The sequence below is a fragment of the Platichthys flesus genome, chromosome 20 (genome assembly GCF_949316205.1).
Source record: "Platichthys flesus chromosome 20, fPlaFle2.1, whole genome shotgun sequence".
Lineage (NCBI taxonomy): Eukaryota > Metazoa > Chordata > Actinopteri > Pleuronectiformes > Pleuronectidae > Platichthys > Platichthys flesus.
Genome location: NC_084964.1, coordinates 12,382,611 through 12,484,075, shown reverse-complemented (window position 1 = coordinate 12,484,075; position 101,465 = coordinate 12,382,611). Strand labels below are relative to the sequence as shown.

Sequence of the window (101,465 nt, the reverse complement as noted above, 5' to 3'; positions counted from 1 at the left end):
AAACGCCATAAGTCTCTGCAGAGTTGCTGTTTGCCGGATGAAAGATCACTGAGACTGCAGAGCTGTGTCCTCAGGTGTGCGCAGCTACAAGGACCTGCTCTTTCAACAAACACCTCCCCTGTCTCGTTATCGTGTTCTCTCGCCGTCTCTCTCCCTCACTTTTACTTTTTGTCTTCTGCTGAACAGTCTGTACCCAGCAACAGACCGAGTCCTGGGGCCACCTGCCCTTGACCACAGCTGGTTAGTGCAGAGATAAAGACCCGGCCCTGATCTATCCGTAGAGAGGGCCCGCTCCTGATGTAAATATAAAGTATTTAAATATAAAGGAACCCAGTAAAGAAAAGAACAATTCATACAATTTAGATGTAACACACTAGTGAAAACATCACTAGGATTATCATATATAAGATTTCTGCCAATAGATCCTTGTCACCTAAATCTTACAAACTGAACCTTTAACTCACGATTGGTTGAATTTATTTAAATATGCATAGCATGTGGGAAATTTAGGTAAACAGGAAATGGTGACCTGTTGTTGTGGCTGGAAAAAGTCTGGAAAAGTCAGAGCATAACCAAAGGAACAGGTTCACCATATCAAATTTCAAAGCTCTCCATGGAAACATAATTCACCGAGGGGTGAAAGTGAAGAAATGGTTGAAGGTGAGTGCACGTACACCGCAGCAGACATTTGTATCGTATACAGGCCGATCATTGTACTGATGGCTGTGGTTCATGAAAGTCTTATAAATGCACAATAACAGGTCGCTGGACCACTATCTGCTGTAAAAGTGTTCTATCACCTTTATAAGTTGGTGCATTTAGCAGAGTAACACACAAACACAGACACACACACAGATGTCATGGATCCTCCCCTGTCCTTCATCTCCTCTCCTTCAAGAGCCTGCATTTGTCTCTTACTTTCTGATTTACTTACTCTCTCATGTGTGGGAGCTGTGGGAGAGTTTGTGTGTGTGTGTGTATATATGTGTGTGTATGTGTGTGTTTGTCTGAATGTGTGTCTGCTGAAACATGACTGCCTGTGTGTGAGTGTGTAGGGGGGGGGGGGTCATGTCAGGAGCTCAAGGCTGCGTTTGTCCTGCTTTGGAATAAATCACACAGAGCCTCCACATGAAGTTCCCACTGCATAACACACACAGACACACACACACACACCTTTTTTATTAGCACAAGAGACAGCAATGTGTGAAGAGCAGGAGATGAAGAAATGTAAAGATAAAAATGTAACAAAGAAAGATTAGTAAGAAGATTGCTTTTCACTTAGGTTTGTGTGTGTGTGTGTCTGTGTGTGTGTGTGTGTGTGTGTGTGTGTGTATGTGTGTGTGTTTGTGTGAGTGAGTGCGTGCGTGTGTGAGTGACTGATAAGTGTCCTTGGTAGCTGGCTCTCTGCTGGGGTGTGGGGAGTGGAATAGAAATACTAATATTTTGTCCGTCACTATAAAGCTCGGCTCATCTATCAACACAGACATGTGACCTGAAAAGTTTTATGTATCAATCATTTCTAACTTAATCTAAACACGATTGAATTTATATATATATTATTATATTATAACTTTAAAACTTTCTAGGGCTCCAACCAGCTCTTTGTTTTTGGTCTTTACATCCAAATGTCTTTTTTAAATGTAGTTACTAAATGATTCGGTGTGAAATCCCACAGTAAATTTGATGTAAAAATAAATATTTTATATTTAATACTTAAGTAGGGCGGCTGTGGCTGAGGGGTAGAGTGGTCGTCCTCCAACCTGAAGGTCGGCAGTTCGATCCCCAGTCTGACCCATCTGCATGCCGAAGTGTCCTTGGGCAAGATGCTGAACCCTGAATGGCCCCCCATAGAATAACAAAGTGCTGCGAATAGATGCACTGAATGAATGTGTGTGTGGATGGGTGAATGTAAAACTGTACTGTAAAGCGCTTTGAGTGGTCATCAAGACTAGAAAAGCTCAATTTAAATACAAAACCATTTAACTATTTACCATTTACTTTATAATGTAAAAAAACATATTGAATGATGATCTTTGAATGTAGAATTAAACTAGTTTCCTGCATTTTGTGTTGTAATGCTCTGCTTCTATTTACAGTTGTACAACAGGTCGGGTTGTTGCTGCCGCCCTCGCTCCTCTGGTCTCTCATCCGCGAGCGCAATGCATGATGGTATATATTGCTTGGTTAGTGACCATCAGTTGTGCACTACTTTTCCCGATGCATTGTGGGAAACTCACTATGGCGAACTCACTATACATTGGACTATATGGTGATTAGTGAGGGATTTCGCGCCACAAAAAGTTCCGCCATTGCTGGAACTTCTTCCTCTTGTCTATTGTCTCGCTTGAACTATTGGCTACACTGCCCCTCCATGAATTCCAGTGGTACTGCTCCTTTCGTCTGCTTTGTCCAAATCCGTTAGCTTTTAGGAAACAAAGTATAGAAAGAAGGCTCCGTCAATTGCCATACTTGTGTCTATGAGCCTTTAACCATTGAAGGTGTACTACTGTTCAACTGTAGCCTCATAACAAAAGCCTTACTGTCATTTTCTGATCAACATTGAATCTAACTTTCCTCATAATGTTGAACTCAATAAGCTAAAACAAAAAAAACAACCTCCAAGCAGCATTAGCCATCTCTCTTGGTTTTCAACAACTAAACACAGTCAAATAACACAAAGTCAGTCTCCACGAAGCAAAGTGGACATCTGTATGTGTTTGACTTCACGTTTTCTTTATTCAGGGACTAAGAGTGTTTTTGCCATCATGATTTCATTCAAAATGAGAGACATAATAAGTGAAAACAGATTTTTGGACAGACTAGAGCGTGTCATTGGTAATATCCGAAACACACACACACACACACACACACACACACACACACACAGCGAGAGAGAGCCCAGCAGAGACCTCCTACATCCTCATACACACAAAAAGCTTTTCACACGCCCCCATCATTCACCACTGCATGGGAGAAAGCACCTCACACTACTTCTCTCGTCGACCTGACAGTGAACCCGCGGTGGACAGACGGACGAACGCTCGGATCACGTGTGGAGTGTGGGCTTTGATGGAAGGCCTGCATGCCTGTCAACACCGGGTGGGAATAGAGAACTGAGAATAAAACAAAGCGAGGAGGAAAAAAAAGATAACCTTAGATACAACTAACCGGACTGGAAAGATAATGATGATGATGATGGTGATGGTGATGAGGAGCGTGACAGTGTGGATGATGATTGTGGTGAACCACAGGTCAGCAGCTGAAACCAGCTTGACCATACGTACCGTGCGCGACTGCGAGCGCCTGGGACTCGGGGTCACGGAGCTTCCCTCCAACATCTCCGGAAACACCCGATGCCTGTGAGTACACGCGAGCGGATGCACTCGCCCTTTCCGGAGTCAAATGTAAAAATCAAGTTTTGGTTGAGATAAGTTATTGATTCCTTCCTCCTGTTTGGCCTCTGTACTAAAAAAAGGACCACAAGAGCTTTTATGGAGCGGTTGGTGCTATTCTTCCAGAGAACAACACCACATTCTTCGATCCTACTCTCTTTTCCCACGTCTATTATTCCCTTGTCTAATTGGCTAAGTTGGCCTGAAACATGCCGGGAATGTGATGGCAGCTGTCCCTGTGTCTCTGTTTCTCTTATTGCTTTTCATGAACAGAAACAATAACATCAACGCACATATTTGTGGCTTTTTCCCCTCTTATTGATTGATTGTTGCATTTTTTTTATGTCAGGGGAATTTCAGGCCACTGCAGCAATTATGTAGCGTTCTTCCACAAAGTTATGTGACGATTGAAGAACGGCTGAAAGTGAAGCAACGGAGGTCTTTAGTTGCCTGTTTGAGCTTATGTATAAAAAACAGTGGGTGCTATGGATCCTACATTTCCCACAATGCAACATAATGACACCTTTGGTTAAAATCCATCTTTGTGACGATGCAAAGTCATTTGGACTCTCCTCTCTAATCCTTGTGTCTGTCACCTTTTCGAACCGAACCTGCCAATACGGATTTAAGAAACATTTATTTATTCGGGCATGTCTGCAAAGCGTATAGGCACCACTGCGATGAATTCAAAAACAAAAAAAAGTATTCTGTAGCTTGAAGCATTCTTCTCTGTGAGCTCGTTCCTACTTTGTGTGTGACTGCTTCCAACTGTTGATCACCAGAATATCGCAGAAATGACACCCGGGCTGTCTTTTCAAAACATTGCTCCGCAGCGCTCCTAGAGGTCAAGAGAGTAACAAAGAACAAATCCTGCTACTCCAATGAAGTCTGCCCCACCGTCCATAAGCAGCAATAATGACATAAATGCAAAAAGTTATAACAAGGAGGGTCTCTGTGTTTGTTTGATTATTAGTTAGCAGGATAAAACAAAAACTACGTGAAGGATTTCTACGAAACTTGGAAGAAAGGACCTATTGAATTTAGTTGTGTATCTGGATCAGTGCTAGCGAGATAATCTTTCAACCGTTTTGTTGATTTCTCAGATTCCTGGCTCTTGACATGTTTGGTGGACTGTTGTCTATGACTGTGTGCAATTCAGTGCAGATCCAAATATTCATCCAGTTTTAGCAAATAATATAAATGTGATTTGGGCCTCTGCGGTGGTGTGTGCTCTCTTGAGGACCCTTAAGGATACAAGAGTGATGCGACTGGTGTCTGTATGAGAAACATGAAGCCACCACCAGCCTCTAGCTAACTTATTCCCACGGGGTGACAGCTGCACCTTGGCTCTGAATTTTCTCATATGTTGAGCCTTTCAGAGGAATAGAGTTTAATCTTTAAAGATTTTGACCTGAGGTGGTGCAAGTGATTCAGGGTGTGCGTGACACGGTGACACAGAGACACCGAGCCAATGTGAAACAAGCGAGGGTGACCGCCACTCTGCGTAAACATGGCTCTGTTGTTTTGGCCGTTGAAACATTTCGAAGGAATCTCACGGCCGGGATGGGGGGGGGGGGGGGGGGGGGGGCGAGACAGCTTCTGCACAAACACGCACCTACAGACAAGAACAGAGTGCAGATAAACATGATCACAAGCATTCAAACAAACGCACACACCCACACAAAGAGGAGGACGCACTCTGTGGCGAAGAGTAGCCAGGATTCCCAGAGGACGTGCTGTGAACCTTCAGGAGGCGACGTGTGTGTTCCCATCTGTTCTGTTCCGCTCCAAGGTCAAGGCTCAGGAACAGAGGGGATATTTGCAAGTACACAGCAATGACTTGTTGTTTTAGATCCGACCTACAGCAACCGGTCGCTAAAGAAGCTTTGGAGTTTACGCAGAGATTGTCTGTTCATGCTTCTCACGTGAAAAGAAAGTCACGGCCCTCTTGACCCTCTCCATAAATCAATGAAAACACTGGTTAGAGAATGTGAAAACGATCTGATTCTCTCACCAACACTGGCCTCTGTAATAACGTTGTGACTTTTCACTGAGGATTTCTTTGCAGTGCTTGTGTCGGTGCTGATGTGAGCGTCTGTTTCGGCTTCAACAGGGAAGTTAAGCAGACGCAGATCAGAGTGTTTCCCCGCGGCGCCGTCACCAGCCTGCAGCTCCTCAAGAAACTGTAAGAGTGTGTGTGTGTGTGTGTGTGTGTGTGTGTGTGTGTGTGTGTGTGTGTGTGTGTGTCGTTCATGTTTATATTTTGATGTGGAACATAATGAACTGAGGAGGTCAAAACAACTGAGATACGGATCGTCCAAACATGGGAAACATAAAAAGGTTGGGCTGGGACTATGATAAGGTCTCACCAGCAAATCTCTCTATGAATATTTGATTTTATAAATTTAACAGAATTTTAAAAAGAAACTGAAAAGAGGTTTATGTAATTGAATTATAAATGATGATTTATCTACAAAAGTAAATGCAGTATATGCATTAAAAAATGTTTTATTCAAAATTGGCACATGGGATGCCACTTTTAGTCGCTTTTCTAGTTATCTGAGTTTTCTAAATATTTCTGTAATGATTTCACCAAACTTTTAGTGATAATCTTGTTTGTGTTGAGCTGCCATTCATTTGAATCTTGGGAGCTGCAATGTTTTATTTCCCATATGCACTTGCATTTTGTTTTAACACTTTGAATAATACCTCTTGCCTGACGACTAAATGCTTTATTTATTTTTTAAAACTTGCATTGAGTCAAGTCTGCAGAGCCATCCTGTCTCCATATGTAGAGATTTTTGCACTTCAGCTTTGTGTTGTAGGGACAATGAGATGACACATATCTCCCTGTGTTTGGGATCAAAGCTTAAATTAAATTGAGGAACTCTCTCTGTAGCATAGTTTATGTCATTATCTTTTCTTTTCCCCTTCTCTCCACCTCAGCACCATATTGGAGAACGAAAGGCTGGAGAGCATTGCCGAGTTTGCTTTCGCCAACCTCCCTCGACTCTCTGATATGTGAGCACACAGTTTTTTTTGGAAGTGACGTTTTTTATCCAACAGGCTCGTGTGTTTAGTCTCGGCTGTGGAACAAGACGAGCTGTGAGCTGTGAGAGCGCTGATCACCCAAACAGTGGAGGAGTGTGGGCTGGTCAGGGCGGTGCAGACAGATATTGTTAGATATATCAGTCATACTGTTGTCTTTCCCTGCAGCATCATCTCTGAAAACATTGCTCTGGAGAGTATTGGAGCTTATGCTTTTTTCAACCTCCCCGAACTCAGTGAGATGTAAGTCCACCACCCCCCCCCCCCCCCCCCCCTTGTCTGTAAGTCCTGTCATTTTTTGATATCACTGATGAGCACACGTGTCTGTTTTCTTTCAGAACCATAACAAAGTCCAAACACCTGACGTCCATCCACCCAGACGCATTCAGGGACATCGTGAAACTACAGTATCTGTGAGGACTCACCCGGAACGTGCATTTCACCAACTGATCATGAGACCAAAATGGGTCGAGGGTGACAGGTCTAATTCTGACCAGCTGGTTTTTTTTAATAAGCTGGTTCCTTTGGAAGAAACCCCAGGGATAGTTATGAGTCAAACCATTTACAAAGATTTTTATGCATTTATTTCCTAGATAAATTATGTTGATGTGTTTATATCTGTTATGTCAAAGCAGCTGTTTATGAGGGACTTATCATGAACAAAGGTCAACTCTCTCAGTGACATGAGCACAGCTATTACTTTGTTGTTTGTCCTGATTTGTAAGAACTGGGCCACATAAATGCAGTGAAGTGAAAAAATTGATTTCTTAAATGACCTCCTTACAGAAGCACAGTATTTTTATTTACTTCTAAAATGTTCATGTGGCAAAATCTTCAAATAACTTTATTTGAACCTGGTTTTTGAACATGTGCTCAGAAACGTTGAAAGTGAATCCATCATCGAAAATGACACAGAAAAAATAGCATGGTTTTCTCATATATCTGAATGTATAATGATGAACCAACCAAATTGCACAAATATCAGATTCCTGATTCCACTTGAACTTCTCTCTGGAATCATCCAGGAAACTGTTTCACGAGTTGAATTTTGTTATTATCACGAGTTGAGTTATTACAATGAATGCTACATCCTGTGGTTTTGTCGCAGTCGTTGTGTTGTTCTGAGGTCACGATGAGAATGTAGTAACATTTTAATCTGCACTTCACAGGACCATCTCCAACACCGGGCTCCTCTTTTTTCCAGACTTCACCAAGATCCACTCGGCCGCCCCCGACTTTCTGTTGTAAGTCTCAACGCAATTTAGAAATTAAGTAAAAGATGCACGCATACTCAGACACACCAACACAAAAAACACCCACAAACACACCATGGGTCCCACGTACACCTGACAGTAGAGGCTATTGTTTGCACACAGAAGGAAACATGTAGTCAAAACCTGTCTACACACTTAATATCAGCCCAGACAGCATACAGATGAGGATTACTTCACCTGCACCTCCAGCCTTCTTGTGGCCTGCACAAAATGAAAGTGGCCCTCTTGTAAAATAGCAAATGTGGCCCAAATATCCCAAAACAAATGTGGGCGCTTTAAGGAGAACATACGATGCTCTAAGGTTGGATGTAAACCAAAATGGTGAATGGCGATTATGGCCCAAATAGCACGTAACTAATCCGGGCCACCTTTGGCACCTTTGGTTTTGGCTCACTTGTGGCTCAGATCAAGCAAACAGGAGCAGACTGCCCATGTGCCATAATTTCCCAGGGAACGTGGGCCAGATGACAGTGCAGACCAAATATGGGCCAAAACAATTTGCTACATGGGAGAGATTTAAACAGCCTGTTCCTTCTCCCTCCTATTAGAAAAATCCATCTTCCAACTCTCTCCCACGTGACATTTACCAGCTTCAAATAGGAGGTGGTTATGAGGGAGAGTGCCGCAAGTGTTCCTGTGACTTTGCACCTGTATATCTGTATAGTACACTGTATATCTGCTGTTTTGCTCTTTATCGTGTGTTTTTTATGTCTTTGCTGCTCAAGTGACCTGCAGGAGAACAACAACATAGCCAGAGTCCCCTCCAATGCCTTCAGAGGCCTCTGCACCCAAACCATCATGGAGATGTGAGGCATTCTTCTTTACTTCTTTTCCCTTTTAGAGTCGCACCGCCCTCACAGAGCTCCGAGGCGGCATCACGGTGATGAATGTCGCCTCAAAGGCTCTGTGCCCTCTTTACTGCGCTCTGTCTTCGCCACTTCTACCACTGCAGAGATCAACTCTTTATTTCTAACATCCTCTATTTCAAGCTGCTGAAAAATCCCAAACGCCTATTGATCCAGGCTCAGTAAATCAACCATCTATATTCTAATCCTGCCCTGTTTTCTTTGATTGATTTTCTATTGTAAAAAATACAAAGGCGAGAGAAATATTCGTGAATAAAAAAAACCCTAAGGCTGCTGACTCTGCACCAAGGCTGCATTCGGAGAGTCCAAATTATCTCCTCTCCTAACCACTGTTCCTTGACCCAGATGGAATACGTCACAGGGTCAAGGAAAGATGTGAAGGAGAAGCCGTAAGGAGTTAGGAAAAGAGGAGAGTTTGCACAAGGACAGCTTTACTTGAGTATTAGCGTTCTGGCTCTTTTCTTACTCTACTACATTCTAAATGGAAATATTCCACTTTTTACTCCACGAAATTTTTCTGACAGCTATAGTTTCCGGTTATTATAATTAATATGTTCTCTATTTAAATTCGATTTTTGCAATATAATAACTTGTTAAACATTATTCATTTTTGGACATTAAACTATACCAAGCAGAATATGAGTCAGTTCAAATTTGCAGTTGCAACATTAAAATGCAGGTTAACGTAAATTCCATCAATCAAAAGTATTTGTATTATTTATTACGTATGCCACTATTTTGTTGATGTAGCATGTTGTTGTCACAACCTTTACTAGTTTCAGTGCATTTGACTGTTTATGTGATTTAATTTTCATGTTGCTGGCACCAGAAACCTCCTGTAACCTTCCAATGTGATGATAGATTTATTTCCTGCAGACACATTCAAACCCGTCTTTGTTTTAAAAGCTTCGGATCTAACTCTCCGCCCAAAAGCAAATAAGCGACACTTTGGATCCAGTACTTTAACTTGTAATGGAACACTACAGGAAAGGGAGTGACACCAGGGAAAAGAAATCTTGCATAACCAGTTTCCAACAGCTTTAGTGACAGTGGACAAAAGAAGCACCCACACTAAAATTAGCTTTCCTAGTTCACTTTAACAGTTGGAAATGTTCTGTGTTGGAGCCACATGACTGTAATTTGGCTTCTCTCTCTGATGACAGACGGCTCACCAGAAATGGCATCAAGGAGGTGGCAAGTGACGCCTTCAACGGCACAAAGATGCACGGATTGTGAGTCACAGGCAGAGACACAATTACAAATAGAGGATTTATAGAGAAGAAAAAATTGACAAATAGTCATCGCATTTGTTTAATTTCTCTCGATCTTCGCGTCTCAGGTCCCTGAGAGGCAACCAGCAGCTTACTCACATCAATCCCAACGCCTTTGTGGGTTCCAGTGAGTTGGTGGTACTGTAAGCATGACATCTAACAGTAACTAATGCCTGCATGATTCACCCTACTTATCATCAACTGGTTAACGTCAGGAAGAGGAACAAGAAGCAAAGTGGAGTGTGTGGGTTAGAAACATGCCCGGTTTAAATCAAAAATAAACTCGGAGCAGCTTCATTTTAATTCCAGAGAGAGACCTGTTTATCCTCCAAACAAAATGACACCTTTTTTTTGGTCATTGAAGTGTGTTAAAAAAAAAAAAAAATCCTATTTCCTATTTACTGTCAGTGCTGGGATGTGTTTTTTTCACACCCTCATCCCAGCAATCACTTGGCAATCAAACCGTCGCTCTCTCTGTGACTTTTAAGATCGGCATATTTGAGTTTTGTGGTTTTATTCTTAGCAAAACTGGATTTTTGCCGGCATAAATATTCATGCACCACGTCTTAATGCCTCTGGAGTCTGTGTATTCTTCAGTTGATACATGTTTTATTTGCAGTAACACAACTTTATTTAGACATCACGTAGAGACAGGCTGAGAAACCCAAACAAATGTGTTGTTGTGGTAAACATGATTATATCTATAACTATTTTTATTTTTATAATCCAAAACATTGATCAGCATTCTTGTCAGCTTTAAACTGAAGGAGGTGAAAAACGGTAACATAACAACACACATTTCAAATATGTGAAATAATTGTTTATGTATCTAAGTGATATACAATGCACAAACTCAGTATACATCCTCGTCAAGTATCTTGTGCCACTGCATTTTACTCAAGTGTATCTTATCTTATCTTGTCTTATCTAATAAACACTCATATTCAGTTTGTTCTTTCAGGGACATCTGTCACACTAACCTCAGCTCCCTGCCAGACTCCATCCTCGGAGGACTCCGGACGCTCATCGCAGAGTCCACCGAACAACTGAAGGAACTTCCTTCTCTGCATCTTTTCACCAAGCTGCACCAGGCCAGACTGACGTACCCCTCACACTGCTGCGCTTTCCAGAACATACACAGGAACAGGTGCACAAACACAAACCACAACACGTGTCCACTGGTTTCTGAAACTTTTAGGAAACATATGAGGCCGCTTCTCTCTCAGCGGGGAGACAGTGGTTGAGCCTAAAGACTGGAAACAATGGGAAATAGCCCTGCTTGATCCAAAGGAAATTCTGCCTTTATTTCAAAGAAAAAACAAAATATTAACCTCTCCATTCAGGTTTGTTTGCATCAAAAGAATAAGATTAAAATAAAATGGCTAACATAAATAGATTTTATTTTCAATTTGTAGGTAATGTTTTCATTACTGTTTTGTACTTTGTTTGTTCAAATTCAAGGTCTGTTTGCAGGATTATGCAAAACTACCAAACTGACTTGTTGTTGTTGTGGTTGTGCGATAGATCGAGGTGGAACCCACTGTGCTCACAGCCCAAGGCTCAGGACAACTTTAATTTCTTCAGAGACCACTGCTCGAACTCCACATCCATCACCTGCAGCCCGATGCCCGATGAGTTCAACCCCTGTGAGGACATCATGTCCTACGTCCCTCTGCGGGTCCTCATCTGGATCATTTCTGTCCTGGCACTGCTGGGGAACGGAGTCGTCCTCCTTGTGCTTTTAGGTGTTTAACGATGAAAATGATTTGTAATGCAGAATCTATGATATAACAACAAGAATTATATTTTAGACGGTTGAGATGTTATGTCTTCGTCTGCCTACTCATGTCAGGTGCTTAGGTACTACTTCCAGAGGTGTAAAGTACAAATACATTTCAAATTGAAGGTAGTCATATTGCCTTTATTTCCTCTTTGTATCTTAATAATCTGTTTAATACCTTGTTACTTAATTAAGCCATTTTTCTCACCTTTCTGTTTCCATCTCTGTGTTTTCAGGCAGCATCTCCAAACTGACAGTTCCTCGTTTCCTAATGTGCCACTTGGCCTTCGCCGACCTCTGCATGGGCGTCTACCTGGCTGTCATAGCGACCGTGGACATGCTCACACGTGGCGAGTATTACAATCACGCCATAGACTGGCAGATGGGCCTGGGCTGCAGGGCCGCAGGTTTCATCACGGTGAGTAAACTCGCCTGGAGTCCTCTGCGTCTTCAACCCTCATCAATGTACAGGGTTGAATATAAGAACAGGTCATGTGTGCTCCGCAGGTGTTCGCCAGTGAGTTGTCAGTGTTCACGTTAACAGCCATCACCCTGGAGCGCTGGCACACCATCACAAACGCTCTGCGGCTGGACCGCAAAATCCGCCTGCGACACGCATGCACCGTCATGACAGCAGGTTGGATCTTCTCCTCTCTGGCCGCCTTGCTGCCCACAGTCAGGGTCAGCAGCTACAGCAAGGTTGGTGTACAGGCCTCACATTCTCCATTCAATTATTGGTTAAATGCCTTAGCAATAACTCTTTTCACAAATGATCAATTAAATGTTGCCCAACGTGAACTTTGTTAAATGTCTTATTGTTTCCGACCGACAGCTTGAAACCAAATAATAATCAAAAGAAAGATAAGGAAAAGCAATAGATTCTCACTTATGATAAAAATCAATTCAGAAATCTAATTGAGGTTAATTATATTACTCTTTTATAGCCCAATTACATATTGACCTATTGCTTTTAGCACAATTGCACATAGTATGTTGTCTGATGCGTCTAATACTACATGCCAGTATCCTTTTATATTTTAAGTTTTTTGCACATAGGTCTGTATGAATCACTGTGTGTGTGTGTGAATAGGTGAATGACACAACTGCAATGTAAAGCCCCAGACTAGATTAGAAATGCACCAAATGACCACAAATGATCCACCATCATACTACATTCATTCATTCAGCGGATGTCTTATAGTTTATTACTGCACCTGAATATAAACCCGTACACACACGTCTTATAACCCTCAGTGAGGCTTTTCCCTGAACACTGTATGTGTCTCTGGTGCAGGTGAGTATCTGCCTGCCCATGGACGTGGAGTCCCCAGAGGCTCAGGTCTACGTCGTGTCCCTCCTCCTCCTCAACATCCTGGCCTTCCTTTGCGTGTGTGCCTGTTACATGAGCATTTACCTGACCGTCCGCAACCCCTCGTCCATGCCGGCCCACGCCGACACCCGCGTGGCCAAACGCATGGCCGTGCTCATCTTCACTGACTTCCTCTGCATGGCCCCCATCTCCTTTTTCGCCATTTCAGCCGCGCTGAAGCGCCCGCTTATCACGGTCTCCGAGTCCAAGCTCCTGCTGGTCCTCTTCTACCCGATCAACTGCTGCTCCAACCCCTTCCTGTACGCCTTCTTCAACCGCACCTTCAGGCGGGATTTCTTTCTCCTGGCGGCTCACTTCGGCCTGTTTAAGACCCGGGCGCAGATTTACCGGACAGAGAGTTCGTCTCGTCAGTAACTGCCGCGAACTTCTCCAGATGTCTCTCCGTGGCCAATGCTGGATGCTGACTGTCTTTCAAAAAGCTGATGCTTTTTAGCTATGATAGAAATACAGATTATAATTCATGAACATCTCGTAGTTTAAAAAGGTCCTCTTGTTCTTTCTGTACAATCACATCTGCTAAATCCTGAAAATGAAACCTCAACTCATCTTTCGTATTATTTGGTGGACATCATGTTATGGTTGTTTAGTCTTTATGTATCCAAAGTATGTTGCTAATATCTTTGGCCAGATAATCGGTCTTGACTCCTTGGACATCTGAACCACCACCATCAATGTGTTCAATGGGTATGGGGCCAGTATTGTAGCAATACACACAGAAGCACAGCGGTGCAGTACTTAACACTGTTGTCTTACAGCAAGAATGTTATAGGCTTGAATATCGTGGTTGGGTTGGGGTCTTTCAGGGTGGAGTATGCATGTTCTCCTCGTGTTGATGTGGGTTTTCCCCGGGTAGTCCATCTTCCTCCCACAGTCCAAAGATGTTCAGAGTCTCTAAATTGACTGTAGATGTGAAAATGAATAGTTGTTATGTCTGTATATGTTGGTGATATATGTTGGCCCTGTGATACACTGGCAACAAGTGTAAAAACTGTAAATGTGTATTGCTGTTTGTATATATGTATAGACAAAACTGTAAATGCCTGCAGATCTGTGTGTAGAACTTTGTCTGTGTCCACTCGCATTTGCAGATCTTCCACGGCTGAAATGTAAAATCACGTTTAAAATGACAGCCAATTGCAAGCTTGAGTTATAACTTACAGCTAGTCTGTATTTCCAGCTCTTGGGGCCAATCCCATTTTTGTCCATTAATATCTAGAAACGCATTTATGGATTTGTCTACACGTACAATTCTCAATACGCTTGTAAGTCTCATTACACATTAACAGATTCCTGTATGCACTCACAAATCTCAGCACACATTTGCAGAGGGTTCACAAAGCTGATTATGGACACACACAGTTACACAACTCCCACACACAGACATAATATTGGCTCCATCGGTGCGTAACCTCTTCTCTGAGGACAATGGCAAACCGAGAACAGACTAAAACAACGGAATACTTTGACCAAAATCTAGGTCAAGTTACTGTCCTAGATAATTCCTTGTCTTTGTTTTAGCTTCGCTCGCGTGCCAGACGGGTGGAGTCTGTTGCATCAGAATAACTTAGACCACAGGTAAAAAGGAGAAAGACATAATCTGACTTTGCTCTCGGGGAGGGTCTTATGTAACCAACGCCGTCCATCTGGTGTCCTGAGATAATGAAACAAGCGAGAGCACTTAACAAAGGTGTTGACTCTCGGGACGTCAGTGTAGGCTCATCAAGAAATGGACGTTCATTTAACATCAGGCATTATAATTGATTGATATTCATTATGAGGCGCTCCGCAGGGGCCTGTGCTGATTAATAATCTCCTCATACATTCCATCTCCTGCAGCCCACACACTTCCCCTTCAACGGTTCACTTTCTCTATACGTTTAAGACAGAGACGTGTCATTGTTGTGATGTCATTTTGTTCATTGTTTGCAAATGACCTCGCCTTTTTATATATGTATATGTGTTTTTTGCACATCAATTTTATAAAGTTTTCTATTGCTCATTCTCTGCATGAGTCGCTTTTGTGCGGTGTCGGTGCATGAAGAGCAGTAGCTCAAATAAAACGTAAACACACACACACTCACACGAACACACTGAATTGAGCCTTCTTTATCTGAATTCTGTCCTTCGGAGCATCCAAAGCTTTCAAGGACAAAGTGACCCTACCAACCTCTACTCTGTGTGCCAGGGTGGGTGGGTGGTTGTGGGAGGGGAGACTACGCAGCTGCTCGTTCTGCTTATTACATGAGCAGAGATATGGCAGCTCGATAACACACACACACGGACACACACACGGACACACACACACACAAGTGAGGGTTTCAAGGCTACAGCTGCAAGAAGGAGTCAATCTCATTGATATGGATACGCTGCTTCCTACATGCCAACACAGAATGTGTGAGTGCATTTGTGGTCTTTAACCACCAGGTGATGCTGGTGCAGGGTGCACTGGGATCTCTGCTCTGTCCACTGTGGGTAACAAAACATATGAATATAAGTCAACGTTACAAGCACCGCACACTTACCATCAAATAACTGATATTAGCCGCAGCACAAATGCAAAAGCACAACATCACTGTGGAGTTTTAACAGAGCGATGACAATAACATGTGCTATTCTCTGTCATCACAGCTGGTGGTGCTCTGTCCTTGCAAGTCTTTATAAAAGATGGTTTTGTCACCAAAACGTTCAATCAAAACGAAAACTATTATGTAAACAAAACTGATTGAACACAGACAATGGTTGCCCACAAGGTTACATCAGTGTGTGCAAAAGGGAACCATGGTTTTCTGAGAAAGAAGGAAAAAACACCCCGAATATAACACAAACAGCTTTGACTATTGTATAATTCTCCATGACTGCTGTTAATAATGAATATAGGTCCCGCAGAAAGAGCCATAATGTACATATTTCACAATAGTCGCTACCTCTCAGTAAATATTTATCCAGGTCCTACTTTCACTTATACCTTAAAGGATTTCCTGTTGACCTTCTTCTTGCTCTGTTCCCACCATGTTTCCTGCCTACATGAAAACTATCACATGTTAAAGACTCAAAATCTATATAAAGGTAATAATATCCAAACAGAATAAATATTTCATGGCATTTGGGAAGAATTCAGAATTAGGATGATTGCCATAGCAATTTATTTCCTGCATTCACTGAATTTGTTTTAACGTAGACCCAAAAAAACAACATTCTAACAAGCATTAATAATGATTCATGCCATTACTCTGTACTGTAATGATTCTAAAATGAATGACAAAATGAAGGACGGGTTGTTTCTTTTTATGAATGTCAGAAGGTTTGGAAAGATGCTGCTCGCAGGTCAGACAGAACACAGAGAACAGAGTCTGATATCCTGTGTGTCCGCCTCTGCTGCGTCCTCAAGCGCTATGAGATCCTGGTCTTATCGTTTGATTTTTTTTTTTGCAGCTAAACAATGCCCTCTAGTGATTAAAATCGTACTAATTGACCAAATGGAATTCTACACAAATTCAAATTTTTCGAGACTTACACCCTCTCATGGACATATCCTGTGGGTTTAAAAGCATGGAAAAAATTATTGGGATTTGAATTTCAGCTTGAATTTATGTTTGGACGCAAATATGAAATGAGTGTAACACTGGAATAAATGAAGGTCTTTTTAATTTGACATCAATCAATGAACTCATGCATCATGCAGATATGATTTGATTAATTTCACTTGGTTATGTTAAATGGTAAATGGTCTGTATTTATTTTGTACTTTACAGAACAGTTATACATTTGCATTTATCAAATTTCTGGTTAAGTTTGGACTAGAAATTCATAATTGACTCTTCAAATGGAATTGCATAATTAAATTAAATAGACTTTTAAAAAAAATTGTAATTCCATTTAGTAATGTGTATGACTATCATATGCCTAATTCTTGCTCTGTTTCTAAAAAATAAAAATCATTAATTAGTTAAAAGAAGATAAACAATGTGGGTTAAGCCACTTAAATTGAAAAAGTTAATAACTCTATTTCCTTATGAGTTTAAGCGCTCACTCGTAAATTGATTTTTTTCAAATTGCACAATTGTCTTTCAAATGCAGATAAATTTCAGTCTTTGTTCTCCTATTTAATGATGAGTGTGTATAGAAAATCTATATTAAAGTGTTAGTTAGATCATCCATAAAAAAAAGTATATTTCTCCACTCCTCTAATATTTTCATAAAATGTTGGAGAATAGTAAATATTGATCCTTTATTAGCATGGGTGGATTACTGAATTGGCCAAACCAGCAAAGAATGGAATCACTTTTCATATTTGTGGTTAGAAAGTCAAAGAGCACAGTTACAGTTTCCAGCACATTCAGAACAACCACAAAGAAACAATGAGACACAAACTGACCACAAGGAAACATAAATGACCACAACAAGACATAAAATGAATGCGCAGAAATGCAAAAGGACTACAAATAGACACAAGATTATGGCTAGGAAACACAGAATGACTACAGAGTGATGCAAAAGGTCTACAAAATACATAAGATGACTTTACAGAAATACAAAAGGACTACCAGGACACATAAGATGACTGTAACGAGATGCAAAATGTGGACATAGAATCCCCAAAAGACTACATATAGACGCAAGATGACTACAAAGATACACAGAATATCAACACAAATAAACCAAACAAAAATGAGATACACACACAACTACAAACTACTTATTTAGTCCCTTATTCATTAAAGGGATAGTTCACAGAAAAATGAATATTCACTTATTATCGTTAACGTTAAATAAAACTGAACAGAAAATGCCTCCACGGGAAATAATTAAACAAATGCAGAGTAGTTTGCTCCTTGTCAATAATCTGGAAATAATGAACTTTAACCTTTTATGTGAAAGAGTGATCCTGGTCACAAATGACACTAACAGGAAGTAGCCTACGCAGTGTTTGGGCTCCATGAACACAGCTGACATCCTGGTGTGAGTTCACTTTATTATCATCATCGGTTCATCGATGAGTCTCATCGTTGATCAAATCGCCGCTTGACCGATTCCGAACCTCAACAGAAGGGTTTGTCAATTCCTCATGAGACGAGCCTCCTGGTTGGCTGTTCCAGGAGGAGCTCATCAACCCCCGTACGTGATTGGCCAAGCTCGCACTCTGGCTCTGTTTTTTCTCGCGATTCTTTCCCGTGTGGGTTAATGGCTCCTCCTGCTACAGACTGAGACGGAGCTGGCACCGAGCGGCGATACGGGGGGAGCTGCTGCACCACGGAGGAAAAAACAGGCGATTACACCCCAAATACCAGCGGGTTTTCGGTCGCAGTCGTTCTGGTGCGTCTGGGATAAGGGCCGTCCGGGTGGTAGACCGGGCCGAGTGCGACATTCAGCAGCGGGCGGGTCGAGGAAAGCTGTCCCATTTTTCAACAACCAACTCCCCAGATGAACTCCGTCAGAGCCACCAACAGGAGACCCAGGCGAGTGTCGAGGCCGCGCCCGGTGCAGCCCGAGCGGAACAACGGGGATAGAGGTAAGCTAGGCCGTGGGGAGCTTCGAGACGAAGCGGTGTCAGGGGGGTGGCGGTCCTGCGTGTTACCCCACGTCTGTACTGAACAGGCCGCGTTCGCCGCTCTACTGCGGCGGCAGCTGCAGCAGGAAAACCCGAGGCTTCTCGCTCTGTGGCTTAGGCCAGGCCGCGCTTTGTTTGGCTTGAGTGATTGGGGCTAGCGAACACCGCTAGCTTAGCTTCGCTTAGGTGGAGGTTGGGGGTTGTCTTCGCCCTCACGTAATGCGTATGCAGGCGCACGGATAACATTCATGGCTCATATTCAGGCATCTTCAGCTGGAGGCGAAGGGGTTGACTCCACAGCTTTAAACCGCAGCCTCCCGTGTGCGCTCGGCCATTGCATTCCCAGCTGTCACTAATGATTCCGAGGGTGTAAATCTGCGGCTTCTTGTGGACTGCCATTTTTGGGGTGTAACGTTAACAAAAACATTAGCAGGCGACCGGGGGGGGGGGCAATGCTAGCTAGCTGTCCCGGCTACAACAGGCTACAGCAGATCAGCTGTGATAGATGATACGGTGGAGGGGGGGTTTGGGACGATTTGGCTGTGTCCATTTTGTGTGCTTTTGGCGAGAAGCTAGCGCAACCCGCGGATTTGAACCCACATCCCCTTCCTTGTTCTCGGTGCCTGCTAGCCGGAGCTCGATTTGTTTACACCGCGGATTTGTCAGCTACGCAGTTGAGTTTGTAGCCCTTTAGCCGCACGTCCAATCGACTTCTTCTGCGGCCTTTAATTTTGACAGCACCCCCCTTTTTTAAAGACGAGCCTGGTTCTGCTCCTGTGAGAGTCACACGGCAAATGCACACTGGCCGATTTCAGCTGGGCATGACCGCATATAAGGGCCTTATGTGGCTGCAGGGGGTGCATCTGCCATTATCAATCATTAACCTTTGTCTGCCATACCAACTACTACTCTGCCTGTTAGCCTGCGCAGTATGCACACAGCATGTGAGTTGAATGCACACCATTGTTTAGTAATGCTCAGGACAATAAGAGTATCAATAGTAACAGTAGATGTTACCTGCAGTTAAAGGAAGACGTTTTAGGTGTTTGATTTAGTAAATGAAGTGAACTGTCTCCATGAAGAAATACAACAGATTTATTTTTTAATTACATGTCGTGCAGCTTTGTGCATTTCTAAAGTGCCACTTGACAAAGTGGTTGATGCATAGAACAATTGTGTTTTGCCTTTTGTGTCTAGATGAGGAGGCTCCTGCAGCTGCTGCAGCAGAAATGGCCATTGAGGAATCTGGTCAAGGAGCTCAGAACAGTCCCTACCAACTTCGACGCAAGACCCTGCTCCCCAAGAGAACCGCCGCTGCCTCTGCCACCGCCTCCGCCTGCCCCAGCAAGAGCCCGATGGACGTAAGACTGAAACATTTGACTGTGCATGTCTCCAGGCTTGTGTGTGAAAGAAACTGACCTGCTGATTGAGTGCGTCCTTCTCTGGGGGAACAATGATTTTGTGACACAGCAGTACATTTCCCAGTTTATTATTAAGTTCTTGAGTCCTGGCGTGAAGTTAATATCTCTTTGCCCTCTTTTACAGGGAGCGTCTACTTCATCGACAGAGGCCTTTGGCCATCGAGCCAAGCGGGCACGAGTGTCCGGTAAGAGCCACGACCTGCCAGGTGTGTTAAATCTCTGCAGCTGGGCAAGGATAGAGTTAGCTTCCTTTGTATTGATTCCCCCCTCCCTCCCTTTGTGTTCTGGTAAATCTTGTTATTTTGCAATCCATTAAATTACCTGACTCCATAGTGTAATGTGCATGGAATGAAACATTTTTCCGAAAGCTCATGTTGGGAGTGTGTGCCTTTGTTTGTGTGTTTATAGCAGCCCCAGCAGAGCAATATCTGCAGCAGAAGCTTCCAGATGAGGTCGTTTTGAAGATCTTCTCCTACTTACTGGAACAAGATCTCTGTCAGGCGGCTTGTGTCTGCAAGAGGTTCAGCCAGCTAGCCAATGACCCAATCCTATGGTCAGTGGAAACAATCCTGTTCCTGTTGTTGATGTCCATCGTGAAAAGAGAGAAGGCAACTGAAGTTCTGTGTATGTGGTTTTAATCTGGCAGGAAGCGTCTGTATATGGAGGTGTTTGAGTACACACGTCCAATGATGCACCCTGAACCGGGCAGATTCTACCAGGTCAGCCCTGAGGAGCATGAACACCCAAACCCATGGAAGGAAAGCTTCCAACAGCTGGTGAGTTTGTCCTTAAAGTGTTTTTGATGCGTCGTCTTTTCATGAAGAAAGTGCTCTCTGAGGAGCTTCCAACTCCTTGCATAGTCCTGGTTTTCTTTATTCCCTCCTTATGTTATCTCTCTCTATACTAAAAATATACAGGGTGGAGTTCAGCAAAGTAATTTTTGGCTTTGCAATAAAATCCATGCCGCACGCCAGACGGATAATGTTTGAACAGGGGGAAATGACTCTGTTAAGTTAAAATGTTTGATTTAATCTTTAAGAGCTTTTACTGTCATGCTCATGTCCAATAACTTGTAACACTTGCACACCATTATATCCTAATATCTCAAAAGCATTTCCTTAGCAAAGTTCTGAGGGAAATTCTTGCTTCTACTACTATTTTTTTAATACATGTATAGTATTCACTAGAAGTCAGTGTATTATTTCCATTCATCCTCAAACAGATACGTGTAATAGATGTTGATGTGCTCACTTTGTCCTTATGAGGTTATATAAAAAAATAGTGTTAAGTTCATCTGATCATCTTATAGTGTCCATCCACATCTTTTAAGCTCCTCAGGCTGATATGAGATAAACATGTATTATAACTATTTGGAAAATTGAAAATATTGGCTATCACAGAAATTGTGGTGTTTCATTGTCACTCAAATCCTAAGATGTTACTCTTGTCTTGTGTGGTTATTGCTGCAGTGTATTGTTGTCTCGTCTGCTTTGGTTGGTTTTCGGGTTGCATATATTTACAGCTGCACCCACCCGACTTTTTCTTGTAAACTATTCGGTTAATACCTTTTCCAGTCTGATAAAATACAATACAGGAAACCCACGCTGATTAAATCCTTTATTAGACTTTCTTGGGTAAGAAGATCTCTTCATTTTTTGTTTTCAATTTAAATAAAACAAAACTTTAGCACCAGAAGAAATTACACTTTTTAATTAAGCCTATACTAGCCATTGTAAAGGGATAATCTAATTATCAGGTTCTGTGAGACCCATGCTAGTGTTTGCAGTGATCAGCAGCTCTTCATATGGACCTTGGTGTTTTCTGTGTTGCAGTACAAAGGTGCCCATGTAAAACCAGGCTTTGCCGAGCATTTCTACAGTAACCCTGGCAGATACAAAGGCAGAGAGAACATGCTGGTAAGTTAAAACCTCAGAGTTGAAGAGAAAATCTTTACCACAGCTAATGTATACACTTGGTTGCTTTTCCAGGCTGCCCTCTGATAAATGATGTGATATTCTGCCTGAAAGACATTGTGCCTTTCACCCGCAGTACTATGACACCATTGAGGATGCACTGGGTGGGGTCCAAGAGGCCCACTTTGATGGCCTAATCTTTGTTCACTCTGGCATCTACACAGACGAGTGGATTTACATAGAGTCTCCCATCACCATGATCGGTGCAGGTGAGCATTTTGCCTTTAGTGAAAACTACACAAGGCACAAACCTAGATGCTTGTCCCTTCTGCAATCAATATCTCTCACATTCAGTGGTGTTTGTGTCCAAATGTTTGAGTGTTGAGAGGTTTTTCTGCTTTCTTCTCAGCTCCTGGTAAAGTAGCTGACAAGGTGGTGATAGAAAATACGCGAGACTCGACGTTTGTCTTCATGGAGGGTTCGGAGGACGCCTATGTTGGATACATGACCATAAAGGTAAACAACCTGTTTACAATCAACTTGAATACTTCGAGTGTTTATTTATTTATTTATTTATATACACATACATACATACACTGTTACACTGGAGAAAGTTCACCATGTGAATGTAATGAGACTAGATTAGATAGAGTTGAACTCAATGTTGTATGACACCAGTAATGCATTCAAAGATAAATATTTTTGACTGATGTTTGTAGAGCTGCATAGAAAAACACACTCTGTGAATCGTATTATTTTCTGTCTGCTGCTGTGAGATATTTTCTGACTCTCTTCTGTAATCGACTTCAATTATCTGTCGAACTGATGCCTCCAGTAGGCAAAGTCCAGTGTGGATGTGGTGGGTGGACAGAAGCTTGACGTGTTGTGGGTAAACTCAGCCTCTGTCTGACCTCTGCTGCTTTCCTCTCCGCAGTTTAATCCCGATGATAAGTCGGCGCAGCACCACAACGCCCACCACTGTCTGGAGATCACAGTCAACTGCAGCCCGAACATCGACCACTGCATCATCCGTTCCACCTGCACAGGTAACACACATGCAGTGATCACATTTACATAACACTTGTACAGCCTCAACAAAATAATGGTAGAGATGATTTGGCACCCTGTATGCTGATGCAACTTTAGCTTATACCTTTTACCAGATATCTTCTTCTGGCCATATGGTAACAATACATTTTATGTCTTGCAAGTGATTTGAGTTTTGCTCGTTGTTGCTTTATTTATTTGTGGGTTCCAAAAAATGTTTTGAACATGTCTGACATGATTAGATTTACCATTCTTTTTATAAATTTCACAAAATTTGAATTGTCGATATGAGAGATGTCCTGGTGAGGACACGTTTTCATTGCCACTTCCGATTAATCAAGACACTTCACCAAAACAGGCTTTTGCTGCAGGCAGCATCACCTTGGATTTACATGTGATGATTAGCTCCAGATGCAGTCACCTTCAGGTTACCTTTTGGCATTCGGGTTATATTTGAACTTTTGCCAAATAGGCGCTCCTGCCTGTACCACCATCACTTTTAAACCAAAACCTCTGCTTTGTTGTTTAACTTTCTTATGCGATAAGACTTTGGTACTCTGATTTGACTCTGCTATGGAGCTGCATTGCGCAGACACTTAAAGTTAACAATTGTAGCTTCTGCTGCAGGATGGTAGACTATTTTAAAAATTAGCATTTCATTAGATGATTGTGATCGCTTTGGCAGATGCATGTGACAAATCGTGTTTCATATATAAAATACTGGAATGGACAGGATGGGAGACAATCACAGCAGCATTAGTTGTGTAACATTGTAACATTTTTTATTGATAATCAACGGACCGATCATTTGAAAGTGAAAGTGATCATGATTTTTGGTCTACTTTTTTGTGACCCTGTGTTTTCCCCTGTGTATAGTGGGTTCAGCTGTATGTGTGAGTGGCCAGGGGGCATGTCCGACCATCAAACACTGCAACATCAGCGACTGTGAGAACGTAGGCCTATACATCACAGACCATGCACAGGTAATGAGAACTTGTTCTCTTCCCCCCCCCCCCATAGCACACATAATTCAAAATGAATGCTCTCACACATACAAGCTTTGATTCTCACTTGAAGATTTGTTTTTTCTCACAGGGGATTTATGAAGACAATGAGATCAGCAACAATGCGCTAGCAGGAATTTGGGTGAAAAACCACGGTAATCCCATCATTAGACGTAACCACATCCACCATGGACGAGATGTCGGAGTGTTCACCTTCGACCACGGCATGGTAAATACTCAATAGCCATGTCACGTCATACAATTAACTTGAAGGACCACCTAACCTTTTATTATATATGCCTTCTTTTCCATGTTTCAGGGTTACTTTGAGAACTGTAACATCCATAGGAACCGTATAGCAGGCTTTGAGGTGAAGGCCTACGCTAACCCCACAGTGGTGCGCTGTGAGATCCATCATGGCCAAACAGGAGGCATCTATGTCCACGAGAAGGGGCGGGGACAGTTTATAGAGAACAAAATCTATGCTAATAACTTTGCCGGTGTGTGGATCACGTCCAACAGTGACCCGACGATACGGTGAGAACACGCACTTCACACAGGAACAGCAACTTGATTAAACCTGGACAGGTACTTGCTATCTAGGTATTGGTTTGGTGCAAGATTAAACTTGCAAAGTATGATATTGATGTAAATGTAGAACAACAAATATTGCACCTTGTTTGCATCTTTTCATTTTGTATTCTTATGCATATCCTCTCCATGTTTGTGACTGTTTATTTCCTGTATATTCAGGGGAAATGCTATATTCAACGGTAACCAAGGAGGGGTGTACATATTTGGCGATGGACGGGGCTTGATAGAGAGCAACGATATCTATGGTAATGCCTTGGCGGGAATCCAGATTCGAACCAACAGTTGCCCCATTGTAAGGCACAACAAGATCCACGATGGACAGCACGGAGGCATCTATGTGGTAAATACACATCAGTGTGAAATTACGCCCTTCAGATATTTAACTCCCATCAGACCAGTTTTTCTTACAGATGTTTCTATGTGTGCGTTTCAGCATGAGAAAGGCCAGGGGGTGATCGAGGAGAATGAGGTTTACAGCAACACACTGGCCGGAGTGTGGGTGACCACAGGCAGCACTCCAGTCCTCCGCAAGAACCGCATCCATAGCGGGAAACAGGTCAAATATTCTTTGTCTAATATTCGAGTATTATAATACATTTATAGTTGTAATTAGATTTTTCGGGCTTTAATTGAATTGTGGTTAAGTGACAGATGAACTGGACCATTTACATTTGTTTTGGCTTTCATTCTTATTTTTTGTATTTTACATTAATGCTAATATAAACTTATGTATTTGAACTACAGTGTCATTGCTGTCACTTTTCTTTTTAAGATATTTTATATCTTCGTTCTGTGTTTTGATTATTTCTATTTACCTCCATTTAGGTTGGTGTATATTTCTATGACAATGGGCACGGTGTATTGGAAGACAATGACATCTACAATCACATGTACTCTGGTGTACAAATAAGGTAATGATCACCTCTCGTGTTTTTGAGAAATTCACAAAACCCCCTAGTTTTGTGAATTTTCTGATTTTAAATGTTTTCTTTAATCTTGACAGGACGGGGAGCAACCCAAAGATCCGGCGCAACAAGATATGGGGGGGCCAGAACGGGGGGATCTTAGTCTACAACTCAGGTCTGTATTTTACCACCTTTTGCCTCATATGTAGTGTGTGTGTACGTGAACTTCTGTGTCTAATCCAACTGTTTAATGTTTAATCAGGTCTGGGCTTCATCGAAGACAATGAGATCTTTGACAATGCCATGGCAGGAGTGTGGATCAAGACGGACAGCAACCCCACACTGAGAAGAAACAAAATACATGACGGAAGAGATGGAGGCATCTGCATTTTCAACGGAGGCAGAGGTACTGCAGTGTGATCTGTAAAGTCTTTGTTAACGATCAGAAAACATCAAATAGCTTCTGAACTATTCTCTCCATTTGGAAGATATGACGAGGACAGATTCGAACTTTAACATCTTCTTTCCTGTTAGCCTGGTCTTTGTTACTTGGGATTTTACTCCTGGATATTTATAGTTTTGTGTGTATCCTTTTTCTCCTTAGGGCTGCTGGAAGAGAACGACATCTTCAGGAACGCTCAGGCTGGCGTGCTGATCAGCACCAACAGCCATCCAATCCTCCGCAAGAACCGCATCTTTGACGGCTTTGCTGCTGGTTAGCTTTTTTCAAAAATAATCTCCATGTAGCCACAAATAACATCCTTGTTAATGTACATATTTGATACTGATGGCAGATTTTATCTTCTTCCTTACGCAGGTATTGAAATCACCAACCACGCCACAGCCACGCTCGAGGGAAACCAGATCTTCAACAACCGCTTCGGGGGCTTGTTTCTAGCATCTGGAGTCAACGTCACCATGAAAGGTAAAAAGCATCTTTGTGTAGTTGAAGTTAAGCTCACGCTGGTCACAAGCTTTGCTGTTTTATGGCAACCATTTATTCACAACCTTTTATTTTCTGTTCCTCCTATATCAGATAATAAGATTCTGAATAACCAGGATGCAATTGAGAAGGCGGTAAGCAGAGGACAGTGTCTGTACAAGATCTCCAGCTACACCAGTTACCCCATGCACGACTTCTACAGGTACACAACCGAAAAAACCCTAATAAACTGTTTATTGCTGCAATTAATATTTAGATTATCTACAGCAATTGTAATAGTTGTTATTTAACAAAAATGCCAAAGATTACTTTTTCACTCAGATGTGATGACCTTTAGCCTTTTACTCCTTGTATGACAGTGAAAAATATTTTTGAGTGTGTTGAGTTTCTGACAAAACAAGAAGTTTAAGATGTATATAATGTATTTCCTCTGCAGATGTCACACCTGTAACACGACAGATAGGAACGCCATCTGTGTTAACTGCATCAAAAAATGCCACCAAGGGCATGATGTAGAGTTTATACGGCACGACCGGTAAGTCTTTTACTTCCGTATTGGCATTTCTGACGAATAAGTTATTCTGGGAACAGAATCTGAGCAAAAGGGTGAAAATTTATATATTTTTTTTCTATCTCAAAAAACAAATGTGATTTCATTATTTTACGAACTTGTTTTGACATCTTCTTTCAATAATACTCTGGTTGTTAATCCTTGGTTTGTTTCCCTCTCAGGTTTTTTTGTGACTGCGGGGCAGGAACGTTGTCCAACCCATGCACGCTGGCCGGCGAGCCCACACACGACACGGACACTCTGTATGATTCAGCGCCACCCATCGAGTCCAACACTCTGCAACATAACTGAAAGCATCCGGTCGAGTTACACTCTCTCACATAAGCATACAAACACATTACATTGCACACAGCCATGCACAAGCGCACACACATACACACTTAAAACACACATTCACGTGCAGCCATAAGTACCCAGAGAGACTCTATGATTGTGGCGCTCTCAGACGGGATCAAGGTGAAAGGCTGCAGAGGAAGCAGCTTCCTGCCCACTGCAGACCGACTCGCTGCAGCAGAGTCAAGACTCCACTAGAGGGAGCAGTGGAGCTGAGGGTAGACTGACAGAATGGCCACAAGAGATTCCTCACCCGAGTATTTCTTATTGCAGTCTGTAGGCAGGGAGGTGAAGGGCTATACAGAGGGGCTGCCGATGGCCGCCTGCGCTGTTTTGGCAGCACACGAAATCCCCCCCCACCCCTGATGTAAATCCTCGATTCCCAGCCCTCTTCTTCTTCTTCACAAGAACTGCTGTCAAAGACACTTCCTGCTTCCTCGCAGCTGCCATCCCCATTGGCTGCCCATGCAGTTGTAACTAGGCAACGGATGGGAGGATGTCGCTCTGTTGTGTGTGGATAAAGAGAAAGATTGTGTGTGTGTGTGTGATGGAGCACTTGGGCTTTTTTTTTTTTTTAAAAGAAGAAAAGGTTCTGATCAATGGATTTTATTTCAATGCTTTCTCATGTAGTTTTGTATTTTCAAGCAAAGAGCTGACTGTATTTGAATGTCTTTTATTTTATTATATATTATTATAATTATTATTTTTCTTTGGTTAGCGTCCCCCCTCCCCGACACCCAGAGAAACTGCAGAAACTCTAACGTCCCAGTGGTGAAGTTCTTTCTGTGAAAGAGAATCTCGTTTAACACTAATGACCCTCTCCAGTATATTAGCTTCAATGGCAGGTGGAGGGACTCCACACTTGTATAAAGGTGTGTATGCGCGTGTGTAAATGTGTGTTGTGTACAGTGAAAGTGTGTGTGTGTGTGTGTATATGTACATGTTTATAAGTTGATGCAGTCAGTGTTTTGTGGAGAGGGTTCCAATAGGAGGTGCCAGAGCTCCTATTAACTGGAACTGATGAGTCAATCTGCAGTACCCCTATCCCCTACATCATCCCCCCCCTCCCCCGTGTATCGTGGTGACTGTGGCTCCTCATGCAGCCTGAATCGTATGCATGTACCATAACATCTAGACTTAATATATTGTGAAGTATTCAATAACCATTATGTAGATGCTAGTTGGAATTCAAAAAGGGGTATACTTTCTTAGAAAGACAAAAAAGAAAACAGGAAACTGACCATTTCTAAGAAAATAAAACTTTATTAGATCAGAGGTGTCCGTCTCGTAAATTCACTCGCTGTGATGGAAATCCAAATTCTGCAGTCACCACCACTCAAAGCTGCTTAGGTTACAAAAGTGATCACATGTTTTATAACTTCTGCCGATCCTCATGCGTTTGGAAACTTGCTATTAATGTGAATACTCAAACTTAAGTTTCAGAATATTTTCATTGCACAGTAGCTCCTGAGAAGAAAGGGGGAAAAAAAACTTCATTTTTCATTTCACACAGCTGGTCCTTTATTACAGAATCCATTTTCACATGACCCTTGTCTAGAGCATATTACTGGTTTGAGGGGGACCATCATTGCTCTGGTTTGATTGTTGGATCTACAAAATGTGATTTATGTCAGGTTTCTGCAAGAAATAAATAATATTGGATGGTATAGAGCTTACCCCCGCCAAGGACCCAACAGTCATTTCATGAAACCGCATTTAAAATTCACTAGAACCAGATTTTATTTGGATCTGCTCCAAATTGCCCCCTCATAAATACCCGTCCCATAAATGAGCTTGCAAATGTTAGTGTTAAAAAAGATTCTGGCTCTGCATCAAAATGTAATGGGCTCTTCCTTGAGTCATTTCCTATACCTTCATAAAATTTCATTGAAATTGACTGAGTCGTTTTTGTGTTGACCTGCTGACACACAAACGCAGGACAGGTAAAGTCAACACCACAGAAAATATCAGGCTTTGGATTTGAATTCACAGAGCAGCTATAAAAACAAACATCACTTTAATGTTTGTTGTGAGTAACTGAGTATAAAGCAATTTTGGAGGCTGCAGTTAATTGTAATGCATTATTTGGACAGGTGTTCCTATTGTTTCGACCACCCCATTCATTTCAGCGACCGAAACCTTGTCCTCTTAAGTTGTTTCAGTGACAACACTGACTTGGAGGGAGGATATCTTACAGCTCAGCATCAAACCGAGTTAGTTTCAGTGTGGTGCTCCAAACACACAGCGGTCAGTGTGTACTTTCATTTCCACAGTAGATAAATAACATGTTTGTTTGACGCACATTAAAAAACAATTCCAAGAACTGTTGTTTACATGAAACATGACGTCCTGGCTGTTGATCAGATGTCCTTGAAAATCGGCCATTACCCAGCAACTGGCTCAGAAAAACAAACTCACGGCCAATTCAGGAATATTTCTTTATTGGAAAAATATACAATGTTAGTGTGCCGATGGGTTTGTACATGAAATGAATCTTTGTTGATCCTCAAACCGTTTTAACGCATCGGGAAAGGATATCTGTTATGTACGTGTTGTTCTTAGCTGCCAGCTCCTGCTTCATTCTCCTCAGCTCCGCCTTCACCTCCGCCTCGCTCATGGTGGCAGGAAGTGACTTGGCCTTCTCCAGGAAGGTCAGGATCAGGTTTTCCCCCACCTGGCGAATAGAGGAAGTGCATCAGTTTTACAAAAAAAAAGGCCATGAGTAGATTTACATTCAAATGGTTTCAGAGATAATTAGACAAATGTGTGATCCATCTTCTGATCTGTACAAAAAAGCAAATCCAATACACCCAGGTTCTGATGTTTGTTCAAGGTCATTCTCAAGTTTGGCTTCATGAGTTATTTAATGCTAGAAAAATGGAATCACTACAACAGGAGGAAATAGAGATGTCTCGTTCATCTTTGTAAACAGTCTTGTTGACAAACAAATTAATGAACCTGCTAAAACCTATATCCTAGTCCATTTCTCCTAAATAAAAAGTGTTTCAGTTTCCACTTAGGGTCAAACTCAGTACTTGTTTGTCCGTCAGTCGTCTCTTGGCCTCGGGCTCTTCCTCCTGTGCCGACGTCCCCCCCGCAGGTTCCTGGAACTCCTCCAGCTCCTCCGCCTTCTCCTTGGCCATGGCAACCACAGATGGCGGGAAAGAGGCCATCTCGGCGACGTGGATACCAAAGCTCTGGTCGCACACACCTGGATACAAAGGTACAGTTGCGTCAAGTTCTGAGACTTTCTGATTCTTCTGATCAATCAATCATCAACCAAGAAAACTATTTTATTCTCAGTAACAAAAGAAGTAAAGGTCAAAGGAAAATTCACGTCTATCATCAACATAAGACAAAGGAATGATATATAACTCATTAGATGAGGATGACATTTTAAGATGATCTCAGGCTTGAATAAGCACCAGTCAATTTTATATAAAAGTCATGAGTTCAATCACAGAAAGATTAAATACAAATAAATCAGTGTGTAACCACAGTCAGAGCAGCAGTCGGTCATTAACTTTCCTTCACGCTAACAATGTTTGAACGAATTGGAAATAGTCCAAAATCCTGATGTTTTGCATTTTATTTTAGTTGGATGGAGTAAAAACTTATCTAATCTTAGTTTTCTGAAGAGACATAACTCGTTTCTATTCTGAAATTATTTTGCAACAACTGGCAAACACATTTGCATTGTGACTTGTTGCAGGAATGCTCATCCGAATAAATGTGTAAAGGATTCATTCAAATAAGCTATGTGAGAATAACTAAAAGCATCACTTAAACAGATAGACGAGGCAAATTTCATGTGTGAAAACGGCTTAAATCAAGTTAAGGAGCTGAAATGATTTGTTCCCTTATTTTACTTTCCATCAGACACGGTTAAAAAAAGCTGAAAAGTCCCATGAGGAATGCAACCACATGTTGCCTGACCTGGTTTGACTCTGTACAGCATGGTGAGCGTGTCATGAGAGGTCAGGGCCGTGACGTGCAGGTTGTGAACGGTGGGCTCATGTGCTGCGAGCGCCGTCAGCTCGTGGAAGTGCGTGGCAAACAGGCAGAAGCCGCCGATTTTGGAGGCAATGTGTTCGCTGATGGCCCAGGCGAGCCCGAAGCCGTCGTACGTGGACGTGCCTCTGCCGAGCTCGTCGATTATGATCAGAGAGTTCTCAGTGGCCGAGCTGGAGGGAACAGAGAGCCGACAGGTGAGACCAGGCTAGAGCCACTTGTGATGAAGCTATAAATGAGTGTGTGTGTACCGGAGAATGGCGGCTATTTCCAACATCTCAGACATGAAGGTGGACACGCCTTTCACCTGGCAGTCCCCCGCTCCCACCCTGGCCAGGACGCTGTCGACCACGCTCAGCTCCGCCTTCTCGCACGGCACAAAGCAGCCGATCTGAGCCATGAGAGCGATCACACCCACCTGCCGGATGAACGTGGACTTGCCTCCCATGTTCGGTCCTGCAGACAGGAAGAGAGGAGGAGGATCAGAGAAGAGGAGGAAGTGTCTCCAACATGAACCCATGAAATTAGGTCCAGGCAGAGTTTTCCTTTCATATTTGAAGAAAAAAGGCAGCGTGATGAACCTGTAAAACTTATTAAAACAATGTGTACAAGCGATATTCAACCCTTAAGTTTAGTATTTTGTCCAGCACCATCTTGGTTATTTGAAACCATAGGTGAGTATTCGAAGGAGCAGGGGGTGGAGCCTGAGGGAGACCTCGAGGACAATGCATGTCCACCTACACTGGCAACCTGCACCCATTGGATGCTGCTAGCTGTCAATCATGCTTTATCATCAACCATCAGGTCACTTCTCATAGACTTCAATAGAAAGGGACTTTAAGCAACCAGTGGACTCGCTCCCTGCAGGTCAATCGAATGAATACAGGTTTCAGGAATGTCACTTTCTGGAGTGGGTATACTGAGAGGATGCACTGAGAAATTCAAGAAATACATCCTTGCATACTAAGATATATTGAAGTTAGGTTTCTGAGTTTATTCTCAGATTTATTGTGATTAAAGCTCCTGCTAATAACTGCTGCTGTACCATGTGATGGGAGCGGGGACATCCGCTGGCTCTTCTTTACCTGTTATAATATAAAAGTTCTTCTCTCCGTGGACGAAGGTGATATCGTTGGGTATGAAGGCCTCGTCCGGGTCTGTCTCCATGCAGGGGTGTCTGGCCTGCAGCAGCTCCATGCGCCTGCAGCCGTCGGCCAAGAGGCGAGGCCGCACGTACGGCACCGGAGCGGAGACGGACGCCACCGCGAAGCTCGCCACTGCGTCCAGCTGCGCTATCACGTCGCTCAGCGTCTGGAGCGGGTCCACGTAGCCTGGGGATCCAAAGCATTCGAGGAATCGTCAGAGAGGAAACCGCAGCATGTCAGTCGATATGCGAGAATGAGTAACGTCTGACCACAGGCTCGTCATTAGAGGATTGTGAATGAAATCAATTACTGAAAGGTTCACATAAAGACAAATTCTGTGTAATTCATAATATCCATGAAGCTCAGACAAGGTCATTTTTTTACATTTTTCAAATCGATGTCTTGCCCACAAGATGGCCTGATCAGCATGTGACTCACCTGAGGCGATGCTGATGATCTCTTTGACGATGGCGTTCTGCGCCTCCTCGTACTCCTCCCTGCTCTTGGTGTACTCCTCATTCAGAGAGCTCAGTTTGCTGTGGACATGTGAAAGAGTGCATGCGAGAGCATCAGCTGACGGCAAGAAGGCCTCTATCCGTGGCTAACGTGTGCGGGGGTGTGACACGGACCTGTTGGTGAAACGCACTCCGTTCTTCTGGACGTCCAGTGTGGTGAATTTCTTGTTGTTCCTCAGGTTCTTCTCCACCTTGCAGGTGACTCTCATGTAAAAGCCCAGCACCGCGTTCGACTCCAGTTTCACCGTCTTACCGGCGTCCAGACCTGAAACGCAATGTTACTGTTATGAGCTCAAACTGAAAGTCCAACCACATCCACATATGAAAACAGTATATTTGCCAAATAGCCATCAGTTTCCTGCTTGTGATCTGGGTTTCCCGACCTTAACATGCTCCAGTTCCAGAGGAGACACCTTTTCCCTTCACCTCTGAGTCTACCCTGGAAAGTGAACCTCAACTGACTTCCTGTGATTGGCAGCAAGAAGTTGTTTGTGTTCCAACCCTAACCCATGGCACCTGGTTCTAAAACCAACTAGAATAGCACTCAGAGCACAAACATCCACCAATTGGATCGGAACCCAATTGCACACACTCAACATTTCATTAAGATCCATGGATTATCCTCTCTTGTAGCGTTAAAGAAGGCGATAAAGAATTCCTGGATTCGCCCCTTGTTTGGGATTAACACCATATTTTAATGGATTCTTCCGGGGTCATATCCCAGCCCTCCACAAAAGTTAAGTTAAGTAATTTTTGAGTTATCCTGCAAACATAGAAACATTTTTTTATCACAAAGAGAAAGATTTATTCATCACATGATGAGAGCACGGCGAAATCGACTTGCTCTGGCATTTGAAGTCACAGCACATCAAAAAAAAAGAAAAAGGAAACCTTATCAGCAGATGTGCGCGTGAAGCCGCACCCTTAAAATACAGTGTCCAACTTTGTTGTGAGGAAAAAATACATTTCTGTTTGATTAATGGATTTACTTGGTCTCTGTGCGTCTGTGTGTGTGTGTGTGTGTGTGTGTGTGTGTGTAATCACCGAGTTCTCTGGCCGCGCTGTTCAGCACTGCCTGCATGCTCTTATCAAGCGTGTCCATCTTTTCTCTCAGCTCACTCAGCACCGGATCGAACGACGCCTTCACCAGAAATTCATGGTGATCGATCTGCACGGTGCGCACAACGTTTGAGAGAGGAGCAGTGTTAACAATATGTACAATCGATGACACGCAAACACAAAGCACAGAGCATCAGCCTCCCTTTTCTCCTCGAGTGTGAAAGCGTGAAAGATCGGACCTGGTTCATGTCCAGAGTGGTTTCGATCATCTCCTGATATTTGATGAAGTCGGAGTGCAGGTCTCTGAGAGGGGAGACGAACACGGCCTCCAGCAGAACCTGGTGGCTGCCTGCAACAGACGCACACATCGGAAATGAATGATTATATATTGTATAGAGTCGGAACGTCGGCCTGGAGTGAAGATGTGATGCAATCAGGTAGGATAGCATCTGCAGCTTCAACTGAGCTTCTCAGAGGAAATGTGTTTCCAGTCATTATGCAATGAGAGCTAATGGCATCCGGGCTCCAGCTCCAACGTTAGCAGACAGACTGAAGAGAAAATTCATCTCCACCTCTGACTCTTTAAGCAAATTTTTGACAAAATAATGAATCATTATTCTAAAAGGTTTTCACCAATCACAACAAATCTGAGTCGTGTTCAAGTTCTTCAAACAAACCGGTAAGATGACAGGGTTTCTGCAAGTTAATTATAAGACTATCTGAGACCAGAATCAATTACATTTAAGATTTACTTTCCCATATTTGAAGATGAAGTATTTGAAGATGAAGTAGACAAATGCTCTCTCAACCTACAGGCAGATAAATTTGGTCTTTGCATGGCCCCTAAACTCTTAAATGTTTTTTTAAAGCACAACAGAAGAAGAGTTAAATGAACATTTACATACTTAAAACCAACCTAAATATATTAAAGACCTGGTAGGTACGGCATATTGAAGACTTTTGAGGACTTAAATCCAGATGACTTAATTATTTTACACTTTTGAGACTTTTTAAGATCCTGTGGAAACCTAGCCTGACGTTGTCAGACTCACAATTCTAGTCAGAATGTGAGTCTGAGACCGCTCCATTGGGCTCTCATTATGGGGCGTGTTTCAGCTGACCAGGAAGTAAAATTCCTCTTCGCTCAATTGGATAGACCTACAACCAATCAGAGCAACGTAGTATGTGACGTATGCTAAGCAACGCATTGTGAGTTATTTACTAACCCGGGTTCACACCGGACGCTTCCGTGCAGCGCCAAGCCTTAAATAACAGCTGGCTCCCATCCACTCCCATGTTAAAACTTTGTGCCGGTCACACCGGAGGCTGAAGCACCGCGAGGCAGCCTCTACTGGATCAACGGGTGATATTATTAGCGCTGCCCGGCGGTTCAGCGTCGCTTCAGTGTCCGTTGTGAACAGCCAAGCGCCGGGGCGATAGGGATTAGTGTGTTGCTTTGGCGTCGCCTCCACGTTCTCTGTTCCTCTTTCAAAATGAATGCGCTGTCAATGTCTTCTAAAACAGACTCAATGGCAGCATCTACACATCTCAGCTCGCCAGCGGCAGGCATGTTTGTTGAGAACGAATTCAACCCAAGGGCACTTTGATGACGTGGTACCGTTGATCATCTGTCAATCATCGTATAAAGCCCGCCCTGACAACTGATTGGCCCGGTCGGGGCATAATTTTTTCCCAATGGAGCGGATCCAGACCGAACTGCCCGACCAAAAATGTTGTGGGCGGGGCTAAGTTTGTCTGGCATCCAGGCTAGTGGAAACCCTGGATGAATGGCACCATGGCTTTATCCGCTTTTATAAAACCAATTTAGAAAAAAAAGTATGATGCAAACAAACAGGGGTCATGCTGTCACTGACTCGTTGGCTGCAGGTTTGCCTGATGTACCTGAGGATCTCTCGATGGCCGCGGCAAGGGGGGGGATCTGGGTCACAGCCTGGTAGACGCGATAACAGTCCTGCAGCGTGGCAGTGTGCCGGTGGAACTTCTTGGCCAGGCGGTGGAGATCGGGAAAGCGCCGCAGCAAGTCCTCCTGGCAGGTGTGCCTGAGCTCAGAGTCACACACGAAACTCTCCACCAAGTCCAACCTGCGTGTACACACACACAAAAACACAATTACACATACACACAGGAGAGCGAAATGTCACAGATGATCCCAAAAATGTGTCCTATTAACTCAATAAATGATCAATAAATGATCAGTAAATGATCCAAAAAGACAAGCCCATTAATCATTAGTCACTTGAAAGAAAATGTATTATTGTGATAAATAAAAGTTGGCGTTTACAACAAGAGACATTTGAGGACTTTGTTTTCTGATGTTTTTCTGACATGAGAAAATAATATGCAGATTTATCAACATCAACAAGAAGTAGTGACAGAAACACGAGTCCTAACACCTCACACTGTTATTTCAGAGAACACAAGGGACGTCCCCCAACAAGCTTTTTCTGGCCTTGAGTTCTTCAGTCTAACTTTTTAATCATGTGATCCAAAACCTGAAGCTGAATTCATTAAGTTGAAAGAGTTTGAATTCAATCTGCTTTATTTTAGCCCCTTTAAAACAGGCCCTGATGGGCTGTGGACGTGTCATTACCTCTCCTCTATTTTGGTTCGGTCCATCAGAGGCTGCTTGATCCACTGGTTGACGAGACGCTGGCCCTGCGGTGTGCGGCACTTGTTCAACAGACCGGCCAGGGAATGACTTCTGCTGGTGTCGTCAGGTGAAGCCTGGATGACACAGATCAGACACATGTCGTGTTTTAGAACTCAATGGTTTTGTTGTTATATCAAAGAGGCAAAAACGGTGAGAACCAACAAAACAAGAGACTTGCTTTTAAAATCCTGACCAATTTTGAAATTGGGCTAAATATGGAGGAGAAACTTCCCAGAAATTCTAATTTCTAATCTCAAACACACGCAAACTATGACACATCATGTTATGAAGATTATCCGAAGGTTTGTACGTGTAACCGACCCTTAAGCTGTGTGATCACAAGCTACTCAGTTTACACAACTCTCACAGGACAGACTTCTTAAACTAAACTCTCTTTCCTTCCTTCCTTCTTTGTACTGAGGGGGCAGGATTCTCCGGCCTGTGTTTATAAAAACCCAAACGAACTACCTCTGTGGCATTTTGCCCTGGTTCCTGGCACTGACCTGGAAGAGGTTGAGAGCGGTCACTGCAGCATTGTCCAGCCTCATGTACTGACCCAGGTCCAGAGTGGTCAGACTGAAGGAGTTGAAGTTGGACTCGTCGGAGAGCAGTTCGAGGAAACGCACTACTGCAGCCAGGCAGGACATCGCCACCTGAGAATGAAATCACACAGACACACAGGGACTCTGGTCACATGTTGTTGTTTTTTTTTATACTTAGCCAAGTATAAAAAATCTAAACATTTGCCTCAAGCCTGTGTTGTTACTGTGTGCGTCAGGAGGCTGTTTGATTCGTTCACCTGCTTGTCCAGCTCGGGCAGCGTGCTGCTGGCTGTCGTCTCTCCTCTCTTGGCTCGCAGCAGCCTGTTGAGATCCTGCACCATGTCCTTACTGCTGAAATCTGCCCTCTTCCTGTCAGAGACCAGCACGCCGCCACGCTCCACCACCTACACACACACACACAGTAATTACATTTACTTAATTCGTCATAATAATAACTGAGTGCTATGACAAGAAGTCACAATAAGAACATACAGAACAGAACATACAATTATGAAGACTTGAGACCAACTGTGATGGTTTATTAAGGTTTAATAACCTGCTCTAGACAAATAAGAAAAATGTGCATGAATAGTATTTTCTGCCTACAGTAATTTGTTATTGTTTTTGGACCACCACAGTTTGTTACAACAGTCCACTGTGTGTGTGTGTGTGTGTGTGTTCATGTTTGAACATGTATTTGCTGTATCTTCCTCCAACTCACTCCGCTGAGGCTAAGCGATTTATCTTGTGGAGCAATGTTGAATGTCCTATATTAATAAATTGTTTTATTACGACTATAGTGAAGTGGATTTTTCCGTCCTCCTCCGACTTGTTCGAGAGACGATGTCTTCACTGCCCTCGCAGGATTAAATACAGCTGTGCTCAGCTCGACTGACTTCACCATACCTGTCGTAGTTTGCTGCCGTCGGCGTTGCCGTCCCCCTGGGCTAAGAGACACTCTTTGGGGCCGAGCTGGACGAGCATGGACTCCAGGTTGGAGAAGATCTCGTTGTCTGCAAACTCGCACACTCCCATGGTCCTCTGCGCGGCGTCCACATAGCCGACGCCGACCGCACGCTGTCCATCAGCTCCTGTGGCGATGCGCACGGCTACGACTCCCGCACTGCCCACCGCTCCGGTTCCACCACCGAACAGGATCTCCTCGAACTGAGTCAGGTTTCCCGGAGAGGCCTGCGTGTGGAGGCAAAAGACAAGATGGAGGACAGAAAGAGAGTCCATGGTTGTGAGAACAGCGATTGCTTCCGTTTATCCAACAGCCGCGAGCATCACAAACAATACCTTGTACTCAATCTTCCAGTCGTGCTCCTTGCTGCTCTTGCTGTGGTTCCTGTACACCTCCACTCTGTACTGCCGCACCAGCAGCAGGTCTTTCACGAAGGCCTCGAAGTTCAGCTTGCTCAGCACAACGCTCTCCAGCTTACGGCTCCCTGTCGACCAACACACTCACTGAGAAGAAGAAGCAAACTCCAGAGCGCCATGTTGTAGATTCATTTAAGGTGCAGCTGGTGCACAAAAGTAATATTATGCCTCTCTCTCTTCAGAACGTTTCAAATACAGGGTGCACAGGCAGCATGAATCTACTAGTCCACTAAAAGAGACAGAATTTAACAATAATACTCATAATAAAAATGACTAAATAAACATAAAGCTGCAGGTAAAGGGTAAAATGTCTTTACACAATAAAATGATTGACTTTGGCAGAACTACATTTTTCAAATGCTTAAACCAAACTCAAACCAAGATCCTTATGGAAAGATACATTATTATCCAAAAATGAACCGATTTTATTATACACAGGTTGGACTTTACTTTGAAAATCTCTTAATCTATACTGTAAATATGTTTGATATTCCGTACATTGATAGTTTGAGAGGTCCTGAACGCAGGCTTATCAGTCTCACTCTGAACTTATTGAGCAAAGTGTTTTTATAGAACTATGAAATATCCAGAAATGAACTGATTTGATTGTAGACATGTTGGACTTTACTTTGAAAAATCTCTTAATCTATACAGTAAATATGTTTATTGATAGTTTGAGTTGCCTGAACACAGGCATATCAGTCTCTGTCTGAACTTGTTAGCAAATTGTTTTTGCAGTACTTTGAAGTATCCAGAAATGACTTACTTGAAGCTAAAAATGTGTGTTTTTTATTTTGCAAAATCTCATAATTGGTATTGTCAAAATTCTATTCATAAAAATGACACAGGTAAGACAATATATACTTCTTGTGAATTTAATCCAAGCAATAATTTTTCAATTATGCATTTTGTATAGGCGCCATGTCAACAGTTTAGTTTGAAAACCGGACGTAGACCCACATGTGTTCTTCCTCTAACTTCGAGTACTAGTTGCCGTCCCCTTTCTGGGCGGTTTGGATGCGTTTACCATAAGTGTCAGTATATGAGTGCAGTAGAATTTCTGTGTCGGCTGATTTGACCACAGAGATGCGAGTGTCGGATGGCTTGATTGTTAAGTGGAAATTAACGGAACAAAAAGATAAGAATAAAAACACGAGGCCTCAGAATCAAACAAACAGTGATCAACAAGCTCCATCGATCCATACACAGAATTTATATAAATATAATTAACTATATTTATCCTTGTTATTATAATGATGTGCTGAATGCACATGTTTCCTGCTAAGCTCGGGGGTTGCAGCTCGTGCAGTGGGTGCATTAGCATCTAGCTTAGCTTGACTTTAAGCATCAAAACACGTTCAGTTTGCAGACTCCAGCTAGCTACATGCTAGCTCCTGAAGCTAAGGAGTACCTGAGCCCAGATGCTTGATGACCCCGTTAGTCTTGAACACCTCCTTCGCCGCGAATAGGGCGTCTTTCCCGTGCACGGTGTAGTAGTCGTTGCGGTCGAATATCCTGAACGTGGTGTCCGGTTTCTCCGGCATGGAGAAGATGAAGCTGAGGAAGCCATGTTCGGACGCGCTGTCCATGGACAAGTTATGCTTCGGCTGCACCGCCATGCTGGAATCTCCCGCCAACGCCGGGAACAGGCAGGAAGTTGCGTCATGCCATCGTCACCGTAGCTTGTTTCCATGGAAACGAGGCCCAACCAAACTATAGGGGAGTAACCAAGATAGATGGAGTAATCTATCTATCTATCTATCTATCTATCTATCTATCTATCTATGTATCTATCTATCTATCTATCTATCTATCTATCTATCTATCTATCTATCTATCTATCTATCTATCTATCTATCTATCTATCTATCTATCTATCTATCTATCTATCTATCTATCTATCTATCTATATTAATCCCTTCATCCATGCATCTATCTTGTCTTGAAACCATCTCTACAGGTCTGAAAACACATGCAGCCGTGGATGAGCTGCATGAGAAATGTCATCAGACACACTCCATCAGAATTAAACACATCCTGTTGTTATACAAGATCATACTGTCTTTCTCCATTGTCAAGAGAGTGTGTGAGAGAGAGAGAGAGAGAGAGAGAAAGAGAGAGAGAAAGAGAATGAAATTATATGACAGGCCTTAAATATGGGCAATACTGTGTTAACTAACTGGCTGTACTTTCCAATGATTATTGATTAAGTTATATATTGATTTATCTATTTTTTAGTCGACCTAAAACCTTGCACAAATTGCATAATTAATTTATTGTACCAGTGATTTGAAGTTCTACAAATGTTAATTGTCTTCAGTCCTTAAGTGAGGTGAGAGGTCTTTCCCTAATTGTGACATGAACTTAATTTCAAAATAAAGTGTAGGTCAGTCAGTTGTTAGGAAGAGAATCCATCCGTAGCCTATAGGCTGATGACAGCGAGTGTCATGGGCTGAGGACATCAGGATGAACCTTCAGCAGAGTGGAAAGGTCAAAGAGCAGAAAAAAGAAGGATCTGCTCCTGATCCAGAACATACAGGGTCCTCTGGAGAGAACAATGGAGGTGATAATGTAACTTGTGATGGAGCCCGAAGCACACGGAGAGCACACACATACAAGACTGAACCAGGGGGTGAATCAGGAGGGTTTGAGACTGGCCAGTAAGTCAGTTACTGAAAATAGCAGAGATGCATTTGACCTTTACAAAAAACAACGGCAAATAAGTCAACACAACAGCAAATAAGAAGACACATTAGCAAAAAGAACAATGGCAAATCACAAAACACAAGAAAATAAGAAAACACAATGTCAAATACAAAAACACAACTGCAAATACCTATACACACATGAATTTCTATCGATAGATCTATCCACCTAATCTAATGGATGCACCACTGTACATAGTTCAGTGAATCAACAGATAATGGGTGTAATGGGCCTGACTGCACGGACACAGTTCTTGCTCCACGCGGTGTCTGCTGATGTTGGGATGATGAGAGAGCGGTTTGTCTGGTTTCCAGTGGAGGAGTCAGAACGAATGGTTGAGAGATGAGAGATGAGAGGGACGCGCAGAGAATCGGTTGCACGGTGCGCCTGGTTTGGGTGGAGGTGTTGACATTTAACTCCGCTGACGATACCCGGGCTCTTGACGTAGGTGGCACGCTGGCAAATGGGAAACGGATGCGCACGTCTCAGCTGGTTTGAGGCTTTATAAGGCGGGGAGCACCGGGGACAGGATCACTCAACCCCAGGGGAACCTGCACTCATCTCATTCCTCCATCCTCATACTTCTCAGCCAAGAGCTCCCACCATGAACGGCCACTGCAACGGCAACGTGATCGACGTCATGGAGCGCATGAAGTCCTCCATGGTGCTCTGCAAGCACGAGACGTCCCGCAAGGAGTCCGAGGACAAGTCCCGGTTACCGGCGCTGGAGGCTGCCTACACCAGCATCCTGCGGGAGCTCGGCGAGGACACGGACCGACAGGGGCTGCTGCGCACGCCGCTGCGCGCCGCCAAGGCCATGCAGTTCCTCACCAAGGGCTACCATGAGACCATCGACGGTAAGAGACCTTCCCATCTACTCCGGAGCTTTTCATTTATATGTGAAATGATCACTTATAGCAAGAGGAGATATAAACCAACTGTTGCACCGCGGCTAGAATCACAGCACAGTGAGAGAAAAGCTAGAGAGGTCAAGTCAAGAGCAGTTTTAAACAAGAGCAAAACAAAAGAGATTCAAAAGAGTTGAATAAAAGAAGTAAAATAAATAAGGAGGCATAAACATGCTTATCAAATTGTACAAATTAAATGTATGGTTCTGCGTAGAATAGAATAAACAATCTATTCAATCTGGTTTTAAAAACTGAAATGGATGGGTGAGTTAGGGTTTTAATTGTTATACAGAGGAATTGAGTCAACTTTTAAAGGCTGGAATTTCAAGTAATGATGCTGCATTGACTCGCATTGACTGAGGTGTACATGTTTATTGGGTAAGCAACAGGTTTGTCAGACCTACTTTTATACTCTTATAATTAGATTCTTCAATCTGCTGCTGAGTTTAGAGCCGAAACAATTAGTTAATTAATTTATAAGTTGGTCAGCCGCTAATGATGAGCAAACAATCAGCAACCATTTTAAATATTGAAAATGTTAATATTTGATGACTATGAGGTTCTAAAACTGAATATCTGTTATATTTGGGAGGTTTGGTTTGAAGACGTCTCCTTAGAATATGGGAAGTGATAGTTATTATAAGCTAAAGCCCTTCTTGAGTTCATAAAGATGTTATAGACCAATGCCAGCAAATATTATAGATAAATCTCATCGGTTTCAGGAAAAGGGACCTTTTCATGGATTTAACAAACTTTATGGCCCATTATTTATTCAAAACCTTCATTTTAGATCTTTAAAAAAAACATTTGTTCATTTCCAGCAGTAAATATTTGTGTGTTTGTTTCCCCAGACATCTTGAATAACGCCATATTCGATGAAGACCACGATGAGATGGTGATAGTGAAGGACATAGACGTGTTTTCACTGTGCGAGCATCACCTGGTGCCCTTCTTTGGAAAGGTAAGTGTGTGCATCTGTGCAGCGTGTGCCTGTGTGTAATTACGTGGAGTGTGTGTCTATGCATCTGTGCACTGTGTGTCTGTAAGTCTGTGCAGTGTGTGTTGGTCTGTGTGTCTTTGCAGAGTTTTAGTAAGTCTGTGTACTGTCTGTACATCTGTGCAGTGTGTGTGTGTCTGTGTTAAAGTCTGTGTAGTGTGTGTGTAGTGCGTGTAAGTCTGTGTAGTGTGTATCTTTGCAAGTTTGTACAATGGGCGTCTGTCTGTGTATTTGTGCTGTGTAATGTGTGTCTGTGTAAGTCTGTGTGTAACATTTGCTGTATTTCCCTCCAGGTTCACATCGGGTATATCCCCAACAAAAAAGTGGTGGGACTGAGCAAGCTGGCAAGGTAACGCAACACACACACACGCACACTAACGTACCCACACATACGTTTGATTCTGGTGTTAGTGCCAATTGGCTGCGTTCTTCTGTTATCTCAGTGCATTGACCTGGAGGCTTAGGGGTCTAAGCCCACTGGCCGTAATCTAGTCCCCTCACCGAGCACACTCACAGACACAAGTCCAAACTCAGCTCTCTCTCGAGCCATGAGAAAATCCCTGCGGACCTGTGGGAATCACCCGTTATTATCACAGCCTGTCTCCATCTCTGTCTTCCCTAAAACCTCTGTGAACACACAAAGCCAGAATAACAGTAACAGAGTCCCTGTTTGTTTTTGGATAAACTGTTATACAGCAGGATGGTCAGAATTGAAACTAGGGGGCAGGGACTGATGCCAGAGTTTATCAGCAGCTGAACAAATGATTGAAATTAAATTGATCACACCCAATCTGCAATCACTTTTCTCTTTGCTCTCGTTTCTGCAGGATTGTGGAGATTTTCAGTCGCAGGCTTCAGGGTAAGCAATGACAGCGATGGTGCTATACGTCAATGGTCTCAGCAGGTGACAACAGCACTTAGTCATCTGGTGTCATCATGTGTTCATGGGTCCTTTTATTTTGTTTCCTTCAGTTCAAGAGCGTCTGACCAAGCAGATAGCCATGGGAATATCTGAGGCTCTGCAGCCCAAAGGCGTAGCTGTGGTTATTGAAGCATCGTAAGCAATCTCTCTCACACACACACACACACACACACACACACACACACACACACACACACACAAACACACACACACACACACACTGCCCTAGCCCTCACAGGCAAAATGTGGAAAGTTGACACATTCTTTCACAGAGGCCCGACAGTTCACTTAAATTCAATCAATCTGCACCAAATTCGACACACTGTTAAAAATAATAACATATGCATGATTTTTTTCATTAAGATTAAGAAGAAGAGTTCTTCCCTGACCCTTACCCCTTACCACTAAGTCATGCCATGCGTGTATGTGTGTTTGTTTCTAGGCACATGTGCATGGTGATGCGAGGCGTCCAGAAGATGAACAGCCGCACGGTGACGAGCACCATGCTGGGAGTTTACCTCGACGACCCCAAAACCCGGGAGGAGTTCTTGACTCTTTCGCAGTCCTAACGGAGGTCACCCACCACTGACTCTCACCCCCCCCCCCCCCCCCCCCACTCCCCGCAATTATGCTGGATTCGAGGCCAACTCTGGATGTCAACCACTCCACACTTAAGCCGGAAAGATTTCAATTCCAGTCGCTGAAATTCACAATTTGAAAATCACTGTGAACAGTAATTGTAGTTCCGCAGTTCCTGGTGCCTTTGCTAGATATATCACAGTCTTACATGGCAATTGTTTTTATAACTCGTGAGTGCAATGTTGTAATGTGACAATACTTCATAGTTTGATTTCCTGATGGGAAATTCTTTGGTGCTTTTGCAAAGAGATACTTTCCCATACTTTGTTATTGTATTTAAAATCATCCAAATATACAAATATTTAACAGTCTGTGTCCATTCCGCACAAAATTATGAAGTATTTGTAATTTATGACAATTTTGTACATCTGTAATCCAACGAGTGATTGAATAATGCACTGAGTACATTTTGCTGTTATTGCTGATGACCGGATTTTTTGCCTAAATAAAAATGATAGAAACATAATGGAAGTTGTCAACTTTCTTTTGAAGAGATAACAGCCCAGGTCAGAGATTCAGTGTTTTGTGCTTGTTTTATAAGTGTCTCGGTTTCATACTTTACTCTAATTTCTACAATGTTTGAGCATCAAGTGTGCGAACTTCAAGATTAAGACTCAGTTACATGATAATTTGGGGCTGCACACGGGCCCAGCAGTGCTTTGAGCTAAATGCCAACAAGCTAACGTTAAACCATGTTCACCTCCTTCTTTAGCATGTTAGCATAAACAATTGCTAACATAAACAGCACTCAGTAGAGCAGGTACCTCCCCCAAGGCCTAACAGGCCCTTGAATTAAATCAAGCACACACTCATAAATATAAGTCGATTGAACTTATTGAACTTAGATTGATTATTTTAAAACAGAAGATCCAGGAATTGTTCCGTCGGAAATCAGGGAAGTTGTCAAAACAATCGCACAGGATTGAGGAAAGTTATTTATCCGAATTCGGTCTAATGGGATCTTCCTTGGGTCATGTCCCAACCCTCCACGCCTTTTAATGCAAAGCTGTGCTGCAGTTTTCGCTGAATCCTGCCAACTAATAAACAATAAAGGCCAAACATTCTCCTTATGAAACTGCATTCAAATACACTAGATCACTAGATATTTTTTATTAAGAACCATGCATAACTATCAGAGAAATCATCGAACACGTTAAAAAACACCTGATCCAGATCTACATCAAGATTTAATGGGTTCGTCCCCGAGTCATGGCAGCATAATTGCGGTTATATATCAGGAAATCTAAAGTCCAGAATTACCGTTTGGTGCTGTGGAACAACAGGATGAATCAATATAACTATAAGATAAAAGCAGGTGGTTGAAGGCCTGGGGGCGAGCAGGGCCTTTAAATGTCAAACGAGGGGCTTGTCATCAGACAGCCTGTGAACTATAACCTCTGACAGCATGTGGAGAGGAGGAGGGCGATCCCACCTGACAGTGCAGCATGCGGTTTCTAAATGTGATTATGTCAGAATAAACCAATTATTTCAGGCGTACAGGAGAAATTTGGGTATGTTGTGCGTAAGAGGCTAAAATTAAACCCTTGATTGCTTCAGGCAAAGGTACAAAATATCCCTGACAGATGAGGTCCTCACACTGAATACTTTAATTCGCTCAAAAGACATGCAAAACCCCCAAAAAATACATAAGAAATCAATTATTGTTAAAAAGCAAAGGTCAAAGTATTTAATTTAAAATACAAAAAATTACAAACAAGAAGCCATGGCTCATAAACAGGTGATAACTGGTGGTGTGACTGGAGAGGACAGGGCTACCCTGCGTATGGCCACTGAAGTAGTTCCAGTAGCTTGATATAATATTCTACAATAAGGAGATAAGACCAACTCCAAATGTTTCTCTTTCACTGAGATTGGGAAAATAACAATAAAGATTTACAACAAGTATTTATGGAAAAATAAACAAAATGTGTCAAGATGACAGCCACCCCCATCTCATCATCACATCCGTTCTGCACTTGTAGAACAGTTCTCTTCTCGACACGCTGTCACACCGACGTCTGTTTGTAGTTCTTTGTGTCCAAAACTCTCTTTCCGCACATTGCGCAGATTCCTGGAGACAAAATAGCAAATAGAGATTGTTATGTAAACAAAAACAATTAAGTTTTGCTCTCCTTTACAGAGAGCCACGTTTTTTTTAGTGTTTTCTTGACACGCAGCATATAAACCCATTATAATCTTCAAACTTGCTTGAATTAAGGCATTTTTAGCGTTATGTTTAACCTCCAGTATCTGTTTTGGTCACTTGGGGGCAGTGGATACAAGCTGTGAGAACACTAACACTTTTTCATATATAACAGACACAAAAGAACTGCAACATTTACAAGGGGTTAATATTTGGATCCAAGTTCAAATTCAGTCAAACAAACATGGTTGAGTTCATTAAGTTCAAATTCAAAACTCAAATAAATAATATAAATAAAATGAATAACAAAACAAACTTTCTGCATATCTGCATAAAGAGAGTAATTAAGAAGACATGTTATTATTAAATGAACCAACTCTCTATGCTCTCATTGCCTCAGGGAACATAATAGAAAAGTCTCTTCTCCATTTTCAACACAAACTTTATACCTTTCTTGTACGCACAGCCCTGGCAGTAGTGTGATCCAGACTGATGAACTGAGCTCTTGCAGATCCTGCAGGTAGCGAAGCCTGTCTTGCTGTAAGGGTCAAACCTGTTGAGGGAGATAAATCACAGATCCATTACTAAAGATGAACTGGTGCTGCATGTTTTTCAGCCTGTTAGCAGCACAGCTCTCATCCTACTTTTGTGTGACTAGAGTCAGTCTTCATCAAGCCTCACCTGGCCTTCTTAGAAGTCAGCATCTTGTTTTCATTCAGCTTACGCCCGCCACCCTCTGAGTGAAGGAAGCAGAAAGAACCCCATTAAACATGATCAACTAAGTAATATTACATCACAGGGGCCCACAATTAAAAGAAAATATGGAGAATTTGGAAAAAAAGTGTCAGGAATTATCTTTTAAAGAAAGAGAGTCAAGCTTGGGTTTGTAATCATGTTCTGAAGGATGCACATGTGGATGTTGATCAGGGATTTTATTGATCTTTAAATGTGCACATAAAGTTATTTTCAGTTCAGGAAGATGTAGCACAAGGTGAGCTGTTGTCCAATTCTAATACCTTAGTTAAGATGAACAACAAATATCAGACACAATCTTTTTCTTTCTTATGCACAACCACACCAGGATAAATCTAGAACTCATCTGGCCTAAAGTCTAATCACATCAGCGAGCAAAGCGAAAGCATCTTGAATATGGGGTTTTCTGTCATCTACTGTCTAAATTATATTCTACGAGAGCTTGAACACTGTTAGCTTTGTCTCTCCACCATTGTTATAGTTATAGTAACTATCATATCATCAAACCTAATCCCAATGTAGCTTAAATTCAGAAAACAACCCGGGTTTATGCACAATAGCTCCCAAAACCAGTGACATGTAACTGATCACATTGACTTGAGTACTGCAGTTGAGTTGAAAAGTGTTTGTACTTTCAGGGTTTTTCCCCTTTCTGTAATAGACTGCCTCTATTGTTGTTATAGCTTCTCCAGGACCGCATGTGTTAGTTTCAAGTCATTTCAGGTCGATGAAGGATGTAAGATCACCTGTTGTGTTCCGAGCTCCATCTTTCCAGGTGTCAGGGGTGATGACCTTACCGAGCTTCTTCTCGCCTGGAACGACAGGGAACACACAGTTAACAGATGAGCGACATAAACAGATGGGCGTCAATAACAGATGAACAACAATAACAAGCGTAATACAGGAATAAAGTTGGTGTTTATGAGGAGGTAAAGTCACACAGCGTTAGCCTCCGAACTACCCCCAGCCTTCGTGAACAGCTGAACAAATTTAATAAACTCTTAGGTAGAAAGTATGTCGATCTGTCAATACGTACATTTTTCACAAACCATCTTTTCCCTTCGTTCGTTATAAGGGAGGTTTTCTCGACGGTCGGTGAACTGAAGGGAAGTGCTAGCTAACTGTTAGCTTGTTGGCTGGGTAGTTGTAAACTTCCGGTCTGCTTTTCGTCTTGTCCGAGTTCGCAGCAGATGATTGTTCAATGCTATTACGACGTCTAATTTCATTGGCTGGCTATGATGTCCGTCACGAAGGCTCCCTGTAATAAACAAAAAAATGTAAATACTACTTCCTGTTTCCTGCAGACTAGTTTTTGTTTCTTCAAAATATAAGTTCCCTGATGGGGATTATATTCTTGTACATGTCTCATCCTTGGACTATTTATTTATTCAATGAACCAAATCGACATCATGCCATGTTTCGAATAGAGAACTGAAAATCTGAAATCTTTTCTACACAGACACACAAACAGCAAACCACGTGTGTCATTTTTAGGAGAGGTCAATACTATTATATATATATATATATATATATATATATATATATATATATATATATATATATTTTTTTTTTTTAAAGATGATTAATAATAAACGTCATCATCATAAAAATGATTACATTAATGACATCACACCATCATGGCCTTAGAGAATCGGTTACACACTTTCCACTATTAACAAAAACAATTATTAATAGCTCGCGGAATAATGCGGTTTTAAAACAATTCAAATTTTTTTCTCGAGAGTATTTTAACCTAATATTGGACTCTTATTGTGAAGTCTAAGCGGAAGTCGCTGTAGTTCCGTGTTTACGGAAGTTACGTCCTTTAATCCATGGACACAACTTCCGCCTCACGTCCGCTGCTAAACGAACATTTTTAAAAACATTGTATGTAGATATTTGCAGTAGTTTGACCGCTGACTGGTAAGGTCACCGACATGTGGGACCATGAAATCAAATCCATGGCGTCCGCTCACGCCATCATCGCCGCCGCGGTGTTCATGGCCACCGTGCTGCCCGCGGTGCTGGTGCGCGGCTTCTCGGTGTACGGGACCCACCTGCTCTGGATCTACTCGGTGTCCGCTTCGGTGTGCTCGGTCAATGTCGCCGTCTTCTGGCTGCTCGGTATCTCGCCGCCCACCAAGAGGCACACGCTGGGATACAAGGTGAATGACTGACCGCTGGTTGTGTGGCGGCGGTGGCAGCGATCATCACTGACATCCAGTGATAAAGTAGAAGTGTTTTAGTGAGAGTACAGAGCACGATCAAAACAGATTCCTTTCAAACTTTTGTGATGCTTGCAAATACAAATTACATTTTATTTCTTTAGATTTCAGTTTAATTTAGAAATCTGAAGTCAGTCAATATAATATCTTACTACAGTGCAGATGCTTTACATAAATTTGATCAATGTTAATCTTTTGAATCACAGCTTACGTCAAATGTCTTAACATTCTTATTGTGTGTGTGTAGAAATCCATGGTTGTCAATATAAACGTAACCCATTCCTCCAATTGAGACTGTTACTCCATAGGAAATTAATTTTGTCATTTGACTAACTTTTGTTTTGTTGAAATTTCTTCGCCCCCCTTCTCCCTGCAGCTGTCCAGGCTGTTTCGTTCCTGTGTGTACTTCTTCCTGTCGTGCCTGTTCTTTCACACGGTTGTGGTGCTTTACGGAGCTCCGCTAATTGAGTGAGTAGATGGTGACATTCAAATTTTGTTTCTGTACATTTTATTGATGTTATTGCGTTTTATACATTATAGTCATTATGATCTCAACATTGTTTAGACAGGGATTTGATTGGTGATCTGAACCTCTAATTCGTGTTCTCCAGATCCGCCTTGGAAACGTTCTCCCTCGCTGTGCTGCTAACCTCTCTAACCACATTAAGGTGTCTCTGTGTCCTCGGGCCCAATGTGCAGGCCTGGATACGTGTGTTCAGTCGGCATGGGTAAGCTCGACTCCCTGTTCCCTCTGTCATGTGTCTCATGTGTTTATCTCGTGTAACTGAATCGAATGTAACTGACCTCGATTCGCCCTGTCTCCATCTCCAGTGCGATGTCAGTGTGGGACACCTGTCTGCAGATAACAGTCGTCTGCACATTGGTAGGAGCCTGGGTGGGAGCGTTCCCTATACCTCTGGACTGGGACCGGCAGTGGCAGGTCAGCTCATGTCTCTCATAAACAAAAGGGACACAGTGGGATCTTTGTCCTGTGTTAGGCATCATGCAGGAACATTTAATATTCATATTCTAAGGCTTTTTTGGGAAAAAGTCTTGTGAGTATGTTAGGTTTTATAATAAGCAGAATTTCTTTAAATAAAATTATGAAAATGATAGTAAACAGTGCAAAGAGTAGCTTCATGCTGCAGGGATTCAAGGAGCTTCAGAAATCATCAGACAAATACATAACAAATATACTGGTGTCAGCACTGATATGGGCGGCTGTGGCTGAGGGGTAGAGTGGTCGTCCTCCAACCTGAAGGTCGGCGGTTCGATCCCCAGTCTGAACAATCTGCATGCCGAAGTGTCCTTGGGCAAGATGCTGAACCCTGAATGGCCCCCATAGAATAACAAAGTGCTGGGATAGATGCACTGTATGAATGTGTGTGTGATTGGGTGAATGTGAAACTGTAGTGTAAAGCGCTTTGAGTGGTCATCAAGACTAGAAAAGCGCTATATAAATACAAATCCATTTACCAAATCCATATATTGATTCATTAAATAAATAAATAAAAAACTCAGGAAGTTTGCAAACCATTAGGTTGATGATACAAACAGAATTATTATTGTTTTTTGCATTGAGTTTATCAAGGGTTTTTGTTAATTTATTTTAGCTAAAAAGACCTAAGCAGTATGCCGACTCTAAGGTCAGTCGATAAAACCGATCAAAAAAATGGGACAATCCCTCTTATATGTCCTCAGGCCTCTGAACTGATTCAATGAAACAATCTGTCACTCGAGAATCACCCTATAAACTTAAAAAAAATAGCTTTTGTAAGTTGTAATACATCGTTTTATGTTGTATCCGCCTCTGGCCACAGTACAGTACAGCTCCACCACAGGTTTTTTCCATTCATCATTGAACTGTATCAAATAGGAACTGTATAAGGATGAAATTAGAATTCAATCCGGTAACAATTAATTAATTAAATTAAATGAATCACATTTTTAAATGACTAAAAGGAAATATATTGAAATTATAATTGCGAGGGGAGTTCCTTGCAAAATGACTGGTGGAAATGGCAAATTAGAGTTAGATAATTAGAGCAGAAGTCTAAATGACAACAGAGCTGTATTTCTCCAGATGCCCCTGTTTAAACTTGCCTAACATTACCCGAGCGGAGACCTGTGCCGGTGGGCAAGATACTCAAGCTCCTCCTCATCTATTAGAGCAACGATTCAGTGTTTGATCACCATTAATGGCTGTGAACGATCACACTCACTTTACCCTCTGCTTCCTGTAGGTTTGGCCCGTTTCCTGCAGCCTGGGCGCCACGATCGGCTTCCTGACCGGGCTCATTGCTGCTCCTGCGTGGATTCACTATCACCGCAAACATCTCACGTACAAGTGCAAGTGATATGGAACAAACACACTGCGAGGATGTTTCATGTGCTCCAGCGGAATTCCTTGAACTTTTTACTTGTTATTTATATGGAACGTTCACTCGGTTGGCATCCTGTGGGAAAGATGGGGACATGATCATTTGTACCGGTGAAGGTTGAATCTGCTCCTGAAGATTTTTGACAAGAAATAAAATGTTGAATCTGCCACATTGTGAGTGTCATAGTTGAAATGTGTGCGTGCATGCGTGCGTGCGTGCGTGCGTGTGTGTGTGAGTGTGTTTTATTTGACGGCAAGACAGAGAAGAAATTGAGCCTTACTCTCATTTGCAAAGTAATCAGTATCAATGTAATGTGGTCGCTTATTCAACAAGACATGAATCGAAGTTCGACAAAGTTTAAACTTGCGGCAATGCAAAGTGTACTTACACACACACCGTGGTGCACCTGAAGCTGACTACTGATGAATACTGTTCCTTTTTAAACAACCATTAATCTTGCTCCAACTCTATTCCAACCCCCTCCTCCCTTTACTGCTCTCATTTTCATTCCACCTTGTTCACATCCTTAGGCAGCCATAATGACTAACTCTTCTTTTATTTATCCAGGTAAAAATAAAACGTGACTTCTGCAATGTGTGAAATTTTCAGTTGGATATTGGTGGGGCTTGCTGGACAGTTTCATCACACAGCAAAAGGGCAGAGTGTGTGTTTGAACTCTTATGTAAGGTTGTTGCCAGGGAAAGGAAACAGAAAGAGAAAAATAGCCTGACGGAAGAAAAGCCATTTCTCTGGAAACACACAGGGAAAGAGAAGCCCTTTAAGTAGCCTGCACTTATAACACCAATCAGCACACTCTTTACACGCCGCAATCTCCTCCGCCATGTGCACCACAACCTGACCTCCTGCTGGTTCTTCCATTACCTTAGGCTCTCCATGACCCATTTTTTGTATTTTTCTTTCTTGCCTCTGATTGGTCGTTACATGTCGAGAGGGGAGTAAATGGCCCCTGAGAGAGCGAAGGGCCGGGAGTCGATTTCACCTTGATCCCAGCTCAAATCACACCCTGATTTCACTTGAGGCCTCTTGTGAAATGTGAATGTGTATTTTTATCCAAGGCGTGATGATTCATATGGTGCAGGTACGTGCCACGCCTGGTGAGTATGGAGTGGCTCCCATTTGTCCTCGCCATGTGGTTTTTAAAAATTTTAATCGATGCACATTGTGGACCGGAACTCGGACGGAGCTGCTTTGTTTCGTACCCCCAGTCCTACTTGTTGTCCTTTAATCTGCGAGATGAGCACAGGGGCCATTTGTACAAACACACACACTCACACACTGTCACACTCTCTCTCACACACACACGCACATCAATCCTCCTGCCTCACAAATTGCTCCCCTGAAGTTCTCATTCAATCTCAGAGAACTTTATTTATTCATTAGTTGTTCTCAGGCTGTGCTATTGTGGCGGGGCCATTTTAAGCCGAGGTGATTTGTCACTCCCCCTCCAATCCCCTCTCCCCTCCCCCCCTCATTCTTCCCTGCGAGGTGGCTGTAAGTAAGAGCCATTTGTATTTGCAGAGCGGTTATGTTTCTGCATTGTTCCTACGAGGAGGGGAAAACAGACGTAGATATACACCGCATTAAGAGGCCCACTCGGCTCTCTGAGGTCAATCACGTCAGCCATTATCTGTACCATGTGAAAAGATCGCTCGAGCTGCGGAGAAAAGTGGATTCACACCGAAACTCTTGATGTCTGCAGCCTTTTAGCCTCTTTCCGGTTATTTTGGTTTTGCAGCCACTCTACACTGCTATGTCAATATACGAAAAAAAAACAAAAAAACAAGATGAAGAGCCGTGTTTTTCTTCTCTGGACTTCATGTTAAGCAAACCACAGTGAAAAAGCAATGTGAGCCTTACATTTAGTTTTGCCTGTAGCAGCCAGAATCTGACGCCGAATGAATGAGTCTTCATCTAGAGCCCCCATTGTAGATTTGAAATATAGCATTGGAGCTCTGACCTCATCCCGCCCAAACAAAGGAATAAGATGAGGGAACTGAAGTGGTTCTGTGAGAAATCGAATGGAGCGAGAAACAAGAAACAAGGCAATTGTGTGAGATGTGAAACGGAACAAAAGAAAAGCTCCCACGTAGAAATCAATGTCACCAATTTGCCTCCAGCTCGTCTTTCTGTTTTCACATGTATCAAAGAAATACTGTGACTGTCATCGCTATCTGTATCCAAGACTCTAAGTACAATAAATCCCATAGACTGTTACAGCCCCTTAAAATTGAAGCCAAAGCATCACGACCCCCCCCCCCCTTGTTGGTTGCAGTATAGATCATTGTGTTAGCTATTGTTCGTTGTGATTTAGTTCTTATTTCAATTGCCTCCATCCATTGTGTGGCTTGTGTGTTTACGCCGCGGATCTAAGAGAACAACGTTTCAATCCCGTCATCATCTTGTACATATGGCAGAAATTGACTTGGGCACTATCAATCAGGTATCACAAATATTTTGACTTCTTTTCTGAAAAGTGGAAAGGAAGTGGAGACCATTTCTATACAGTCTATGGAAATACATTTAGTTTCAGTCTCTGAAAACTAAAAGTTGAGGGCCGATCACAAACTGTTCTCAATGTACCAATGAATTTGGCTTTTCTAACTTTTACAGATTTTTTTTCATTTTCTGTCGAGGTGCCTGTACTTTAAATTAAAGGAAAAATAGGAAATATGTGCATCAAAGTGTAAAATCGGTGAAAATATTAAGCCTGGAGTTAAATAGCTTTTACCATTTTCTATTTCTAATATTTCGTGTGAGACAAAATTCATACGTTTACGGTAAATGTGTATAACGAACTTCCGCTATTTCCACCTGAGTTGGATTAATTTGTCTACTCTAGAACATGTCATCCTAGCAGATAATATATCTTAAGACATAATAATCACATAATTCTCAATATATTGGTTTTACAATGATCTATTTCAAACCAGGATTAGAGCTGGGGAGATGATGTTACAGGACTGACATTACAAGAAGTGATTCCTAGCTGCAAAAAAGGGGATTCAATTTTCAGTTTTCCTCCCATAGGTTTCACGGCTCCTCCATAAATAGCCATCTCACACTCTCACCCACCCCCCCCCCCCCCCGCTCCTCGCACCCCACTCGCTTCCTGTGTTTTACGTCTCGTCTAGACCGGGTTTCCTGTGATCCCGCTCCCCCAGGTGTGTGCTTCATTAACAGTTGCCATAGAGTGGCGAACATGTTATTGCTGAGTTCTCGTGTCTCCTCTGTCGGGGGGAAGAAGAGCTACGACAAAAGGATCCATGGTTTCTCAAGTGGGCTGTCGTGATGCGAGAGGGAACGAGATGAGACGGAGAGGTGAAATTAAAGTGATGCTGATGGATTCCTGGATGAAAAGCTGGTACAGGGTTTCTATCAAAACAAGGTATCAGGTGCCGGTCTTGACAGTTAAATGTGTAATGATTCGTTTTTTCTTCTAAGAAAGCCACAGCGGGAGGCCTCGGATTGAGAAAGACTGAGACTGAGCAGGCGATCCATTCCTGAATTAAGTGAACACCTCAAAAACAGGCTTATAGATATAGGTATAAAAAGAGTGGTAACAGCTCTCCATGACTCTTGATACTCTCCTTCTGTACTGATAGCCCCTTGCTGTTTATCTCAATGAGCCAAACCTACTAATATTCAGATGGGGGGAACATGCATTAATTTGCATTCAATTTAGCTGATGTCTGACTATTTTGGTCAGATTTGGAAACATTTGTCCAGAATCTGCTTCAATGGTGTAGAAAAAACTTTAAAAACTACATTAAATGTCCATTTTATTGATTGCGAATGAGAATATCTGGAGCCTATTGGCTCTTTGTCAGGTACATATGGATCCAGTTTTTTACCTTCGGAAAAACCGAGGGACAGAAGTAAAGGGGACATGCAACTAAAAGGTTCCCAGCTCGACTCGAACATCAATCTTCTGTCGTCTTTGAATTCATAAAACTTACACGACCTGTGAGACAAGGGCCATGAGTCAAACCATGCTATTTAGACTCAACAACAGAGTCTAAGTTTTACACTTACAATGCTATTCAGTTGTACAGTGCAAGTGCATAATCAGGTAAAAGTAAGTCACTCTGATCCCTTAACCATAGCACCAATCAATGCCATCAGAGGGTAAAATTGTTTGGGATAATTGGTACATTATTGCTTGATGATGAAGATTAGCCTCGGTTCAATCAGGAAGTCTCTTATCTTAACCCACACATTCACAAGTCTGACTGCTGGGTGTTTACGGTAATCCAATTAGACTAGGCCATTCTCTCAATCAGCCAATCACGTTGACAAAAAATTTAAATAAATCTGTTTATTGGTCCAGTGCTGAGTCATACCAACAAATGAAGGTTCCATATTTTACTAAATGCTCTTTTATGGATATCCATTCATTTAAATCTACTTTAAAATCTCTTGTTTTCCAGTGTTTTTGAGGGCCAGGGTATTTTAAAAAGAAACATGCATGAATTGTGATCCTTTCTATATCCATAGTTTAGCTAATGTTCTGTGTAATATTAAGGGTTTTTATGTTAATAACAGATTAACCATATATTAAATGATATTAAATTGAATCCATAACTAAATGCAGTCTCACTGAGCCTCAAGTGAAACAAAAGTTTTGTGACGGATGAAGACGTCTCCACTGATTCAGCATCACACTCCCTATCACTTTCATTTAAAATCATTCCCTCCCTTTTATCGTCAAAACCTGTCTAAGCAATACCCACAATGCAACGTGACAGGCAACAGTTTCGTTAGAGAATTTTGTTGGTTAGGTTTGTATCAGCTAATGTAGCCTGACGTCTGTATGTCCTCCAACTGGATGAAGTAAAGAAAGTTCCATCTTTATATAGAGCCTATGATCCCAAGCCACTCAGAAAAAAAACAACACCAAACCAGAATGAGATGAGTGTTTCAGCAGCTTGACGCGAGACTGCCAACATGTCTGTCTGAAACCGCCTCGCTCCTGCTGAAACGCGGCGAGGAGCATCTGACATCACACCAAGGCCTGTAGGAAACAATGCTTACGCCAAGTGAGCAGCAGCTGTGTTCCAGACGGGAGCCTCCATCATGCTTATTGCTTCAGAGCGAAAGCTTGGAGCACAGGAAAAAAATAACTATCTTTACATGTTCGCTTCTATTCTCACATCCGTAGGAGCCGAGAGAGACGCAGCAGCTGAAAACCACTATAGAGTTTCAAACGTGCTTATACATGACCTATGCATGTGTCGCTTGATTGGCAATAATGACGCCTCTCCAACAGTGAGTGCTGCTTCAGTACTTCATCCAGATGGTATTAAGTTAAAGACAAACAAAAAAGGCAAAAAAAGACGTACTTGAGAACATCTTTCTCTTTTATTTCCCCATAAAATGTATTAACTTAGACTTTATTTTTACAAAGAAGACAGACATTGATATCACCGGTGTGTTTTTTTTAAAGTGATAAATTCTCATCTTAAAAGTCCCAAGAGGTGGCATGACGAGGTCAGATGGAAAGTCGTGTCGATGGATTATAGCACGGGCGCGTTGGGAGGTGTCACAAAGATCCTGGGTTTGTGTTGGTCACTTATTTTTTGGGCTGGGCGGCCATGTAAAGAGCCACCAGACAGTACAGGGCTCCTCCTACGGTGAGAGCCATGGTGGTGCGGTACAGCAGCCGGTCAGGAAGTCCGCGCTTCAGATGCACGGGAACACCTTCTTGCGACTGGGAGATGAGCAGACGGGCGGGCAGGAAGGCAGGGAAGGGTTGAGGGAGAGAAGAAAAGGAAGAATAAATTAGGATAGAGTTGTTGAGAGACACAGTACAGAACAGAGTCCACTCCACGTTTTCAGATAAGCCTCAACATCATCTGGGTTATTCTGTCATTTTTTCAACTGCTTAGTTTTGCAACAAACACTCGGTTTCAGACCAAGACTTGATGGTTTTATATCTGCTGCACATACAATATTATCAAATCTTAACCCAGGACCACAAATTTAATGTTTTTGGAATGAAAACTGTCCCGAAGTGTTGTCTGGAAAAACTGAAATATGGAATTAATTCCATAAAAAGAGGTTTTCTCTGGTGTGTGATGTGGAAGCTCTGACTCTTTCCTTCACTTATAAATACTTTAAAAAGTTATAAAACTGTGGCTGCAGTCAATACACTCGTTTCAATTTGTCTGAGTGATTGCTCTGCCCAACTTCGGAATCTCTTATTTCTCTCGCTGCCTGTTATGTGATGAATAGTGAGTAGAGGGGAGCAGAATGCCATTAGAGAGAAGAGTGAATTGAATACCAGTCATTGCCTAATGGTGATGAGTTTTCAAGGCTTTGAATCATATTTTGAAACCCCAAACACCCCCACACCACGTCTGGACAGTTTTTTAAATGAACAAAAGCTGATTCACTCCGAGACTTGTACAAGTGTTTTCTGTTCTGTGTATTTCATTACCTGGAATAACCTCTGGTACTCATGAACCTTGTTTGCTCCCAGGTACTCCACCGTGGACCCGGCCTCTGACACCACCTTGGTGGGTGTGGCGAATATCATGGTCGGGGCCTCCGCTGGCACGCCTGGTTTAAGCCCCTGCACGAAAAATGCAGAGCTCTTGTCAAATTCATGGATATTTATGCATCAAAATACAAATGTCCACAAGCCATGAATAGGGTCTTCAATTGTTTTGTTTTTCAAAAGTAGCTGTGTAAAATATAAAAAGCAGTAAAAGTTAACACTGGACAAAATGTGTATCGATATAGTTTGTTATCATTTCTGGAAAAATTACAGAAGAAATGATCATAATAAATTATTACAACTAATGGTCTCAGTTCTGACAAAAGTTGTATTTAAGCTGCGTACCAATTAAGGGGCCGCATCCTCCGGAGGCTACATTTTTAAGGTCGATACCATCACAACAGCGTCACTAGGCAGTCCCATTTTCGGACGCTAATTCAATTGCAATCATTTTATCGCCGAGCAACAGAGACTAACATTTCTTCCCGGGATTCATTGTGCTTCTTTTGTCAGCAGTTTTTCTAAAGAGATAAAGGAACTGGCAAGCAACAAGACCAAAAAGTCCAATTATCAGACTTTAAAATGGAAATATCAGGCAACTGCACAATGTTAGACCCATCTGATGATGGACGGACAGAAGTTCATCTGTGATATAAAAAGCTTTGAAATGTGGTTTAATGACATACTGTACAAATGCATTTTGATTTATTTACTCAACCCAACAGTACAAATGTTGAAAAGCCAATTGGAATTCAAACGCTCTCTTCATGTCCAACTGCAGCTGTGTTGCTAGGCGACAGTGGTAAGGGCAAGAAAACCCCGTGACCCAAATCACGAAAATCCTCCATTGACCAGAGCAACTCATTTTTTCGGGCTCTACAGTCGTCTCCATTCGAGGACACGGTCTCTGAATTGGGACTTTAGACTTATTTGAAGTCTAATAGGGTTTGATAGGGTTTACTGCCTCCATGCTTCCATTTCAGAATAACAAGTCAAATCAAGTTAATTTCCATCGGGAACACCGAGCACTTTTCAGATTTTCAAATCATTTTGCTTAATACCCAAATAATTGGGAGGTCCATAGCAGGCAAGAGACCTCACATCTGTAGAAGTGTCTAACTTGGAAATAAATCTACGGAAGGTATCGTAAATGTAGCTGCTAACGTTCTCATTATAATCAAGTCTTTTTTTAAAGGTTCTTTACATTGATCTGCTGTACATTAAGTTAAACTTAAAGCCCATTTAGTTTCTGTAGGAGCCGTCTCAAATCTGCTGCATAAGAACAAGCAATTACACAAGCACGTGGTTGAGCTTGTCTTTAAAATGATCCCTGTGAGACTAGTCAAGTGCCTGTTCAGATTATTAAGGAGGAACTCAAGCAGCACTTCAACACAGCGTCATGTCGAAGGTAGCCAGATCTTTTAATACATTTTATACTTGTATATTTTAAGGTCTTTCTTGTTGTTTATTTTTTGGGTCTGCACGATTAATCATATCAATTCACATGTAAATGCCATGTCATTTCAAACTGACAACGTCTCTGACACATCAGCTGCATCCAAACAAGTGTAATCTTCGCCTTTCTCCCTCATTTAATGACAAGGCGGTGTTACTAAACACAGTCCAGAGTAGCAGAAAACCAGCAGTGGAATAAAGTTAGTGAGATAGAAGTGGATGAAAGTTTAAGTTAAGGACAGATAAAAACTAAAATTCATTCAAGACACGTATAGCCTGATTTTTTTTTGGTCTTTTAAATCATTCCATACACAGAGGACTTAACCTTTCAGCCCTCTTGACATAGACATGTTCCTTAGCTATTCATCTGCAAGACTGTCGTGAAATTATGATTAAATTACCTGCTGCTCTTATACTTTTCAGGCAGTAAATACTGAGAGTATTTCCCGGGGGTACACCGTGGTCTTAATTAAGTACAAGTGTGCCTGCTTCATATTCTCTCTTCGAGGAAAAGCCTCTCACCCACCAATCATTTGGAAAATTGCTAGGAGACTCATTGTGCTTGTTAGAGTGTATGGAGGAAGCTCCTGTGAGAACAGGGGAATTAAATCTGACATGAAAACACAGAGGCATTGGAAGCAGAATATTATGATATGCCATTTCAGCAAGGATGAACTAAAAATGTACCTTTATAAATGTGTGGCTGGTGAAGGAGGCCGTAACTAAAGCATAGTTAGACATAAGATTGTTTGTTGAGGATTTTATGGGCTGGGAAATCTATTTAACATCTTTAGTTGAGGTCAGAGTGAACAACCACGACACCTGATCTCAGGACGGCTTACTATGAAAAATTACAACAGCTTTGAACAGCAGAATCCTGGTTATCAAAGGGGTGTAAATGTTACAAAGTAATCTTTCAATTTAACTAACCTCCATAATGCATGTAACGACGATTATATATAGTTGGAGTTGGAGCACAGTGTATTTTGTAAATATTACACATTTTTGTTTTCTTCCTGCATGTGCAAAGTTACTGTTTTATTCCAACTGTTAACAAGAGATCAGATCTGTGGTAAAAGTTGGGCTGGTTTGATTAGATACTAAGCCTGGCGTACATCCAACGCTACATCCATGCAGGTACCGATTTTCAAGCACCTTAAATAGAGAAGTTGGAAAATGCAGCTGACTCCATTTTAGAATGAGAACTTTAAGGTTGTATGATAGTAGATGAGCAGAAAGTGCATATTTGTTTTCAGTGGACAAGGATTATTATGCCTTTACTGGCAACAAGGAGCACGTGAAAAAAGAACAGACCGTGCAACCGAACTTTCTTGATCTGATGACAGTTTTCAGTATAAATACTTGATCTGTTAAAGGACCTACTACTTTCTATCTCATCAGCAAGTTTTCTCTTGTTTGTTTGTAAAACCTTCATCTGAAAAAGTAAATTAAGGTGTTAAATAAATGCAGGGGAGTAAAAGACAGTTTTCCATCACGGTGGAGAGAAAGTATAAAGAAAGGCTAAGTGGCCAATAAGGTTATCAAGACAAAAGTGACTGTAGCATCGGTCAAAATGGATAATTATCATGATAAATGTCACATCATCAATTCTTTTAAGTTCAAAAGCCATGTTTAAAAACATTTTTCAAATCTAAGGTTCGATTATTTATGTTAAATCTCCTCACGGTGTTGCACAATGCATAAGCAATATATCAATACGCGGAATTTGTGTTATATATGAAAATTACACTGTAATGATTGTTGTTGTTGTTTTATCACCAAGCAAGTACAAGTGAAAAAAACATGAGCTGCAACTATTGATCTATTTCTTTCATCACCACGGACTTGGAAAAGCTTGGATTGATATTATTAACTTATATCCATTAATATCTGACATTTAACACAATTATAAATACAAAGGGTGTAGGTTACAGCCATATGAATACAGAGCGCCACAAGGTTGAATTGGCTGATAAACGTATTTGCCAATTTGTTGAGGTTCAATTTTCTTCATGCAACACAGAGGAGCTAGGAGGCCGCCTGAACCACTGTCATCAAAATAACAAGCACTCAAAGGACAGGGGAGAGATAATAAAGGTCACGTCTGGTCGAAGCTCTGACAGGCCATTGAATATAGAAAATTGGCTGTTAAGTCGCAGGACGGCCACGTCCGCATGCAGGAGGTTATCTTCCAGGATAAAGGTGAAATAAGGATTTGGTGTTGAGACGGTAATGGAGAATGGGAACTAAATCTGACAAGGAGAGAGAGTAAGAGACAAGAAAAGGCCACAGCCTCGATCTGTGTGGTTTCTCCTGGACGTTATAAAGACGCTATATTGCTTCATATAAAAATACAAGGGACTTTATATGAAAGATTCAGGGAACAAGACGGCTGAAGTAACTAAAATGAAGATTGGAGAGGATGTTACAGTACCGTGTAATATGATTCAGAACAATGTAAATAATAATATTGACGTTTACTTCTTCCTCACGTGTGGCTATTAAGACACTTAATAATCAATTTAAAGGCTTTTGAAGAATCTTGAAGTGTCTTTAAGTTTCTTTAAAACGCCGGTGGAAACACTAAGGGAAATAATCCAACATGGTGATATGAAGGTCATCGCTTTGTGGCTACCGGCTCGCTGGGTCTCGTCTTCCCGGTCTTACCTGGGGGCTGTAGGCGGCCGTGGGAGGCGATCCCGTCAGTTTCTGGGTAAAGCCGCTGAACTTGTAGTACATTTTACTGCTGTAGGACGTGAGGATGTTTCGTCCGCGGGTTCGAAGCTACCAAAGCGCCCGTGAAAGGGTCTTCCTGCTGCGGCCGTCGACTGAAAGTGACGTCGGGCGTGAGGTGGCCTCCTACCCGCCAGTTCAAAATTCAAGTGGCGGGCTGTTGAATCATATATAAACCCTCATTCCATAGATAAACACTCACTCTCATAGGTAAAAACTAACCTTATAGATAAACCCTCGCCCCATAGATATACACTCATCCTTATAGATAAATACTCACCTCATAGATTTACACTGACCCCATAGTATTACCCTCGTCCCTATAGATATACACTCACCCTTAAAGATATACACTCACCCGTATAGATAAACCCTCACCCTCATGTGCTCTCCCCCATAGATAAACCTTCACCCATAGAGATACCCTCACCCTATATATATATACTTGCCCATAGAGAAACATTTACGCCATAAATATACAATCACCCCATAGATTAAAACCCTCACCCTATAGATAAACCCTCACCCCATATATATTCCCTCACCCCTATAGATATACACAATATTAATGGTCTGAGCTGTGTTGATACCATAAGTGAGATATCTGATGCGTCGGAGCCGTTTATGTAGATCTCTGATGTGATCAATTAGATATGTGAAGTACATGTCTGAAGATGGATTAACTCATTGGATCATGTGATGTGTTTCCTGTTCAGGTAAGTGAGTCATCACAGTGATGAAAGACAAATAAATGCAAATGAGTATAAAACACAAAAAAATATTTAATTTACTATTATTTTTTTTAATTATTTTTAGCCTTTATATTCAGTTTCTATTTATACTGATGACTTCTTCAACATACTTATGATGATAGTTCCAGACTCAGTTATCTAAAATTTTAATGTGGCTATTCGTAATTCATCTTTATGATACCTACAACACCATTCTGACAAGTTCAAACTTAAGTTAAGCTATCTTAAATTGTAATGTTATATATATATATATATTAGATCCAAACAAACTAAAGGAGGCCTCAAATAAACAAGTGAAGTAATATAAAACATGAAGAGGCCTCCATTATTTGACCCAAATTAACTAATTGGATATTTAGTTGCACTGTCTTGACACTATATTGATTTTAGAGGTATATAACACAGAAATATCGTTATTATCTCTAAAATAGTATTTTGTGAAGAATATATTGAAACACTTGCCCAGTAAAATTCACTGCCAGTGGGCTCAGGTGTTCCACACACTGGATGTTATGTTCCACTGCCCACGTGAGGCCCAGTGGTGTAAACTGTACATCATCACAACAGGACCTGTGAAAGATCCTCTTAGGCTCATACCGTGAAACTAAATAGGATTATTTTAAATTAGGAATATGTGAAATCCCTTAAGAATTATTACAACACTGTACATTTTACAGTATTTATATTAATATATGATTTGAAATAGGGGATGACACATTCAGAGACATTTCACACGTTTTATTATAAAACCTCATACATTGATCAAATTAATTAAAGTTACATAACCTAAGGATGAAAAAGTTTTGATTCATTTGTTTAATCTAGCTTGGCAAAAATAAGATGGGCAACAAAATATTGATCATCCTTCATTTTTTGACGGCAATACTACTTAAAAACACATTGACAACACAACAAGGACACTGAGCTATGTACTGTCCAAAATACATTGTAAACTCATTCAAAGTTTATTAGGAAATAACAAATGTAGACATTGATTTTAATGAATAGACTCAGACTGACTTAGTGTGTGTGCGCGTGTGCATCTGTGCGTGCATGCATGTGTGTGTCCGTGTGGAGGGTGGTGGATGGCATCGGGGGGAAGAGGAGAGGAGCTCCAGAGGGAGACTGTTGTGTGGGTGAGGTGTTGACTTGTTTGTTTGGATCATGTGTCTCTTCAACAAATCATATCATTTTGGCAAACCAGGGCCATTGCAAACATGTCTGAATCGCGTAAAACCATAAAACCATAGTCTGTGACTGCACTCCTCTCTTTCTCTACTCTTTTCTTTTTTTTGAAATGTGAGTTCTTCCCAATAATCGCAGGCTTAACATGCTGCAAGCCAGCCAGCGGGGTGGCAGGATGTGGCCTATCTGTGTGCACACAAATCACTCACCATTATGATTGACATGCTGGAGGATGGGGTTGCCTTGGAGACACAGAAATACAAACTGCCTACATTGGCTCATAATTCAGAAGCAACACGCCGCGGCCCGTCTCCTCGGCGTGTGCTCAGTCTAGCTCAACATCCAGTCATCTCTGTCATTTTAGTCCCATGATCCTTTATCGTGCATTTCACGCTCCATCTGCCACTGCTGTACTTGTCTGCCACCCTGTAGTGCTTGCTGACCTGGCTCCATATTAAATTATCCACGGCTTAAGCTACTCCTACACCCTAAGCCCTCTGTATAACCCGTCTCCATCCTCACTTTGCTCTCACCTGTTCGCTCTTTCACGATATTTCCCAGGTTTAGCCGAATGCATCTAGGTCACACATGAATCTTGTGTAATTTGTGCCATCTGGGTTCTAAGCGAAAACAAAAGTGAAAGGCTGACGGGCAGACAAACACACACATTACATGCATACGCAGGGAACTCGGTGCGGCACAAAGCAGCAGCCGTCTTTGCCAATGCTGTAACCATGGGAATACAGTGTCAACAGCAGCCACTGTCAAAAGTGGATTGACCTTGCCTGTGTGTGTTTAATAAATAATTATTTGTGTATTCCTATTCTCCTGTTCAAACTGGGCTGTTAATGAGACAGACGCAGAGATTGCTGGTTGAGGACGATGATTGGAGATTATCAACAAAACAAGCAGGCCCAATAAAACCCTACTTGACTGGAGCAGGGAACAGATTTTATCAATATTTCACGTTGGGATCAGCTGATTGTCTTTGTCGAGTTTCTTTCTGATGAAGGCAGCGCTGTGGATGTTTGGTACAAATTTATTGCAGCACTTCCCGTGACATGGTGCGTGCATATCTGGCAGATCGGAGTTTGAGTTCACTGTAGCACTGTACAAAACTGTGGTAGATGAACGTGATGGGCAGCGCCAGGAGTACGATCCCGCTGACCACGCACATTCCCCCGAGCACCCGTCCTCCAACTGTCACGGGGTACACGTCCCCGTACCCCACGGTGGTCATGGAGATGATTACCCACCAGGCAGCAGCTGGGATGCTGGCGTAGTCGGGGTTCTGCGTGCCCAAGTCCAAGCCGTGCTCCAGCAGCTGGGCCAGAGCGCTGTATATCGCCATGGCCACGAAGACAAACACCATCAGCATGACCATCTCCCGGTAGCAGCGCCTGAGTGTCATCCCCAGAGTCTGCAGGCCCAGGAAGTGTCTGGCAAGTTTCATGAGCCAGAACACTCGCATCATCCTCAGCACCCGCAGTACCACCCCAGCAACCCCGAGCCCGGCAGCCGGCATCCCTGCCCGGGCCATTACCATGGTGACATAGTAGGGGGTGATGGCAATCACATCGATGATGTTCAGTGGCCGGCGGAGAAATTCCCACTTGTCCTTGGCTACAAGAAAACGCACTATGCATTCCGCTGTAAACCAGCCCATACACACGGCCTCCACTATCCTACAGGGGAGAGAGCAGAGGAGAAAAATGACTGTAAACAGGAAATGGCAGAGGCGCTACAGAGATATATGGACAGTATGAGACACTGTTTGTCAAACGGTAAATATGAGGAAGAAGGGAGAAAAGCAGGGGTCACGTAAATTATGGGAACAAGGGAAGAAATCAGATGCAGTTCAGTGATGACACAAGTTAAGTAAACAATAAGGAGAGAGGAGAAAAAACATCCCGGAGACCGCACAGAGGGAAAAAATCATAAACCCTCCTGCAGAGAGTGTGACACAAACAAGCTACGATTATCCCATTGATTAAGGAAATCAGAGTGAATGAGAGTGAGATGCTGTGTGTATTTAAGCAGCCAGGCCCAGCAAACACCACAGAGCCATGGATGAGGATAACTCCATCAGAGCATTTACACCAAAACCAAATTATACAGCGACCGGGAGAATTGCATCATATACTGGCATGAAACCACATTGGAATCATTTTGACCCCGAGCACAAACTGCACTTTTAGACGATTACCTAACCGCTGTAATGGTTCCAACACTCAAAAGGATGTCCACCCTGAGTGAACATAACCCAGCCTTATATAGAGAGAGGCCGCCTCAGTTAGAACAGCAGCTGAGAACAGGTCAAAATCATGTGGAAACAGAGGTGCATAAGGAAAATGAAGCAGAAATAACCATCCAAACACTGCACTCAGAGAGAAGGGGAATACTGTAAGTGGCTTGAGTCCTTATTCATTGGGTTGCTTTAATATTCCCTGCACCTCAGCTATCGCCCTCATTATCCACTGGAAGATTACGAATCTGGCATTTATCTGACATGTTTGCTCTCCTTGTTAACTGTGCATTGTAAATTAAACAGCCAATTAAGAAAGTGATTGTGCAGAGCAGGGTGGTTTATTTCTGTTTAATAATTAACACTGCAATTCTTGTAGATAATATGGATCGGTTATTGATTTGCTTCCCTAGGAACTTGTCTGACATATGAGGATACAGTATCCCACTTGTCATCAGGCCAGTATTGACTTGATAAGCATCCGGTCACAAAGCACAAGGACACATTATCTGCAAAAAACGAATGCATGTTTACTAAATACACCGCACGAAAGTAGATGGTGGTTTTGATTCACAGTAGGATTAAACAAAGCAAACCCCTCAATGTCTGTGCCAACCTTCTGGGAAATAAATGGAGAGAGCGAGTTTGACCGCTGCCTAATGCGCGCAGACGTTGGCATGAGATTCTCAAGTGGTTATGAGGGTGTTCATTTATTCATAAGGTCTTTTGTCGTGATATAGGCACGCGTCCTTGACATGATTTAGCAGCTTTACGCACCAGTCTCCTTTCGCTCTGGGTCCCATCTCCTGCTCTAAACTTAACCGACCCTTGACTAACGCTTACCTGTGCTCGTCCACAGTGGTTCTCTTGGCTGTATCCCAGTCCGGAAGGGTGCTAGCACACAGCATGATCATAGAAACCATCACAAAGATCACGGACACCGAGGCCACCAGCTGCGCAACAAGCGACGAGTTGGGCTCCTCGAAAGTCTTGCGCATCCTCTCCAGCCAGAGAGCGCGACCCGTGAGCGCGGGCCGCTGCACCGACTCGCCCGGACTTTCGTCCCCGGACACTCCGATGTCCTCCTCGGACAAAGTGTCCAGTCCGATCTCGGACAATCTGTCGTCCAGGCGCTTCTGGCAGCAGAACTCCAGGTGCGCGCTCTCCAGCCCCCAGTAGAGCATCTCCGTGTAGAAGGAGAGCTCACACACTCCGGGGACGAAGCGGAGAGTACCGGAGCGCACGTACAGCATGATGAACACGAAAGCCTGAGCGTGGCGGTCGAAGAAAAACTCATTCTGGTCCCGGTCGTAGTCGTCGCACAGCTCCAGCACTTCTTTCTCTGATGCGCATGCATGCAGGCGACTGACGCGCCGGAGAGGGAAATCTTTGATCACCTCACGGGTGAAGGCGTAGCGGGTTCCCCCTACGTTGAGCACGCAGATGCTCTTCCCAAACTTCATCTCGCCCATGGGTCACCTCAACTAAAAGTCCTCTTCACAGTCCATCTCCCCTTCCAAAGAGGAGTTTGGACTGTTGGGGAGGAGGAGAGAGGGGGTCACAGTCTCCCATGTTCCCCCCGGGGCGGGTGTGGTTGGCACGGAGTGGAGGTGGCCCTGCGTGCGCGCAGCTGCGTGGCTGATGGAAACTAATCCGTCCGTCCCTCAGTCTCCTCTTCCCTGTGAGTGTAGCCTGACGAGGAGTCTCCCTCTCCAACCCAGTCAGTCAGGGTGAGCCAATCCCAGCAGTGATGTCACATGAGCGCGCACGGACCGGCGCACGCCACAGGATAAAGAAAGTAAGGAGCAAAATGGATGTTGAACTGCACAATTATATGCAAATTCCCACCAACAAATATGAACCACAACTCCAAAACACTGATATCAGTTTACAGGTTTTTGAACTCAATGCCAGGAATCTAATTATATTTGATACATTTATATTGTCCATTACATGTTTTTTCATATTGTACTTACTTATATTTTTCTAGTTCCTTATATGTTTTTAATATGTTTATTAACTTAACTGAGTGTATATTTCACTATTCCCTCTTTACCGCTGTAACATGATATATGTTGTCCAATGATTTATCTATAACTAACAAAAACCAAAAGTAATTTTTCACCACTTTCAAATTTTCTGCAAATTTTGGTAAGAATCTGAGCATGTTAAAGCCCACAAAAAGCCAATTCATTTACCTGAAAAATAATAATAATAATTACAATTTCAATAGAGCCTCACTGTCTGTCAGTGCCTGTCAGTGCTCAGGCCCTAATAACTGTTGGGAGATTTTGCAAAATAGTTGCATTATACAATACCAAGGATTTTATTATGTTTGTTTCATGCTATCTTATGGTGATTATGAATTTGTCATATCTTCTTCCAGCATTCCTGCAGTATTAATATGTCATTTTTTTAGTTTATCTTCTACTTTAAATGTTCATGTTAGATATGTTCCTTTATATTTTCTCATTTACCTTTTTTTCAATGATTCCTCTGATTGTTGGTGACTCCTTGTGGACATTTGGTGACAGTTTGGACTAAAGTTTCTACTGAAAAAAATGTGGCTGTAAACTAGTGTTATGATTATATGGGACACCTACTGGTTGGTTATATTGGACACCGACTGGTTTAAATATTGCAAACTGAAAATCTGTGATGTATTGTGAAAAAGTTCTCCAGTTCACACCTGGAGTTTTATTGGACACTGGTCAGTAGTTTCAGAGATATGCAAAACATGTGTTTCACCTAACGACAATCCCCAGTGACGCTGTCTCCAAACACATAGTAACTGAGAAGAAAAAAACTGTAGACACTCGTATTTGATGACTTTGCCTAATTTAATGGGGACAAATACAAATGGGGTGAATACAAGATTTGCATGATTGTATGTCCGGCCTGCACTTTGCTTGCGTTGGGGTTATTTCCGGTCATAATCTTAAACACTTTTGTTTTTGTTATTTATAAGAAGATTTCATTTGATAATCTTCACGAAAGATTTAGGGCTCTAACCTGCCCAATCATACTTGTAGAAGTGTAAGAAGCATGGTTCATCAGACCAGGGAGGAGGACGTTCAGCTCAGAGGAAGAGCAAACATATAGAAGCTTGCACAGCAGCCTTCTAAACCATTTCTCTTATATATTGTCTCATAATTTGTATTTTGGATGTATAAAGGGGGAGTGGGAGGATTATGTTTGACCTGAAGAAACATAAAGAGCCCGAAGCATAAAACTAACAGTTTGGATGATTATGCATTTTTTTTCAGGGAGGTTAAAATTGCTGGGGTCAAAAAGTAGAGTGTTGCCTCAAGTTAACATGGCCGGTTGCAAAAATGCAATGCAGAGTTTGTGAGTGCACTTGGATAACATTGTGGCTGTGTGTGTGGGGTGTGTTTGTGTGTGTTTGTGTGGGGGGTGTGTGTGTGTGTGTGTGTGTGTGTGTCCACACACACACACATCTGACGTCATCAGCAGCAGCCAGTGGTTTTTCTGGTTGATCTGCTGCTCTGACTTCACTGTAGTGTAAAGGGTGCTGTGAATCGTATCAGGAGGGGAGGGGGGGCTGAATTGCCCAAAAAAAAACCTCCCAATTGAGGTGCACATCCGGAGTCGCGTCGCACCCTCTACCTTTTTTTTTTAAAGAGGTCTATTTTTTATCCTTAGTTTTTTTTTTTTTTTTTTATTGTTGTTATTACTGTTAATTTATTCCTTTTTTCCCTTTCCTCGCTCGTTTATGGTTTACACTCCGGGAGGGCAGAAATGGCGGCCAACATGTACCGGGTCGGAGGTATGTATGTCAATGTGGACCTTTTTTCCTCCCGGCAGAGAGCCGTCCCAGGGTTCTAACTCCCCGCTGGGGGTTCGCCGTGGCGACATTTCGGCTCGTTTGGGCTTAATGGCGACGCGCGGACGTGGTTTCGCCAACACGGGCGCGTTAACGTGGAGCAGGAGGGCGATAATTTCAAAATATTTGGGATCCAAAATGGGTCGGGCCTCGCGTCTGTCGTGGCCACGGCAGCTAGCCGCCAGCTTGCTAAATGGGCTAGCTCACAATGTAAACATTTTCTCACTGGTCGGCACTATCATCTGCGTTTCGCGTTCCCTGCGTGTTTCCACCGGGGAGAGTGGGAACCGAGCCGCGGCGTGGCTTCTCCGCCGGGCATGTGTTTTTTAAAACAGTGGTTGGAACGTTACCCCGGAGAGTCTGAGGCTGCCTTTGTATTTGCCTCCTCTGGCATGCAGCCATTAGTACGATACCTAATTTAGCTAACGTTAGCACCAGCTATGGCGTCACTGATTACCATGATTAAAGCCCGGGCACTAGTTTCGACCCTGCTTTTAGCCTCACATCTCACGGAATCAGCCACGTTCCACGCTTCGTGTTCCCCCACTGTTCCCCTACATCCACCGCGAGTGGCAGTAATTAGCAGATTGACTCCAATGGTTAGCTAGCTCGTTAGCACCCGAGGTGGAATTCCACATCAAATGATTGTCTGGGTTCGTGGCGTCGCTGCGTCTGCAGGATTTAAAGCCCTTCTATTCCCACTCGCCTCACGTGTGTATTATTGTTATGATCGGGCTGAAAGGGTCTCGGTGCTTGACATGTCTCACTATCAATGAGTAGTTCAGCTCAGGTGATGTTATTGGCAGCACTTTAATCACAGTAGGATCAGGTTCATTTCCCCACATCAGTTTGCTCACCTCCAGTGCGGAGCTGCTGCCTTCAGGTGCTCTCTGGAAACTACTTCAACTTTGGCTCCTGTTGGCCATTGCTGTTTTCTGTCACAACTAATATCACATGAGAAGCAACCTATTATAATTTTTGATAATAGGTTGCTTCTCAATCCATAGGTATTCCCATGCAAGGCTGCAGTTAATGATTGTTTTCTTTATTGATACATTGTATAGTATGTGAACTTCCAAAATTGCCCATCACAACTTTACAGAATCACAAATGCCTTTTTTAAATCGCTTAATATGTTCAACTACAACTCCAAATACCCCAAATATTGTGTTTGCAATAATGTATGACAAACAAAAGCAGGAAGTCCGCACATTTGGCATCAGTTTGCTGGTCCTTCGTTACTGAAACCAATGCTTTTTACACTTTCATGTCAATCCAAGTGACCAGTAGTTTGAGCTCAGTTAATGCTGCTGCTACGCTGGGAAAATAAAAAGAGGAATATGTTTGTCAGAGCTGTAATTCATCATTCTACAACTATGAGGACGAACTTATTCTGATTCCAGAGGCAGACAACAATGATATGTGTGTGCACTGAATACAACTGAAGGTCTCACTTTGACAGCTGTGATTTATTAACCTCTTGGCTGAGTTGTTTATGTCCCCGGACCACTGTAATTACAAAATTTCAGGCATCGCTTAAAGAGAGCATTTTCTATGGACTGAACTTTACCCTGTAATCTGCCCAGGTGCAATTGAACCAGGCTGGATTTCAATGTCTTTAGGTTAGGTGAAATCAAGTGGACTCTGTTAGTTTGATGTAGAGCAGAGGAAACTATTTTGCTGTGTCCTTTTCCCCAAATGATTTACCTTACAAACGTCCAGGCAGAACCTTTATATATACAGTCTATGGGCAGAACAGAAACAGAAACTATCCCACAGGCTGTGGAAACCTTGCAGCATGCATGTTGCTTCTGTTGACATGGAAGTTTATATTCTCAGTGGTGCTAGCATGTTCAAATTGCACATTAACACATGAATGGTTCCACTTTAGACCTTACTTATATTAGTTTCATTTCAACACACAGGCGTATTCTGCATCACAGTTTTCTGATACAGCAAAGTGAAATGTTTTTTGTTATTTTTTGTTGCAGATTATGTATTCTTTGAGAACTCCTCCAGTAACCCGTATCTGATCCGCCGAATAGAAGAACTCAACAAGGTACTGAAGTGGTCTGGTCTGTTTTTGTGTATTTGTGTTTATGCTTCTTTATGCCTGAGGGTGAATAACAAGGATTCCTCCCTGTTCCTGCTCCCACCCTGCTTTGTAATGTCGTAGGCATGTGTGGTCATTTCTTGACTAAGTGCTTGTAATGTCATTAAAAGAGAGACAGATGTTCCCCATTCTTCTAAACGCCATTTCTATCTCTGAGTGTAGGTGGGAGAAACTATTGTAATGATTATTTTAGCTCATATAAGTCTGGACTAACATTTACTACAAGGCTGAGTAACTGGTGATACTTGCTTTAAAAGATGTAGAGTAACCTATTTCATTCACTAATAAAACATACATGTTTTAAATACCACACTATCCTCCTAATCAGGCTTGTCAGAAAGGCTTTTCCCATGTTGCCCAGATCAATGTCAACTTTATTGTCCATTCTGCTGTCTACAGGACATAGATAGGACTGAACTGCGGTTTCTCTAATCCCTGTCAGAGTGGTTGATTAGTTGTGAATCCGGTTTTTGCAGCTGTAACTTATGTTGTGGCTGCTTTATAATTATTTTCATTAAGCTTGATTTTTTTCCCACCCACATCCCTCATGTGAAAACAGGTTTAAATGGAGATTTTCTGATACTGATACCGGTATTGGAAATGTCATAAATAATGCCAAAATTGATGGATTGGGTATTGGAAAGTACGCAAATATATAAACTGATCCAAACCATGACTATTAAGTGTATTAACGTGTATTAGTATCACTTCTTCTTTGACGCTCCAAACAGCAGTGGCACTGTAATGCCACTGGCAAGTACTGGTTGCAGAGTGGTAAAGTGTAGTGTTAGCCAGAACTAGCTCAAATGTCAGCCATTTGGCAATATTTCACGCTGGAAAGTCCCACCAGTAAAACAACTACGCCTACCATATGCAAGACTTTGGATTTGTGTTCTTTAAAAGGTTTTACGTGAGACAGGATATACAAGAGGGATATCAGTCATCACTCCACCTGTAATCTGTACTTTGCATCTTCAAAGTGCAAAGTCCAGGTATTGGAATAGGAATCACAAAGGGAAAATAGTAATGGAATCATAAAGTGCAAGTGCTCTTACTGTACAAGAATCCACAAAGCAGTAGACTTTGGAGCCACTTTTCTCAAACCTTCACTTCCTCTCACTCTCCATCAGTCACACATTTAATGCTGGCCAGTGTCTTTATGCCTGTCAGCTTAATTATACAGCGAGACAATCAATCAATCATTTGATCATAAGTGCTGTTGATGCCCTGGTCAGCCTGTCATAGCAGCTCGAAGAAGCTTGACAGGCAAACAAAAAAAAACAAGTCTCATGGGAAATTAGCAGTGTGTGCAGGGAGCTGCTGTCACCCCAGTCCAGCTTCATCTCTGTCATCTCTCTCTGTTTCAGACGGCCAGTGGGAATGTGGAAGCCAAGGTGGTATGTTTCTACAGAAGGAGAGACATCTCCCACAGTCTCATCCAGCTTGCAGACAAACATGCAAGTGAGTCATCACTCAAACACACCTTTAGTTTGGCTCCCACGTGCAAAACACTCCCATGTAGGCAGTTCAGTCTTGTTTATTTAAGATAAATGTTTCACATCTTAATAAAATATATAATATATTTGCGTATATATGTATAATCCATTTGTTTGAAAAGTGGATTTTATAGAGAAAACAATTAAATTCTGAAAAAATATTTGGCAGATATTCATCTTCTCATACTCATCTTACGATTAATACCATGGAGTCATTGAGCACTCTGTAGATAAAAATCATGAAATTATTGTTTTTTACTATTAATAAAAGGTTGCAAATCCTTAACTTTTTAGAAGTGAGGATTTGTCTTATTCGATCGAAAAGGTGATAAGATAACAAACAAACTTTTTGGTCAGTTATTAGGTGATTAATGTACATTTCGCCACCTCTCTGAAACTGAATAGTTTTTAGCCATGGTTGTATTTTTAACCCAATGTGAAGGGAAACGTCATTACGGGCTTTCTGCTGCATGTCAGTCAAGCAGACATTTCCTGCAGCCTATCCACTTATCGTTTTCTTTTCACAATGTAACCTGCGTTATCAATAAGTCCAGTTTTTCCCCCCATCATGTCAAGCAGGGCCTGAGAGTGCAGCCAATAAGGGAAAGCATTTTTGGAGGTGGTGCAACTGAAACTTAAAAATATGGCACTGTTCATATTGATATATGGTAGTTAATTGCTTATTATTGAGAGGGAGAGAATTGGAGTGTGGCTGAATAACCAGCAGAAGGAGACCAAGTGAGAAATACCAGCTGGTCAGAAGAAAAGACCGAAGCAACTATCAGACTTAACACTGCCTAACACAGTTTGAAAAAAATATTTCACACAATTTATGGCTCAGATTAGTGCACCCGTGCTCTGAGTGAAGTTATTTTGATGAAAATGTGTTTTGTCTCTCGTGTTGATTGATTATTGCACCTCAGGATAAAAAAAACGCTGTGAGTCAAACATGATCTCTACCGGAGAGTGAACAGGACCCATGTCGAAAATAAACCACATCTTCTCACTTACTCTCACTCGTGTCAAAGATGTATTTCGCATGATTCAAAGGCATCAGTGGTAGTGATCGCCACTGCCTCTCAAACAAAATCGAGTTGTTTGTGTTTAAAAAAATACTGTTTTACACCAGAAATTTAGAAACATTGAAAACGGCGAATGAAACAAACAACACTGATTTGTTGAACGTGCTTCAGCTGAAGTGCTTGATGGAGGGTTCTACAGCCAGTGTCCGAAACCCACATCCCTCGGAATTATTCCATTTTAGAAAGGGGCATAGTGTCTGAACGTCTTTGTAACTCCCACTTGTGTTATTTCCATGAATGCCTGCAAGCAGAGAAGATCAAAAATGTGCAACGGCTTTTGCCTTTCGCTTTCATGACCGACATCGTTTCTCTACCTTTTCCTACAAACTAGTCAGATTTAAGTGTACCGCAGTCTCAAGTCGTTTAAATGGTAGTTTTTCCAAACCGCTACACTAGGAAGTGGATCTAGAGGAGAGGTTAATATGGGGGCAGCAGTGCACATTTTTTTTACAGCCTCTCCTGCAAGACAATCATAATGTTGCACTCTATTGTTCTCTTGGAACGTTTCAGAAATAGATTTGTCCAATATGTAAAGCAGAGAGTAGAGAGGATTAGTTCTCACCTCTGCACAGCTGGCCAATCACAGAACGGCGTGGGTGTAAATGTTGGACTCTGAAAATTACAGAAATGGTCTGATACACCCTCGCTCCTTCCAATTCCAGTGTTATGTTTCCAACGCTACTCGCCCATGCCATAAGCTGTTCTGACAGAATCAACCAGTAAAGCATGAAAATTCAGGGCTGAAGTTCCAGTAGGAATTTGTTACAGGAATGTAAAGGTGTACAAGTCCGACTCCTCGCTAATGAAAACATCCCATGGAATAATACATGGAGGAGATCTTTTTTATTTATATGTATATATAAGTATATGTCTGCACTGTTTAAATGTTAATTAGCTGCCTGCATTGTGTTGTGACTCAGCTGCAACACACCAGCTAATCAAATACTTGTGTACACAGTTTTTTCCCAGTTATATATCTAATAATAGTCCTGAGCATAATGACTTAATTGTGATGGAATAGATGGCAGCAATAGTTAGTGATTGAGAGTGTCCTCTGGAGACCTCTTACCAGTCAATTGTTTTGTATCTGAAGTCTGCGCGCACAATATATCATAATTGTCTTTATATGAAATCTCAGATATAAATGAACAAATTTTGCTGAAACCATTTATGACTTTAATCATCTGCCTGTAATGTACCTGTCATGGGTGAGCTTCACTGTGTCCTCTTTGACACGTGGCCCCCAGTTATTATCAGGGTCTCTCTGAATATGGAATCTGAAGTAATTTGTCATGTGTGCGTGTGTACTTTGCAGAGGAGTTGGAAGAGGAGAAGGAGAACCCAACAGAGACAGATCTATCAGAAAAACACAAACACCAGCTTCGTCACAGAGAGCTCTTTCTCTCCCGGCAGTATGAGAGTTTACCTGCAACACACATCAGGTACAGTACACACAGTCAATCTGGGAACGCATACTTCAAGGTACCAATATCCGAGGAATTTAACAGATAAACTAGTGGTATTATTGTCTGCAAAATTCTTATTGTTGGTTGGTGGTTAATGATGCACATCGCTAGAACACACTCTGCCCCCAACTGCTCATCATCTGCCGGCAGTGCTCATGGGTAGTCACTCATCCAGGCATGAACAGGCCTATGAAATGCCGCTCAAGTCATGTGTCGTGTGTTTAACATAGTGCTTGTCCCCTCTCTCTTTCTCTGTCAGGGGGAAGTGCAGTGTCGCATTACTGAATGAGACTGAAGCCGTTCTTTCATACCTTGACAAAGAGGTGAGCCGGACAAAGGAAAGACTTGATTTGCTTTCTCTTGCTGGTCATACTAGATCGTGTTTTTTTTTAATATGCTGATTGTTTTGTTGATTTATTGTTTTCGGCTTTCCAGTGAAAGAAACATGACACAAATATCAAGTAAAGTTTTTAAAAAGACTTGGGAGGTGTTATCACATGGATTGTCCAGCTTAACACCTCAACATTAAACCTATATTGTGAAATAACTAAAGCAAGTCTGCATATTTTAGAAGTTGGAAGCATAAATAATATGAAGCATATTTGCCTAGAATTTTTCTGTCAATTTGATGTGATAATCTTTAATTCTTTCAAAACATTTAATCCACTTGTTTTTGTTATTCTCTTCAGTAGATATAGTCATGATTTCAAGTTCCAGGGTTAAATGTATATTAGCGCAGATGAGTTTGACATTGGAGCCTATGTGAAAACTCTGCGGCGGAAACTGTGGAAGCTGATTCTTTGTTTTGTTAATCGCTGCCTTGTTATTTTCAGGATACCTTCTTCTATTCGCTGGTGTATGACCCGACGCAGAAGACCCTGCTGGCGGACAAAGGAGAGATCCGAGTGGGACCTCGCTTTCAGGCAGACGTACCTGAAATGCTACAAGAGGGTCAGTCTTTAATGCACATGAGCTGAATCACTTTATATTTGATTTGTGAAAATACGCCGACAGGTTTCGTAGAAAGTAGATATAGGCTTTGTTCTAACCATGATGAAAATGAAAAAAGTTTTATTAGCCATCAGTGAAGTAATCTTGAATTCAAACCTGAAAGCTTTTCCTCCACATTAGAAACAGAAGTTGTAGAATTTCCATAAGTATTAATATTTCATAGAGGCTTTGGAGGTGAAAGTCTCAAAGTCCTTGGTTTGTGTTTATTTTAAAATCTTGAGCATACTGCAGTTCCAGGCAGTTGGTGCTGTAAACCAACAGAGTGGAGGGTGCAGTGGATTGTACATTGAGTTTAATCGTAGCGTTTATAGCAGATTAAACTTGGATCTGGTAAAATGTTCCCATCAGCTATTGATCGAAAACAAAAACAACATTCACTCGGGTACATCATGAAAAGTGATTTCTTTCCACAACAAGTGGACATTTTGTGGGCAATTTCATTAGGTTTATATGAGACATTGGATATAAATTGATTATTTGGTAATTTTCTTGTGATGATGCTGTGTGTAAGCCGGTGTCTCTGTGTCCTGCAGGTGAGGCAGATGACAGGGACCAGTTGAAGCTCGAAGAAAAGCTCTGGGAACCTGAGTGTCCGCTCACCAACAAACAGATAGACCAATTCCTAGTGGTGGCACGGTAAATAACATCTCACCTCTGACATTTGCACAACCTCCTGTTCAAACGTTTCAGATAAACCTGTTATGAACTCAATTCTTTCAGTCTGCAACTGAAACTACTTTAATTCTCACTGACGTAGAGATTAAATCCCTCTTTGTCTCAACAATGTATGACTGTAGTAATTAGCCCCATTGTTTTGCTCTGTTTGTATATGACAATGTAAAGCATGACTGTAAAGTAGGACTGATTATTTTCACTTTTACTCTTTAGAGAATTATGGAATTAATCACTGATAATTTATAACTATTGCATTAAAGATGAATAATACAAAGATGGTTTAAACATTGTAGTTTAACTTTTTATTGTTTATTTTAATGCAAAAAAATGGCTCATTTTTGTTTTTGTCCCATTTTGTTTGTTCTCTCTAGAAACATATTCTCAGCTATTTGTCTGTGGTTATTCTTATTCATCCGTACTGATGATGACATAAAATCGTGTTGTTATGTGCTGGTGTACAAATGGTTGGCTCCTTTCATATATTCTATAACTTTGTAAATATGCATTTTTCCCCCCCAGAGCGGTTGGGACCTTTGCTAGAGCGTTGGACTGCAGCAGTTCAGTCAGACAACCAAGTTTACACATGAGTGCAGCTGCAGCCTCGCGAGATATCACATTGGTGAGTGGGACGCACACAAGGGGATACTCACCCTGCAACAGTCAATTGTGATTTATGATAAATGATGAGTCATGGCTGCTCGAAGTCCAGATCTCAATCCAGGTTTGGAGAGAAAGTCAAACCCTAGCCAGCTTATACGTCATATTATACAATACGTTATGAAGGGAAGTCTGTTTTCCCTTTTGGTGTTAACTGCTGGAGAGAGTGTTGTGTACAAATCTGTTATTAATTAAAGATTTTTTACTCCCTTCCTGTATCTGTCGGTTGCAGTTCCACGCGATGGACACACTGCATCGCCATAATTACGACCTGTCCAGCGCGCTGAGTGTGCTGGTCCCGGCGGGTGGCCCCGTGCTCTGCAGGGATGAGATGGAGGAGTGGAGCGCCTCGGAAGCCGCCATGTTTGAAGAGGCACTAGAGAAATACGGAAAAGACTTCAACGACATTCGACAAGACTTTGTAAGTGGGTGTTTATATCTGTTAACTGGAGTCGCGCTGTAAAATTCATGCACTACCCACTTTATGACCTCCCCAAGGGAAGCCTCTGCATCCTGTTATCCAAAGGGCAGCAGGATTATGACCCCCTCATCTGGAGGCTTGTTTAGGACATGGTATGTGGTGTAAGGACACTAGGAAAGACGATAGACAAACATCTATATTCATCTATCTATATCTATAAAAGTTGATATACTTCTTTATTGACAGCTGCTGATGTCAGCTTTAATTTATCAAATCATGCCCACATTTTATGTTCATACAAATTGTTTTAATTCAATGCTCCTGCCTCATTGCTTTCCATTCTTGTGCTTATGTATGTCCGAGACCAAAGTCCTGTGAAGGCTACAGATAGTAGCTGTGTGATCATATTTAGTGAAATATTTGACCTTTTAAAAACTTATGTAACACACTGTTGGACAGCTTGCATGTTCGATTAAGCTGCAGGAGTTATTTGATCAGTTTCGGGGGGCTTGTGATATGTCCTTTCCCCACTCAGTGGAAACTTGTCTTGATGGGAATCCATTTTAATTGGTATGAATTCAAGCTGACCCCAGCCGCTGCTCTGTGAATGACGAAATTGCCATTTTTTTTACAGCCACCTTTCAAGCCTACTGCTGAACTGTTCTTCCCCCACCTACCTTTACTGTACAATTTTTTTTGTCTGAGGCTCAGAACCAAGCAACACTGGTAGATTTCAGCCTCTATGGTCACGATGCCTCTCTCTCATGAATATTCATGAGGGCTTTCACATCCAGATGGCAAGAATATGAGTTAATAATATCATTAATTTACTCTCTCTACCCCCCCCCCCCCACCCCCCTCATTCTTTCCTCTCCTGAAGCTGCCATGGAAGTCTCTGACCAGTATCATAGAGTACTACTACATGTGGAAGACCACAGATAGATATGTTCAACAGGTGAGACCAATTCTGTGTTTTCAAAACAGATTTTAAATTTGACTTTGTATCTGCACATCTTAGTCTTAAAAAACTATTTGTCATCAGTCCTGAATTTTAATTACAAATGTCTTGAATAATTTTATTATGTATTTTTTCCTCATTTGTTTTCTTATTGCTGCAGTGCTGACAGAAATCAGGAAAAATCTATTTAGCGAGTAAATTAGTAGACACATATTTCTTTCTCTATTATGTCTCAATATCTTTAGTCATTCTTTGATTATCGTTACCTTGAATAAAGAAGGTATTGAATATTTTGTGTGGAATGATAACAAGTTTTTGTTTTAAGTTTATATCTGTTTGCCGTGCTTTTTGTTACTTTCTTCATATCTTACATTTTGTATGTAATATTTTGCACGTTTTCATTTGTACTTAATTTAGCTACTGCAATTTTTACCTCCAAGATTGGTTTGTATTTCCATAAAGTTAGAGACGTTAAACAAAGTGAAGCAGTAAATGCTCAGGAATTCCTTAACATAACTCTGAGGTTTGATACAAACTAACAAAAGGTTGGATCGTACAATTCCCATAATGTAACTCTAACATCTTCCATCCGAAGTTTCCTTCTGTGAAATTGCATAATTTTTACACCAGGCCCGTCCTATGATATTATCACAAAGCCATAGATTATACAATTGTTTACATGCAGAACAAATAGAAATGGTGTTGTTACAGCTTTTGGGGAAGAGGTGCCTTCAACTATTGCGTCAGCCAAATATATCACAGGAACGTCAGCCTACAAGATAGTTTCCCAGCACACTGGTCTGACAAACTCCTCACGGCAAATAATTTTTTTTATAAAATTCAGCTCTAATAGAAGGTGTCTGCGTCATTATGTCAAAAAGAAAGGAAACAACACCTGTGAAATGTGCTGACACGTTAAGCGATTATCTTTGTATCTCTGCGATAAATTTTTCATGATTCCTATTCACACTGAAGTTTCAAATCATCAAGATCATTGTCAAACAGTATGTTTCTCTTCTTACTGTATTAATGAGTCTATTGTCCATTGTTTCCTGTTTTTCCTCTGAGCAGAAGAGACTGAAGGCAGCAGAGGCAGAGAGCAAACTGAAGCAGGTTTATATCCCCACGTAGTAAGTCGCTTCATTTCACGTTTCAATACTAATAGTTGCTGCAAGATGATAATGAGTTTACATTTAAAGTGCTGCCAAAGGCTGTAGAAGTGTTTCTTGAATCTCATCATCTTGTTTTTCTCTGACAGTAACAAACCCAACCCCAACCAGATCTCAGTGACCAATGGCAAGATGGCGACAGTGAATGGAGCGGGCCCCGGGGCCTACAATGCAACAGGCGGGGGCCGAGCCTGCGAGAGCTGCTATTGTGAGTTTTGTTTGTTTGTGTAACATCTAAACACGAAAGGGAACATGGATAATTCAAAAACTAATGGGAAACCAATTCAGCTGAACGTCTAGAAGGGATGTTTTTATTTAATTTCTCCCATCACTGCTTCTTTGTCTTGACAGCTGTTTTTTAGCCAATGGTGAATATCTCGTTGGATAATGAAAACTGGTTCTGCATTTAAACGTTTTTTTTTTTTTTTTATAAGAACCAGAGATTCTTCTTTCCCTGACAGCAAATTTAGGATCTAATGTATTAATTAGGTCTGTTGATAACTTACTATACACAGTTTCTTTGGATTTATATAAGCACTTATCTTGTTAGTCACTAAAAAGGATCTACTGTGCCTCTTCCTGTTGTGTAGATATTGATAACATATATTATGTAAGAGCTAGAGACACTAATGAAGTGATTGTTGTGCTGAGTGTCTTGAGACCGGCGATGCATCTGACGAGCTTTAATGCATTTTGTACATTAACAGCCATGCAGTCGGCCCAGTGGTACTCGTGGGGGCCTCCCAACATGCAGTGTCGTCTTTGCGTAGCCTGCTGGATGTACTGGAAGAAGTACGGCGGCCTGAAGATGCCGAGCAGAGCAGAAGCCCCGGAGGAGAGGACCTCACCGATTCCACCAAGCAATGTAAGCTCAGTCAGAAAGCACAGATGTGAAACGCGTGGGATATGGTGGAGGCGTAAAATGTGTCAGAATCAGGTTTTCTGCCTGTTCCAATATTAGGATTGCAGTTAATAAAGCACTTTGAATCCTCTATTCATTTTCAGAGGTCGAAAAGTGTGAGCTTTCTTGGTTCAACGAAAACTAATTGGCTCATGTCCCAAATTATAAATATTTTTCAGAAAAATAAACAGTAAAACTAAACCCACTATTGCTGCTCCTTAAATTGTAATATCTACAATACATAAACTGAGCTGAAATCATTATTTTCAGTAACTCACTTATTAGCTGTTAATAGCCTCTCTTCACACATCTTCCATTTCTATTGATGGATTCATTTTTCTTGTGTAAAAACTGACCGGGCAAGAGAAATGTATTTCTACAAAGAAAGTGGAGGAAAGTGCAGTCGCCCTGTTACTAACTGTAGTTTATATATATTTTTATCATGAAGTGTAAAAGAAAATGTGACGAATGTCAATGTTCATTTGTGGAGTAATATTTTTTCGTTAGAGACTGCGGAGGACACAGTGCAGAGAGCTCAACCCTCAGACCCATGTTTCTGGGCTCTACAACCATTTTCTCAGCACATGATTTAAAAGGAATGTAATTATTAATGGTGTCACAGTCTAATTGGAGTGGCACTTGTCACAGTGCACAAAGGCAGAGTCGTAGAGTCGACTGATACGGATGGAGTGTAACCATTAATCATGTTAATTACACATGTGCACCTGCCAGTCCACAGTATTCGTCCCATTTTTATTTAATAGCCTTGTGATTAATTCTTTCTTTCGCAGAAATGAAAATGTTCTGCCTTTGCTGAAGCTGCTGATTCAACTCAGTGACCAGTTTGGAAATAGCAGTTACATAAACTCCCACCTCACTGTGTGGACTCCAATAATCTGGCTATTGACCTTATTCTAAAAAGGACGTAACACTGATTATGCTGTTTACTTGAGTTATGAATAGAATATTCCACTCATATTCATGTTTACGCTTTACAGAGCCAAGATAATGACAGATCAACATCATTCGTCTGCATAATGCAATGACTACTCCACATGTCTCCATTTGATTATTGCTAATTCTGAGTATGACCTAATTCGGATTAACATCAGAAATTGCTATTTACATTGCAGCATATTATTCAAACTTATTTTTATCAGGTTCATACTAGATAAAAAGACATGTTTATACATATCTTTTCGAACATAATACAGTTAATCACAACATATTATTGTTGAGCTGTTCACATCTTCTGATGATTTCAAAGCTGAACTGTGATGTTAATCATAAAAACAGCGGGTCAGTAAAATATGAAAATAGTGTTGAAAAAATCAAAAGTTAGACGACGACACTAATCCATCAAAACTATAGCTTCGATAAGTCTTTGACATTAGAGTACTATAACGGCCAGGAAATGGACTGTAACATGGGCTAATGTGTTTTTAAAACTTGTAAATGACTTGAAAACTTAGTTCAAAGTCTGATATTAAATATTCATATCTAAATATGCAACCACAGCATATTAAGTTTGAAGACAGAACCCCCTTGGCGATTTATAAAAAAGTTTTAAACCACACAAAAAGAAAGGATAAATATCATATGCAAAATAAAACAGTTTTTTTATAGAGCAGCGTGTCCTTTTCCTCAGTATACCTGTATTAAGTGTTCTTCTCTCTGTCTCCCTCCTTCCTTCCCAGGAGTCTCGCTCACGAGGTCACGCTCCCCGCCAGTCCAACCACATGGTGCCGATGAGGAACAGCGGCAGCCCCAAGTCCAACATGAAGTCCAAGCAGGCCTTCCTGCTGCAGGCCACCCGCCTCACCAAGCTGGCCCGGCACATGTGCCGTGACATCATCAGGCTGCGCCGTGCCGCACGCCGGCCCTTTGTCCCCATTAACTGTGGGGCCATAAAGGCAGAGTGTAAGAGCTCTTTCAATTCCTCCTAACTTCTGCCACATGGACACACACAGACAAACACAGCATACGCAGACATATAGAAACACACACACACACACACACACACACACACACACACCTCACCACCCCGCCTCACCCTGACCGCCCCACCATCAACCCCCATCTCTGCCCATCTCCGCCCCCACACCGCTGTCTGTCTCCCTTTCTGTTTTTATTATTATTGTTATTATTATTATTTTGGTTTTTGTATTCTCCCCCCACCCCTTTTTCCAATAAAGACTGCCTTGTCCTCATAACTATGAGTTTTGATCATCTTTTCATTCATAGTTTTGTTTTTTATTATTTTATCTGTTGTGGTGTTGTCTTATACGCGCCGTGAACTGAAACCCACTGTTGGAATCATACACAAAGACTTAGTTTAAACAGGACTATTGTACATGAACACACACTTTGAATATTCACATAACAGCAGATTTTGCTCCTGACATTAACAGTTAGTCTGTAATGGATCAAATAGAAATCATATTCTAGTCTGAGCCGTATATTTGCTGAAGTTAGACGTAGAGAGAATGTATTTTACTAAGAGACGCTCTATTTTGTCTCAGCCACCAAATGTTTATTGTAAATACTAAACTTAAGCTTTGCTGTGTTCGCCATCATCATTTAAAAAATAGAAGAGATTTTTATTCCATATTTTGTGCACACACATCTCCCCATGCTGTAAATCATGTGATTATGGACAGAACGAATGATAAATGAGCTTTGGACTGATGAAACTTGAAATAACGGAGGTTTAAAGCTTAAGAATTTCTTTTGTCCGCTACGAGGACTAACAACAGCAGGGGTTGTTCACTGTTCGCTGCTAACTACATCCCCCCCATTACTCTAGCTCAGGCTCAGGCCTTAAGACCTCATCTCCTGGACCGCAGTGTCTTAACCATACCATCCACTTCAGCTGTTCGCCTATGTTCAAATCATGCTCAGCACTCCTCTGAATCCATCCTGTTGCCTCCTCTGTTCTGTAAATCCTGTGGCGCGGGATTTGCCATTACACCCCCCCTCCACTTTGTCCTTCATTTTTATTGACCGACGTGTTGCAATATTCTCATCTCACCTTCTACCTCTCTCGTCATTTGTCTTTTTGCTCTTTTCTCTCATCACTGTGTGAACTCGGAGTAGACCTCCAATAAAGCCGCACCTGAAAGCATCTCTTCCGAGTCCTTGTGCTTCATGTGTCCATGTTATCTGTCCATCAACTTCCACCACACTACAGAGGAACTACAACCCACCCTGTCACCCTGACCTCGCTCCACCCCCAGCATGCACTCAGCTCTGAGCGCCTGCTCCCGTGACGCCCTCATGTATCGACGTGTGTGTGTGTGTTTACAATGTGTTTTTCGTTGTTGTGAGTGTGCACGTGGAAGCATGTAGGAGAGATCTTTATTGTTTTTTTCGTGGTCATGTCATACCAGGAAGCATCTCACCATGTTATTACCCCCAGAGTGATTTGCATTGACTCCTGCGTCTCCATGCATTCTAACCATCTACATAAGACGACCATAAACAAGGTCCCCCACCTATCAACTGATTTATATACAGATTTCAATGAACACTCACTTGGTTTTAATTGCATGACGTTTGCCACATTAACTGCTTAAATGTTAAAATAGTGTTCTTGATCAGTGTTCTTGATCAGCCAGAATGGAGTAGAGGGAGTTCATGCAATCTGAGAAACACTGCACTGCTTTGTAAAATGTGTGTGTGTGTGTGTGTGTTTTTCTATTTAATTTAGACATGTTAAGGGTGTCAGAAGGGCAGGGGACCCGCCTGCCCAAAACAAGGGCCGCCCAAAGGAGCACTCTGACCACTGTCGTGCAGTTTCTAGGTAAATCCATGCAAATAGTCTGATTTGAATCAATAGATTTGACCTTGATGAGTCACCATTTGACTCTATTGTACTGAATAACTGTGTCAAAAGAATCCGACATGAGCTGACAACGTTCAGGTGGTCCTCAGAAACAAGTTGATGCAGCCCTGGTGTGGCGTCTCTTTCAGAGTCCCGTCCTGCAGCCCACGCGCCTCGCTCCCACCGCACCCCGGGCCTGCAGACGCCCCCCCCTCGACGCCTGCTCTCCTCTCTCCCGCACGGTCCCCATGGCATGCTGGGAAAACGCAGCTACCACCACCACAGCAGGGCTGAGCCTGACAGGCGCTCAGGTAGACACACAAGCACACACACAAATAAATCAAGCACACAAAATGTAATCTAGTTTTTTTCAAACAGCCTGTTATTGCTCAAGTTAATCCTGCCCTGAAGCATAAGTCATTGGATGCTGTGTTTAAAAAAGTGATACATGTGTCCCTTCTTGCTTTTAACTGAGTTAGTGTTGATGTGAATGAACCTCGGGGAGCGTACATTGTTGATATTTATTGTTCTTGTCATCAGTTTGCTTGAAGGAATCCAGTTAGAGGAGCTACGTCCGGACTTGATAACCTTTTCTGCCATTTCTTATCTAAACTAGCTCGTTGGACAGAATGACAACTAATTCTATCTAAAGCGATTCAGCAGATGGGGTTCATTTGGATAGTTTGGATGATTCAACTTCATTCTGACACTTTGTTTTTTATTGGTAACTTCACTATTCTTACTGAAATTGAAACACAGTCATATGTTGCACCACTTGTAACAAGGAAAAGCAATAGACCAATCAATACTATTCATAAGCTGACAAAGTCCCTCATGCACTTTGCATCTTTCTCTCACTGCTGTGGCTTTGTTTTCACAGAGAACCCAGGTACAACAGGTGCCCCCCCCCTGGTACGTGTCTTCTTATCTTATATATATATATATATATATATATATATATGTATTAACCCTGCACCACTGAATCCATATTATTTAATTGTGTTTTCGCAGCACAACGGCCGCACCAGCAGCAGTGGCAACACCCGAGGAGGGATGATGATCCGCAAGAGGCGCCCCAACTGGATCGATGCCCCCGATGACAGCTTCTTCCTCGTCACCCGGGAGACCAGGTAAGCAAAGGTGACCCTTTTTCCGACCTCTGATTGGCTGAATGTGCGTGCGTGTATGTGCATGTGAAGGGAAAGCAAGTGATGCTGAGTGTCGAGCAATAGAGGAATTGAGCTGCGACTTAAAAGCAACACAGATACAACATAACTCAGATCCACTGAGTTCATAGTGTGGCAAATTGGGGAGCTGACTCTTTTTGTCATTTAGCTCAATTTAAAGGTGCAAAAACCTCAGTGCATCATCTCAAAGATTACAAATTAATTTCCGTGTGAGTTTTCATCGGAACACAACCAGCTTACATCACAAGACAATATAACATATAGGGCCTTATCAAACACTCTGGTCCTGTTTGCTATTCTCTCTATTATAACGTTGTACAATTTATTTCAGTCAACTTATTAATTTTCTTCAAGAAATGGGTTTCAAAACAATAGAGTAATAGGTGTGAAAAATAAATAGCGAGAACAAATATAGAAAAAAGGTGTCGGATGAAGTGACCGCCGTTATAACACCTTCCATTTACCCACATAATGAATTTAAATGGCTGCCTTATAAGGACTGGGCTTAGATCAGTCAGTACAAACTGAATCAGAGACAAAACCACAATCGATGCTTTCTATATCTATTTGATTCAACAACATGATGAATATTAAACTTAATTAAACTGGAATTTGTCTTCATACACTTTTCCAAAGGTGTTGATGATAAATGTAACTTTATTTATTAAAATCAAATAATTTCTTAATGATTTTCACTTCATAGAAATTAACCTGACAAGAATTTTTGAAGAATAATTTTATTAAAAGATCAAAATTTATTGACATTTATTTGCACAGTTTAGAAATACATAAAAAAAATTACAATTCCCTTTGGGCTTATTTTAAAGTCTCTAGGTAATCAATATTAAAAATACAATATATGACATGACCACATAAGAGACATATTAATAAGAATCTGCATCAATTCAAATAAAAGTATTTTTCCATGTCCGTTTTCTCGGGAAGCTGGTGGGACACAAAGTGACTTCACAGGCACAAACTCTCATGCACATAATGAGTGAAAGTTTGCATGTCTGTATGTGAGCGAGAAAGATGTTCTCTCATTAAGCCTGTGTCTAAATGAGCCATGGCACCCGGCCCTCACAGCCGCCCTCAGACCGCCGGGACTAAAATTAGAGCAGCTAACTGGTGCAGATGGGCCAGCGAGGAGCCAGGCACCGCTGGTCCCTGAGTGGAAATATCATTACCACATTAACCACGGCTGCACTCACATGGATCACTCACTTCCCACCAAGACAAGATTGGCTCTGTGTGTCTGGCTCCGTGTGGCTCTGTGTGTGTGTGTGTATGTGTGTGTGTGTGTGTGTGTGTGTGTGTGTGTGTGTGTGTGTGTGTGTGTTTGTGTGTGTGTGTGTGTGTGTGAGTGTGAGATAGCATCATACTAAACACTGTTACCTTTCTGTTGTATCACGTTGCCAATTGCTCTCCTGGTAAAGACAATGAATGGTTTCTGACTAAAAGACATTAATATATCTGCTATGAGAGGCTGCAGCTAATGAGACATGATCGGAAGTTTCATTTTCTCCTCCCTTCTCCATCTCTTTGTGCTCCCCTCTCTCTCGCTCTCTTTCTTTCTTTCTCTCTCTCTCTCTCTCTCTCTCTCTCTCTCTCTTTCTCTCTTTCTTTATCTCCCAGTGTGATGAAGAGCAACAGAGGAGAGAGAGAGAGTGGGAGATCATTCCCTCTTATTCAAGGAGGCAAAAGAGACAAATAGAGGCAAAAACACTTTTCCTGCAACGCGTAAAACATTAAACGTTAATTGGACTAAAGTAAGATAACAAGGACAGGAGAAGTCAAAGCAATCCACGAAGCATTGAAGTTAATTCTGCCGGAAATTAGCATTTGTGCCTGATTATATAGCGTTCCATCCAAAGTGTTGTGATACAAAGATACTGTTTGTCGGTGTGTAAAATAGATTACACAAAAATCTCAGAATTGATATTTGAGACTTGGTGGCAGGTTGAGACACACTCCAAGGAAGAATCCATTACATTTTGTGTGTATATTAATTAAGGGCAGATTCAGATTTTTACATCTTTTACATTGCAAGACTTTTCCATTTGTCAAAATTTTCCTCATTTTCCCAGGGAATAATTCATGAATCTTGATGAAAGAAATCAGGCACATTTAGGAGACTGATGAGTGTGTGAAATTCGCTGCAGCTTGATTAATTTAAAGGGGGCTGTTGGGTCTTGGTGAAGATATGTGCTCCAACGAGTGTCATTCTAGTTCATTTTGAAATGTTCAAAACTGTTATTCAAATGGTGGCTCTGCAGTAAATCTCAGTCGATCACCAACTTCAGTCAGAGTCAACATCTGGGGGCCATTTATATCTCTAATGAAAAACAAAATCAATTGCAATCCATACAATAGTTATTAAGATTTTCATTCTGGAGGAGAGTGGTGTAAATGACGTACTTAAGTCCACTTTCAATGCATAATGCATTAGTGCTATACTTAAATATTTCGATTAAGTGCTATTTCATACTTCATTTATCATTTAAGTCCACAACACATCAGGTCCAGTGTGAGTCACCTTTCAGACTTAGATTTAGGTAACACCTTGTAACACAGCTTGTGATTTACGGTGTAATTTCAGTCTCTAATAAAATACTGCTGCAGTCCTGCAGGTCTTTAAAGACCCAGTAGAGGAACATCATTTACTTCTTCATTCCCTCCTCGCTCTTTTTTTTTTAACGTAATGACATTTAAGAACTTGTAAGAATGGGGGAGTTTATTAAAATAAAATTCCCGCGAGAAAACACATAGAATTCAACTATTACAGTTGAATTCTATCAATTCTAAAAGTTATCCAAGAGATTCTTTTTTTATTTCTATTTTAGCCGATGTGAGCTCCAGAAACACCAATATACAAAGTCACAGAAATCATTCATAAACATGCAGAACAATAATCAAGAAGATAATGAAACATGACAGCAGACGCTCAGAACAATAAAGTGAGAGATATTAATGTTAATAGAAATAAGATCACACTGTGCCGCATTGTTAGACACAAACGGAAACACGCAGCGCAGAACTGCCAATGCAAATATATATCATATATATATATATATATCATATTTGAAAACAAACCACAAAGAAGACGTGTGCAGGTGTATGAAGGCAAAGTAGAAATGGAAAGATTGAGACAGATCAGAGCAGACTGAGCCCGATAAGGTTCATCAACCGTTTCTTGAAATGAGCTCTAAACTGTATTCATCCAGATCTCTCAAAGCAGAAAACAAATCAAAAAAACATCCACATTTTTAGTTTATTGTAAATCTTTGTCTTTGCTAAAAAAAACAAGCAGATTTATTAAAAGTTTTTTTTATATTTAAACATTAATGAACATATGGGTCAAGTCAAATGATTTACAATAAAAACTTTTTTTAATGTTCTTTTTGGCCATGTTTCTGTGAGCTGCAGAGAGAAATGAAGAAGGTCAGAGAAAACTTTCCAGAAGTTGATTCCGACTTGTGATTTAAGCAGAACTTCTTCTTTCCTGCCCCACTGATTACATCACAACGGGTCACAATCACCTTGTGTGACTCATCGACTCCACCTGTAGAATCCCTGCAACGTTGAATTGCTGCTTAGCTCTAATGCATAGTTATTGCCTCGGCCAAGGATTATCATTAGATTTTCGTTTTAATCATGATCATTGCATCATCTTTTACCATTAACAAAAATTTTCCCAGGAGATAATTCATGGTTGTTGGAAAATCAAGGCCATTCAGGCGACTGATTTATGGGAGTATGTGAAATCTGGTGCAGCCTGATTGCATTAAAGTGGGTTGTTGGGCTGAATTCATTTATTATATATCAGGGACCGGAACACATTTTTCTGCAGAATTTGTACTTTTAGTTTAAACACTTAAAGTGCATTTGATTGATGACACCAGAGTACTGTTAAATATGATTTTTAATCCAGGATTACTTGTAATCAAGTATTTTTACATTATAGTATTGGTATACTTTTAGGATCCAGGTAATACCGACATGACTGTGTCCAATGAAAGAAACAGGGAGGTTGGATTTGGACCGAGCAGCAGAAATGGGAACAGAGCAAGAGACGGAGAGAACAGATCTGTAAACGAGACAGCCTGACATGCTTAACAGTGGATTTAAGTGTTTGCTCTCCTCCCCCCCCAGTGGCCAGCTGAACGGACAAACCCCGGAGCTTAGGACGAAGTGCCACCAGAGCTGAATCTGTTATTTTCCTCTCTCTGGTTTATATTCTGCTGCGACTCTTCCGTGCAAATACGAGAGAGCACGCTGCAGAGTATTGAGCTTGAAAGACGTGTGCGGAGAATAAATTCACACTTGCTTTCACATGGAATATCATCATTTTACACCTACAACACAAACACTGCTATAATCACATCCTCATACACACGGCACAATCATCTCATCGCAGTATTGGTCTTAAACCCTGCATCCTCCATGTTAGCGGATGGGATATAGACTAATCTCTGTAAACAGATTCTGGAGAATATGTATGTGAGGGACAACATTTTGGGGCAGGAAGCCTTCTGGTGTCTGTTTCTAGTTTGACCAATCACGTTTGAGCACGCTTCGTATGCCTGCGGTTCAACAGTCTGAGTGAGGAGGAACATTTCTGTATGGTTGGAGGAAGCGGAGACGCGTCATCCATCTTTATTAACCTTATTATGTAGCAAATGTAGTCACACAAGCTATCTATTTCTCTTGCTATTATTTTTTGTGTCATATACAGCATTATTCTTCCCTAACTGACAGTCAAATAAATCTTTATTTCAACATTCATACCATAAAACACCATAATTACATAAATATGTTATTATCCTCTATTGCTCAGACTATCCTGCAAAACTCTAATGCATATAGGAAACAGTGCTGTGTGTGAGAGAGCATGAAATAAAGAGCAATTTCCTGTGTAATAGGCTACCGAACTTATGATGTTATGTGCAAAACCCAAGTAATTATATCTTAAGGGGCCTCTCATACTCTCGCCTGCACTTACAGATGCTGTAATCGCACTTGGATGATGCAGCCACATAATGTACAAGGAGTCTCCACGAGTGTTCTGGTGCTGATTTTATTAAAAGCACGGATGAGGAGGGAAGAACAAAACCCCTCGGTGCTGCAGAGAGAGCAGGGAAAGAGGAAGAATGGGAGCACATGTAGTTGACTATACATGACCGCCTTAGGGGAACAATGATGAATCCTGTATGCGGTTCTGTGTCCCACACTTGTGATTGTATATACGCCGCGGTCGTTTAGTGCTGCGGCTGCTGAAAGAGCACTTCCTCTCTCAGGATGGAAATTGCCACTGAGCCCATTTCTAAGCCTGAAAATCCTGCAGAGATGATCCCCCTCTCTTCCTTCATAACGCACATAGATACTGATGCTCGATACACGCCGCTCTCTGCTTTAGTGAATCCTCCTGAAATGAGAAAAGGCACGTGTTTCTAATAACTTCCTCAGCGGCCTGGAACCTCAATATGGTGTCCTCACACTGAACTCATCCGACTGCTTTTTAATTACTCCAACCAACTTAAAGTCCACCGCTTTCTCTCTTTATTAGTTTCTCCATCACACGTGTCAAATGCGTCAGTTTCTGCTGCCGAGGCCGCTAACCTCACGTGGAGCAGGTCACAGTCCTGTAGGGGAAAACAAACAGCGCTCCAAGGAGACATTGTTTGAGACAGAATCGATTGTTGAATAATGGAGAATTTTGGCTCACGGCTATGCAATCAATAGAGCAGCTAGCAGCAGTTCAGTCGAATGCATTGTTGTTGAGCAGTAATATACATGACAAATTAGCAGCCATACTGCAAAGTGGCTGCAGTAATGAGAAGTAGCCGGATAAATTGGAGGAATCAAGCCTATGGACAGCCGAGTATAAATAATAAATTCACACAAACATTATCCGCAGGCTTTTTTCCACGGCTACGTACAGAAACATAAAGATGCAATCATGAATTATTTAGCTCACAGAAAAAATGTCCAATGTTTCATGAAAAATATGTTTAAAATCATCGAGCTTACCTCAGAAAGAACTTTATTCATCACACGTCCAGAGACTTCAAGAAAATAGTTTAACTATGCAAGAATCTATTCGTGATTTAATGGACAAAAGTTATAATTTAGAAAACTTTATTCCACTCCTTCTAGATCCAGAATGTTAATTAATAATCTCATTGTTTCTTGAGAAACTATATAAAAAAAACTTTTGCACGCAGATGCATCAAACAATATTCTTGCAGGCCACCACTATGAAACTTCTCCTTCTCCATAACAGACACAATCTCCTCCAGGTCTGTGAGGTTCTTCAGATTAGACATAGTTTCAATCAAAGTCCTGACTCCTGTTATAATGTGGTGCTGATGTGACAAAAGATGAAGTATTTTGTTATTTGTGAGGCTTTTACTAAAGTTTAACTTAACAAGATGCTCCACATTCCTCCTTTTAATGAAGGGGACTTAAGTCAGAATCAGGTTTTATTGCCGAATTGGTTTACACGTTCAAGGACTTGGCTGTGTTATGTTTGTGTTTAAGCCTACTAATACAAATATAAGAATAGAAAAATGATAAACACAATGTACAATATGAACTTTAGATATGTGCTACCCTTTCTCTAAATATAAGGACTTTCTTCTCGGGTTCTCCTTTCTTCGCCCCCAAGTGACCCTAGCACTCGTACAACACAGATTGGTTGACAGAGAAGACTCTCAGTGGAGCTCACCTCCAGGCAGCCACACCATAAAAGCTTTAATCACGTCAGAAACATCTCTGTAGTGAGCGGTATACGAGAGGCAGCACAGAGGCCATTGTTAGTCATGGCAGGATCGATATTATCTTGATGACAGCTGAGATTCCTTCTGTGGCCTTATGACCTCTGAGCTCAGCCGCCTGTGAAACAACACTTTGGTCAGCAGAATAAAACAGACATTAAGACGCAAAAACCCCTACCCCTATTCTGCGTGCTACATATAATACAAAGTATTCAAAACTAAATAAATGTACTAAGTTACAACTACACTGTAACTGACTAACGCTTTACTTTTGTCTCTCATGTTAGCTTTTTCATCCGTGTGTCTTCTTCTGCACTTATATCTGGTCTCGTCTCCACATCTCCAGGAGGGCCAGGCGCCTGCTGTCCCGCTCTCAGCTGAGGCACGCCTGTCGGCAGCCCTGCGAGCTGATCACCCTGCGCAGGGCTTCCCAGGGTCCCCCGCAGGGGCTCGTCCTGGCGCCGCCACACCCTCACCCCAGCCTGAGAATGCGAGGCCCCATCGTCATCCACGACTGAGCGGACCAGCAACACGCCGAAAAATATCTCTCGCCTGATATTCGTCTCATTTAAACATCCTCCTTTGCTTTTAGTCCTTTCTAATCCTCGACAACACCGGACGCTGGTGAGCCGTGACGCAACGGAGATGTACACCTGACCTGACTGCAAGTGCTGCCTGTCTTTTAATCCCCCTGGAAACATGTGAAGGTGTGTGTGAGGGAATGAGGGGGATGCTGTTCTTAATTTTTATGGATTGGACGTAACGACAGAGCTTCGTGTGAACTTTGTGTTGATGGTGAATTGTCGTGAAATTATCAGTTTGTACAAAGTTATTTTTCGGGCAGGGACATGGGGTTTAGGGTATAAAACGGGGTAGGTTATGGGAGGGGGGTGGTTTTAATTAATGGGGACTGGGGGTCTTTTGACATTGGAGGCCAACGTCTGACGCTGACATTAAAAAAAAGGAAAATGAATGCACTTTACTGTGTGAAACAGCCTTTTTAAGAAATGGCTGTTTAAAATGTGTTCCTGCAGTTTTTCCCGCGCTCATCCTGACATGTAAATCAAAAACGCTGGAGACACAGTTGCGGAACGACGAACACAACTTAACAATTATACCAGTTATTCATAAGCAATCGTGCAGGTTTGGAAAAATAATAGGGCAAAGAAATAGTGCATAGAGCTAGCAAACCTCCCTCTGTATAATATGTTGTAAATCTCATTACGGCAGTGTAAATCTTCTCATTCTATTTCTATGGGCGACTGTGCTTACCTGGCCCGAACTTGGGTATTAAAGCACTTCCTTTACAGCAGATAAAAAAGGGCATGGATCCATCATATTCCACATGAGGCTGTGACGCACTGGCAATATTTTTGAGGCGGAAATAAGCAACTTTGCCAGCCGATGCTATCTGCTATTTGCTGATGAAGCCTATTTTCTTCAATGTTCTTTGAAGCAGCTTTTTCCTGTTTCCAGACCTCTTTTTTCCCCTCTCTTCTCTCTTGCCGCTTTGTTGACAAAGTTGCCTCTCAAAAAAGTTGCTGGTTCACCCGTCTGGTATTCGGGTGTGTACAGATCTGAAACTGGCATCGCCGCTGCATGTATTTGAGGGCCCGAGCCTCCGCTGGCCAACGGGTCATGTGCTTTCTTCTATTTCATTTAGAATGTCAGTGTTTGTGTTTCCTGTATGTCTTGTGTTGAATTATGAATATGCTGAGAACTGTAATATTAATAAAAAACAACAACAACACAATGCCAGATTATGGTGTCCAGTCTCAGTGAGTCATTTCCTGCTGTTAAACACGGACAGCCTGTCCTGTCTCCCAGCCTCCCACTCCATCTTTCTGTCTCTATCTGCCACTGTGCTGCTCTGGAGGGGGGGTGTGTGTGATGGATGGGGCCTCGTACACTCGGCGGCCTGAGCAGGGATGCCATAAAATACCTCCACAAAATATGGCAACTCGACACAGTGATGAGGAATGAGAAGTTCTCTCAGAATATAAATCACCATCCTGGAGGGTTACAGGCCGCCTCGAGGTACATCACTGTGTGTTTATGTGTTGACACAGCGCTCGTTGTTCTGTGTCGAGGGGGTTTTCTACACAGTCCGAGGCTTTCACTGGAGGTGAGAATCAGAAACAACGTTAAGACGGACCTGGACATGATTCGTCTTTCAGCTTTGATCATGTGGAACCTCAGCGTGACAGGAAAAGTTCCCGTCTGCAAAATTCTTCAAATTTGGAACTGCTGTCACTTGGACTCAAAGATTAACTAATTCAATTTCAGTGGTCAAAGGTCAAGGGGACCTCATGAGTCAGGAAAAAGGTGTATGTCACTGCTCTCGTAGGCGGAGGCATACAACCATGGGGCCTAAATTCTTGTTTAGTTATTAATAAACTTTAGTTCTCTCAACTAAAATAGCCCCGGTCTCCCCAACCAATAGAATGCCAGGTGAGGTGTTGACCAATGGTCACCCAATGAAATGATTGATATGATCTGGGCCATAAGTAAACCATAGCAATATTGCATTTTCAACTTTAGCACACTTACCACTTTAGGCTATATAGAGAGTTACCTTGGTTAGAGCACTGCATGTTTGCCAAGGCTCTCATTTTTGTGTTGGGATATTTGGGCCACACTTAGATATTTTACAGGTGGGAAACTTTAGGTGCACATCCAATCCATCTTGGCAACAAGAAGGTCAGAGGTGCTGCATCATTGCCTGATCGTGGCCCACATCTGTATTCTATCTGGATATCCAGACAAGAAGAAAGAAACCTAAGATACTCACGCTAACACTGCCATCTTGTGCATTTGGAGGGTGCGCTCCACCAATCATAACGCAGTCTCAGCTGAGCTTTCAAATATTTTGTATAGCATAAAAAAAAAAACTAATTCAAACAAAGTGTACTTTGGCTGTTGTTAGAGGCAGCAGCTTTAATTACAATAAAATAAATAAAATCCCAGTCCAGCCCCGATGTTTTGACAAAGACTTTGTTAATTAGAATTCACAAAGCAGGTGCGTGAAAGTGGGTTTTATTTACTCAGTAGACTCTAGAATCGCCACTGAGTAGTGGGCAATATAAACACGGTTGAGGGCACCAGTAGAGGGAAGCGATGCGCCACGGCAGCGTCTAGTCTCGGTGAGAAGAAGAAGGAGTTGTTGGCGGTCGGTGCTGAGCGAGTGGTCCGTGAACGCATCACACGAGTGGGTTGTGGTGGCCGCGCTTGTTCGTGGGACCTAGTTCGATCCTCGCTTCTCCTCCAGTCTCCACCAAGTCCACTCATTGTATTAGGGAAAATAAATGCATCGATTCCAAGCACTATTAACAAGATTTGTGCAATAGCAACATTTTACTAGTACTTAGTCCTTATTCCCGTCGCCGTACTGACGAAGCTCCAGTGGCGCAATCGGTCAGCGCGCGGTACTTATATGACAGTATTAAGCAGAGCAATGCCGAGGTTGTGAGTTCGAGCCTCACCTGGAGCAAGTCTTTTCTTTTTCTCCCTCTTGCAGGAAAATCCCCATCAGTAGTTACCGCACCAAGTCACCCAGGAATCTGAAGTACTTGTGATTCTACACGTACAACTCTTAAGACACAGTATACAGAACGTTCCGACTTGGATCTGTGACAGAATATTCACACATATGCCAACACACAACTGTGGAAAGACCTAATTGTAAGTTGTGATTATTCTGTCAGTACATCAGAGGAGGTGAGAACTCTACATATTTATCAGTTCGATTACATTTTGTAACCCTTTTCTGCAGGGACCTCGTTTCATTGCAAACACTTATATGTTGTTAAATGGAATATTTCAGTTTACTCATTCATCGATAAAGAAACAAAGCAGTTTAAGAAGATGCAAATATTATTTCATACAGTTTATTTTTTGTAAACATTTTAAAATAAATATGCATGCAACATTGTATTCTTATTCTTATATTAATAATTATCAGTAGTAGTAGTAGCAGTTATTTGTCCACTATCTTTTCACCAATTTAATCATATTTTCATAATACATCGAATTTATTTGTATTTATATCTTTATTCAATTCTATTTTTGGTAGAAGTTCAAATGTATCTTACGTTGTTGTTTCGAACAATATAGAACATAACCGCATAAAAGAGAAAAATATTAGTATTTTATTCATAAACTGAGGACAGATGTGCTGCTGGCAACCGTTTTCCTTTGTTGTTCAGTATCGCATCCTGATGGCGATAAGGTGGAACTACATCACTGTTGTAAAACCAGGGTTTCACCACGAGGGGGCGGTGCGACTGCGCCAAACAGATGGATGAAACTTAAAGAAAATGTGCATTTGAAACTTCCTAAACATGCCTGTGGCGGTTTCTCTCTACTCCAGCCCAGGTTACTGTTATTATCATTAATGAATTATCTTATATTATTATGTTCTAGATTCAACTATTCAGAATCCGTCCACATTGTTTTATACACATTTCTGAATAACACAGTCCAGTTTCCTCAATCTGTGGGATTTAAGACATTAACCATCATCTTATTCTTTTTCAGATGTGATTCATGTCAGTTTGTGCCTGACATGTTGTATAGTGTGTCTGGGTTTCTGTGTGTGTCTGTGATCTATGCGTGAATGTTTGTTTGCAGGTCGTCTGTCACTCTAAGCCCTGCAAAGCTGGGAATGAACAAGCAGAAGATTGCAGTAATGATGTGACCCAGATGTCCCGGGTGCAGATCTCTGGGCTGAAAATGAGAGTGCAGATCAGGGCTGCCGTACATCCGTCACCCCCCTCACACCCCCCGTCCTCCTGACTCCCACCACCCCTCCCTGGGACACAATCACAGAGTATTTAGCAGCAGGGAATGTGTGTGTGTGTGTGTGTGTGTGTGTGTGTGTGTGTGTGTGTGTGTGTGTGTACTTGAAAGTATGCAGTGAATATGTGTGTGTCATTTGTGAGAGAATGCTGTAGTGTGTGTGTGTGTGTGTGTGTGTATGTGTGTGTGTGTCTGTGTTTGTGCATGTGTGTTTAAGCCCATGCAGATCCATGTAAACACAAGGGATCAGATTTTGGAGCGTGTGCCACTTGTTCTTGGTGCTCCGGATTAGACGTAACAGTTTTTTAATTTACTCTCCTCAGCTGCCTCCAAAAGACGCTTAAAGCTGGGCATCGCCACACCCCAGACCCCCCTCCTCCCTCTCGACATGCCCCCCCCACACACACACACCAACCCCGTCCAGCATCTCCACCATCCTCACCCATCGCCTGAGGTGACCAGGTGGTGGAACAATCACTCTCACACACACACACACCACCCTGACAGTAGGCTCAGCGGGCCACTTTCTTCAATGAGAAGCCTGGCAGTCTGTGTGTGTGTGTGTGTGTGTGTGAGGGATTGAGGGGACAAAAGACGAAGAGTTTAATATTTGGGATAAGCTGTGATTGAACATCCTGAGATCAGAGCCGAATGATCAAATTCAGCCAGTGATAATCCCTCATCTTGGAAAATTAAATACCCCTCTTCTGGCTCTCTTCAAGCCCGGTCACACTCTCTGTATTTCTGTGACACACACACATACACGAGCGCACACACACAACAAGGTCTTAATCTGACCTGTGTCTCATAACCCCGCTTGGTTCCTCGGGGAGCTGTTCTGATATCTGATGAGTTTTTCATTAATAAGACTCAAGTCTAATCCTGAGGGAGAAACACAAAATGACAACGGATAAGCCCCGCTCTCCCCCCCTTCCTACCATCACAAACACTGATTCACTGATTCACTGTCTAACTAAACATCTTTATACATGCACTTATTTTCTAGTTTATGCTTCAATCTCCCAATCCCGCCGTTCTGCTTCCCCCAGCCTACATTTGATCGCTTTGCTCGTCTGTGTTTGTAAATCTTTGGTTAGCAATCTGCCGGTGCAAGAATTGGTCCAGGCTTCTCAAAACCAAACTAATAGGAAGGTGTTGTATTCTATTTTTATGGCTTTAAACTTCTTTCTGTTCACATAAGCCCTTACACTGCAGAGCAAAGGCTTCCTCCCTTATATCCTATCATTGAAAACTGGTCACAAGTCAAAATATGTCTGACCAAGCATGAGCTCAGGTTTATTATAGCAATCTCTATTTTGCTGTTTGCATTGTATCTGAGTCATATGTCTTCCTGTGAGGGCAGGCAGAGCTCATGTTAAACACTTTACTCATTGTTCATGTCATGTGGGGAATCACCTGAGCTTCTGTAGTTTGTTGACTCTGCGTGGGATTTCAACATTTAGATTTTTTGAGAAAATCCTCCTGTTTTTTTTTCTCAAAAAACGAACAGTTTGTTGAATCAGACCAAGGAAAGAAATAAAGGGTAACTCCTTGTCTTGTGTTTATGAATGACTATGATCTGAATGCAACATATGACAAATGCATAATATCTTGAAGGACTTGGCTATAGACCAATCTAGTAGATTGTCCAAAATGAATAGTTGACCTTCCATTAATCCCCAGTTCCTGCCACTCTCTTCCCTCCGGTTGGCACACGTGTGGACCAAAAGGGATGTTCCCTGTTGATAATATGACTTTGGGCTCAGTATTAGTTAATGGCAGGTGACTAATAAACATTTTACAACAATTAAGACATCTCCGTTAAGCACAATCAATGACGAGTGTTGGGCGTCAACATTAATGAAAGAGATTTATCTCATGTGCTCCCTCCACTAGCTTCATGTT

General features: G+C 42.0%; 9 protein-coding genes and 1 non-coding gene across 14 annotated transcripts; 6 read left to right on the top strand and 4 right to left on the bottom strand.

Moving 5' to 3' along the window:
- The first annotated feature begins 3,083 nt into the window (after positions 1 to 3,083).
- On the top strand, positions 3,084 to 14,554 carry fshr (follicle stimulating hormone receptor). The gene is made up of 14 exons (XM_062378858.1): positions 3,084 to 3,359; positions 5,506 to 5,577; positions 6,339 to 6,413; positions 6,609 to 6,683; positions 6,779 to 6,853; positions 7,610 to 7,684; positions 8,440 to 8,520; positions 9,744 to 9,812; positions 9,920 to 9,994; positions 10,813 to 10,998; positions 11,376 to 11,596; positions 11,868 to 12,049; positions 12,139 to 12,330; positions 12,926 to 14,554. The coding sequence occupies exons 1-14, from the start codon at positions 3,184 to 3,186 to the stop codon at positions 13,373 to 13,375; spliced, it is 2,004 nt and encodes a 667-aa protein (XP_062234842.1). The 5' UTR covers positions 3,084 to 3,183; the 3' UTR covers positions 13,376 to 14,554.
- Positions 14,555 to 18,202: 3,648 nt separating this feature from the next.
- Positions 18,203 to 28,573, top strand: fbxo11b (F-box protein 11b). Of its 3 annotated transcripts, none has more exons than XM_062413802.1 (22): positions 18,204 to 18,530; positions 19,767 to 19,930; positions 20,115 to 20,175; positions 20,399 to 20,543; positions 20,637 to 20,766; positions 21,823 to 21,906; positions 22,040 to 22,172; positions 22,313 to 22,419; positions 22,838 to 22,949; positions 23,827 to 23,933; positions 24,046 to 24,183; positions 24,274 to 24,491; positions 24,708 to 24,888; positions 24,982 to 25,104; positions 25,374 to 25,459; positions 25,552 to 25,628; positions 25,716 to 25,859; positions 26,058 to 26,168; positions 26,271 to 26,378; positions 26,490 to 26,598; positions 26,833 to 26,931; positions 27,129 to 28,573. In XM_062413802.1, the coding sequence occupies exons 1-22, from the start codon at positions 18,443 to 18,445 to the stop codon at positions 27,256 to 27,258; spliced, it is 2,655 nt and encodes an 884-aa protein (XP_062269786.1). In that variant the 5' UTR covers positions 18,204 to 18,442; the 3' UTR covers positions 27,259 to 28,573. The 3 variants fall into 3 exon arrangements, with proteins under 3 accessions (XP_062269784.1, XP_062269786.1, XP_062269785.1); XM_062413801.1 differs by having other exon boundaries at positions 20,115 to 20,196; XM_062413800.1 differs by having other exon boundaries at positions 18,203 to 18,530; positions 20,115 to 20,196; positions 26,271 to 26,598.
- Positions 28,574 to 29,724: 1,151 nt separating this feature from the next.
- msh2 (mutS homolog 2 (E. coli)) lies at positions 29,725 to 40,260 on the bottom strand. Its single transcript, XM_062413799.1, has 16 exons — positions 40,035 to 40,260; positions 38,543 to 38,691; positions 38,150 to 38,434; positions 37,501 to 37,647; positions 37,205 to 37,354; positions 36,642 to 36,775; positions 35,933 to 36,132; positions 34,270 to 34,379; positions 34,016 to 34,139; positions 33,086 to 33,236; positions 32,895 to 32,992; positions 32,397 to 32,642; positions 31,563 to 31,767; positions 31,237 to 31,484; positions 30,336 to 30,511; positions 29,725 to 29,974 (listed from the first exon to the last, which is right to left on the bottom strand). Exons 1-16 carry the CDS (start codon positions 40,240 to 40,242, stop codon positions 29,807 to 29,809), a joined length of 2,799 nt encoding a protein of 932 aa, XP_062269783.1. The 5' UTR covers positions 40,243 to 40,260; the 3' UTR covers positions 29,725 to 29,806.
- A 1,595-nt stretch (positions 40,261 to 41,855) lies between these two features.
- Positions 41,856 to 45,222, top strand: LOC133931552 (GTP cyclohydrolase 1-like). Its single transcript, XM_062378459.1, has 6 exons — positions 41,856 to 42,186; positions 43,089 to 43,198; positions 43,528 to 43,583; positions 44,062 to 44,093; positions 44,207 to 44,291; positions 44,599 to 45,222. Exons 1-6 carry the CDS (start codon positions 41,934 to 41,936, stop codon positions 44,723 to 44,725), a joined length of 663 nt encoding a protein of 220 aa, XP_062234443.1. The 5' UTR covers positions 41,856 to 41,933; the 3' UTR covers positions 44,726 to 45,222.
- A 1,231-nt stretch (positions 45,223 to 46,453) lies between these two features.
- Positions 46,454 to 48,896, bottom strand: cript (cysteine-rich PDZ-binding protein). The gene is made up of 5 exons (XM_062378443.1): positions 48,728 to 48,896; positions 48,438 to 48,503; positions 47,620 to 47,674; positions 47,388 to 47,491; positions 46,454 to 46,866 (listed from the first exon to the last, which is right to left on the bottom strand). Exons 1-5 carry the CDS (start codon positions 48,741 to 48,743, stop codon positions 46,802 to 46,804), a joined length of 306 nt encoding a protein of 101 aa, XP_062234427.1. The 5' UTR covers positions 48,744 to 48,896; the 3' UTR covers positions 46,454 to 46,801.
- A 605-nt stretch (positions 48,897 to 49,501) lies between these two features.
- On the top strand, positions 49,502 to 52,463 carry pigf (phosphatidylinositol glycan anchor biosynthesis, class F). Its single transcript, XM_062378442.1, has 5 exons — positions 49,502 to 49,856; positions 50,293 to 50,384; positions 50,528 to 50,644; positions 50,748 to 50,856; positions 52,160 to 52,463. The coding sequence occupies exons 1-5, from the start codon at positions 49,629 to 49,631 to the stop codon at positions 52,271 to 52,273; spliced, it is 660 nt and encodes a 219-aa protein (XP_062234426.1). The 5' UTR covers positions 49,502 to 49,628; the 3' UTR covers positions 52,274 to 52,463.
- A 5,194-nt stretch (positions 52,464 to 57,657) lies between these two features.
- On the bottom strand, positions 57,658 to 63,097 carry LOC133931729 (cytochrome c oxidase subunit 7A-related protein, mitochondrial). Its single transcript, XM_062378665.1, has 3 exons — positions 62,937 to 63,097; positions 58,755 to 58,889; positions 57,658 to 58,025 (listed from the first exon to the last, which is right to left on the bottom strand). The coding sequence occupies exons 1-3, from the start codon at positions 63,006 to 63,008 to the stop codon at positions 57,888 to 57,890; spliced, it is 345 nt and encodes a 114-aa protein (XP_062234649.1). The 5' UTR covers positions 63,009 to 63,097; the 3' UTR covers positions 57,658 to 57,887.
- A 1,637-nt stretch (positions 63,098 to 64,734) lies between these two features.
- On the bottom strand, positions 64,735 to 68,799 carry kcng3 (potassium voltage-gated channel, subfamily G, member 3). Its single transcript, XM_062378433.1, has 2 exons — positions 68,028 to 68,799; positions 64,735 to 66,624 (listed from the first exon to the last, which is right to left on the bottom strand). Exons 1-2 carry the CDS (start codon positions 68,654 to 68,656, stop codon positions 65,979 to 65,981), a joined length of 1,275 nt encoding a protein of 424 aa, XP_062234417.1. The 5' UTR covers positions 68,657 to 68,799; the 3' UTR covers positions 64,735 to 65,978.
- Positions 68,800 to 70,702: 1,903 nt separating this feature from the next.
- On the top strand, positions 70,703 to 96,510 carry mta3 (metastasis associated 1 family, member 3). 3 transcript variants are annotated; one of them, XM_062414312.1, is made up of 19 exons: positions 70,703 to 70,971; positions 73,020 to 73,087; positions 74,509 to 74,602; positions 77,035 to 77,161; positions 77,445 to 77,508; positions 78,019 to 78,136; positions 78,730 to 78,832; positions 79,391 to 79,490; positions 79,761 to 79,949; positions 80,830 to 80,904; positions 81,979 to 82,037; positions 82,166 to 82,284; positions 82,784 to 82,941; positions 84,675 to 84,897; positions 86,687 to 86,779; positions 86,950 to 87,111; positions 87,681 to 87,712; positions 87,812 to 87,930; positions 95,110 to 96,510. In XM_062414312.1, exons 1-19 carry the CDS (start codon positions 70,944 to 70,946, stop codon positions 95,279 to 95,281), a joined length of 2,103 nt encoding a protein of 700 aa, XP_062270296.1. In that variant the 5' UTR covers positions 70,703 to 70,943; the 3' UTR covers positions 95,282 to 96,510. The 3 variants fall into 3 exon arrangements, with proteins under 3 accessions (XP_062270296.1, XP_062270297.1, XP_062270298.1); XM_062414313.1 differs by lacking the exon at positions 95,110 to 96,510 and adding an exon at positions 89,623 to 89,727 and having other exon boundaries at positions 70,704 to 70,971; XM_062414314.1 differs by having other exon boundaries at positions 70,705 to 70,971; positions 87,812 to 87,940; positions 95,110 to 95,244.
- Positions 96,511 to 98,159: 1,649 nt separating this feature from the next.
- Positions 98,160 to 98,253, top strand: trnai-uau (transfer RNA isoleucine (anticodon UAU)). The gene is made up of 2 exons: positions 98,160 to 98,197; positions 98,218 to 98,253. It is a non-coding gene; the product is annotated as a tRNA-Ile (tRNA).
- Positions 98,254 to 101,465: the final 3,212 nt, after the last annotated feature.

Bases quoted from the DNA above. Each gene is read 5' to 3' on its own strand.
- fshr (XM_062378858.1), top strand. From the start codon at position 3,184: ATGATGATGATGATGGTGATGGTGATGAGGAGCGTGACAGTGTGGATG. The intron at 3,360-5,505 runs GTGAGTACACGC...CGGCTTCAACAG, and splicing joins TCCGGAAACACCCGATGCCT to GGAAGTTAAGCAGACGCAGA. The intron at 6,414-6,608 runs GTGAGCACACAG...CTTTCCCTGCAG, and splicing joins CTCCCTCGACTCTCTGATAT to CATCATCTCTGAAAACATTG.
- fbxo11b (XM_062413800.1), top strand. From the start codon at position 18,443: ATGAACTCCGTCAGAGCCACCAACAGGAGACCCAGGCGAGTGTCGAGG. The intron at 22,173-22,312 runs GTGAGCATTTTG...CTTTCTTCTCAG, and splicing joins CATCACCATGATCGGTGCAG to CTCCTGGTAAAGTAGCTGAC. The intron at 24,492-24,707 runs GTGAGAACACGC...CTGTATATTCAG, and splicing joins AACAGTGACCCGACGATACG to GGGAAATGCTATATTCAACG.
- msh2 (XM_062413799.1), bottom strand. From the start codon at position 40,242: ATGGCGGTGCAGCCGAAGCATAACTTGTCCATGGACAGCGCGTCCGAA. The intron at 34,380-35,932 runs GTACATCAGGCA...CGTCTGTTGCAG, and splicing joins GGCCATCGAGAGATCCTCAG to GCAGCCACCAGGTTCTGCTG. The intron at 30,512-31,236 runs GTCAGGCAACAT...CTTTGTATCCAG, and splicing joins GCTGTACAGAGTCAAACCAG to GTGTGTGCGACCAGAGCTTT.
- LOC133931552 (XM_062378459.1), top strand. From the start codon at position 41,934: ATGAACGGCCACTGCAACGGCAACGTGATCGACGTCATGGAGCGCATG. The intron at 43,584-44,061 runs GTAACGCAACAC...TCGTTTCTGCAG, and splicing joins GGACTGAGCAAGCTGGCAAG to GATTGTGGAGATTTTCAGTC. The intron at 44,292-44,598 runs GTAAGCAATCTC...GTTTGTTTCTAG, and splicing joins GCTGTGGTTATTGAAGCATC to GCACATGTGCATGGTGATGC.
- cript (XM_062378443.1), bottom strand. The intron at 47,675-48,437 runs GTGATCTTACAT...TCCTTCACTCAG, and splicing joins TGGAGCTCGGAACACAACAG to AGGGTGGCGGGCGTAAGCTG. The intron at 47,492-47,619 runs GTGAGGCTTGAT...CTCCCTCAACAG, and splicing joins CTGACTTCTAAGAAGGCCAG to GTTTGACCCTTACAGCAAGA.
- pigf (XM_062378442.1), top strand. From the start codon at position 49,629: ATGTGGGACCATGAAATCAAATCCATGGCGTCCGCTCACGCCATCATC. The intron at 50,385-50,527 runs GTGAGTAGATGG...CGTGTTCTCCAG, and splicing joins TACGGAGCTCCGCTAATTGA to ATCCGCCTTGGAAACGTTCT. The intron at 50,645-50,747 runs GTAAGCTCGACT...CTCCATCTCCAG, and splicing joins CGTGTGTTCAGTCGGCATGG to TGCGATGTCAGTGTGGGACA.
- LOC133931729 (XM_062378665.1), bottom strand. From the start codon at position 63,008: ATGTACTACAAGTTCAGCGGCTTTACCCAGAAACTGACGGGATCGCCT. The intron at 58,890-62,936 runs GTAAGACCGGGA...TTTTTCGTGCAG, and splicing joins CGGCCGCCTACAGCCCCCAG to GGGCTTAAACCAGGCGTGCC. The intron at 58,026-58,754 runs GTAATGAAATAC...CTCATCTCCCAG, and splicing joins AGTACCAGAGGTTATTCCAG to TCGCAAGAAGGTGTTCCCGT.
- kcng3 (XM_062378433.1), bottom strand. From the start codon at position 68,656: ATGGGCGAGATGAAGTTTGGGAAGAGCATCTGCGTGCTCAACGTAGGG. The intron at 66,625-68,027 runs GTAAGCGTTAGT...TCTCCCCTGTAG, and splicing joins ACCACTGTGGACGAGCACAG to GATAGTGGAGGCCGTGTGTA.
- mta3 (XM_062414312.1), top strand. From the start codon at position 70,944: ATGGCGGCCAACATGTACCGGGTCGGAG. The intron at 78,833-79,390 runs GTAAATAACATC...TTTCCCCCCCAG, and splicing joins CAATTCCTAGTGGTGGCACG to AGCGGTTGGGACCTTTGCTA. The intron at 87,931-95,109 runs GTAAGCAAAGGT...CCACATCTCCAG, and splicing joins CTCGTCACCCGGGAGACCAG to GAGGGCCAGGCGCCTGCTGT.